Source organism: Caretta caretta, chromosome 5 (genome assembly GCF_965140235.1).
Source record: "Caretta caretta isolate rCarCar2 chromosome 5, rCarCar1.hap1, whole genome shotgun sequence".
Lineage (NCBI taxonomy): Eukaryota > Metazoa > Chordata > Testudines > Cheloniidae > Caretta > Caretta caretta.
This window is the reverse complement of record NC_134210.1, coordinates 254,809-387,898: the sequence shown is the minus strand read 5'-3', so window position 1 is coordinate 387,898 and position 133,090 is coordinate 254,809. Positions and strand designations below refer to the sequence as shown.

Below are 133,090 nucleotides of genomic sequence, written 5' to 3'. Positions count from 1 at the left end.
GATGCATACTGGCAAGGTGTCACCTCCATAATGCTAACGCCTTGTGCCCTTGCTTCCTCACTTGGACAGTCCCAGAGGTTTGGGCTCTTTTCCTAACCTGAGTGTTTCATTCACTTCAGCGCAGATCTCAGGGTCCTCTGCTCAGTCTTTTCTTGGGGTTCTTTTGGTTTTGTCACTGCTCAGGCCTGTGTATGGGTCAGATGGAAACCCAGGACCGGCCTAGCTCGACAGATGCTGGGTGTTCTCACTCTTGGTTGCGTTAGCTGAGCCCTAACCCGCCTGTCAAGGCTGATTCCCCAGTCTGGCACTTTGAGTGCAGAAGGTGGGGGCCCGCAAGGATTCTAAAAATTAATACTGGCCACTCCAGGCTTGTATTAAACTCCCAAGGTTACAGCTTCTCTCTGACCTTGGATAGGTAGATGCTGCCACCACCCAAGTGCAGAAACCCCCTTTTGAGAACCCAGAAAGGCACACTTGGGAATTCCTCCTTGTGGGATACCCTAAAGCCCTTTCACCTCCCTTCTGGGGAAGAGCGGAGAAAGAAAAACAAAGGAAATCAGCTGTTGCCACCAGCTAATCAAACAACATGCACAAATCTCTTAGGACACCAAAACCCAATCCCATTCTTAAAAAAGGTAAATTTGATTAAAAACAAAAAGAAAGACAATACATCTGGAACGTAGGCTATTGCTAGATTTTAAAAGAGCAAATATAATAATTAAGCATCAAAAATGGTTTTCTTGAGGTCCAGCTTAAAGGTTACAAGCAAAACAAAAGCATTTGGGGGTTAGCACAGAGGAGGCCACAAGCCAATAAGAAATAAAAGAAATAACCCTAATCGCGTCTTCCTAGACATTCCCTGATTTATTTACATATCTGGGGTTTCAGATAAGTAGTCTCTAGGTATGATCTGATGGTTTTTCATACCTGGCTTAAAGCTTCCTACAGCGTAGTTCAGCCCTGTTCCTGCTCTGTGTCTCCTCCCTCCAGAGAACAACAACAGACAAAAGGGGAGCCTTGCTTCAATTTTAAAAAGTTCTAGCCTTTCCATTGGCTCTTTTGGCCAGATGCCCACTCACTCACTTCCTTTTACCTATGCATGCAGTCAGACCTTTTTAACTCTTTACAGGTAAAGCAAGTAGAGAACAGTTACCAAGAGGGATTTTATAGCTAACTGGCTGTCTGGGTCCATAAAAGGAAGCTACCCTCCCCCTGTTCATTTATCAAACCATCCCAGGTCACCTGCTTCAGCTCCAGTTGTTTGGAACCTCAAATCCTACGTTTTACAGAGCTCCTAAAATACTTCCCATGGAAATGTCTGGCAATAACCACGACGATCAGCTAGTGCTTAGCTTTTGGCAGAGACCACATGTGACCCTCCCCCACACCTTTGGTCAAGTATTGCAAAGCTGGGCAAGACAAGAGGGGTGAGGTGATATCTTTTATTGGACCAACTTCTGTTGGTGACAGAGACAAGCTTTCGCAGTTACACTGAGTTTCCTCAGGTCTGGGAAACTCACAGCTAAATATAAGGTGGAAGAAATTGTTTAGCGTAAGTAGTAATGTATTTCAAGGAACGATTCATGGTGAAGTGGCCAGTTAACACCCTGGAGGGAAAGGAAAGGGGGAGATAAGAAGGAAGTTCTGTGTGGGGTGGGTGTTAGTGGATTACAGGTTAGTGTAATAAGCCATAAATCCAGTGTCTTTGGTCAGTCCATGATTTTTAGGGGCTAGCAAAGTTATGAATTTAAGCTCTCATGCTCATCTATTGAAAATATTGTGCAGGTTTCCTTTGAGACTAAGGCCTGAGTGATCACTTTGTGAAACACGTTCAACCATATCGTTTTCCCTTGAGAGTTTATCAAGAACATAGTGATTGTCTGGTTTCACCCACATAGTTGTTATTGGGGCATTTAGTGCACTGGATAAGGTACACTGGATAATTGGTCCTGCTTTGAGCAGGGGGTTGGACTAGATGACCTTCTGGGGTCCCTTCCAACCCTTATATTCTATGATTCTATGATTCTATGATACACCTCATGTTGTGAAAGGCTTGTGTAGGAACAATGGATCTTGAAAGGTGTGTTGGGTTGGTGTTCATCATTGTAGCAGTGGTGATATGTCTGCAGGTTTGGCATCTGTTGTACTAGCAGGGTCTGGTGTGTCCTTGTAGTGCAGCAGAGTGGCCTCCCTCTGGACTTGAAAGCAAGAGAGCACTACACTCCCGCTGCTGGGTGGAGCCAAAACTGCCCCACCCCCTGTGCAGGAAGTACTGGGACAGGACAGGAAGTATAAAGGGAGGGCCCTGCAACTTGGTTGGGTGGGAGCCAGGGAAGGAGGCAGATGTCTCCACCCTGCTGCAGTGCTGAACTTGTGCTATGCAGCACCTTGCCCCTGGGGAACACCGATCCTGGCGATGAGTTGCTGGGAGTGCCATCCACATTGTACCATGAGGAGGCAGAGGACCCTGAGACTTTGGAACTCCGCCCTCCACCCCCCCCCAGTCTTTGGTAGGAAGTAGTCCAAGGAAACCCGATGTAGGATTCCCACTGACCCAGTGGTGGAACCATTCATCACTGTTTGGGCCCTGGGCTGTGACCTGGTGGAGTAGGGTGAGCCCAGGCCCCTGGGGTGCTGGCCTATTCACCCCTGGGCCAGAAGGTCTGTGCATTATTTGTGTGTTGTCCCAGCTAGGAGACTGTGGGCCCAGACTGTGTTTGCTGGCTGCTGTAACCAGGCTAGGCTAAAGCCTGCTCCCTGCTCTGTCCCGCCCAGTAGCTCAGAGCTGCCTGGATAGACTGTTGATTTCTGTCTCCCCACCCCTGGAGACTGTAAGCTAAAGACTGTTCATGCTCTGCCCCATCTAGAGGGCCAGAACCCAGACTCTTGATTGGTGACAGCCCTAGCCCAGAGACACTGGGCTAAAGATTGCTTCCTGCCCTGCGCTGCCTGAGGGAGCTAGCACTCCAGCCTGCTAATGGTTGTTTGCCTCTGTGAGGAGGCTGCGACCTGTGAACTGCTTATGGCTCAGCCCCGCCAGCAGGAGCCCAAGTGCTGCTGTCTGATGCAGCGAGACAGGGTGGCCTCCCTCCCCCATTTGTGCGTGAGAGACCACAACACTTGGTGGAGAATGCGGGCATCATCCATGCCCAGAGATAAGGGGATGAGCTTAGGACAGCATTAAATCGGCCCCCCTCTCACCTGGTCTGGAAAGGATGGAGGTAAAAAAAATTGATCAAATGGCTTGCTGAGGAGCAACAGCAGGCAGCGCAGCTCCAGCAGCAGCAACAACAAATGCAACAGCTGAGAATCAGCAACAGCAATTGGTCTGAGAGCCAGGGGCCCAACACCCTTATAGACAACTGCATTGCTCGCATCAGTTTGATGCACTCATACCAACCCCTGGGGGCTCCAACCCCAGGGGAGCAGTGGCCCCAACTGACCTCACTGTGCTTGTGTGCTTGGCAAAAATGGGCCCTGAGGACAACCCAGTGCCTTTCTCAATGCCTTTGAGAGGGTCGCCTCAGCAGCTAAGTGGCCTCTTAAGCAGTGGGCCACCCTTTTGGCCTCTTATGTGATGGGCCTGGCTCAGGATGCCTACAGGGGGCTCCCGGCAGGGGAAGCCCAAGACTCAGGTCAGCTGAAGCCTGCAATTCTCGATGCGCTCAAGATCACACCAGAGACATTCTGGCAGCAACTCCAGGAGAAGACCTACCCGCCCAAGGCCTGACCGAGGGTTGTAGCCCAAAAGCCAAAGGACGTGTGCTGGCAGTGCCTACAGCCCTAAGAGCGTACTGGTGCTGAAGTCACTGAACAAGTCATCCTTGAGCAGTTCATACATGTCCTCCCAGTACAAGGAAGAACCGGGGGCCTTTACCACTGGCCGCCAACCTTGAGTGCAGTCATGGCCTTCATGGAGGACTCTTTGGCTGCAGAGACTGCTGTCGGGGCCAATGGCCCTGATGATGGCCAGCGCCAGAGAAGAGAGGATCCAGAGCCAAAGGAACTAACCCAGGCCCGGCCCAAGATGCCATGAAGGACGCGACACCATCAATCCTCAATATCCATCCCATGCATCTCAGAGAATAGATAAGAATGGCCATACTGGGTCAGACCAAAGGTCCATCAAGCCCAGTATCCTGTCCTCTGACAGTGGCCAATGGCAGGTGCCCCAAAGGGAATGAACAGACAGGGCATGGATCACTTGATGATAACCTATCACCCAATCCCAGCTTCTGGCAAACAGAGGCTAAGGACACCATTCCTGCCCATCCTGGCTAATAGGACCATCAATGGCTATCTTCCATGAACCTATCTAGCTCCCTTTTGAACCCTGTTATAGTATTGACTTTCACAACACCCTCTGGCAAGGAGTTCCAGAGGTTGACAGTGCGTTGCATGAAAAAATACTTTCTTGTTTTTGTTTTAAACCTGCTACCTATTAATTTCATTTGGAGGCCCCTTGTTCTTGTATTATGAGAAGGAGTAAATAACACTTCCTTATTTACTTTCTCTATACCACTCATGATTTTATAGACCTCTATCATATCTCCCCTTATTCGCCTCTTTTCCAAGCTGAAAAGTCCCAGTCTTATTAATGACAGGTTTCAGAGTAACAGCCGTGTTAGTCTGTATTCGCAAAAAGAAAAGGAGTACTTGTGGCACCTTAGAGACTAACCAATTTATCTGAGCATGAGCTTTCGTGAGCTACAGCTCACTTCATCGGATGCATACCGTGGAAACTGCAGCAGACTTTATATACATACAGAGAATATGAAACAATACCTCCTCCCACCCCACTGTCTTGCTGGTAATAGCTTATCTAAAGTGATCATCAAGTTGGGCCATTTCCAGCACAAATCCAGGTTTTCTCACCCTCCACCCCCCCACACAAATTCACTCTCCTGCTGGTGCTAGCCCATCCAAAGTGACAACTCTCTACACAATGTGCATGATAATCAAGTTGGGCCATTTCCTGCACAAATCCAGGTTCTCTCACCCCCTCACCCCCCTCCCAAAAACCACACACACAAACTCACTATCCTGCTGGTAATAGCTCATCCAAAGTGACCACTCTGGTATGCAGGGACCTGATGATGGACAGAACTCTGAGGTTTTTCCAGGCCATGGGATGGGCACCTTGTCTTTGGAACAAAGAAAGAAAGACCACATGGCAAGAGACTATAAAAAGCTGCTGCAGCTCCTCCATCTGGTCTTCAATCCTGCTTCATACCTCTGGAGGAACTTTGCTACACTGAAGCTGTGAACCAAGGACTGATACCCATCCCAGCTGTGGATGTTCTCCAGAGATTTGATTTATTCTATCACTGCTGCAAGCCTGAACCAAGAACTTTGCCATTACTGTATGTAATTGATTCCATTTAACCAATTCTAGCTCCCATCTCTATCTTTTTCCTTTTATGACTAAACCTTTAGATTTTAGATTCTAAAGGATTGGCAACAGCATGATTTGTGGGTAAGATCTGATTTGTATATTGACCTGGGTCTGGGGCTTGGTCCTTTGGGATCAAGAGAACCTTTTTTCTTTTACTGGGGTATTGGTTTTCATAACCATTTGTCCCCATAACGAGTGGCACTGGTGGTGATACTGGGAAACTGGAGTGTCTAAGGGAATTGCTTGGGTGACTTGTGGTTAGCCAGTGGGGTGAGACAAAAGTCTTCTCTGTTTGACTGGTTTGGTTTGCCTTAGAGGTGGAAAAACCCCAGCCTTGGGCTGTAACTGCCCTGCTTTAAGCAATTTGTCCTGAATTGGCACTCTCAGTTGGGTCCCGCCAGAACCAGCATCGTTACAGATGCCCAGAATTCTGTTCGTTTTTTTCAGTGCCACTGCACATTGAGTGGATGTTTTCAGAGAACTATCCACAATGACTCCAAGGTCTCTTCCTTGAGTGGTAACAGCTAATTTAGACCCCATCATTGTATATGTACAGTTAAGGTTATGTTTTCCAATGTGCATTACTTTGCATTTATTAACATCAAATTTCATCTGCCATTTTGTTGCCCAGTCACCCAGTTTTGTGAGATCCTTTTGTAGCTCTTCGCAGTCTTCCTGGGACTTAACTATCTTGAGTAGTTTTGTATCATCTGCAAATTTTGCCATCTCACTGTTTACCCCTTTTTCCAGATCATTTATGAGTATGTTAAATAGGACTGGTCCCAGAACTTCCCTTGGGGACGCCACTATTTACCTCTCTCCATTCTAAAAACTGACCATTTATTCCTACCCTTTGTTTCCTATCTTTTAACCAGTTACTGATCCGTGAGAGGACCTTCCCTCTTATCCCATGACTGCTTATTTTGCTTAAGAGCCTTTGGTGAGGGACCTTATCAAAGGCTTTCTGAAAATGTAAATACACTATATCCATTGGATCTCCTTTGTCCGCATACTTGTTGACCCCCTCAAAGAATTCTAGTAGATTGGTGAGGCATGATTTCCCTTTACTAAAACCATGTTGACTATTTCCCAACAAATTGTTCATCTATGCACCTGACAATTTTGTTCTTTATGATAGTTTCAACCAATTTGCCTGGTACTGAACTGAGGCTTACTGGCCTGTAGTTGACAGGGTCACCTTTGGAGCCCTTTTTAAAACTTGGCATCACATTAGCTCTCCTACAGTAATTTGGTAGAGAAGCTGATTTAAATGATGGGTTACAGATGATAGTTAGTAGTCCTGGAATTTCACATTTGAGTTCCTTCAGAACTCTTGGGTGATACCATCAGGTCCAGGAGACTTATTATTGTTTAGTTTATCAATTTGTTCCGAAAGCTCCTCTAATGACACCTCAATTTGGGACAGTTCCTCAGATCTGTCACCCAAAAAGAATAGCTCAAGTTTGGGAATCTCCCTCACATCCTCAACAGTGACGACCGATGCAAAGAATTCATTTAGTTTCTCCGCAATGGCCTTATCATCTTTGAGTGCTCCTTTAGCATCTCGATTGTCCAGTGGCCCCACTGGTTGTTTAGGAGGCTTCCTGCTTCTGATGTATTTTTTTTTTAAATTTGCTATTACTTTTGGAGTCTTTGGCTAGCTGTTCTTCAAATTCTATTTTCGTTTAATTATATTTTTACACTTCATTTGCCAGAGTTTATGGTCTTTTCTATTTTCCTCATTAGGATTTATCTTCCACTTTTTAAAGGATGCCTTTTTTGCCTCTCACTACTTCTTTTACTTTGTTGTTTAACCACGGTGGCTCTTTTTTGGTTCTCTTACTAATTTTTTTTAATTTGGGGTATACATTTAAGTTGAGCCTCTATTATGGTGTCTTTAAAAAGTTTCCACGCAGCTTGCAGCGATTTTACTTTTGGTGCTGTACCTTTTTAATTTGTTTCACTAACCTCCTCATTTTTGTGTAGTTCCCCTTTCTGCAATTAAATGCTACAGTGCTGGGCCGCTGTGGAGTTTTCCCCACCATAGGGATGTTAAATTTAATTATATTACGGTCACTATTACCAAGCGGTCCAGCTATATATAATACCTGAGAACCCAGACATGGTGGGGAAGCCCCAGATGGCAGGTGAGCCAATGCCCCCACCCAACTCTAGACTGGCCCAGGCACCCCAAAATTGGCCCTTGTTTCATCTTCAGCTGATTTGGCACCTTTGATGCGAGTGCCCCATGTTGGACTGCAATTTCAGCCGGGTCTGCTCTGGGGAGTCTCAGGCCCGTAAGCAGCCCTCCTGGTAAGCTGATAGTCCCCTTGGACATAGAATCATAGAATCATAGAATATCAGGGTTGGAAGGGACCCCAGAAGGTCATCTAGTCCAACCCCCTGCTTGAAGCAGGACCAATTCCCAGTTAAATCATCCCAGCCAGGGCTTTGTCAAGCCTGACCTTAAAAACCTCTAAGGAAGGAGATTCTACCACCTCCCTAGGTAACGCATTCCAGTGTTTCACCACCCTCTTAGTGAAAAAGTTTTTCCTAATATCCAATCTAAATCTCCCCCACTGCAACTTGAGACCATTACTCCTCGTTCTGTCATCTGCTACCATTGAGAACAGTCTAGAGCCATCCTCTTTGGAACCCCCTTTCAGGTAGTTGAAAGCAGTTATCAAATCCCCCCTCATTCTTCTCTTCTGCAGGCTAAACAATCCCAGCTCCCTCAGCCTCTCCTCATAAGTCATGTGTTCCAGACCCCTAATCATTTTTGTTGCCCTTCGCTGGACTCTCTCCAATTTATCCACATCCTTCTTGTAGTGTGGGGCCCAAAACTGGACACAGTACTCCAGATGAGGCCTCACCAATGTCGAATAGAGGGGAAGGATCACGTCCCTCGATCTGCTCGCTATGCCCCTACTTATACATCTCAAAATGCCATTGGCCTTCTTGGCAACAAGGGCACACTGCTGACTCATATCCAGTTTCTCGTCCACTGTCACCCCTAGGTCCTTTTCCACAGAACTGCTGCCTAGCCATTCGGTCCCTAGTCTGTAGCTGTGCATTGGGTTCTTCCGTCCTAAGTGCAGGACCCTGCACTTATCCTTATTGAACCTCATCAGATTTCTTTTGGCCCAATCCTCCAATTTGTCTAGGTCCTTCTGTATCCTATCCCTCCCCTCCAGCGTATCTACCACTCCTCCCAGTTTAGTATCATCCGCAAATTTGCTGAGAGTGCAATCCACACCATCCTCCAGATCATTTATGAAGATATTGAACAAAACCGGCCCCAGGACCGACCCTTGGGGCACTCCACTTGATACCGGCTGCCAACTAGACATGGAGCCATTGATCACTACCCGTTGAGCCCGACAATCTAGCCAGCTTTCTACCCACCTTATAGTGCATTCATCCAGCCCATACTTCCTTAACTTGCTGACAAGAATACTGTGGGAGACCGTGTCAAAAGCTTTGCTAAAGTCAAGAAACAATACATCCACTGCTTTCCCTTCATCCACAGAACCAGTAATCTCATCATAAAAGGCGATTAGATTAGTCAGGCATGACCTTCCCTTGGTGAATCCATGTTGGCTGTTCCTGATCACTTTCCTCTCATGCAAGTGCTTCAGGATTGATTCCTTGAGGACCTGCTCCATGATTTTTCCAGGGACTGAGGTGAGGCTGACTGGCCTGTAGTTCCCCGGATCCTCCTTCTTCCCTTTTTTAAAGATTGGCACTACATTAGCCTTTTTCCAGTCATCCGGGACTTCCCCGGTTCGCCACGAGTTTTCAAAGATAATGGCCAATGGCTCTGCAATCACAGCCGCCAATTCCTTCAGCACTCTCGGATGCAACTCGTCCGGCCCCATGGACTTGTGCACGTCCAGCTTTTCTAAATAGTCCCTAACCACCTCTATCTCCACAGAGGGCTGGCCGTCTCTTCCCCATTTTGTGATGCCCAGCGCAGCAGTCTGGGAGCTGACCTTGTTAGTGAAGACAGAGGCAAAAAAAGCATTGAGTACATTAGCTTTTTCCACATCTTCTGTCACTAGGTTGCCTCCCTCATTCAGTAAGGGGCCCACACTTTCCTTGGCTTTCTTCTTGTTGCCAACATACCTGAAGAAACCCTTCTTGTTACTCTTAACATCTCTTGCTAGCTGCAGCTCCAGGTGCAATTTGGCCCTCCTGATATCATTCTTACATGCCCGAGCAATACTTTTATACTCTTCCCCGGTCATATGTCCAACCTTCCACTTCTTGTAAGCTTCTTTTTTATGTTTAAGATCCATGTACGGAGTCTGAGTGTCAGCCCTCATTGATGCTGGATGCAGGCAGACTCTCGACCATCAGGACCTCATCCAGCCCCTGGATCTATCACTGGGAGTCATTCGGCTGCAATGCATCCACGGGGAGGTGAAGCCCTACTCCAAGGCCTGGGTCACTGTGATGGTGAAGGGGGAGGCACAGACCCTGACGGTAGGCCAGCTCCAAGGCTAGCATATCCTGTTATCTTGGTCCACGACTAGAGGGGATTTGTGGAGGTCCTGCATGCTGCAAACCTGGGGGTCCCATCAGCCTGAAGTAGCCTTTGAGGGAGAGCCCTTTGAGGAAGTAGACGAGGCACCCGAGAAAGCACAGGAGTGAACTTCTAACAAGGGAGCCCGGGGGAGGACCTTTTGAGCCTGATGAAAGGGCTCTCCTCCTCCTACCCTCTGAGGAGTCAAAACTCCTAGCACGCTGACAGGGGGCTTATGGGATCATTCGCCAGGTTGGGCCGGTCACCTATGAAGTGTCCCAACCCGACTGGAAGGAAAATGACATGGTAAATCTGTCATATCTGTTAAAGGTATGGCGGAAGCTCGAGGGGCTGCTGATCACCTCATATGCCTTGGAGCCAGACTTAGGGGCCCAGCTTCCTGACCTAATGGACTCTGAAGGGCCACAACTGGGGGATACTCTGACTGAGGAGCAACAGAAGCAAGTCAGGAGCCTGCTGAAAGCATTCCCTAAAACTTTCATGGCTCAGCCAGGACAGACTACACTTGTACAACATAGAATATTGATGAACCCCGGGAGAAGTTGTCTCAGAGACCATGAGGCCATTCATAGAATCATAGAATATCAGGTTGGAAGGGACCTCAGGAGGTCATGAAGGCAATTGCCATGCCAAACACCCGAAATAGTTGAGAAGGAGGTCCAAGCCATGGTGGAACTAGGCATAGTCGAGAGGTCCCAAAATGAGTGGCACAGTCCCCTTGTTCTGGTCCTTAAGCCTGATGAGACCCTTGGGTTCTGCCTTAATTTTCCAGAGAGTCAACACCATCTCTAAATTCGATGCTTACCTGATGACATGGATCAATGAGCAACTAGACTCCCTCAGTGATGCCCAGAAACACCCTGGATCTCACCAAAGGGTACTGGCAAATTCCACTGGAGCCAAGCTCCAGGGAGAAGACTGCATTCACTACCCTGACCATGCTGTACCAATTCACCTGGATGCTTTTCGATCTCCATGGCACCCCGACCACCTTCCAGCAGCTGATAGACTGGATCCTACAACCCCATTATGCCTGCACTGCTGCCTGTCTCAATGAGACAGTGATTTACAGCAGCCACTGGGAAGACCACCTCAACCGGGTCACCACTGTCTATAGAGCCTTGTGCACCACCAGGCTGACTGCTAACCCCAAGAAGTGCAAGATTGGGTGGCAGGAGATTACTTATCTGGGATACACCCTGTGGCAAGACCAAGTATGGCCCCTAGTGGGAAAGCTCCAGGGTCTGCAGGCCTACTCAGCCCCTACCACAAAAAGACAGGTGTGGCAATTTCTGGGGCTAGCAGAATATTACCACTACTTTGTCCCCAATTTTGCCTTGATCTTGGCTCCTGAAAAAAGATAGTCCCCGATGTGTGCATTGGATGGATGAGTGTGGACGAGTCTTCCAGAGTGTGGACGGGCCTTCTAGACCCTCAAAGACCAACTGTGCCAAGAGCCAGTGCTCATAGAATCATAGAATATCAGGGTTGGAAGGGACCTCAGGAGGTCATCTAGTCCAACCCCCTGCTCAAAGCAGGACCAATCCCCAACTAAATCATCCCAGCCAGGACTTTGTCAAGCCTGACCTTAAAAACTTCTAAGGAAGGAGATTCCACCACCTCCCTAGGTAACGCATTCCAGTGTTTCACCACCCTGATAGTGAAAAAGTTTTTCCTAATATCCAACCTAAACCTCCCCGACTACAACTTGAGACCATTACTCCTTGTTCTGTCATCTGCTACCACTGAGAACAGCCTAGAGCCATCCTCTTTGGAACCCCCTTTCAGGTAGTTGAAAGCAGCTATCAAATCCCCCCTCATTCTTCTCTTCTGCAGACTAAACAATCCCAGTTTCCTCAGCCTCTCCTGATAAGTCATGTGTTCCAGTCCCCTAATCACTTTTGTTGCCCTCCGCTGGACTCTTCCCAATTTTTCCACATCCTTCTTGTAGTGTGGGGCCCAAAACTGGACACAGTACTCCAGATGAGGCCTCACCAATGTTGAATAGAGGGGAACGATCACGTCCCTCGATCTGCTGGCAATGCTCCTACTTATACATCCCAAAATGCCATTGGCCTTCTTGGCAACAAGGGCACACTATTGACTCATATCCAGCTTCTCGTCCACTGTAACCCCTAGGTCCTTTTCTGCCGAACCACTACCGAGCCATTCTGTCCCTAGTCTGTAGCGGTGCATGGGATTCTTCCATCCTAAGTGCAGGACTCTGCACTTGTCCTTGTTGATCCTCATCAGATTTCTTTTAGCCCAATCCTCTAATTTGTCTAGGGCCCCCTGTATCCCATCCCTACCCTCCAGCATATCTACCTCTCCTCCCAGTTTAGGGTCATCTGCAAACTTGCTGAGGGTGCAATCCACACCATCCTCCAGATCATTTATGAAGATATTGAACAAAAACCAGCCCCAGGACCGACCCTTGGGGCACTCCACTTGATGCCGGCTGCCAACTAGACATGGAGCCATTGATCACTACCCGTTGAGCCCGACAATCTAGCCAGCTTTCTATCCACCTTATAGTCCATTCATCCAGCCCATACTTCTTTAACTTGCTGGCAAGAATACTGTGGGAGACCATGTCAAAAGCTTTGCTAAAGTCAAGGACTGCCATCTGCTGTTCAGCCCTGACTTCAACTGGGACTTCCTTTTACAGACAGATGCCTTAGTAGTGGGACTGGGAGCCATCCTCTCCCAAGAGGTTAATAGGGAAGAGCACCCCATATTATATATCAGCTGCAAGTTGCTCTTCTGAGAGAAGCACTACTCGGTTATCAAGAAAGAAGCTCTGGCAGTCAAGTGGGCCATGAGTGCCTTGAGATATTAGCTCCTGGGACCCCCTTTGTGCTTCTGACTGACTGCTCCCCTAAAGTGGCTGAACATGGTCAAGAAAATGTCTGCCTGACTGGTGCATTGGTATCTCACCGTGCAACCCTACACGTTCACGGTGTGTCATCGAACTGGTAGGGACCACACCAATACCAATTTCTTCTCTCGGTTGGGAGAAGGGGACTTTGCCATCTCTTTGCCTTTTCCTAGAGATGGACTTGAGGGGGTGGGGTGTGTAATGTGGTGGAATGGCCTCCCTCTGGACTTGAGAGCAAGGCACCACTACACTCCCCCGGTTGGCAGAGCCAAACCTGCATCGGAAGTACCAGGGTGGGACAGGAAGTATAAAGGGAGGGCCCTGCAGCTCAGTTACCAGGAACCAGGGAAGGAGACAGATGTCTCCAGTCCACTGCAGAACTCCAGAGCTGAACCAGCTACTGTGCAGCACCCTGACCCCAGGGAAAACTGACCTGGAGAGGAGTTGCCGGGTCTGCCATCTGCAGTGTACCCCGAGGAGACAGAGGACTCTTGGACTACGGAACCCCCTGCCCAGACTGTGGTACAAAGTAGCCAGAGATGCTGGAATAATTTGTATAGTGGGGGTGCTGAGAGCCATTAAGCCAAACCTTGCGTATGATGGAAACCACTTCAAGCCAAGGTGCTCAGCTACTGTGCAGCAGCCCTCCCAGCATGACTACTTCCAGCACCTATGGAAGTAGCCCAAGAGAAACAGACTTTAGTCCGGTTTTATTAGAATCATAGAATATCAGGGTTGGAAGGGACTTCAGGAGGTCATCTAGTCCAATCCCCTGCTCAAAGCAGGACCAATCCCCAATTTTTGCCACAGATCCCTAAATGGCCCCCTCAAGGATTGAACTCATAACCCTGGGTTTTGCAGGCCAATGCTCAAACCACTGAGCTATCCCTCCCCCCGAAGGAATCAGCATGTTTCAGTATTCAGAGGAACAGCCGTGTTAGTCTGTATTCGCAAAAAGAAAAGGAGGACTTGTGGCACCTTAGAGACTAACCAATTTATTTGAGCATGAGCTTTCGTGAGCTACAGCTCACTTCATCAGATGCATACCGTGGAAACTGCAGCAGACTTTATATACACACAGAGAATATGAAACAATACCTCCTCCCACCCCACTGTCCTGCTGGTAATAGCTTATCTAAAGTGATCAACAGGTGGGCCATTTCCAGCACAAATCCAGGTTTTCTCACCCTCCACCCCCCCACACAAATTCACTCTCCTGCTGGTGCTAGCCCATCCAAAGTGACAACTCTTTACATAATCAAGTCGGGCTATTTCCTGCATAGATCCAGGTTTTCTCACATCCCCCCCACCCCCATACACACACAAACTCACTCTCCTGCTGGTAATAGCTCATCTAAACTGACCACTCTCCAAGTTTAAATCCAAGTTAAACCAGAACATCTGGGGGGGGGGGGTAGGAAAAAACAAGAGGAAACAGGCTACCTTGCATAATGACTTAGCCACTCCCAGTCTCTATTTAAGCCTAAATTAATAGTATCCAATTTGCAGATGAATTCCAATTCAACAGTTTCTCGCTGGAGTCTGGATTTGAAGTTTTTTTGTTTTAAGATAGCGACCTTCATGTCTGTGATTGTGTGACCAGAGAGATTGAAGTGTTCTCCGACTGGTTTATGAATGTTATAATTCTTGACATCTGATTTGTGTCCATTTATTCTTTTACGTAGAGACTGTCCAGTTTGACCAATGTACATGGCAGAGGGGCATTGCTGGCACATGATGGCATATATCAGTAGGATCCCCACTGACCCAGTGGTAAAATTATTCACCACTGTTATGGCTCTGGGCTGGGACCCTGTGGAGTAAGGTAGGCCTGGAACCCCTACCCTCTGCTGCCAACCCCAATCCCAGGGTGGCAGCCTATTCACTCCAAGGCCAGAAGGCCTGTGCATTGCTTGTGGCTTGCCCAAACCAGAAGACTGTAGGCTCCAGACTGTATTTGGTGGCTGCCTTAGCCAGGTTAGGCTAAAGCCTGCTTCCTGCTTTGTCCTGCCCCCAAAGGGCCAGAGCTCTAGAGTAGGGGTGGCCAAACCATGGTTGTGAGCCACATGTGGGTCTTTTACAGGTAAAGTGAAGCTTGCAGAGCCCCCCACATCACCACCATTCTCCACCTATGGGGGCGGGTGGGGGGGAGGCTCAGGTCCTCTGCCTGGCAGCAGGGAGCTGGGTCTTCTGCCCAATGGGGAGGGGGGTCTCCAGGCTTCAGCCCCATGGGGCATACCTGCCGGAGTTTGGGGCTTGAGCAGGGCTGAAACCAATGGGAGATGCCAACAACAGGGATTTGTCCATGCCCCATCCCTCTCAGAGAGTTTGGTGCCTTGGCCTGGGCTGCAGGGACACACAGCCAGAAACCATCTCCTGGAGTCAGGCTGCTTTGTGAGTGAGCTAGGCAGGGGCCTCATACCACACAGCAGCTGGAGGAGGGGATACTCTTGTAGTTTTTAGCCCAGTGGTTAGATGTGGGAGCCCAGGTTCTGGCAGACAGGAGGGAACTGACTCCTAGGTTTCCCACAGCCCAGACAGGTTCTATCACTGGGGTAGAAGGTATAATGTGGCAGCTCCACGATCTCCTCCTGATGGATTCTGAAAGTGCTGCAATCCAGTCAGCAGACTCTTAGCACCCCTACGGGATCAGGCCCTGCAGTGAGCTAGGCATGCATTCGCCCGTCTCCCTGGCTTGTGAATTGCTCTAGGGCTGGGGCATCCTGATGCCCAGAGTGGGGCAGGAGTGCAAATGCTGACAGGCAGACTAAACAGGGCAGAGTTTTGTGAATTGCAATAGAGCCAAACCTGAGACCTGGTGCCTAAATACCGTGGTGAATCCCTCCTATGGGACAGTCCAGCCCATTCTACACAAGTGACGTTTGGGGCCCAGCTTGAACTGGTTCATTGATTGGGATAAAACCCAAATAGACACCTCACACGAATGCACCTTGTGTGTGGGAGATGCAGCGCTAACAGCTGCTGAGAAGAACTGGACCAATTCCCCGGGCACTCAACAAATGGAACTGACTCAGCTCTGGGACCACCTCTTCTAAAGCAGCAACCCCACCCCCACCCAAAGGGGGTCAGACACTAAACGCAAATAGAAACATGCTCCATTCCTCTTGACACATCATTGCTCCTGTGCTCAGTAACGCCGAGTCCCTGACCAGCAAACATACCGTATGCCAACACGGCACCAGTAGCCAAGTCACTGGGAAGAACATATCAAACCCAGCAACAGCCCAACTGGTTGTGACACAGGCATGCCTCAGCAGGCAGTGTCTGACCAGTGTCTCACTCAGCTAGCAAAGCATGTGCTCTGAGGAGAAAGTCCAGGACGTGCACCTTAACACACGTGAAACAGTCTTCACCAAACCAGGACACTTCACCAGAGCAGTAGATCTCATCATGGAATGAGCCACCCTAATACTCCGAGAGAACCTGCTTCCACACAGAAATAAAACCCCCGTTTACTGCACACCCCAGTTGTGACCTACCACCCCACATTGGAACCCATATGGCATGTCATCAGACTACAACCTGATGGGGACCTGAAAGAAAATTTTTCCTGAACCTCCTCTTCTGGCCTTCAAACTACCCCCAATCCCCCATCCTCTTCATCCGAAGCAAGCTCTCCGTAGACCAGGACTGTAGTGGTCTCTCGCTGTCAAGTGGGGAGGGAGGCCACCCCACCTCGCCACGTCAGGCAGCAGCACTTGGGCTTGGGTCCTGCTGGTGGGGCTAAGCAGTCAGCAGTTTGTAGCTCGCAGCCTCCCCGCAGAAGCAAATGACCATTAGCCGTCTAAAAAATTTATTTGAGCATAAGCTGTAGCTCACTCATTTATTTATGCTCAAATAAATTGGTTAGTCTCTAAGGTGCCACAAGTCCTCCTTTTCTTTTTGTGAATACAGACTAACACGGCTGCTACTCTGAAACCTGTCATTAGCAGTCTGGAGCTCTAGCCCCTTGGGCGTGGCAGAGCAGTAAGCAGTCTTTAGCCCAGAGTCTCCAGGCCAGGGAAGACAGCAATTAACAGCCTATAAGGGAAGCTGTGGCCCTCTGGGTGGGACAGAGCAGGGAGAAGGTTTAGCCTAAGCCTCCTGGCTAAGGCAGACAGTAAACACAGGGTATGTCTACACTAGGCACCTATGCTGCTACATCCATGCCACTAAAAGGTACACAGTGTAGCCGCTGTTCGACAAAGTGCTGTTCACACTGGCACTTTCCGTCTGTAAAACTTTTGTCATTGGAGGGTGTGTGTGTTTTTTTCACACCACTGAATGACAAAAGTTTGACCAATAAAAGTTCAGTATAGACAAAGCCAGGCTAGAGCAGAGTTGGCCAAACTATTTGTCCACACTGAACTTTTGTGGAGGGGGCGGGGAGAGGAACTCAGGGAGGCTCACAGGGTGTTCTAACTTGGGGGAATGGAGGACTCAGGGCGATCTCAGGGAAGCTCCCTGCCAGGCACGTGTATCAGACTGGGAAATCATCTCCCTGTAAAAGCGGGAAGGGCAGCCGTATTGATTTAAATGCTGCTTCCCTCCTTTCTTGGCTGGCCCCCTTGCTGCGATATGTCCGATTCGGGTTGTGAGGTCCATGGCAGGGTCGGCCGTGAGGTGTCAGAGCGGCAGGGCCTGGCCAAGCAGATGATCAGACCCACCCACCTCAGGAAACAGGTGCATCCTCTGTGCTCCGCACGTGGTTTGGCTTGGCTGAACTTTGTGCCTGCGGCAGGGTTGGCGTCCAAGCTTCCTGGCAGGCCAAGTTCATTCCTGGAGCTCCCACCCTGCCCTTCCCCTGAGCTCAGGGAGGGAGCTTCAGCGCTCTGCTCTGGGGGGGGGAAGGATCCAAAAGGCCTGGCTCCAGACGACCCTGCCCCACCCTGGCGTTCGTCCCCACAACTGACCCCAGACTCTCCCCCGCCCCGCCTTCGTCCCCACAGCCGACCCCAGACTCCCACCCCCCCCGCCCTGGCCTTCGTCCCCACAGCCGACCCCAGACTCCCACCCCCCCCGCCCTGGCCTTCGTCCCCTCAGCCGACCCCAGACTCCCACCCCCCCCCGCCCTTCGTCCCCAGAACTGACCCCAGACTCTCCCCCGCCCCGCCTTCGTCCCCACAGCCGACCCCAGACTCCCACCCCCCCCCGCCCTGGCCTTCGTCCCCTCAGCCGACCCCAGACTCCCACCCCCCCCCCGCCCTGGCCTTCGTCCCCAGAACTGACCCCAGACTCTCCCCCGCCCCGCCTTCGTCCCCACAGCCGACCCCAGACTCCCACCCCCCCCCGCCCTGGCCTTCGTCCCCACAGCCGACCCCAGACTCCCACCCCCCCCCGCCCTGGCCTTCGTCCCCACAACTGACCCCAGACTCTCCCCCGCCCCGCCCTGGCCTTTGTCCCCACAACCGACCCCAGACTCTCCCCCGCCCCGCCCTGGCCTTCGTCCCCACAGCCGACCCCAGACTCCCACCCCCCCTCCCCGCCCTGGCCTTCGTCCCCACAGCCGACCCCAGACTCCCACCCCCCCTCCCCGCCCTGGCCTTCGTCCCCACAGCCGACCCCAGACTCCCACCCCCCCCCCCCCGCCCTGGCCTTCGTCCCCACAGCCGACCCCAGACTCCCACCCCCCCCCGCCCTGGCCTTCGTCCCCACAGCCGACCCCAGACTCCCACCCCCCCCCCCGCCCTGGCCTTCGTCCCCACAGCCGACCCCAGACTCCCACCCCCCCTCCGCCCTGGCCTTCGTCCCCACAGCCGACCCCAGACTCCCCCCCCCGACCTTCGTCCCCACAGCCGACCCCAGACTCCCCCCCCCGACCTTCGTCCCCACAGCCGACCCCAGACTCCCACCCCCCCCGCCCGTCGTCCCCACAGCCGACCCCAGACTCCCACCCCCCCCGCCCGCCCCCTCAGACGACCCCCCCGCCCTTCGTCCCCACAGCCGACCCCAGACTCCCCCCCCCCGCCCCTCGTCCCCACAGCCGACCCCAGACTCCCACCCCCCCCCGCCCTGGCCTTTGTCCCCACAGCCGACCCCAGACTCCCACCCCCCCCCGCCCTGGCCTTCGTCCCCACAACTGACCCCAGACTCTCCCCCACCCCGCCCTGGCCTTTGTCCCCACAACCGACCCCAGACTCCCCCCCCCCGCCCTTCGTCCGCACAACTGACCCCAGACTCTCCCCCGCCCCGCCTTCGTCCCCACAGCCGACCCCAGACTCCCACCCCCCCCCCCGCCCTGGCCTTCGTCCCCACAGCCGACCCCAGACTCCCACCCCCCCCCGCCCTGGCCTTCGTCCCCACAGCCGACCCCAGACTCCCACCCCCCCCCCCGCCCTTCGTCCCCACAGCCGACCCCAGACTCCCACCCCCCCCACCCCGCCCTTCGTCCCCACAGCCGACCCCAGACTCCCACCCCCCCCGCCCTGGCCTTCGTCCCCACAGCCGACCCCAGACTCCCCCCCCGACCTTCGTCCCCACAGCCGACCCCAGACTCCCACCCCCCCCGCCCCTCGTCCCCACAGCCGACCCCAGACTCCCCCCCCCCCCCCGCCCTGGCCTTCGTCCCCACAGCCGACCCCAGACTCCCACCCCCCCCCCGACCTTCGTCCCCACAGCCGACCCCAGACTCCCCCCCCCGACCTTCGTCCCCACAGCCGACCCCAGACTCCCCCCCCCGACCTTCGTCCCCACAGCCGACCCCAGACTCCCACCCCCCCCGCCCCTCGTCCCCACAGCCGACCCCAGACTCCCACCCCCCCCCGCCCCTCGTCCCCACAGCCGACCCCAGACTCCCACCCCCCCCCGCCCCTCGTCCCCACAGCCGACCCCAGACTCCCACCCCCCCCCGCCCCTCGTCCCCACAGCCGACCCCAGACTCCCACCCCCCCCGCCCTTCGTCCCCACAGCCGACCCCAGACTCCCCCCCGCCCCGCCCTTCGTCCCCACAGCCGACCCCAGGCTCCCCCCCCCCCCGCCCTTCGTCCCCACAGCCGACCCCAGGCTCCCCCCCCCCCCGCCCTTCGTCCCCACAGCCGACCCCAGGCTCCCCCCCCCCCGCCCTTCGTCCCCACAGCCGACCCCAGGCTCCCCCCCCCCCGCCCTTCGTCCCCACAGCCGACCCCAGGCTCCCCCCCCCCCGCCCTTCGTCCCCACAGCCGACCCCAGGCTCCCCCCCCGCCCTTCGTCCCCACAGCCGACCCCAGACTCCCGCCCCGCCCCGCCCTTCGTCCCCACAGCCGACCCCAGACTCCCGCCCCGCCCCGCCCCGCCCTTCGTCCCCACAGCCGACCCCAGGCTCCCCGAGGTCAGCGCCCGGCTCCTTTACTCAGCACCCAGGCGCGTGCCGGGCAGGGCAGAGGAAGCTCCGGCCCCCCGGGAGCCCGCGCGGCCCCGGCAGGAGGGAGGGTCACAGGGGCGGGGCCCCCGGCCTGAGCGGGTCCGTCGCACCCCGGGGCGCGCGCTGCGGCCCAGGGTCGCGCAGCCCCAGGCGGGGCTCGGGGGCTCCAGCCGCATCGGGGTCACCAGCGCGGCCCCGCGGAGGGGCCCAGCGCTAGCCCCGGCGTTGCCCTTTTAACGCGGCCGGGCTGCGGGACGTGATGTCACCAGGCCCCCGGAAGGGGCGGGGCCAGGGCCGGCGAGGCGGGACCGGGACCGGGACTGGCAGCGGCAGCGGCAGCGGCAGACCGACCGACCGACTGACCGAGCCCTGGTGCCCCCCGCCCGGCCCGGCCCGGCCCGGGCCGCCATGACCCTCCCCGTCTTCTTCGGCTGCAGCTTCATCGCCTTCGGGCCGGCGCTCGGGCTGCTCGTCTTCACCGTGCTGCGGGACCCGCTGCGCGTCATCGTGCTCGTCGCCGGGTGAGTGCGCGGGAGCGGCCCGGGGGGGGCCCTGGCGGAGCCCCGGGGGGGGGCCTGCCCGACCCCGGGGGGGGGCCCTGCCCGACCCCGGGGGGGGGCCCTGCCCGACCCCGGGGGGGGGCCCTGCCCGACCCCGGGGGGGGGCCCTGCCCGACCCCGGGGGGGGGCCCTGCCCGACCCCGGGGGGGGGCCCTGCGTGCCCCGGGGCCAGAGCCAAGGGTCCGACCAGCCCCGCGTCCTGTCCGCCGTCAGGGGCCGGCGCCCCACGGGGAGCGAACAGGCAGCGAAGCCCCCAGTGACCCATCCCCGGTCGCCCATTGCCCGCCTCTGGCACCATCCCTGCTAATAGCCATTGTTGGGCCTGTCCTCCAGGAACTTACCTACTTCTTTTTTAAACCCTGTTATACTCTTGGCCTTCACAGCCTCCTCTGGCAAGGAGTTCCACAGGTTGACTGTGCGCTCTGTGAAGAAATACTTCCTTCTGTTTGTTTTAAACCTGCTGCCTGTTCATTTCATTGGGTGACTCCTAGTTCTTGTGTTGTGAGAAGGAGTAAATAACACTTCCTTACTTGCTTTCTCCATCCCAGTCATGATTTTATAGACCTCTGTCACATCGCCCCTTAGTCATCTCTTTTTCAAGCTGAACAGTCCCAGTCTTATTAATCTCTTCTCATTAGGAAGCTGTTCCATACCCTCAGTCACTTTTGTTGCTCTTTTCTGTGCCTTTTCAAATCCCAATATATGTTTTTTGAGGTAGGGTGACCAGATCTGTATGCAGTATTCAAGATGTGGGAATATTCTGGATTTATACAGAGGCAATATGATATTTTCTATGTTATTAACTATCCCTTTCATAATGATTCCCAAAATTATGTGCCAGAACCTGGGAATGGGCAACAGGGGATGGATCACTTGATAATTCCCTGTTCTGTTCATTCCCTCTGGGGCACCTGGCACTGGCCACTGTCAGAAGACAGGATAATGGGCTAGATGGACCTTTGCTCTGACCCAGTACGGTCGTTCTTATGTTACCTTTTTTGACTGCTGCTGCTCATTGAGTGGATGTTCTCAGAGAACTGTCTATAATGATTCCAAGATCTTTCTCTTGAGTGGTAACGCCTCATTTAGATCCAGTCATTTTGTATGTACAGTTGGGATTATAGCACTGGTTGTAGGTCTCGTCTGACCTCCTGTACAGCATAGGCCAGGGAACTGTCCCAAAATACTCTCTAGAGTAGAGGTTTTCAAAAAACATTTGCTCTTGATTTAAAATTTGTCAGGTTATGGAGTATCCACCATGATCCTTGGTAAATTGTTCTAATGGTTAATTACCCTTACTGTTAAAAACATACACCTTCTTTTCAGTCTGAATTTGTCTAGCTTCGCTGTCCAGCCATTAGATCATGTTATGCCTTTCTCTGCTAGATTGAAGAGCCCATTATTAAACATTTGTTCCCCATGTGGGTACTTATAGCCTGATCAAATCACACCTTAACCACCTCTTTGTTAAAAGTTTATCACTAATTTTTTCTAATTTTTTAATCATTCTCATGGCTCCTCTCTGAACCTTCTCCAAATTATCACCAATTACAGGCATCAGAACTGGACACAGTATTCCAGCAGTAGTTGCACCATTGCCAAATAAAAAGGTAAAATAATCTCTACTCACACTCAAGATTCCCGTTTATACATCCCAGGATCGCATTAGCTCTTTTGGCCACTGTGTCATACTGGGAACTCATGTTTGGCTGATTATCCATCCCCCCCAGGGTGCTGGAACAATTTGTATAGTGGGGCTGCTGAGAGCCATTGAACCAAACTGTAAAGCTTGTATATAATGGAAACCCATTTCTAGCCAGGGGGTGCTGCAGCACCCCCTACACCCCTAGTTCCAGCACCTATGCACCCCCCCACAAGCTTTTTAGAGTCTCTGTTTCCCAGGATCCTGTGAGCATGGCCGACATTCTGTGTTCCACACCTTTCCTAAAAGGTGGTGCCCAGAATTAGACGCAGCTCACCCAGCACCAAGGAGAGCAGGACAATTGCATCCCATGGTTTTCGTACACAATTCCAGTTAATATACCCCAGAATGATACCAGCCTTTTTGCAACCGCATGATGTGGTTGACCCATATTCAATTTGTGATCCCCAGGATCTCTAACCCCCAGATCCTTTTTAGCAGTACTCTCACCTAGCCAGTTGTTCCCCATTTTGTAGTTGTGCATTTGATTTTTCCTTCCCAAGTGAAGTACTTTGCACTTGTTTTTATTGAATTTCATCTCCTTGAATTCAGACCAATTCTCCAATTTGTCGGGGTTGTTTTGAATTCTAATTCTGTTCTCCAAAGTGCTTCCAACTCTCCCAGCTTGGTGTCTTCTGCAGATTTTATAAGCATACTCTCCACTCCATTATCCCAAGTCATTAACGAAAAAAATTGAGCAGTACCAGACCCAGGGCTGACCGCTGCAGGACCCCGCTAGATACATCCTCCTGGTTTGACAGCAACCCATTGATAATGACTCTTTGAATACGGTCTTTCAACCAGTTGTGCACTTGCCTTATTGTAATTTCATCTAGACCACATTTTTCTAGTTTTCTTATGAGAATGTCACATGGGACTGTCAAAAGTCTTACTAAAATAAAGAAAAGGAGTACTTGTGGCACCTTAGAGACTAACCAATTTATTTGAGCATGAGCTTTCGTTTTTTTATTTTTTTTATCAAATAAAGATACATCATATCTACTGCTTTCCCCATATCCACTTGGCCAGTAACTCTGTCAAAGAAGGAAATGAGATTAGTTCGGCATGATTTGTTCTCGATAAATCCATGCTGGCTGTTCCTTATAACCCTGTTTATTTCTAGATGCTTATAAATTGATCTGTTTAATAATTTCTTCCAGTATTTTTCCAGGTATTGAAGTTAGGTTGACTGGTTTGTAATTCCGTGGTCCTCTTTGCTCCTCTTCTTAAAGATAGGTACTATGTTTGCCCTTCTCCAATCCTTTAGGATCTCACCCATCCTCTAGGAGTTCTCAAAGATTGCTTCAGCTAGTTCTGTAAGTAGGAACTAGAATGAATTTCATTAGGTCTTGCTGACTTGAATACATCTACTTATCTAAATAGTCTTGAATCTATTCTTTCCCTATTTTGCTTGCATTCCTTCCCCCTTGTTAATAGTAACTGTGATTTCAACTTAGTTTGCAATGGTGTTGTAGCCATGTTGGTCCCAGGAATGAGAGACAAGGTGGGTGAGGTAATATCCTTTATTGGACCAGCTTCTGCTGGTGAGCGAGACAAGCTTTTGAGTTTATACAGAGCCCTTCTTCAGGTCTGGGAAAGGTACTGAGAGTGAAGACAGCTTGTCTCTCTCACCAGCAGAAGTTGGTCCAATAAAAAAATTACCTCACCCACCATGTCTCATCAAGCTAGTTTGACAGGATCTATTTTCCATAAACCCATGCTGATTGGCATTAATTATATTACCCTCCTCTAATTCTTCATTATTAGAGTCCCATATCAGCTGCTTCATTATCTTGCCCAGGATCAATGTCTGGCTGACAAGCCCATAATTACCCAGGTCATGCTGTTTACCCTTTCAAAATATTGGCATACTATTTGCTTTCTTCCAGCCTTCTGTACCTTTCCCCAGCGTTCTAGGGCATTTTGAAAATCAGCAGTAACGGTCCAATGAGCTCCTCAGCCAGCCTTTCTAAAACTCTTGGGTTCAGGTTATATGGACCTGCTGTTTTAAAATATCATCTAACTGATCGAGCTGCTGTGTGGCATTCTCCTGAGAAAGTAGTGGAATGGAAAGAGTTATATTGTCATATGATGAGCCTACAATATCTGTCTCCCACAAACAGAACAGAAATATTTATTGAACTCCTCTGCCTTTTCTCATTATTCTTGATAATTCTACTACTTCCATCTAGTAATAGACCAATCCATTGTCAGGATTCTGGTTCTTTCAAACATATTTTAAACATTCTTATTGTCTTTATCTCTGCTGGCCACAGGTTTCTCTTTGTGTCCCGTTTCAGTGTTCTACAATTCCTAACTTCTGATTTAAATCCATTGCCATCCCCTTCTCCTTTCTTCCATTTGTTGTGTATTGTTTAATTTTTGTACGCTAAAGAGTGTGAGGTGTGCACAATGGGGGCCAGGTAGATCAAAAGAGCAGGACCTGAGAGGAGGAGGTTTCAGGTCTGAGTATATTTTCTATGGGGCAGACCAGCAACAGTCCCCTGTGCCCCAAGAGAAGGATCTGGGGCAGCCTGGGTCAGAAAGAATGGGGGAGCTCAGGGAACAGGAGCTGAGCACCTCTGCAGATTTCAGGGGCTGAGCCCTACAGCAGCTCCACCGGACACCACTGGAGATGCAGACTGCTCCATCATGGGGCATGCTCTGTGGGACAAGTCACCATTCCCTTGTGCTGTCATTTACAGCAGTGCAAACATGTGCCATGCTGTCCGTCGGCGTTCGCTCTCTTTGCAGCACTGGGCAGGGCAGACATTGGCAGGAAATAAAATAAAGATTCAGCTTGGAAAAGGCAGCTGGGGGCCAGGGTGTGGTGGGAGGGGAAATAACTCCAGTGCCAGTCCCGGTGGGCAGGAGAGAGCAGCATTCAGCGAGAGAGCAGGGCGCGGGGCAGCCAGGTGACATGGCAGCAAGAGACACCGATGCCATGTTGGGTGGTGAAGATCGGAGCTGGAAGAATGAGAGTTGCTCTGTATCGCATGGACAGGATGGGGAGTGTGGCTGTGGAAGGGAAATGTAGAGAGCCCTTTTATTTGGCATATTAGACAAAGTGAGACATTCCTGGCCGTGCCTGAGGACGTGGCTGCTGGGACCTAATCCAGGTCTTTCTCTAACTCGGGTGGGCAAACCTTTTGGCCCGAGGCCACATCGGGGTTGCCAAACTGTATGGAGGGCCAGGTAGGGAAGGCTGTGCCTCCCCAAACAGCCTGGCCTCCACCCCCTATCCGCCCCCTCTTCATTTCCTGCCCCCTGACTGCCCCCCTCCCCCAGAAGCCCCAACCCATCCAACCCCCCCATGCTCCTTGTCCTGTGACTGCTCCCCAGAACCCTCTTCCCCTTATCCAACCTCTCCCGCTCCTGCCCCCTTACCATGCTGCTCAGAGCGGCAGGAGCTCGCAGCCACGCCACTGCACTGCCTGGCAGGAGCAACGGGCCAGAGCGCTGGTGGCGCTGCGAGCTGAGGTTGCGGGTGAGGGGGGACAGCAGGGGAGGGGCCGGGGACTAGCCTCCCCAACCGGGAGCTTGAGGACCGGGCAGGACGGTCCCGTGGGCCAGATGTGGCCCACGGGTCGTAGTTTGCCCCCCTCTGTTCTAACAGGTATGGTGTTGTGTGTGTTAGGCCGCAGGCCTCAGCTCTGCGGGCCAGCTGCCTTGGGACCTGGCTCCCCTTGCTGCACCCAGCATGCCTGAGACCTGCAGTGATGGGGGCTGTGTGTCTTTCACTTGCTACCAGGTGTTCCAGACGTTTGCTATGTTCTGCTCTGAGTGCCGTGTGCTTCAGGTGGGGCACGAACTGCCCCAGTCTGCTCCCTGGCTGAGGAGCACAAGGGCCTCATTTTGGAGCTGCTGCTAAGGGCGCAGTCCCTGCGCACTCGGTGGTTTGAGTGGTGTGTCTGTCATGGGGTGGACACCAGATGGGGGGGGGTCTCTGTCCATGCACTGCAGGATCTTGAGTTGGGTTAGCAGTACGGTTTTTCTGCCACTTCCCATGTTTCTGGGCCCCCCATTGGTCTGGGCACTGCATCCTGCTGCTCTCAGAGGGGCTGCTGTGGACGGTGGCAGGAGAGCACCAGTCCTCTGTCTGGAGGGGCCGAGCACATGATCCGTCATGCTCTTTCAGAGAGATTTCAGCACAGATTCGTTCTCTCGGCTGGCGCATGGGAGTCACAGATTTCCACCAGCTGAGACTCCTGCCACAGGTATCCACACCTCTCCCCACCCCTAGCTCTGCCGAGCCTGACCAGGCCTGGGAGCTGCACCCCACTGATGTGCAGATAGTGGGGCCCTTTCCACACTGCCCAGCCTGGGTGGCTGTCTGAAGCAGGCAGGCAATATGGTGCTGCACGTTCTAAAATGGCCTGTCTCTCTTTCAGGGCCTTTTTCTGGCTGGTCTCCCTGCTCCTGTCATCGTTAGTCTGGTTCATTGCGGTTAAAGCCAGTGACCCAGGAGATGAGCCGCTGCAGAAGGGCCTCCTAATATTCGGGGTCCTGTTCTCCGTGCTCCTACAGGAGGCCTTTCGATTTCTCTACTACAAATTGCTCAGGTAAGGAGTGGTGTGGGGTGCCTCACACTACCTGCCTTTGTAGACTGTCAGTCCAAACTGTAACTGCACTGCTTATTGCACAAGCCAGGACTTTACACTCACCCTGCTGCCCCACCCCGCTTGTCTGTTTGATTCACCTGATGTCTCTCATTACGTATTCAGACTGTGAGTTCTGTGGTGCAAGGACTGTCTCTCTCTTGTTTTTGTTACAGGTGTTTAGAGTGCCCAGCACAAAGGAGCCCTGAGCTCCCGCCCCTAGGTGCTCCTGCAATACGAATAGTAAATAGAATCATAATTGTGATTAAATTCATCTAGTTTTAAGGTCAGAAAGTCCATTAAATAATCTAGTCTGAGCTCCTGTGTAGCACAACCCATTGAATTTTCCCCAGTTCCCTCTGCACGGAGCCCGATAACTTGTGTTTGGCTGAAGCAGCTTCCAGAAAGACATCCAAGCTTGATCCGACTCCAAACAATGGAGAATCCACCACTGCCCATAGGACTTTCTTCCAATGGTTCATCAGCTTCATTGTTAGACATTTGTGCCTAATTTCTAACCTGAATTTGTCCAGTTTCAGCTTCCAGTGTTGGGTCTTGTTCAGCCCATCTCTGCTAGACTAAAGAGCCCTTTGGTACATGGCATTGTTTTCCCAGGAGGGCACTGACACACTGTAAGCAAGTCACCTCTCCATTGTCTTTTTGATTCCCGTTCATTTAACGCAACATTCTTATGAGTGCTGCTTTACCACAAAGGGGGAAAGCCAAGAAATTAGCGTAGTGGAAAAATCCAGTGTGCCTGAGAATCTGGCAATGCTTACGCTGCATCCTGCTCCAAGCCACGACCCGACCCAGCATTCCTCTGCATCCTGCTAGCTTCCCTACTACAGCAGTGAGGTGCATTCCTCATTCTGTAGCCGTACAATAATCTGCGTATCACCTGACCCCGCATCTCCAGCCTGTGGTAGGTACAGTCCTGTGAGAGCCCTTGGGCCGGAGTTACAAAGAGCTCAGCATGTTGGGTGCTTGTGTGTGCCTGAAATTGACCATTATCTAGGTGTCTGCGTGGGAGCTGAGCTCTTGTGAAAATCTGGCCCATCTCACCAGGGGCTGCTGACTGTCCCGGTGCATTCAGGACAGACATGGAAGAGCTGGTCTCCGCTTTTGCCTTGGGCGCATGATCTCTGTCCAGTACTGGGAGGGTGAACGGCGCAGCGGGCGGTATGCAGCTCCCAGTGGGCTGGTGGAAGAGGTCCGAGTCTGTTGTGGACCATTTATGATGGGTAATAAGGGATCAGGGATGGATTGGCTGAGTCACAGGCCAGGATGCTACATCCCAAACACTGGCCACAGCGGTCTTGTCTGATATGTAGACAAGACCTCTGATGTGTAGATTATTGTACGGCTTCCCTAATGGCACGGGCCACCTCCCTGGCCTACCCAGGGTAGGCAAACTTCCATCTTCAGTACTGGGCCTAGGCATGCTGAGTGCAGGTGGGTGAAGGCCGGACGCCGCAGGGAGGAAGCTGGATATACATGTTGCAATAAGGGTGGGAGGGGCAGAACTGTTCAGGTCATGGTGGCAAGAACGGGTGGATTACTCCATTGCTGGGAAGTGCTGGAACCGTTGTCTGCGCAGCTTTGTAAACATGGTAATGTGTATCGAACATCTGAGAAGCTGGGGCTGATTCTGATGTCCTCGTGGCTGGGGTGGGGAGTTTTGCTTTTCCCTGTTACAGTGCGCCCATCCAGCTTTGGAATCCATCCATCTAGTAACTGGATGAGAGCAAATCACTGCCCTCTGCCAGCTCCCCCCGTCCTGCAGGGACCCCCCCCCCCCCACTGCTGAGCTCCCCAGGTCTGAAGGGGGGACGCACCGAAGGAAGGGTGGAGGCGCTTGGGGAGAAGCAGCTAAGTGGAGGTGGAGGTTACAGTTTGGGCGGGGACTTCTCCTAAAGGGACTCTTCATATTCCCACAGCAATCTTGAAACAGGCCACTTTCTTCTCTATGTGTGAGTGTCTGCTGCAACTCCCGGCTGCAACGCTTCCATAGTGCTATGTTTCATCCCGAAGCCTAGAGCACTGAGCAGCTAATGGTGCCCTGGGTACTCAGCTCACCAGGATTCTTTTGCTCAAGACACACACTTGGGGCCTGGTTCTTACGCCCCCTAATTCTGGTTTAACTGGCTACGTTGGCACCCCCCTGCACAAGGAGGAGAATTCCTGGGTGACGCACAAGTGCAGTGGCTCTATGCTGGACTCCATGTAGGGACGTGGCCAGAGCACCTCTCCACTTCAGGTATTCCTGACTGCCCTTTGCATCATGGTCAGTAGGTGTAATTAGAGCAGGCCTCAGGCAGCTTGAATTTATGCCAGGGACTGGTCTGATCTTCTTGACCTGCTGCTCGACAAACCGGGAAGAATTAGTAGGGGAAGCAAAAGTGGATGGGAACCTGGGAGGCAGTGACCGTGAGATGGTCGAGTTCAGGATCCTGACACAGGGAAGAAAGGAGAGCAGCAGACTTCAGAAAAACAGACTTTGACTCCCTCAAGGAACTGATGGGCAAGATCCCCTGGGAGAATAACATGAGGGGGAAAGGAGTCCAGGAGAGCTGGCTGTATTTTAAAGAATGCTTATTGAGGTTACAGGGACAAACCATCCCAATGTGTAGAAAGAATAGTAAATATGGCAGGCGACCAGCTTGGCTTAACAGTGAAATCCTTGCTGATCTTAAACACAAAAAAGAAGCTTACAAGAAGTGGAAGATTGGACAAATGACCAGGGATGAGTATAAAAATATTGCTCGGGCATGCAGGAGTGAAATCAGGAAGGCCAGATCACACCTGGAGTTGCAGCTAGCAAGAGATGTTAAGAGTAACAAGAAGGGTTTCTTCAGGTATATTAGCAACAAGAAGAAAGTCAAGGACAGTGTGGGCCCCTTACTGAATGAGGGAGGCAACCTATTGACAGAGGATGTGGAAAAAGCTAATGTACTCAATGCTTTTTTGCCTCTGTCTTCACGAACAACGTCAGCTCGCAGACTACTGCACTGGGCAGCACAGCATGGGGAGGAGGTGACCAGCCCTCTGTGGAGAAAAGTGGTTCGGGACTATTTAGAAAAGCTCGACGAGCAGAAGTCCATGGGGCAGGATGCGCTGCATCCGAGAGTGCTAAGGGAGTTGGCGGATGTGATTTGCAGAGTCATTGGCCATTATCTTTGAAAACTCATGGCGATCGGGGGAGGTCCCCGACGACTGGAAAAAGGCTAATGTAGTGCCCATCTTTAAAAAAGGGAAGAAGAAGGATCCGGGGAACTACAGGCCAGTCAGCCTCACCTCAGTCCCTGGAAAAATCACGGAGCAGGTCCTCAAGGAATCAATTCTGAAGCACTTAGAGGGGAGGAAAGTGATCAGGAACAGTCAGCATGAATTCACCAAGGGCAAGTCATGCCTGACTAATCTAATTGCCTTCTGTGACGAGATAACTGGCTCTGTGGATGAGGGGAAAGCAGTGGATGTATTGTTCCTTGACTTTAGCAAAGCTTTTGACACAGTCTCCCACAGTATTCTTGCCAGCAAGTTAAGGAAGTATGGGCTGGATGAATGGACTATAAGGTGGATAGAAAGCTGGCTAGATTGTCGGGCTCAATGGGTAGTGATCAATGGCTCCATGTCTAGTTGGCAGACGGCTTGAAGGTGATTTCAGGGCTCTGCCTTAAGTCCTGACTGAGCTTGTAGAGGTGACAAGCAATGCCTGAGATGGTATTATGCCCATCTGTTATCATTTGTGCTCATTCTGAACTAAAAGGCTCAGACCCAGGTAAAGAGCAATGAGGCAGTTACTTAGAAGTTTGGGATCGGATCTCATCAGCAGACAGTTTCTATGTTCTTTGGATTCTGGTCTTGGGTCCAGGATGCTCCTATTACTCCCACTCTGGAGGGGCCGATACCATGGCCTTGGTGGTTCACAACTCTACTTGCTTGCACACGTCTGCTGGGCTCAGCCCAAGAGCAACTTTTATAGAAGGTCTCTTCAGATTTTTCTGGGGTGAGTGTGGGCAGGGGCAGCCCCCCACTTCACCTGATCTGACACCCAGATCTGTGCATCAGGACTTGGTTCTCAGGTTCCTGAACTGCATTCCCTACAGTAGCCAGTAGGTGGTGATAGTGTATTACAAAAGTTCCATGTTTTGCTCAGTGGAGATTGGGTTCTAATTGCAAACGATTTGATCCTGTTTGCACAAGGCTCTCCCGGCCTTGGCCCGGAAGCGCAGAGTCACTCTTCTGGGAATTGGGTTCCTCCCTTTGTTTAGTCAGAGATTGGTAAAGCAAGGCCAGAATGGGCCATTATGATCATCCAGTCTGCCCTCCTGCATAGCACAGGCCAGCGAGCCTCGCCCAGTGATTCCTGCATGAAACCCAGAATGTCTGTTCCCTGTTGGCAAACTGTCAGGAACTGAAAAGGAGTACTTGTGGCACCTTAGAGACTAACCAATTTATTTGAGCATGAGCTTTCGTGAGCTACAGCTCACTTCATCGGATGCATACCGTGGAAACTGCAGCAGACATTATATACACACAGAGATCATGAAACAATACCTCCTCCCACCCCACTGTCCTGCTGGTAATAGCTTATCTAAAGTGATCATCAAGTTGGGCCATTTCCAGCACAAATCCAGGTTTTCTCACCCTCCACCCCCCCACACACAAACTCACTCTCCTGCTGGTAATAGCCCATCCAAAGTGACAACTATCTTCAAAATGTGTATGATAATCAAGGTGGGCCATTTCCTGCACAAATCCAGGTTCTCTCACCCCCCTCCAAAAACCACACACACAAACTCACTCTCCTGCTGGTAATAATTTATCCAAAGCGACCACTCTCCCTACAATGTGCATGGTAATCAAGGTGGGCCATTTCCCGCACAAATCCAGGCTTTCTCACACCCCCCCCCTTTTTTTCCCGGGGACGGACACACACACACACACAGACACTCACTCTCCTGCTGGCAATAGCTCATCCAAACTGACCACTCTCCAAGTTTAAATTCAAGTTTAACCAGAACGTCTGGGGGGGGGGGGGTAGGAAACAACAAGGGGAAATAGGCTACCTTGCATAATGACTTAGCCACTCCCAGTCTCTATTTAAGCCTAAATTAATAGTATCCAATTTGCAAATGAATTCCAATTCAGCAGTTTCTCGCTGGAGTCTGGATTTGAAATTTTTTGTTTTAAGATAGCGACCTTCATGTCTGTGATTGCGTGACCAGAGAGATTGAAGTGTTCTCCGACTGGTTTATGAATGTTATAATTCTTGACATCTGATTTGTGTCCATTTATTCTTTTACATAGAGACTGTCCAGTTTGACCAATGTACATGGCAGAGGGGCATTGCTGGCATATATCACATTGGTGGATGTGCAGGTGAACGAGCCTCTGATAGTGTGGCTGATGTGATTAGGCTCTATGATGGTGTCCCCTGAATAGATATGTGGGCACCGTTGGCAACGGGCTTTGTTGCAAGGATAAGTTCCTGGGTTAGTGGTTCTGTTGTGTGGTATGTGGTTGTTGGTGAGTATTTGCTTCCGGTTGCGGGGCTGTCTGCAGGGTTGGTTCCCTATGTGGATGGAGCAGGTCAGCGCTGCGGTTCTTCCAGTTGTTCTTTCCCTGACTCTAGTACAGCGGATCCAAGGCTCTCGAAGCATTTCACAAACCCTGCTGAACTCAGCCTTGCGGCCCCTCGGAGCAGGGCACTATTAACCGCCAGTGTTAGCAGATGGGGAACTGAGTTAGGAAGCGTGTGTCGGAGCACAGCCACTAACAGACCCCATATTGGACTCCCATTCCTGGGCTTTAGCCTGAAGGCCATCCTGCCTCCTGTATAATCTGTACAGAAAGTCCTTGCATTTGTGCATCTCAAAGCCCCTGGGAGCCTTCAGCTCTGGGCCTCATAAACAGCTTCCAGTCAGTGCAACTCTCGTGTGGCTTGCCTGGCCTCATCCTCTCCAGACACTCCCTGACAGGAGAATCCAGAGGAGGCTTCAGGCAAATTCACATTGATTTGCAGGATGGAGAAGGCGCAAGAACCTTATTTTAAAGAGACACTTCCCCACCCTCCCCCCCATCCCAGACGCCAGGAGCTGCTGTTCTCTTATGCATGTTCACAGGCAGTTGAACCTGCACTGAAAATCAGGTATAACCCTCAGATCCCTGGCCAGCTGCCAGCACAGCCCTGATCTGGGTAAAGACTGGGCCCTGCCCTCAATGAATTACCAAATAATTAAGAAATCAATTTGCAAACACCTAGAAGATAATGAGATAAGTAACAGTCAGCATGGATTTGTCAAGAACAAATAGTGTCAAACCAGCCCGATAGCTTTCTTTGACAGGGTAACCAGCCTTGGTGGTAGGGGGGATGTGGTATATCTTGACTTTAGTAAGGCTTTTGATACTGTCTCAGTGACCTTCTCATAAACAAACTAAGGAAATACAACCTAAATGGGAACTACTATAAGATGGGTACATAACTACTCTCTGGGAACGGTTTTCCAAGCAGTTATCAGTGGTTCACAGTCATGCTGGAAGGGCATGAGTGGGGTCCCACAGGGATCGGTTCTGGGTCTGATTCTGTTCAAAATCTTCATCAATGATGTAGATAATGGCATAGAGAGTATACATATAAAGTCTGCGAACGACCCAGCTGGGAGGGGTTGCAAGCTTTAGCAAAGCTTTTGACACGGTCTCCCACAGTATTCTTGTCAGCAAGTTAAGGAAGTATGGGCTGGATGAATGCACTACAAGGTGGGTAGAAAGCTGGCTAGATTGTCGGGCTCAACGGGTAGTTATCAATGGCTCCATGTCTAGTTGGCAGCCGGTATCAAGTGGAGTGCCCCAAGGGTCGGTCCTGGGGCCGGTTTTGTTCAATATCTTCATAAATGATCTGGAGGATGGTGTGGATTGCACTCTCAGCAAATTTGCGGATGATACTAAACTGGGAGGAGTGGTAGATACGCTGGAGGGGAGGGATAGGATACAGAAGGACCTAGACAAATTGGAGGATTGGGCCAAAAGAAATCTGATGAGGTTCAATAAGGATAAGTGCAGGGTCCTGCACTTAGGACGGAAGAACCCAATGCACAGCTACAGACTAGGGACCGAATGGCTAGGCAGCAGTTCTGCGGAAAAGGACCTAGGGGTGACAGTGGACGAGAAGCTGGATATGAGTCAGCAGTGCGCCCTTGTTGCCAAGAAGGCCAATGGCATTTTGGGATGTATAAGTAGGGGCATAGCGAGCAGATCGAGGGACGTGATCGTTCCCCTCTATTCGACATTGGTGAGGCCTCATCTGGAGTACTGTGTCCAGTTTTGGGCCCCACACTTCAAGAAGGATGTGGATAAATTGGAGAGAGTCCAGCGAAGGGCAACAAAAATGATTAGGGGTCTGGAACACATGACTTATGAGGAGAGGCTGAGGGAGCTGGGATTGTTTAGCCTGCAGAAGAGAAGAATGAGGGTGGATTTGATAGCTGCTTTCAACTACCTGAAAGGGGGTTCCAAAGAGGATGGCTCTAGACTGTTCTCAATGGTAGCAGATGACAGAACGAGGAGTAATGGTCTCAAGCTGCAGTGGGGGAGGTTTAGATTGGATATTAGGAAAAACTTTTTCACTAAGAGGGTGGTGAAACCCTGGAATGCGTTACCTAGGGAGGTGGTAGAATCTCCTTCCTTAGAGGTTTTTAAGGTCAGGCTTGACAAAGCCCTGGCTGGGATGATTTAACTGGGAATTGGTCCTGCTTCGAGCAGGGGGTTGGACTAGATGACCTTCTGGGGTCCCTTCCAACCCTTATATTCTATGATTCTATGATTCTAAGTGCTTTGGAGGATAGAATTAAAATTCAAAATGATCTGGACAAACTGGAGAAATGGTCTGAAGTAAATAGGATGAAATTCAATAAGGACAAATGCAAAGTACTCCATTTAGGAAGGAACCATCAGTTGTGCACGCACACAAAATGGGAAATGACTGTCTAGGAAGGAGTACTGCAGAAAGGGATCTGGGGGTCATAGTGGATCACAAGCTAAATATGAGTCAACAGTGTAACGCTATTGCAGAAAAAACAAACATCATTCTGGGATGTATTAGCAGGAGTGTTGTAAGCAAGACACGAGAAGTAATTCGTCCACTCTAATCTGTGCTGATTAGGCCTCAACTGTAGTCTTGTGTCCAGTTCTGGGCACCACATTTCAGGAAAGATGTGGACAAATTGAAGAAAGTACAGACGAGCAACAAAAATGATTAATTTCAGAGTAGCAGCCATGTTAGTCTGTATTCACAAAAAGAAAAGGAGTACTTGTGGTACCTTAGAGACTAACCAATTTATTTGAGCATAAGCTTTCGTGAGCTACAGCTCACTCCATCGGATGCATAAAGTGGAAAGTACAGTGAGGAGATTTTATATACATGCAGACCATGAAAAAATATACATTGTAAGGAGAGTGATCACTTAAGATGAGCTATTACCAGCAGGAGAGGTGGGGTGGGGGGAGAGAAAACCTTTTGAATTGATAATCAAGGTGGGCCATTTTCAGCACATTTCCAGGAGTTAACAAGAACGTCTGAGGAACAGTGAGGGGGGGGGGGAGGGGGAGGAATAAACAAGGGGAAATAGTTTCACTTAGTATAATGACTCAACCACTCCCAGTCTCTATTCAAGCCTAATTTAATTGTATCCAATTTGCAAATTAATTCCAATTCAGCAGTCTCTCCTTGGAGTCTGTTTTTGAAGATTTTTGGTGAAGGATAGTCACTTTGAGGTCAGAAATCGAGTGAACAGAGATTGAAGTGTTCTCCGACTGGTTTATGAATGTTATAGTTCTTGACATCTGATTTGTGTCCATTTATTCTTTTACGTAGAGACTGTCCAGTTTGACCAATGTACATGGCAGAGGGGCATTGCTGGCACATGATGGCGCATATCACATTGGTGGATGTGGAGGTGAACGAGCCTCTGATAGTGTGGCTGATGTGATTAGGCCCTGTGATGGTGTCCCCTGAATAGATATGTGGGCACAGTTGGCAACGGGCTTTGTTGCAAAGATAGGTTCCTGGGTTAGTGGTTCTGTTGTGTGGTGTGTGGTTGCTGGTGAGTATTTGCTTCAGGTTGGGGGGCTGTCTGTAGCCTGTCTCCCAAGATTTGTGAGAGTGATGGGTCGTCCTTCAGGATAGGTTGTAGATCCTTAATAATGCGTTGGAGGGGTTTTAGTTGGGGGCTGAAGGTGACAGCTAGTGGCGTTCTGTTATTTTCTTCGTTGGGCCTGTCCTGTAGTAGGTGACTTCTGGGTACTCTTCTGGCTCTGTCAATCTGTTTCATCACTTCAGCAGGTAGATATTATAGTTGTAAGGATGCTTGATAGAGATCTTGTAGGTGTTTGTCTCTGTCTGAGGGGTTGGAGCAAATGCGGTTGTATCGTAGAGCTTGGCTGTAGACAATGGATCGTGTGGTGTGGTCTGGGTGAAAGCTGGAGGCAGGTAGGTAGGAATAGCGGTCAGTAGGTTTCCGGTATAGGGTGGTGTTTATGTGACCATCTCTTATTAGCACTGTAGTGTCCAGGAAGTGGATCTCTTGTGTGGACTAGTTCAGGCTGAGGTTGATGGTGGGATGGAAATTGTTGAAATTATGGTGGAATTCCTCAAGGGCTTCTTTTCCATGGGTCCAGATGATGATGTCGTCAATATGGCGCAAGTAGAGTAGGGGCATTAGGGGACGAGAGCTGAGGAAGCGTTGTTCTAAATCAGCCATAAAAATGTTGGCATACTGTGGGGCCATGCGGGTACCCATAGCAGTGCCGCTGATCTGAAGGTATACATTGTCCCCAAATGTAAAATAGTTATGGGTGAGGACAAAGTCACAAAGTTCAGCCACCAGGTTTGCCGTGACATTATCGGGGATAGTGTTCTTGACGGCTTGTAGTCCATCTTTGTGTGGAATGTTGGTGTAGAGGGCTTCTACATCCATAGTGGCCAGGATGGTGTTTTCAGGAAGATCACCGATGGATTGTAGTTTCCTCAGGAAGTCAGTGGTGTCTCGAAGGTAGCTGGGAGTGCTGGTAGAGTAGGGCCTGAGGAGGGAGGCTACATAGCCAGACAATCCTGCTGTCAGGGTGCCAATGCCTGAGATGATGGGGCGCCCAGGATTTCCAGGTTTATGGATCTTGGGTAGCAGATAGAATACCCCAGGTCGGGGTTCCAGGGGTGTGTCTGTGCAGATTTGTTCTTGTGCTTTTTCAGGGAGTTTCTTGAGCAAATGCTGTAGTTTCTTTTGGTAACCCTCAGTGAGATCAGAGGGTAATGGCTTGTAGAAAGTGGTGTTGGAGAGCTGCCGAGCAGCCTCTTGTTCATATTCCGACCTATTCATGATGACAACAGCACCTCCTTTGTCAGCCTTTTTGATTATGATGTCAGGGTTTCAGAGGAACAGCCGTGTTAGTCTGTATTCGCAAAAAGAAAAGGAGTACTTGTGGCACCTTAGAGACTAACCAATTTATTTGAGCATGAGCTTTCGTGAGTTGTTTCTGAGGCTGTGGATGGCATTGTGTTCTGCACGGCTGAAGTTATGGGGCAAGTGATGCTGCTTTTCCACAATTTCAGCCCGTGCACATTGGTGGAAGCACTCTATGTAGAAGTCCAGTCTGCTGTTTCGACCTTCAGGAGGAGTCCACCTAGAATCCTTTTTGTAGTGTTGGTAGGGAGGTCTCTGTGGATTAGTATGTTGTTCAGAGGTGTGTTGGAAATATTCCTTGAGTCGGAGACGTCGAATATAGGATTCTAGGTCACCACAGAACTGTATCATGTTCGTAGGGGTGGAGGGGCAGAAGGAGAGGCCCCGAGATAGGACAGATTCTTCTGCTGGGTTAAGAGTATAGTTGGATGGATTAGCAATATTGCTGGGTGGGTTAAGGGAACCATTGCTGTGGCCCCTTGTGGCATGTAGTAGTTTAGATAATTTAGTGTCCTTTTTCTTTTGTAGAGAAGCAAAGTGTGTGTTTTAGTAAAATCCAGCCACGAGGAAGTTTGTGTGGAAGGTTGTTTTTTTTTATGAGAGTATCCATTTTTGAGAGCTCATTCTTAATCTTTCCCTGTTTGCTGTAGAGGATGTTGATCAGGTGGTTCCGCAGTTTCTTTGAGAGCGTGTGGCGCAAGCTGTCAGCATAGTCTGTGTGGTATGTAGATTGTAATGGATTTTTTACTTTCAGTCCTTTTGGTATGATGTCCATCTGTTTGCATTTGGAAAGGAAGATGATGTCTGTCTGTATCTGTACAAGTTTTTCATGAAGTTGATAGATTTCCACTCCATTACAATCTACATACCACACAGACTATGCTGACAGCTTGTCACACGCTCTCAAAGAAACTGCAGAACCACCTGATCAAGTGGGACATTAGGAAAAACTTCCTGACTGTCAGAGTGGTTAAGCACTGGAATAAATCACCTAGGGAGGTTGTGGAATCTCCATCATTGGAGATTTTTAAGAGCAGGTCAGACAAACACCTGTCAGGGATGGTCTAGATAATACCTGAGTGCAGGGGACTGGACTAGATGACCTCTCAAGGTCCCTTCCAGTTCTATGATGCTATTTCCCATTTACCTTCAGGGCATCAGAGGGCACCAAGGATTAATGCCGCCTGCTGGACAAAGGTGCCTCTCAGGCCACAAATCTGCCTCCTTTGGATTATGAGAATGGGGCCTTGTGCTCAGTGCTACACACAGCCTGAGACACAGTCCCTGCCCCAAGGAGCTGACTGTCTAAACCGACAAAGAGGGGCACAGTGAAAGGAAGTGACCTGCTCGCGGTTGATATACATCTGTACCAGCTAAACATAGGCAGGGATGGGGTCCAAACGAGCTGTGACTGCTCACGAAAGAGAGAGCTTGAAGTCACCGTGGGTAGTTCCCTGAACTCTTTAGCTCAGTGCACAGCAGAGGCCAAAAGGGCAAACAGAATGTCGGGAGCCATTAAGAAAAGGATAGAAAATAAGACTGTAGATAGCATAATGCCACTATATAAATCCATGGTTTGCCCACACCTTGAATACTGAGTGCAGTTCTGGTGGTCCCATCTCAAAAAGGGTATAGTGGAACTGGAAAAGCTTCAGAGAATGGCAACAAAGATGATCAGGGGTATGGAACAGCTTCTGTACCAGGAGAGATTTAAAATATTTGGACTGTACAGCTTAGAAAAGAGGTGACTAAGGGGGGAGATGAGGGAGGTCTATCAAATCATGACTGATGTGGAGAAAATGAATAGGGAAGTGTTATTTACCTCATTGTGTAACACAAGAACCAGGGGTCCCCCAATTAAATTAACAGGCAGCAGGTTTAAAACCAACATATGGAAGTACTTCTTTACACAATGCAGAGTCAACCTGAGGAACTCCTTGCCAGGGGATGTTGTGAAGGCCAAAACTATAACTGGGTTCAAAAAAGAACTGGAAAAGTAGGGTAGGTCCATCAATGGCTATTAGCCAGGATGGTCAGGGATGCAACCCCATGGGTCACCCTAAGCCTCCGACTGCCAGAAGCTGGGGGGGGGGGGGGAGAACGGGGGATGGATCACCCCAGGACAGGGAATCTTGCTAAATGTGGCCAAGTTCATAAGCCTAAACCAGGTGGCAGTGAGGGGCCAGGGCTGGCTCTAAACACAGTAACCCTGTACTACAGCATCTCCCTATTTGGTGTCAAAAACCCTTTCATGCCTGGGCTCAAACTGCATGGCCCAGCGAGGTAGTGTCAGAGCCAGGCCTAAAACCCAGGATTCATAGTGTTTGAGCCAGAAGGCATCATTAGTCTGACCCCCTGCAGAGCACAGGCCAACTACTGTCATCCAGTCACTCCTGTGCTGAGCCATTTACTGTCAGCCATTGGTTCTTTTCTGCCTTTCTCCTCTTGATTAAAGAGCCCTTTAGTACCTGGTATTTTCTCCCCGTGAGGGTCTTTAGTTTCCTCTCAGTCTTTCTTTGTCTCTCGCTGTAAAACATTTTTCCGGCTCTTGGATTATTTTTGTGGCTCTTCTCTGCACCCTGTTTAGTTTTTCAACATCCTTTTAAAAATGTGAACCCCACAACTGGATGCAGTAGCAGCCTAACCAATGCAGTATAAAAAGCTAAAATCACTTCCTCCTCACTAATCACCTGTTTATACATAGATGACCATAGTGGTCCACTCTTCTCTTTAGAATCTATGAATCTATCTGAACTTCTGCAGAGCACAGGCCAGAGAACTGCCCTGAAATAATTCCTAGAGCAGAGCTGTGAGGAAAAACATCCCATCTTGATTTAAAAATTGTCAGTGATGGAGAAACCACCACAGCCCTTGGTAAACTGTTCCAATGGTTGTTTAACATCACTGTTAAAAATTTGTACCTTAGTCTGACTTTGTCTATCTTATACTTCGACCCCTTGGATCGAGTTAGACCTTTCTCTGATAAATAGAAGAGCCCATTATTAAATAAATATTTGTTCCCTATGTAGGTGCTTGTAGACTGGAATCAAGTCCCCACTTAACCTTCTCTTTGTTAAGCTACATAGATTGAGCTCCTGGAGTTGATCACTATATGGCAGGTTTTCTGATGCTTTAATCATTCTCCTGGCTCATCTCTGAACCCTCTGTAATTTATCAACATTTTTTTTTAATTGAGGACCCCAGAACTGGACACAGGATTCCAGCAGTGGTTCCAATAATGCCAAAGACGGAGGCAAAATAACTTCTCTGCCCCTACTCGAGATTCCCCTGTTCATGCCTCCCAGGATCGCATTAGCCCTTTTGATCACAACGTCGCACTCGGAGCTCATGTTCAGCTAATTATCCACCACGCCCCCCAAATATTTTCAAGCATCACTGCTTCCCAGGATAAAGTCCCCCATTCTGTAGGTATGGCCTGCATTTCTTGTTCTAGATGGATACATTTACGTTTAGCCATATTAAAATGTGTCTATTGTTTGCTTGCACCCAGTTTACCAAGTGATCTAGATTGCTCTGTATCAGTGACCTGTCCTCTTCATTATTTACCACTCTCCCAATTCTTTTTTGTCATCTGCAAAATTTATCAGTGATGATTTTGTTTTCTTCCAGGTCATTGAAAAATGGTTAAATAGCATAGGGCCAAGAACCAATTCTGGTGGGACCCCACTGGAAATAGTCCTGTTCACAGATGATTCTCTATCAGTTATCCAGTTTTTAATTTGGTTAATGTGGGTCATGTTAATTTTATATCATTCTAGGTTTGTACTGGGAACTCAGTTCAGTTGCTTATCCCCTATGACTCCTAATCCTTTTTAATTCACTACTTTACAGAATACAGTCCCCCATTCTGTAGGTATGGTGTGCATTCCCATATGACTGTATTAAAATGCATTTTGTTTGAATGGGCCCAGATTACCAAGCGATCCAGATTATACTATGTGACTGCCCTGTCCTTGTCATTATTTACCATTCTGCCAGTCTTTGCTTATAAAATTTGCTGATGACAGTGATATTTATATTTACTTCCAGATCCTTTGATAAAAAAAATTGAATGGCATCGGGCTTAGAACCATACCAGAAATGCCCCACTCAGTTATGATTCCCTCTTAACAGCTGTCACAGAGCCATGGAACAGTCTCTGGGAAGAGCCCATCAGTGGGCCAGACCCCCTGAGGGGGTCTCACTCTTTCTCCAGTGTAACCACCTCCTGAGACTGGACCTCTGGGCCTGTAGCCCCCCTGCTTCACCCCGTGAGCTCTACTCAGCAAGTCGCACTGAGACAGACCCTGATGGAGACTTGTCCACTCTGCAGGGATTAATGCATCTCACCCAGCATCTGCAGTGACACTCACACAGCACTGCCAGAACAGTTGGCTTTATTAGTCACCTGGACACAGCACAGGGAGCGCTTAGAGTAGCTCAGAGAACTGACAGTTAGAGCGTCATCCAGTCTGGCCAACCCAGCACCCAGCCAAGCTGTAGAGAACCCCTTGGTTCAAGCTCTGTCTGTCTCTGTCTGACCTCCTTGGTCAGACTCCAGGTGAGAGCCCGGCTCCTCCCAGCTGCCAGCTCTGATCCCCCCCATCTCATACCTCCCCAGTCCTTTATTCTCCAGCTGGGGAAAGTTCTCAGCCTCTCTGCTGAGAGGTGGGAAATCCAAACCCTCTGGGGCCTTGGTCACTGGGTGTTAATGTCTGAGGGATTGGATTTGCCCTTGTCTTCTCAGATGCTACATTGACGTGGGGCCTAAAGCCCAGACAGTTCGATGACACCCACTCCTTTGTTTCTTTGCCTGCCTTGAGAGCAGATAGCCCTTTTCCACCCATTTGGCAATGATGCAGCACATAGGGGAAATGGGCTCACAGGACTCATAAAAATATAACAAAATATTCTTACTTTCTCAAAACTCCTTTCTGAGATCTGTCAGCCAGTTCTAAATCTGTTTAATTTATGCTTCATTGGTATTGCGTAGAGGTAATTTTTTAATCAGACTATCGTGTGGTGCTAAATCAAACACCTTGCAAAGATCCAAGTACAGTACGTCTACACAGTTACTGTTATCAACCAGCCTAGTAATCCCATCATGGGCAGCCGTACACTGGGGTGTGACTGGGACTCTCTCCTTTCTCTGTCCAGGAAGGCAGTCGAAGGGCTGGTGACCCTCAGCGAAGATGGCTGCTCCCCGATTTCCATCCAGCAGATGGCATATGGTATGTTCCTCAATGGGGCAGGGCTGACCCCAGCTTGTGTGATGGGGTATATGGGATGAGTGGAGGTAGCATCTCATAGAGGAGGGGAGGGGGCTCTTGGGAAAAGGAGATTTCTCACCAGGGATCCCTCAGAATGGAGGCAAGTGTTGTGGGGTCCCTGTGCAGGGCTGTGGGGGAGGCCTCTGGGGGTTGGAGACAGGTCAAGGGAGCCTCTCTGAGAGTCTCTGGCTCTGACGTCCCTGGGCTCAGCAACATGTGTTTTCTCTGTCCCACAGTAGCTGGCCTGGGCTTTGGGCTCATGAGTGGCGCCTTCTCCATGATTAACCTCCTGGCAGATGCCCTGGGGCCTGGCACTGTGGGAATCCATGGAGACTCACAGCTCTACTTCCTGACCTCGGGTGAGCAATGGGCCTACAACCCACTGCACCATCTGCCCACTGCACCATCTACCTGCCAAACTGTGCTATAGAATCTCTAGGGATAGTAACTCCATGCTCTAATAATAAGAATGTAGCAGTAGAGAGATACTACTGACCAGGATGGTGATAGTAACTGTGAAATGCTCAGGGAGATTAGAGAGGCTATGTTAGGGTTCCCTCCCCACTCTGAACTTTGGGGTAAAGATGTGGGGACCCGCATGAAAGATGCCCTAAGCTTATTTTACCAGTTTAGGTTAAAACTTCCCCAAGGCACAAATCCCTTGTCCTTGGATGGATGGTATGCTGCCACCACCAAGTGATTTAGACAAAGGTTCAGGGAAAGGACCACTTGGAGTTCCTATTTCCCCCAAAATATCACCCTAAGCCCCTACACCCCCCTTTCCTGGGGAGGCTTGAGAATAATATCCTCACCAATTGGTACAGGTGAGCACAGACCAAACCTTTGGGTCTTTAGAACACTGAAAATCAATTAGGCTTTTAAAAGAAGAATTTTATTAAACAAAGTAAAAGAATCACCCCTGTAAAATCAAGATGGAAGGCAATTTTACAGGGAAAAATAAAAAGATTTAAGACACAGAGAATCCCCCTCTAGGCTTAGTTTTAAAGTTACCAAAACAGGAATAAACCTCCCTCCAGCAAAGGAAAATTCACAAGCTAAAACAAAAAATAATCTGACGCCTTTTCTGGCTTTACTTACTGTTTTAGTAATTTTGGATGCTTTTTTAGGCAGGTTCTTAAGAGAGTTTTTTTGGGGGGGGACCTAGTTTCTTTCTCTCCTTAAAAGAACACACAAACAAAGAGCACAACAAAGCCTCCTCACCCCCAGATTTGAAAGCACCATTGGTCAGGTGCCAACTAGGTTATTTGAGCTTTTTAACCTCTTACAGGTAACCTCTGGCCAGGAGAAATGTTATATTACTGAATACATAAAGGTTGTTACCCTTCCCTGTATATTTGTAACAGGCTATTAAAATAAATAACTCAATAATAGAGATTTCCACTATCCTCATATTGACTGGGCACATGTCCCCTCAGGACAGGATACTGAGATAAAGTTTCTGACACCTTAAATGGCTGCTTCTTGGAGCAGCTAGTCCTGGAACCCACCAGAGGAGAGACAATTCTTGATTTAGTCCTAAGTGGAGCACAGGATCTGTTCCACGAGGTGAATATAGCTGGTAATAGTGACCATCATATAATTAAATTTAACATCCCTGTGGCAGGGAAAACAGTGGCCCAACATTGTAGCATTTAATTTCAGAAAGGGGGACTACACAAAAATGAGGAGGTTAGTTAAACACAAATTAAAGGGTACAGCGCCAAAAGTGAAATCCCTGCAAGCTGCATGGAAACTTTTTAAAGACACCATAATAGAGGCTCAACTTAAATGTACACCCCAAATTAAAAAACATAGTAAGAGAATCAAAAAAGTGCCACGGTGGCTAAACAACAAAGTAAAAGAAGCAGTGAGAGGCAAAAAGGCATCCTTTAAAAAGTGGAAGTTAAATCCTAATGAGGAAAATAGAAAGGAGCATAACCTCTGGCAAATGAAGTGTAAAAATATAATTAGGAAGGCCAAAAAAGAATGTGAAGAACAGCTAGCAAAAAGACTCAAGAAGTAATAACAAAAAATTCTTTAAGTAGATCAGAAGCAGGAAGCCTGCTAAACAACCAGTGGGGTCACTGGATGATCGAGGTGCTAAAGGAGCACTCAAGGATGATAAAACAATTGCGGAGAAACTAAATTAATTCTTTGCATTGGTCTTTTTACAGCTGAGGATGTGAGGGAGATTCCCAAGCCTGAGCCATTCTTTTTAGGTGAGAAATCTGAGGAACTGTCCCAGATTGAGGTGTCATTAGAGGAGGTTTTGGAACAAATTGAAAAATTAAATAGTAATAAGTCACCAGGACCAGATGGTATCACCCAAGAGTTCTGAAGGAACTCAAATGTGAAATTGCAGAACTATTAACTGTGGTTTGTAACCTATCATTTACATCCGTTTCAGTACCAGATGACAGGAGGATAGCTAATGTGATGTGTATTTTTAAAAAGGGCTCCGGAGGGGATCCTCTCAATTACAGGCCGGTAAGCCTGACTCCAGTATCGGGCAAAATGGTTGAAACTATAGTAAAGAACAGAATTGTAAGACACCTAGATGAACACGATCTTTTGGAGAAGCGTCAACATGGTTTTTGTAAAGGGAAATCCTGTGTCACCAATCTACTGGAATTCTTTGAGGGGGTCAACAAGCATGTGGATGAAGGTGATCCAGTGGATATAGTGTATTCAGATTTTCAGAAAGTCTTTGACAAGGTCCCTCACCAAAGGCTCTTAAGCAAAGTAAGCTGTCATGGGATAAGAGGGAAGGTCCTCTCAGGAATCAGTAACTGGTTAAAAGATGGGAAAGGGTAGGAATAGTCAGTTTTCAGAATGGAGAGACGTAAATGGTGGTGTCCTCCAGAGGTCTGTACTGGGACAGTCCTATTAAACTTATTCATAAATGACCAGGAAAAAGGGGTAAACAGTGAGGTGGCAAAATTTGCAGATGATGCAAAATTACTTAAGATAAAGTTAAGTCCAAAGCAGACTGCAAAGAGCTACAAAGGGATCTTACTAAACTGGGTGACTGGGCAACAAAATGGCAGATGAAATTCAATGTTGATAAATGCAAAGTAATGCACATTGGAAAACATCATCCCAACTATACATATAAAATGATGGGGTCTAAATTAGCTGTTACCACTCAAGAAGGAGATCTTGGAGTCACTGTGGATAGTTCTCTGAAAACATACGCTCAAAGTGCAGTGGCAGTCAAAACAGTGAACAGAATATTGGGAATCGTTAGGAAAGAGACACATAATAAGACAGAGAATATCATGTTGCCGCTATATAAATCCATGGGACGCCCACACCTTGAATACTACCTGCAGATGTGGTTGCCCCATCTCGAAAAAGATCTATTGGAATTGGAACTGGAACACACACAACAGAGGTTTGCAGCTTTGCTTCCTGATCTCAGTTAAGCAACAGGTGTAGCAGCCCCTGCCCCTCCCGTACTGCACCCAACCCATCCCTTCCTCACCCTAGTCTGCTCCCCCACTCCTGCCATGTCTCCACTAACACCACCATCGACCCTTTTCTCACCCACACTGCCCCTCATCACTGCCTCCTCCTTAAGGCACCCCACTACCACAGCCCCTCAAACTGCCTGCCCACTGCCGCCCCCATCACGGACATCCTGCTCACACCCCACCCATCCCCTCACCAGCATGGCTCTCCACATCAGTGCCCTACGCTGCCCCTCAGGTAAAGCCAGTTCTCCTCATCCTCTGTTGATGGGTGCCCCACCCCACTACGGCCCTGACTCTGCCCGGGGCTCTGCTTGGTGGACAGCCTTGCCAGCCTAGCTGTGACCATCTATGCTCCTCCTCACAGCCTTCATGACCATGGTGATGATTTTCCTTCACACCTTCTGGGGAATCCTCTTCTTCCACGGCTGTGAGACCCAGCACTGGTGGGAGATGGCAGCCGTCATCCTCACTCACCTCATTGTGTCAGGATCGGTAAGCGTGGGCAGGGCAAACCGAAGATGTGGGCGGCTGGGAAGGCTGCTCCCACACCACCGGGTCACCGCTGCCTGAGTGCTGCAGGGAACTGGGTGGGTGGTTCTGGGCCAGGAATTACTATCTGGTAGGTGTGTGAGGGCCCCCTCAGGATGTGGGCCCTGTCAGGATGGGTGCTGCATGCAGAAAGACAGTCCCTGCCCCCAGGAGAACTGGGTGTTCCCCCAGGACCATTGCTCCAGGGAGTCACCTGTGAGACCTGCATGAGTGTGAACAGACAGAGGCAGCCTCCAGGTACTAAAGCCTGTGAGTGAGAGATGCAACACCCCTGAACCTCAAACTCCAAATGCTCCAGAGGAGTCTGCAGGACCCACTAGCTCCATGGGGCAGTGCCGTCCTGCTGCAGACCAGCGAGACACCCCGGCGCCCTGGGCACACCAGCCCCATATCCCTCAGAGCACCGTGCCCCAGCCAGGTGCGGAGCCAGGAGTGTCAGGGAAGGAGATCAGAGCATCGAGGGGGCCTGAGCCAGCAGGCCAGGGCTCGGGGGGAGGCCAGCTCTGGCATAACTGCCTCTGGGGCTCCCCCGGCTCCTCCCCTGCTCTCACCCTGTTTGCTGCTCTCCTCCCAGACGTTTTGGAACCCCCTGTACGTGGGCAGCCTCATCCCCTCCTACCTGCTGATGTTCGCCACGGCGGCATGGGCCTACATCCTGTCAGGAGGCTGCACTCGGAACCTGCTCCGGTCCCTGCGGGGTGAGTACCCGCTCCAGCCCCACATCCAGAGCAGGAGCCCTGCCGAGGCCATGCCTCTGAGGGGAATGCTGGGAGGGGCTACCCCAGTATTGGGGGAGGACATGGCCTGCTTTGGGGCAGGGGGAATGCCCTGATCTGAGCCCCTTCAGCAGTGACATTAACTCTTTCCTAGCACTAGCAGGTGGGGAAACACCCCAATCTGGGGCTATTCATCAGGGTGCTGCCCCTTTTCTGTGAGAATGGGGCAGGAAATGACCTACTCTGGAACCCTGTGAGCTGGGTGCCTGAACTCACCCCCTTGCCTTTGCTTCTCCACAGGGCAGCAGAGCGAGACAAGCCCCCAGCCAGGATCCTGAGGGTCCATCAGGAGCTCTCCCCTCAGCTGCTCTCTGCCTGCCCTGCCCTCCCTCTGGTGCTGTCAGCTGGGACCTACAGTTCCCTTCTCTGCAATATCATTTCTCTCTTCTGGAATGGGAGTCCCCCGATCAGTCCCTGCTGGAGGCAGGTGTCCAGGGGCTCCTGCAGCCAGGGAGTAGCCATCAGAATGTCTGATAGCTGAGGGCTGCTCACCCTGTCCTACCAACCCCTGTCCCTCCATGCTGTGGACCTGGACTGGTTTAGCCCACCCTTGAAAGACCCATGGTTCAACATGGTGTGAGGGGTTCTCCAGAACTCACTGTGCCTGCTCCACAAGCAGTGTGTGTGGTGGGCTCTTTCTGCCACATACAGGGAGAGTCCTTCTCAGCCCCAGGAAGTCTGTGATCTGGTCAGCAGTTTGCCTGGATACATCAAAGCGCCGAGCTGGGGATGCTAGGCACTAAGGAGCTGCAACGTCCTTTCCCCTTGCCCAGGAGTGGCTGTACCAGGGGGCTGAATTCCCAGCCCTGGCCCCAAGTGCCTGGCTGCTGGTATGGGACAGACTGCCAGGTACTGGCCTGAGAAGGATGGTGGGTGGCATTCAATGGGAAATGCAGAACAGGTGGGTGGCAAAGGATGAGGCTGACTGGCTGCCCAGCACTGGCATGGAGAGGGGATGAGTGGTGCCAAAGGGCTGATGCTGGTACGGGAAGGGGATGGGCAGGTGATGCTGGCACAGTGCAGCTGGTAGCTGCATGCCTTGTGCAGACATGCTGGGAGGAGGGGCGGTGGCAGAGGTTTATCCGGGGCGGGATCAGTGACCCTGTCCATGTCTCTGGTGGGGGTGGATATGAGGTGCCCGAGCTGGCACCAGCCCTGGGGATGTGAGGTGGAACTGGGAGCAGGGACCCAGAAGCCATGCAGAGGCACCAGGGCAGAGAGCCAAGACTGACTGAGTTTGTAATGGGCTTTTATATCAATAAAGAGAAATACCAGCCTCAGAGAGAATTTGTGTGTGGCTGTGGGGGATGGGATGGGTCCTGCACATGCAGTGCATCTGCCATGCTGGGAGTGGGAAGTTGGGGTGATACCCAGCTTGTATGCAACATTTCACGTGTAGGGGCAGGGTCATTATCCTTGTTTTACAGCTGGGGAAACCAAGGCACAGGCATGGAATTGACTTGTGTACGGTCACCCAACAGGCCAGTGGGGCAACCTGGAACAGAACCCAGCTGTTCTGAGCCTTGGTCCAGTGCTGTATCCACTGGACCACACTGCCACTGTCCTTGGGAGGGGAGTGTGTGTGTTGTTTCCCTTGGGTCCGTGTTTTACAGAAATGGTGCAGGGACTCCACATGGCCACTAGGCGTCTGCCAGTACCACGGCACGTGGCACCGGCATCGAATGGGTGAGTGGGGCGCTGGTTGGATGCTGCCAGGTGGATGCTGGGCTCCAGGCTGGCACAGTAACGAACCCCGCTGGAGGGTCACAAGAAGCTGGGCAGTGGTTGTCTAGCCTCTACTGCTGCATGCAGGGTGTCTGGCTGCTGAGCCCCTGGGGGCAGGCCAGAGGCCATGGGACCCCCCCTCCCACCTGTGACAGGCCCCATGGCAATGACTTCTCCTGCTGCTCAGCCCAAGGTGCACTAAGAATGAATCCACTGGCGGGGGTGTGGGCCAGAGTAGCTACATGAGTGCTCAGGCGGGACAGGAAGGCAAAGCCCAGCTGCAGCATCCTTTTCTGGGGCTTCCTGGCTGCTCTACCTGGAGCCATCCACTGTGCTGCTGAGGGCAGCTGGTCCCACACAGGGGTGCTTCCTAGCCCTGGCCTGGTGTATCTGCCTGGGGCGATCCCACAGCAGAGGCAGGGCCATCACTGCAATGGTGGGAGGGGCCCTGGCCCCCAGGGGAGATAGCTCCTGCAGCAGAGGCAGGGCTGGCATAGCAATAGGTTTCTATTTCATTGATTTTATTGTATCTTTAAAAAAAGTATCTGTGAAAGGGGCAGAGTTTTTCCCCTCAGTCTCTGCTGAGCCTCAGTGCAGGTAACCGGGCCTCAAGGAGTGAAGGCCCCAGAGAAGGGGCCCCTGCTGCTCTGGCCCCTTGGTGGGGAGGGAGGGCGTGCTTGGCTGGCTGTGAGTGGCAGGGTCCAGCCAGCAGAGCCCAAGGGTGCGTGTGCTGGTCTCCCTTCCGTGTGCCAGAGGCCCTCGCTGGGCAGCAGGGGCCCTGCCTACACCGCATTCTCATCTGTGGTGGCTGCTGTGTAGATGACGTTGGGCTTGGGGTGAGAGTCCGGCCTGCAGGGAAGGGAGAACACTGGGGCGTCAGGGAGCCCTGGAATGAGCTGAGAAAGGACCGATCGCCTGCAACTCCCTGGCAGCCCCCCCTTCTGCGTTATGGGGCAGGTTCTCCCCACTCACACCCCCCGGCCTCTGGGCACTCTCCCTACACGCGGGAGTGGCTTGTGCCAGGTGAGCTGCGACTCTCCCAGCCTTTGCAGGGTAGGGCACAGGGGGGAAGGGGAACTTGGCTGGGGGTGGTGGGGGCAGCGAGGGAGAATCGTAAATTGAATGGGGGTTCAGGACAGAGGGAGGGAGAAGGGTCGGGGTGTGGTTCCCGCATCCAGGCAGCGGGGCGTGGAGCATGCCGGTGGCTCCCAGCTCTCACCTTGTGTTCTGGCTCCGCTGCTTGTGGATGTAGATGAGGAAGGCCAGAGCCGTGACTGCAAAGAGAACCCCAAAGAGACCAGCCAGCACGTCCGCTGCAGACACAGGAGAGCAAGGGGGGGGGGGTGAGGTACCAGACACGGAGGGGGAGGGAGAGCTCAAGGCCTGGGAGAGTGGGACCAAGCCAAGCGCTGCTCCCAGGGAGGGGAGGAGGAAGCTGGTGCCACAGCACAGGGGCAGGGAGAGGCCAGGAGAGCCAGGGCAAGGGATGGAGGTGACAGAAGATGGGTAGCCCCAGGCTGGGGGAGGCCGGGTGGCCCGGGGCAGGAGGTCGAGGCAGCAGAAGCTAGGTGGCCCTAGGGCAAGGAATTGGCAGGGAGGCCAGGGCAGCCCATCCTGCAGCACTCACCTGTCTGCAGGGAGAGGCCCAGCTGGTTTTCTGAATCTAAACATGAAACATGCGGGGGGGAGGACACAGAGACAGCAGGTGAGGCTGGGCGGGGACAGGTGCCAAAGCCACCCACCCCCTGTACAACCCCCCTGTGCCCCAGCCCACTGTCCCGCCATCGCATCCCCACATCCCAGCACGCAGCCACCAAGCCTGCCCCCCATCCGAGCCCAGTGTGCAGCCTTGTCCCATCCCCATTCTAGCCCAGTGTGCAGCCCCCCACTCCCCCCCCCGTTCGCTCTAAGCTGTGCATGGGTGCACGCGCGCACAGATACTAAACCCCGTGCACACAGCGAGACACCATGCACACAAACATTTGCACAGAAGCACAACAATTTGCACATAAGACATTTTTTGTGCATACAGCCTGTCAGAAATTAGAGGGAACATTGACCCCCCCCCACATCCCAGCATGTGGTCACTGAAATCTGCATCTACCCACCCAATCTGTGTGTGTACCCCCCACCCCCATGTGCAGTGCCAGGCTCTTTCCTGGCACACAGCCAACTCCCCCCCCCCAAAATGTAAACTCGTGTCACCCCGTGGACACATTTCCCACTCCCCCAACCCCTCCCAGCATGGTGTGCCTTAAGGAAGCAGGTACCACCCCCCATACTGGTACTGCCCTGGCCTGGCGGCTAACCCTGGTGCCCTCCCACGACAAGCTGGTGTTAAGGGGATGCCTGCCAATTCTTTCGCCTCTGCCCCATCCTTGGGGTGTGGGGCCTGGGCCCAGCTCTTACCTCCGCATGGTGGGCAGCCAGCACCTGCAACAGATGCAACATGGTGAGCAGGCCGTGGGGGAGGGCGGTGAGAGAGAGAGAAGGGGGCTGACTGCAGCAATGGGCAGGCGTGTCCCATCACAGCCCCTCTGCCCCCTTTTATTTGGTTTTGGTAAAACAACTTTGAAGAGTCCCTGCCCCCCAGCAGAGCTGCGAATGCCCGCCCCCCATGGTTGCCCCTCCCCCTCCAACAGGGACACTCGCCCACTCTGCACCGAACCAGCCAGAGCAACGCAGCTGCTCTAAACCCAGCTAGTCAGTCCTTCAGCATGGCTCAGCTGCTCCCGGGGCTTGGCCTCTGCTCCATTTCTTCCTGGGTCTCCGGTGCTTTGTTAACCGCACCCCACCAATTTCCAGTTCAGGAAAACCCAGAGCCCAACCAGCAGCGTCTCTCACCCTCAACAATGCCCTCATCACACACAGAATTGCACTGGGAGACCCTCGGCCCCGCCCCCGCCTTGGGGGAGCGAGGGGAGGTCGACAGTCCTTTGGCCATGACCATCACCAATCTAGCCTCTGACAGAGCACAGAGCCCCCTTCCTCCTTTCCCGAGAGACTCCCGCTGCCCACACAGGATGCTGGACATCCATACAGAAACTGTGCCAAAACCCAGCTAGCAACACAGCTTGGGAAATACTGATTATCCACCACAACCCCAAGGCTTTTCCAGAGTCACTGCTTCCCAGGATTGAGGCCCCTGTCCCGTATGTATAGGCTGCAGTCTTTGATCCTGTATTTTTCTGTTGCTAGATGTATAAGTTTACATTGGCTATATTAAAACACATACTGTTTGCTTGCGCCCAGGTTCCAAGCAATCCCGATCCCTGTGTCAGTGACCTGTGCTCCTCACTGTTTACCACTGCCCCACCAATTTTTGTGTCAAACTTTATCAGTGATGATTTTACATTTTCTTCTAGGTAACTGATAAAAATGTTAAATAACATAAGGCCAGGAACTGATGACTGTAGGACCCCACTGACAACCCACCTGTTTAATGATTCCCAATTACATTTTGAGATCTAAAAGTTAACCAGTTTTGAATCCAGCTGTGTGCCATATTAACTGTATATCATTCTAATTTCTTAATCAAAATGTCCTGTGGTACCAAGTCAAATCCCATACAGAAGTCTGGCTATTGCATCATCAGTACTTACCTTTGATGTAATCTCATCAAAAAATAGCACATTTATTTGACAAGATCTATTTTCCATAAACGCATTTTGGTTGGCATTAATTATATTACACCCACCCCCTTTAATTCTTTATTAATCAAGTCCTATATCAGCTGTCCCATTATTTTGTCCAGGGACAACATCAGCCTGACAAACCTGTAGTTACCTGGGTCATTCTGTTTAACCTTTTCAAACAGTCACACACCATTAAATAGTGGCACAATCACTCTCACTGCTAAATATTTGTGCCTTATTTCTAGTCTGAATTTGTCTAGCTGCAGCTGATAGCCATTGGAGCTTGTTCTGCCTTTGTCTGGTAGAATTAAGCGCGCTTTGTTAGCAGGCATCTCTTCCCTATGGAGGTAATTGTAGAATGTGATCAGTCACCTCTTAGCCTTCTCGTGGCTAAACTAAATAGATGGAGTTCATTTAGTCTCCATTCCAAAGCAGCTTTTCCAAATCTTGAACACTCACCACTCTGTCCTGAACCTTTTCCTATTTTTCAACATTCCCTTTGAAGTTCGGCCTCCGGAGCAGGACAGAGTGTTCAGCAATGCCATGTGCAGAGGTAATAGAACCCCCCGGCAGGCAAGGATCAGGGTTTGTTACCATCACGCGGGGCACTCCTGCGCCAGTGTACATCTGCCATAATCGCTGAGTCCTTCAAGTGATAAAGGGCCTTGAAGGCCAAGACCAGGAGTTCAAGCGTGTGGCACCAGGCACTGGAATTCAGGGTGTGTGCAGGGGAAGTGCCCAGAGCCCAGAAAGCCCAAACAGCCTGAAAGTGCTTCATGGACAAAGTGCGAATGTTGTTTATTCTTCCAGTGCCCATGTACCTAGAGCCCCTCCCACTCCAGAGAAACTGTCCCATTCCCCCCCACTAGCCGTTGCCAGAGCCCAGGGCCCTTCCAGCACGGGAGAGACCTCCACACACACAACCCACATGAGATGCACTGTCCTAGGGTTGGGGGTTCCACGACCACCACTCCCAAGAGAAGGAGGCGGGTGGTGGTGGTCGGGGATTCTCTCCTCAGGGGGACTGAGTCATCTATCTGCTGCCCTGACCGGGAAAACCGAGAAGTCTGCTTCTTGCCAAGGGCTAAGATTCGCGATGTGACGGAGAGACTGCCGAGGCTCATCAAGCCCTCGGATCGCTACCCCTTCCTGCTTCTCCACGTGGGCACCAATGATACTGCCATGAATGACCTTGAGCAGATCACTGCAGACTACGTGGCTCTGGGAAGGAGGATAAAGAAGTTTGAGGCACAAGTGGTCTTCTCGTCCATCCTCCCCGTGGAAGGAAAAGGCCGGGGTAGGGATCGTCGAATCGTGGAAGTCAACGAATGGCTACGCAGGTGGTGTCGGAGAGAAGGCTTTGGATTCTTTGAGCATGGGATGGTGTTCCAAGAAGGAGGAGTGCTAGGCAGAGACGGGCTCCACCTAACGAAGAGAGGGAAGGGCATCTTCGCAAGCAGACTGGCTAACCTAGTGAGGAGGGCTTTAAACTAGGTTCACCGGGGGAAGGAGACCAAAGCCCTGAGGTAGGTGGGGAAGCGGGATACTGGGAGGAAGCACGAGCAGGAGCGCGTGAGAGGGGAGGGCTCCTGCCTCATACTGAGAAAGAGGGACGATCACCGAGTTATTTCAAGTGCCTATACACAAATGCATGAAGCCTGGGAAACAAGCAGGGAGAACTGGAAGTCCTGGCACAGTCAAGGAATTTTGATGTGATTGGAATAACAGAGACTTGGTGGGATAACTCACATGACTGGAGTACTGTCATGGATGGATATAAACTGTTCAGGAAGGACAGGCAGGGCAGAAAAGGTGGGGGAGTTGCACTGTATGTAATGGAGCAGTATGACTGCTCAGAGCTCAAGTATGAAACTGCAGAAAAACCTGAGAGTCTCTGGATTAAGTTTAGAAGTGTGAGCAACATGGGTAATGTGGTGGTGGGAGTCTGCTATAGACCACCGGATCAGGGGGATGAGGTGGACGAGGCTTTCTTTTGGCAACTCGCAGAACTTACTAGATCGCACGCCCTGGTTCTCATGGGAGACTTCAATCACCCTGATATCTGCTGAGAGAGCAATACAGCGGTGCACAGACAATCCAGGAAGTTTTTGGAAAGTGTAGGGGACAATTTCCTGGTGCAAGAGCTGGAGGAACCAACTAGGGGCAGAGCTCTTCTTGACCTGCTGCTCACAAACCGGGAAGAATTAATAGGGGAAGCAAAAGTGGATGGGAACCTGGGAGGCAGTGACCATGAGATGGTCGAGTTCAGGATCCTGACACAAGGAAGAAAGGAAAGCAGCAGAATACGGACCCTGGACTTCAGAAAAGCAGACTTTGACTCCCTCAGGGAACTGATGGGCAGGATCCCCTGGGAGAATAACATGAGGGGGAAGAGTCTAAACTGGGAGGAGTGGTAGATACGCTGGAGGGTAGGGATAGGATACAGAGGGACCTAGAAAAATTGGAGGATTGGGCCAAAAGAAATCTGATGAGGTTCAACAAGGACAAGTGCAGAGTCCTGCACTTAGGACGGAAGAATCCAATGCACCGCTACAGACTAGGGACCGAATGGCTCGGCAGCAGTTCTGCAGAGAAGGACCTAGGGGTGACAGTGAACGAGAAGCTGGATAGGAGTCAACAGTGTGCCCTTGTTGCCAAGAAGGCCAATGGCATTTTGGGATGTATAAGTAGGGGCATTGCCAGCAGATCGAGGGACGTGATCGTTCCCCTCTATTCGACACTGGTGAGGCCTCATCTGGAGTACTGTGTCCAGTTTTGAGCCCCACACTATTGGAAGGATGTGGAAAAATTGGGAAGAGTCCAGCGGAGGGCAACAAAAGTGATTAGGGGACTGGAACACATGACTTATGAGGAGAGGCTGAGGGAACTGGGGATGTTTAGTCTACGGAAGAGAAGAATGAGGAGGGATTTCATAGCTGCTTTCAACTACCTGAAAGGGGGTTCCAAAGAGGATGGATCTAGACTATTCTCAGTGGTAGCAGATGACAGAACAAGGAGTAATGGTCTCAAGTTGCAGTGGGGGAGATTGAGGTTGGATATTAGGAAAAACTTTTTCACTAGAAGGGTGGTGAAGCACTGGAATGCGTTACCTAGGGAGGTGGTGGAGTGGGTGGGAGGAGGTATTGTTTCATATTCTCTGTGTGTATATAAAGTCTGCTGCAGTTTCCACGGTATACATCTGATGAAGTGAGCTGTAGCTCACGAAAGCTCATGCTCAAATAAATTGGTTAGTCTCTAAGGTGCCACAAGTACTCCTTTTCTCCTTCCTTAGAAGTTTTTAAGGTCAGGCTTGACAAAGCCCTGGCTGGGATGATTTAATTGGGGATCGGTCCTGCTTTGAGCAAGGGGTTGGACTAGATGGCCTCCTGAGGTCCCTTCCAACCCTGATATTCTATGATTCTATGATTCCCCAACCACCACCAGAGCCCAGGCTAGGACGGCCCTCCAGCCAAACCCCAACACAAGACAATCCCAGCACCAAAGCCCATCAAGCCCAGAACCCCAGCAGAGGCTCCGACTCCGACTGGCCCAAGGAGAGCCCTTCCCAGCAGCTGTGCTGGCTGCAAGCAGGTAGGAAGCACAGAGATGGAAGAACCAGTTCCAGCCACCAAAGGGAGCAGTACCTTCTTCGGGTGCTTTGTCCGTGCTTCTCCCTGCAGCATCCTCAGGGGCAGGAGTCACAGGAGGATCGCTGCCATCTGGGATGAGCTTACAGGGGACTCGAACATGCACAGTCTGGGGGGGAGGGGCTTTTCCAGCCAAGGGCCACCCGCAACCCTCGCTCTGAATCAAGGAATAGCCTAAAACTCCATCATGGAGCCCTGGAAATCCAGAAATACTCTAAGCATCCAAGCGAGGCAGGCCATTACAAATCTGATACAAAACTACTAAAGATAGTTAAGACCCAGGCAGATTGCAAAGAGCTACAAAAGGGTCTCTCAAAACTGAGTGACTGGGAACAAAATGGCAGATGAAATTTAATGTTGATAAATGCAAAGTAATGCACTTTGGAAAACATCATCCCAACTATACATATACAATGATGGGGTCTAAATTAGCTGTTACCACTCAAGAAAGAGATCTTGGAGTCATTGTGGATAGGTCTCTGAAAACATCCACTCAATGTGCAGCGGCCGTCAAACAGAATGCTGGCAATAATTAAGAAAGGGATCGCTAATAGGACAGAAAATATAATGTTGCCTGTATATAAATCCATGGTACACCCACATCTTGAATACTGCGTGCAGATGTGGTCACCCAATCTCAAAAAAGTTATATTGGACTTGGAAAAGGTTCAGAAAAGGGCAATAAAAATGATTCGGCGTATGGAACGGCTTCCATATGAGGAGAGATTAATAAGACTGGGACTTTTCAGCTTGGAAAAGAGACAGCTAAGGGGAGCTATGATTGAGGTTTATAAAATCATGACTGGTGTAGAGAAAGTAGATAAGGAAGTGTTGTTTACTACTTCTCATAACACAAGAACTAGGGGTCACCAAATGAAATGAATGGGCAGCAGATTTAAAACAAATAAAAGGAAGTATTTCATCACTCAGCGCACAGTCAACCTGTGGAACTCCTTGCCAGAGGATGTTGTGAAGGCCAAGACTATAACAGGGTTCAAAAAAGAACTAGATAAGTTCATGGAGGATAGGTCCATCAATGGCTATGAGCCAGGATGGGCAGGGATGGTGTCCCTAGCCTCTGTTTGCCAGACGCTGGGAATGGGCAACAGGGGATGGGTCACTTGGTGATTCCCTGTTCTGTTCGCTCCCTCTGGGGTACCTGGCATTGGCTACCGTCAGCAGGCAGGATCCTGGGCTGGATTGACCTTGGGTCTGACCCAGTAGGGCCCTTCTTATGTTCTCGCCTCTTTCAGCTCTGCCAGCAGCCTTGCTAAACGACGCTACGTCTCCACCTTACCTGAGTCGCACCCCCACAGTCCCAGCCCTCTTTTTGCCACATTTGAGTCACTCCTCAAACCCTCTGCTCCTCCTGCCTCCACTGCTCTCTCCACAAAGGAATGCGGCAATTCCTTCCAAGAGCAGATTGACAAACTATAACGTGACCTTCCCCCTCTCGGCTTGCCTTCCCTTTGCCTCCTACAGCTCTCGCCACCTTCTCCCTGAGAACAGAGGCAGAAATTTCTCATCTGCTTGCCTCCGTGATCCCCAGGACCATCTGCTCCCTTGTGCCACTCTCATTTCCTCCTTTACCATTCTCCGTAACCGCTTACTGGTCTCTGGGGCATGCCCCTCTGTGACAACACCTTCTCATGGCCGGCAGGCATGCTTTAGTTTCTCCCATCATAACAAACAAGCTCAGTTCCCTTTCAGTTCTAAGGCCACAGGACACAAGGTTTACGCTCGCTGGCTGGCGTTCCGCTCCACTCTGGCTCTTGTTCCTTGCGCTTCACACTCACCCAAGTCTGTCATGACCTCTTAGCCGACACAGACCCATCCGCCTTGACCTGTCAGCTGCCTGCCACCCAGTCGCCCATGCTCTTCTTGAAGTCTTGTCCTGCCTTGGCTTGTGTGACTGCCCTTCGCTGAGTCTCTTCCCACCTCTCCAATTGCTCCTACAACGAGTCCTTCTGAACTTCCCCCTCAGTCCCACTTCAGCTGTCTGGGGGGTTCCTCAGGGCTCTGGCCTTGGGCCCCGGCTCGTCTCCCGCTACACCTAGCACTGAGTAATTTCATCTGCAAACACAATACCCGCTCTATGATGGTGATTCGCAGACCAGTCTCGCTCTGTAGAACACTAACATCTCAGCCTCTCCCGCTGACATTGCCTCCTGGAAGTCTCACCTCAGCTCAAGTGCAACACGGCTAAACCAGAGCTCTTAATCTCCCCCAAAACACAAGTCCGCTACCTCCTTTCCTGACCACAGTGGACAGCAACAGAGCCCTGCTCGTCACTCAGGCCTGTAACTGGGGTGTCATCATTGACATGGAGCACTCTCTAGTTCCTCACATCCAGACTGAGCCTAAGTCTTGCAGCTTTTTTTGCATAACATCACTAAGATACGACCTTTTGTATCCACTCACAAGCTAGAACACGTCAGCTCATGTCTCCATTACTGCGCCAGTCTTGACGCGTGTCTCATATGCATGGGGAATGCTGTTGCAAAGCTAGTTTCCTAGCCTGTCGCTCTGGCCACAGATCCCTCCCCTGCCACCCTCTTCTCTAGCACAGGGGTTCTCACCCCCCCACCCCCCCGCAACATGCTGTAAAAACTCCACGGCCCCCCGTGCCACAGCAGCTGGTTTTCTGCACATAAAAGCCAGGGTCGGCGTTAGGGGGGAGCAGGCCGGGCACTTGCCTGGGGCCCCCCTGCCACAGGGGCCCCCCTGCCACAGGGGCCCCTGCAAAGCTACATTACTGAGGCTTCAGCGTCAGCCCCGAGTGGCGGGGCTCAGGGCTGTGGGCTTCAGCCCCATGCAGTGGGACTTCGGCTTTCTGCCCTGGGCCCCAGCAAGTCTAACGCTGACCCTGCTTGGCGGCCCCCCTGAAACCTGTTCGCAGCCCCCCAGGGGGCCCCGGACCCCTGGCTGAGAACCACGGCTCTAGCACATCCAACATTTGCTTCCTTGCTTCCCTTTCAAGGCCCTTCACGGCCTATCTCTCTCCCCCCACCCCCCCATACGGTGTTTAAAAGAAACAAAACACCCCAGCCAGCAAGAGTCTGAGATACAGGGGACAAACTAGCTACTGACACTCCCATCCCCCCACCCTCCAAAAAGACCCCTGGGAATACCTAGTACAGCAGAGCCCATCCCCCACAGCCAGCCACTGAGACCACCCCACGCCCCTCCCTCCAGCAAGCACCCCGCCCCATCCCTCCCCCCCCCCCCCCCCCGGAGCAGAGCCATCCATCCCCCACAGCCAGCCACTGAGATAGTCCCGAGCCCCTGCCCCTCAGGAGCCCTCAACCTGCGCAGATCCACAGCCGCACCCAGCCACCAGCAGAGTCAGGCCACGCTGCCCCTCAGAGCCCCGAAGCCTCTGGCCAGAGCCCCAGCAGAGGCTCTGACTCTGCCCAGACAAGGTGGAGCCCCCCACAGCTGTGCTGGCTGCAGGGAGACGGACAGGGCAGAGCCAGAGCCAGCCCCTGAGGGGATAACAAAAGCCACCAGGAGGCAAGCGATACCTGCTCCGGGAGCTTCGTCCGTGCTTCCCTCTGTGGCACCGTCAGGGGCGGGCGTCATGGGGGGAACTCCACCGTCTGTGGTGAGATACAGGGACTCAAACACGCATGATCCAGGGGCCTCCCAGCACCCCCTGTGATCACCCCTCAGCCATCCCCCCAGCCCAGGTATACCCAGCAACTCCCCTGGAATGACTGCACCGAAGCCAGGAACAGCCCAACCCTGGCCCCGCACCCGCATCCAAAAATGTCCCAGGAACCCTCACAGTCTCCCCCTCATCCCGTAAGCAGCCCAGAGACTCACTGAATTCAAACTCCTGCGGCAAGGACACTCCAAATCCTGTGCCCATGCCATCCCTGCCCCTGGGACCACCCTGCAGGCAGCTTTAGACTCTTTCTAGAATGCTCGTCCCAGCCCGAAGCCCTCACTAATGGGGCAGGACCCTGCATGAGGGGCCAGGCAGGTAAAGTCAGGGCTCTGACTGCTGTGCCCCGTGTGTTCAGCACAAGTCTCTGTTAGGCTCGGCTTTGCCTGTGTAAGCAGAGTCAGGATGAGCTCCACCCTGACATCTGGTGGTGAGGTGTGGCAAGTGATCAATGGCTCCATGTCTAGTTGGCAGCCGGTATCAAGTGGAGTGCCCCAAGGGTCGGTCCTGGGGCCGGTTTTGTTCAATATCTTCATAAATGATCTGGAAGATGGTGTGGATTGCACTCTCAGCAAGTTTGTGGATGACACTAAACTGGGAGGAGAGGTAGATACGCTGGAGGGTAGGGATAGGATAGAGAGGGACCTAGACATATTGGAGGAAAAAGAAATCTGAGGTTCAACAAGGATAAGTGCAGGGTCCTGCACTTAGGATGGAAAAACCCAATGCACCGCTACAGACTAGGGACCGAACGGCTAGGCAACAGTTCTGCGGAAAAGGACCTAGGGGTGACAGTGGACGAGAAGCTGGATATGAGTCAACAGCGTGCCCTTGTTGCCAAGAAGTCCAATGGCATTTTGGGATGTATAAGTAGGAGCATAGCCATCAGATCGAGGGATGTGATCGTTCCCCTCTATTCGACATTGGTGAGGCCTCATCTGGAGTACTGTGTCCAATTTTGGGCCCCACACTACAAGAAGGGTGTGGATAAATTGGAGAGAGTCCAGCGGAGGGCAACAAAATGATTAGGGGTCTGGAACACATGACTTACGAGGAGAGGCTGAGGGAACTGGGATTATTTAGTCTGCAGAAGAGAAGAATGAGGGGGGATTTGATAGCTGCTTTCAACTACCTGAGAGGTGGTTCCAAAGAGGATGGTTCTAGACTATTCTCAGTGGTAGAAGAAGACAGGACAAGGAGTAATGGTCTCAAGTTGCAGTGGGGGAGGTTTAGGTTGGATATTAGGAAAAACTTTTTCACTAGGAGAGTGGTGAAACACTGGAATGCATTACCTAGGGAGGTGGTAGAATCTCCTTCCTTTGAAGTTTTTAAGGTCAGGCTTGACAAAGCCCTGGCTGGGATGATTTAATTGGGGATTGGTCCTGCTTTGAGCAGGGGTTTGGACTAGATGACCTCCTGAGGTGCCTTCCAACCCTGATATTCTATGATTCTAAGTTGCGGAAAAGAACTTCAGGGGCTGATCTCATTTGCATAGGCACACCCACACCGCCTAGAATGAGGCCATAGCTGCCCAAATGGTCACTTTGGTAGCTGTGGGATCCCCAGTGTCTCTGTTATTGGGGCAGGAAGAATAAATTGTTATTACCCTGATTATGGGAATCAAGGACAGTGGAACTGCACTTGGTCTTTTGTTATGATGGAGGGACTCGCCATCAACTAAGTAGCACTCTGACAGGTTTCAGAATAACTGTAGTAGATAGAATATCCCAGGTCGGGGTTCCAGGGATGTGTCTGTGCAGATTTGATCTTGTGCTTTTTCAGGGAGTTTCTTGAGCAAATGCTGTAGTTTGTTTTGGTAACTCTCAGTGGGATCAGAGGGTAATGGCTTGTAGAAAGTGGTGTTGGAGAGCTGCCGAGCAGCCTCTTATTCATATTGCCCCCCCTTCCTCAGACGTTCTTGTTAAACCCTGGATTTGTGCTGGAAATGGCCCACCTTGATTATCATACACATTGTAAGGAGATTGATCACTTTAGATAAGCTATTACCAACAGGAGAGTGGAGTGGGGGGAGAGAAAACCTTTTGTAGTGATAAACACCCATTTTTTCATGATTTGTGTGTATAAAAACAAACATCTTCTGTATTTTCCACAGTATGCATCCGATGAAGTGAGCTGTAGCTCACGAAAGCTCATGCTCAAATAAATTGGTTAGTCTCTAAGGTGCCACAAGTACTCCTTTTCTTTTTAAGTAGCACTCGCTAGACAAGGGACATGGGTTCCAAAACTATGAACTGAGAGAGGCTGGGAACAGGTATTAATACTTGGTGGCATGGGCCCTCTGGGGAGGGCCTTACAGGCTAATTGCACTTCCTTCTCTCTCCACTGTGGAATGTCAGAGCTAATTTTGATTCCATTAGGAGTCTAGTTACAGGCTGCTGAGCTGCATTCACTTTGGGCTAATGGTGCACCAGCACTGTGGCTCCCCTACTACAAGCTGAAATCACAAAAGAGCTGAAATCACTGAGTGTTGTGTTAAGTAGTGGGGGAGCCTGAAGCTATATGGTAGAGCCATTTGCAGCACGGTGGGCAGAGCGGCTGGTGGAGCAGTTCAGTTTGTGGGATGGCGAGCAGAGCAGAGCGGCTGGCAGAGCGGAGCCCCATGGAGAGGTGAGGCCATCAGTGTTGGACCACGTAAGGTGCCCCTTAACACCCCCCCCCATCTCCACCCAAGTTGGGAGGTTAAAACTCTGCAGATAAACTTTTGAACTCTGGGGCTGCCCTAACCAGGGACAGAGACTTTTGCGTCGTTGGACTTTTGGGACTTTGGGTGATTTGGGGTTGCTGGACTCAAGAACCAAAGGGAAAGGGCATGCCCCAATTTGCTTGGGGTGGGTTTTGCTCGTGGGTTGTGTTATGAATCCTGTTGGTGATGTTTCCCCAACATAATGCCATATTGTTTCTCTCTGTTATTAAAAGGCTTTTTGCTACACCCAGACTATGTGCTTGTGAGAGGGGAAGTATTGCCTCTGGGAGGCGCCCAGCGGGGTTGGTATATATTTGTCCCAGGTCACTGGATGGGGGCTCGAGCCGGTTTTGCATTGTGTTATTGGAATGGAACCCCTAGATACTGAACTCGGCCCTTGTTGCTGCCAACTCTGACAGGCAGAAGGGTTACACCTGATTCGCTGCCGGGAACTTGGCTTCCTTTGGGACCATGTGCCCCTAGGCCAGGGGTGGGCAATCTTTTTGGCCTGAGGGCCACATCTGGGTATGGAAATTTTATGGTGGGCCATTAATGCTCACAAAATTGGGGGTTGGGGTGCAGGAGGGAGTGAGGGCTCCAGCTGGGGGTATGGACTCTGAGGTGGGGCCAGAAATGAGGAGTTCAGGGTGCAGAAGGGGGCTCCAGACTGGGGCAGGGGGTTGGGGTGCGGGAGAGGGTCAGGGGTGCAGGCTCTGGGCGGCGCTTACCTCAAGCAGCTCCCAGAAGCAGCGGCATGTCCTCCTCTGGCTCCTACGTGGAGGCGCGGCCAGGCGGCTCTGCGCACTGCCCTGCCTGCAGGCGCCGCCACTGCAACTTCCATTGGCCCCATTTGCTGACTAATGGGAGCTGCAGGGGCGGTGCTTGGGGCGGAGGCAGTGTGTGGAGTCCCCTAGCTGTCCCTATGTGTAGGAGCCGGAGGGAGGACATGCCCCTGCTTCCTGGAGCTGTGGGGAGCAAGCTCCCAACCCCGCTCCCTGGCAGGAGCTTGAGGGCCAGATTAAAATATCTGAAGGGCCGGATGTGGCCCCTGGGCCATAGTTTGCCCACCCCTGCCCTAGGCACTGCCCACAGCACCTGGGTGGCAGAGACAGGGGTCTGGCTCAGATCAGGGACCTGGGCCCAGCCTGGCTGGAGGAGTCATGCTGAACTGCAGGCTGCCACGAAGAAAGCCCTGAACTCTGCAGCAAGTGGCACCTTCCTCCCGCATACACAACCCCAAGCCAAGTTCCACGCCCTGCTATAGCCTGACAGAGATGTCCAGGGCTAGGCCGGAGTCAGAGGATGCTGCTCTGGGAGGGCCTCCTCCCACTGAGCCTGTGGACCTCTCCACCCAGCAGCCAGTGGGCCAGGAACTTGCCAGAGGGAATCTGTCCCTCTGAGCTGCATCACCTGCCCCAAAGACAACAGAGATGCATTAGCTGGGCCTAGCCACTTCCCTCCCCCACCTCCAGGGACCTTTAACTTCTGGGAGCCATAGAGGCCCAAGAGTGGGTCAGTGGATCTGAGCTGTTCCAGCAGAGCCCTGGCCCGTGGGTGCATGCTGCACCAGGGTGCAAGCTCATGAGCACCACCCCAGGAGGGCCAGAACCCCGGATGCCCAGCCAGCAGAAATTAAAGAGGCACACAGGAAATGGGCCCTCAGCCATGCTACCAATGGCTTCAGCTCTCACTGCAGGTTCAGCGCCTACAGCAAAGCGAGCAGAGCAAGCCCAGCGGCACCCGCACTGCCCTGTGCTAACCATCGCTCCCCCCCCCCAAGACACCATCACAAGGGGCCCTTCGAGCCCCCTCAACCAGGGCACTTACAGAGGGAGCTGGTGTGGCCGCGAGAGACAGCCCCCCTGCCCCACTCCAGCAAGCACCTAGCAGGGACAGAGCTGCAGGGTCCTCTGCCATTCCCCAAGGCAGCAGCCAAGCTCTGACCAGGGTGTGATAGACGAATCACTCGCACTGTGCCCCGGGTACTCAATGCCTGGCTGGGAAAGGGGCGGGCAGACCCCAGGAGCCATGGCTGGGGCAGCTCTTGCCAGCCCCGCCCTTACAATGTGCAGCGCCGGGGCCTCCTGGTACGGCCGACATGCTCAGTGCCACCACCGAGTTGCCTGGTCTCACGTGCAGCCGGAGGCAGCTCAGCCCCAGCCTGGCCTGCAGCCCATTTCCTTTCCCACATCTGCCCAAAGGCAGAGGCTCTTGCCAGACCATGGTCACTGCAGGCAAGGAGGCACGGTGGCCCATCATAGTGCTACAGTCCCCTCCTCTGCCCCACTCCCTGTGAGGCTGCGAGTCCCAGCCTCCGTTCCCTCCAGAGCCTGTTTTAAGCGGTAATGTTTGGGATGGTAGAGGAAGAACAGCCCATTAGCGTGTCACCCTGTCCCCTCCTGCTGTCCTGGAACAATCACACTGTCTCCCTGGGGCACCCAGGCTGCTGTGTGGGAGAGCAGCCCCAGCTAAGGGGTTAGAGAAGGGCTCAGCTCGTCCTGGTTTGGGGCAGCAGCTCTGGCCAGAGCCCACTGATGGTTTTGTGCTCCCCCACGTGACAGAGGGGATCATATCCCCCTGTGGAGGTGGGACACCCAGACCTGCCTCTCCTCACTGCTTCAGGGAGCCGTGTTACGTCTGTGCAGATACATCAAGGAGCCTGTGGGGCAGAGTCAGGGACATGTTCTTCTCCAGCGAGTCTGGTTCCTCCTTCACGCTGGGCAGCAGCAGGATTGACATCCCCAGGGCTTGCTGAGCCCACAGCATGTGACCCCTCTTTCTAGGGCGCCTGCACTGTCTCTCCTTGAAACCCACCCTCACCTGCATGACATGTGCTGTAAGGGCGAGCTCAGTGACTGCAATTTCCAAGGCCTCTGCCGCCCTCACTGTGCCGGGGCTCCGGCACGTCCACCAGCACACGCGGCTTGGTGGTGGGTTAATCGTCTGCTCTACAGGCAGTAACTGAAACTGGGCCCAAAACACTAGGACTTTGGGACACATGATGGGGCTCTGCCAGGCAAATGTTTACCCAATGCGGTATCACAGGCTGTTAATGGTTCTGTTATCGCCTGGTACACACCAGCTGTATCCTGCACAGGGTGGCTTTGTCTGTGGGTGAGACACAGAGGCATGCCGGGGCTCGGCCCACTTGCTTGGCCCAGCCTCAGTCGTTGAGTGCTTCAGAAGTGGGGCAGTGAGACTGCGGCTTTCCTAGACCACTGATGGGTCAGGAAGCTCAACAAGCACCTAAGCTGGGGAAGGGGTGTTCCAGGGAAGGGTTCAAAGAAGCTGAACTGACCAAGCTCTTTCAGAAGTGGGGCAGAGGCATAGCCAGGCCCAGAAGTGGGAGGAACAAAATACCCCTGGAGGGTGTGTTCTGGGATTTCAAAGAGCCCGGCTCCCCTGCAGCTCCTGCCTGGCTTTGGCTAGCAGGGCTGGGGACACACAGAGAAGCACCCAAACGCCTGGGTCCCAAAGTGAGTTGGCGAAAACTGCAAACAACTTGCTGTGACTATTTGTTCAGACACATTCCTTTTGTGCCCTGCTGGCATGTCAGCTGTGAGGCCAGGACAGAGTGGGCCCTGGAGACCAAGCTGCCTCTCCCCACAGAGCCCCTTGCATTGTTGTGGGCCCAGCGCTCACTGATACTAGCTTACGTGAGCTATTCCTTCCTGGGACACCAGCATCCTGATTCTGCTCTGCTCTGCCAGGCTTGTCTGTGTCAAGGTGGCATGCAGGAGAGAACCGGCCAGCCACATCCCACGGCTCCTTACCAGGAAGCGGGACCCGCCTCGGGCTGAGGGCTGCCTGGAAACTCGCCAGGACTTTCCGTCCGTGCAGGCTCTGGGTTAGCCGGAAGTTGTTCTGCAGATCCTTGTCATCGTCTCCCTGCAGCGTGGTCTCCAGCAGCGAGATCTGGAGAGGGAGGGTTGAACGGAGTCACTAAGCCGCCCCTGGGAGCCTCATGAACGCAGCCAGGATTCAGCACTCAGTGCCCTGGTGCAAGGGGGGCTGGCTTCAGGTGGTCTCCGGTTGCCTACGGGCCACCCCTACCGTTGCTGGTGCTGGCTCGCAGCTCCTAGTGTGACAGGCATGGCAGAGCCACCTGCGGGCAGCCCCACCCACGCCCAAGAGGAGAACAGGCAGGCCCTCACCCCCCGGACGGACCTGCTCCTTGGACAGCAACACCGTCTGGTTGAAGACAGTCCAGTTCACCGTCTGGTAGCAGGGAGGGGTGGTCAGAGAGCCACTGTAGCGGTAATAGCGGCCTAGGTTGGTGGGCAGCAACCCTTCAATATTGAACCCAGCCACTGCCGTTTCCTTGCCTAGAAGGGAAAAAATACTGCCGGTGCTCTAGAGCAGCATGTCTCCATGCTCTAGAATAGAGAGACAGCACGATCTAGAGCAGCACAGCTCCACGGACTAGAGCACAGCAACAATCAAGAACTGCACAGGCCCCTGGGGATCCGAATCAGGACAGCAAGATCCTGGTCAGCACGTCCCCAGGAGCCAACCCCCAGAGACGGTGAGCGGTGACTGCTCCGCCGCATGGGAACTGCCCCCTGGTTTCGCTGCAGAAGCACAATGCACTGGACAGGCACAGCCAGTCTGCACAAGCCCCGGATGGACAAGCCTAAGGCACCAGGGAAGTCATGTCATTGGGACAGGTGCAGAGTGGGAGCCCGGAGAATCCCAAGGGATGAGACAGGTATGCAAATGCTGAGCGGGAATCCCTGAAAGGCCTTTGCTGAGCGGGCCACTCATTGTCTGTCTGTCTCACAGGAGCTGCCTGCCTCTTTCTGTCTGGCATGCACAAGCCTCTCCATGCAGCAGGCAGCTCACTCGCTGCCCCGGGCTGTCCCCATGGTGGGCATTAGGCACGCAAAGGCTTTACCTTCCTCTTGGATCTCATCCAGCTGCTCAAGCAGAGGCTGATAGTGCACGTTGTCCTCCGGCCCAACCTGTAACGCACAGACTCAGCAGGTGTGAGAGCACAGGCACCAGGAAGGGCAAGTCTCCTGCCTATTGAGCCCCCGCAGCTGGGTCACAGCAGGGAGCATCGCTCCGAACATGGGACTAATATCACTCTCACAGGCAGAGGATCGACCTGTGACCTCCCTGACTGACTTGGCTGGGGTCAGGGCATCCCCCAGCACGGCCCTTCCACCCCCTGACCAGGATCAAAGCATGAACCCTACCACTGACCAGCGATTAGGGCATCCCCTAACCTCACCTGGACCAGTGTGCAGAGCACATTCTGCCTCCCACCACCAGCATGGCCTGGTGATCGGGGCATGTCCCATCTCCGCACTGGCATGGCCCAGTTGACAGGGCATTCCTCCCTCCTGGAGAGCCCCTGCCCTCCACTGCCCCTATTCCCCTCCACCCCAGAATTGCCTCAGTCCTCGCCTACCCTGCCACGCCCAGCCCAGAGATCAGAACATCCCTGCCTGGCACTGCCCCCACCCCACCTTCCCAGTGACTGCCCCCATTGGCATCACCTGCAGGAAAGCTGCCAGCACTGCTAGGCCACCGGGCTGCCTCATTGCCTCTTTGATGCTCTCATAGCTGGGGTTGTAATAAACCATATGGATCTGGAATCAAAGCACAGAACCCCCTGAGGCTCCATTGTGCCATGGATGAGTGCTGGACCACCCAGACCTGCACTGGTCCCAGGGTGACCCAACCAGGTGTGGCCAGCCCCAGCACTAGGGCCTCTCCATTAGCAGCGCCTGGGGCTTGGTCACCTGGCCAGAGCCCCCCACTTGGCACCAGGCAAGCTCCCCAAACCATTTACGGTGACCTGAGCATACTGCTGCTGCTGCCAGCCCCTGCTGCCCCAAGAGCCCACCCTGCCACCAGCCTCCCCCATTTTCTGCACATGGGGCAGGGCTCAAGGTCGTCTCCCTGGTGCCCCTCTCGCTGGGACAGCAGCATGCTGGCAGCCAGCTCCAACTCCTGTCCTCCCTGATGCACTGGGCCCTGGCGGCTCCGTGTGAACAGCAATGGGGGAGGGAGGGTAGAACAAGTTAGGAACCAGACCCAGGCGGCAAACAGCCCCAGGATCTCTGTGACCACACAGCTCTGGGCTGGTGCCAAGGACGAGGGCACAGCGAGCTGTCCCCACTCCCAGGCCCAGAGAATATCACGGCCCTCACATGCCAAGAAGCGGGCCAGAGTTCTGGGGAAAAGATGAATCATCCTCCAGCACAGGGCAGCCTGCACTGGGAGCTCTGTGTTGACCCCTCCTTAGGGCCTGGGTCCCCTGGGATAGTTTGTGCCCCCCAGGCACATTCTCGGGCAATTTTAAAGGGGGTTGTGATGGGCCCTGGACTTAGGTGGGGGTGGGCTCCCTGTGGCCCGAGCACCTGTTTAGTGCCAGGGCAGTCTGGCTGCAGAGCAGTATGGATTGTTTATCCTGTACGCAGAGTGAGTGCTCCCCGTGTGGGTCTGTCCCTGCGCTGTGCACCGGGTGCCTGGCTCCAGGCTATTCTCTCCCCACCCCCACCCTGCTGGCACAATGTCCCTTCCATGCCTCACTTCCCCTCTGCTTCCATGTTTCAGGCTGTGTCATAAACTCTGCTTTGATTTCAGTTGCTCAGCCCGAAGCGCAGGATTCCTCCCTCTGGGTTGCTGGCACTGGGCACTTGACCTGTGCCCTGAGAGGGTCTGAGTCAAGAGCGGAGATCGTGGTCGGAGCACTCCACTGAGGGCAGGGGTGGCAACCTCCCCGCCAACGGAGCTGCAGTGTGGACAAAGGGCAGCCAGTGACCTGGGGGTGCCACAACCCCCTCAGGGCCCTAGCCCTCACCCTGTGCAGACAGCTGGAGTGGGTGGGACTGATGTGATCATCGCCAGTAACTGAGGCACACCCGGGGAGCAGCAGGCAAGAGGGGAAGGTCCACGACGGATCTTTACCTCCCCATCATAGCGGCGTCCGTCCACGGTGTGTTCTGAGCCCGGCCCTGCCGGGGAGCCCCAGTGCAGGTGCAGCTGCATTGCTCTGTGCTCCTGGGGGTAGCCGCCGGCAATAGTCAGAGAGCCTGGCAGCTGAAGGACAACTGCAGGAGAGAGGGAGTGAAGCGGGAGAGGAGTCGGAGGTGGGCTCTGATCCATGCGCTGGCACCAGGCGGAGATGTGTGTTATCGAAAATAGTCAATGTGGTGTAATGGAAACCAGTCTTGGCAAAGAAACCGATTGCATTCTTTGATGCAGTTAGGAGTTTGGTTGAGAGAGGGAAGGGTAGAGATGTAACACACTGAGACTCAGTACAGTGCAACACGCAGTTAAAACCGTAGCACTATACAGCAGAAACAGAGCACACGTTAAATGGATTATGCCCCAGCTAACCAACAGCTCTCAAAAAACAGCTGCCAATGGGGAATCCTCACTGATCAGGGGAGTCTATAGTGAGGTTCTGCAGGGATCAGTTCAAGGCCTGACACTATTCAACGGTTTCACTAATGCTCTGGCAGTAAGTCACTGCTGATGCCACAAAGATCGGCAGAGCAATAAGGATGAGAACAGGGCAGCCACACAGACCAAGCTGGGCCCATTCCAACAAAATGTGCTTTAATGCAGCCAAATGCCAAGTTCTCCATGTAAGAACAAGGAATCCAGGCTGCACTTACAGACGGGGGCTACAGCACTTACAGTCCTGGGGAGCAGCAACTCAGAAGAGGATTTAGGGGTTACAGTGCACCAGCAATGCAACGGGAGCTCCCAGTGCAACTCTGCGGCACAAGGGGCTAAGGAGATCCTTGGGGGTGTATATAGGGGATAGCAGAGGAGCAGGCAGGTGCTTTTATCCCTGTATAAGGCATTGGTGAGGCTGATACTGGAACTTGCGCCCAGTTCTGGGGTCCACATTTAAAAATTAGAGAGGGTGAAGAAAAGATCTATAAAAATGAGTTGAGTGCTACAGAAAATGTCTCCTAGTGAGAGACCTCCATCTGTTTAATCAAAAAGGAGATTGAGAGGTGACTTGATTATGGTGTAGAGTTTGTCTACAACACAGGAACACTCAGGAAACTAACGTTTAAAGTGGATTAGTTAAATCATATTAAACCCCTACGTGGACACTCTGAATCAGAATTAAAGTGAACTAAACAAAACTGAAAAAAGGCCACTCTAATTCTGAATAAGAGCATCCACACAGGAGTTCAAGACAGTTTAACTAATCCACTTTAAATTCATACCTTTGGCTAATTCAGATTAATTTTCCTGTGTGTCCCCATGTACACAAACCCTTATTTACCTAAGTACCTTAGCCCTAAGTACCTTCCTGGGAAGAAAATAACAGGTTCCAAGGGCTCTTTACTCGAGCAGAGAAAGGCAGAACAAGAACCTATGGCTGGGAGCTGAAACCACATGAATTCAAATGAGAAATCAGGCACAAATTTGGAAGAATGTTTTTACGTGATTAACACCTGGCGCACACTGCCAGAGGCAGTGCTGGACTCCCCGACTCTTTGACATCTTCAAGCCTGGCTGCCTTTCTGGAAGCTGCTTTAGCCAAACAAGTTCTGGGGCTCAGTGCAGGGGACTGTGGTTGGATTCAAGGGCGTGTGCTACAGAGCAGGTCAGACTAGGGATCTGATGGTCCCTTCTGGCCTTGGAATCCAGGAATCTATGAAACTCTAGGACAGTCAGGGAACCTTCACTGGGAGGGGCAGAACAGTGAGCCCAGAGCTTACCCAGACCTGGCACCCCAGTGGGGCCTGCTGGGGGAGACTGGAACTGTAAAACCAGGAGCTCCCCCCACAGCCAGCGCTGCTGCCCCCCTGCTCCCCACAGCGTCCCCTCTGCTGGGACTGACCAGGCTGGAGTAGCCGGGAGCTCCCCCACAGCCAGCGCTCCTGCCCCCCTGCTCCCCACAGAGTCCCCTCTGCTGGGACTGACCAGGCTGGAGTAGCCGGGAGCTCCCCCACAGCCAGCGCTCCTGCCCCCCCTGCTCCCCACAGCGTCCCCTCTGCTGGGACTGACCAGGCTGGAGTAGCCGGGAGCTCCCCCACAGCCAGCGCTCCTGCCCCCCTGCTCCCCACAGAGTCCCCTCTGCTGGGACTGACCAGGCTGGAGTAGCCGGGAGCTCCCCCACAGCCAGCGCTCCTGCCCCCCTGCTCCCCACAGCTTCCCCTCTGCTGGGACAGACCAGGCTGGAGTAGCCGGGAGCTCCCCCCACTGCCAGCGCTCCTGCCCCCCTGCTCCCCACAGAGTCCCCTCTGCTGGGACTGACCAGGCTGGAGTAGCCGGGAGCTCCCCCACAGCCAGCGCTCCTGCCCCCCTGCTCCCCACAGCGTCCCCTCTGCTGGGACTGACCAGGCTGGAGTAGCCGGGAGCTCCCCCACAGCCAGCGCTCCTGCCCCCCTGCTCCCCACAGCTTCCCCTCTGCTGGGACAGACCAGGCTGGAGTAGCCGGGAGCTCCCCCCACTGCCAGCGCTCCTGCCCCCCTGCTCCCCACAGCGTCCCCTCTGCTGGGACAGACCAGGCTGGAGTAGCCGGGAGCTCCCCCCACTGCCAGCGCTCCTGCCCCCCTGCTCCCCACAGCGTCCCCTCTGCTGGGACAGACCAGGCTGGAGTAGCCGGGAGCTCCCCCACAGCCAGCGCTCCTGCCCCCCTGCTCCCCACAGCGTCCCCTCTGCTGGGACAGACCAGGCTGGAGTAGCCGGGAGCTCCCCCCACAGCCAGCGCTCCTGCCCCCCTGCTCCCCACAGCGTCCCCTCTGCTGGGAGAGACCAGGCTGGAGTAGCCGGGAGCTCCTCCCACAGCCAGCGCTCCTGCCCCCCTGCTCCCCACAGCGCCTCTGCTGGGTGAGGCTGGGACTGAAGTAGCTGAAAGCTCCCCTAGGGTTGCCAACTTCCTAATTGCACAAAACTGAACACCCTAGCCCCACCCCTGCCCCAAGGCCCTGCCCCCTGTCCCGCCCCTTCCCCGAGGCCCTGCCCCGACACTCACTACATTCCCCTTCCCTCAGTGGCTCGCTCTCCCACATCCTCACTCACTTTCACTGGGCTGGGGCAGGGGGTTGGGGTGTGGGAGGGGGTGACGGGCTCTGGCTGGGGTTGCGGGTCTGGGGTGGGGTCAGGGATGAGTGGTTTGGGGTGCAGGAGGGGGATCAGGGCTGGGGCAGGGGGTTGGGGCTCAGGGCTGGGGCTCAGGGCTTACCTCCGGCGGCTCCTGGTCAGTGGCGCGGTGTGGGTCCCCAGGCTCCCTGCCTGTCCTGGCACCGTGCTGCACCCCAGAAGTGGCCAGCAGGTCCGGCTCCTAGGCAGGAGGCTCCACTCACTGCTCTCGCCCGCAGGCACCACTCCCCCAGCTCCCACTGGCCGTGGTTTCCAGCCAATGGGAGTGCGGAGCCGGTTCTCGGGGCAGGGGCAGCGCGTGGAGCCCTATGGCCCCCCTGCCTAGGAGCTGGACCTGCTGGCTGCTTCTGGGGCCCAGCGTGGTGCCCAGCGTGGTGCCAGGAGAGGTAGGGTCGAGCCTGCTTTAGCCCAGCAGCACCGCTAACTGGACTTTCAATGGCCCACTTGGTGGTGCTGACCAGAGCCACCAAGGTCCCTTTTCGACCGGGCGTTCCCGTCAACAATCGGACACCTGGCAGCCCTAAGCTCCCCCAACAGCCAGCACTCCTGCCCCACTCCCTGCAGTTCCTCCTGCTGGGAAAGGCTGGGGCAGCTGGGAGCTCCCCCCACAGCCAGTGCCCTGCGCCACTCCTTAGGGTGCCCCCTGTTGGGAGAGGCTGGGGCTGGAGTAGCTGTGAGTCCCACAGTGAGTGCTCCTGCCCCACTCCACACAGCGCCCCCTGCTGGAAGAGGCCAGGACTAATCTATGGGAAATGTCTCAAAATATCCTGTCTCGTCTGAGCACCCTGTGAAGCAAGTTCCATGCCCTGTGAGCCCAGCACACACGACTCAGCCCCGCCACTGACCTGTGTGTCCGTTGTTCATTAGGCTGAGCTGCTCACTGGGGTCCAGGTTGCAACCTGCCAGCACAACAGGCTGCAGCTCAGGGCTGAAGATTGTGGAATTGGTGTCAATATTGATGGGAGACTGCATCTGCCCACCGCAGTAGGGGTACTCCAGCTGCCACTGGGCCTTATCTGTGCGGGGAAAAGAGAGACGAGTGGGTGAGCCTGCGGGGTGAGGGAGCCTGCCAGGGAGGAGGAATGTGCAGGGGGCTCCGGGCCCACCCGCAGAGGCTGCAGCACTCACAGGATGGTGATGTCAGAGGTCTGAGCAGACCGGGGAGCCTGTGGGGAGTGCAGCTGCAAACACTGCTCCCTCCTGACAAGCATGTGCCACAGGGATTGTGTTGGCCTGGGTGCAGCGCAGTGTGCTTAGTCACACTCAGTCCGTTTCACTGATGGCCACTTACCCCTGAATTTTACCCCGGAGCGGTGGGGGGGACTGGGAACAGACAGTACAAGCACCCTCTTGCCCCGCCTCGTGGTACCTGCCCTGAGCACAATGCACTGGGGGGCTCCTGCCCTGGGGGCTAGCTCCCTCCAGGTTTGCTCAGAAGCCTTTTCAGGCGCAGCACTGCGATGCTGCTTCCTGCCCAGACAGCAGCCGATGGCCAGGGCCTGCTCTGCCAGCAGACAGTGCTGGGCTCTGAAGCTGCTGGAATCTTGGGGCAGCTGTCACAGGACAGGGCTCTGTGCCCTGTGCACAGCCAGGAGCATCTATTTTAAGGAGCAGCTGGACAAGCTGTGAGAAGATGAGTTACAGCCTGATCCTGGCAGGGAGAGACACGCTCCTGGCGCAGCTGTGCTGCTCCCTCTCTGCCACTAAGGGAACGCTTTGCTGCCCGGCCCTTCATGGCCCTGTCAGAGGCAGCCTGGCTGGCCAGCTCAGAGACATGAGGCAAAACTGCTAATGCAAGTCACATGGTGGGGGGGGGGGGAGAGACATGCAGCAGGGTACGGCCATGAATGGAAACATGCTGGCGGCCCTGTGGGCAACAGGACTTCACTGCACAGTGAGCAGCACCAGAAACTCAAAGGCGGCACCAAAGAGAGCAAGTCCCGTCTCTCCCATTTCCACGCAGCTGGGCAACACAGGGACCTGTGTCCATGTACACATGAAGCCCTTGTGTGTGCATGAGACAGACAGAGCCAAGTCTCTGTGTGCATCTACAGGGGCTGTGCCCGAAGACACACGTGCGCGTGTGCGTCTACAGGGGCTGTGACCGAAAACACACGTGCGCGTGTGTGTCTATGGGGGCTGTGCCTGAAGACACACGTGCGCATGTGCATCTATGGGGGTTGTGCCTGAAGACACACGTGCGCGTGCACGTCTACGGGGGCTGTGCCCGAAGACACACGTGCGCGTGTGCATCACCACTTCTGGGGGACCCTTGGCCCATGTAGCTCCTCCCCAGGCACGTGTCTGCTTTAAGGCCTGTTAGGCTGTGCTGTTCCTTATTCCTGTATTTTGAGTGCCTATAAAGGTTTCTGGGTTTCCCTGCCTGGGCTCAGTGAATGGGCTCTTTTCCTTATTGGTAGACCCCTGCAGAGGGACTGGGATCCCATAGGTCCGACAGGACCCGCTGCCATGCTAGAGGGAGCAGGATATTTAAAAGTCCTGAGCAGGGCTTTAGCTGGAAACAGCGGTACTTGTGTGTCACAGCTGGCTCCTAGTTACCCCAGGAGAGGTTTAAGTTGGAACTCATAAGGAGGAACAGGTTAGGCTGAGCACCTGGGGGACACTTCGGGTGAGCACTGGGGGAGGAGTAGAGATGCGTGGCACCCACAGAGCACAATTCATGGTGCGTATTGCTAGGCAGAGTGGCTTAGAGTGAGTGCCCGGGGAACTGGTCAGGGCACACACCTGGGAAGGTTTATGATGAACACCAATGGCTTGGTTTAGGGTGAACACTCAAGGAGGAGCAATTAAGGGAAAACACCCAGGGAATAATTCAGCGTGAGCATGTGGGGAGCAGCACTTTAGGGTGAATGCTGGACGAATGTTTTTTGAGTGAATCCCAGAGATGGAGCAATTTAGAGTGGTTTCAGAGTAACAGCCGTGTTAGTCTGTATTCGCAAAAAGAAAAGGAGTACTTGTGGCACCTTAGAGACTAACCAATTTATTTGAGCATGAGCTTTCGTGAGCTACAGCTCACTTCATCAGATGCATATTTAGAGTGAACACTCACAGAACGGTTTAGGGCAAGGACCAAGTGAGGAGCAGTGTAGGGCAAACCGGGTATGGCGAGCATCCAGAGAGGAACAATGTCGGGTGAAACCATTGTGGAATCATTTAGGGGTGCACCTGAGAAGAGAGCTTTACAATGGACACCAAGGGAAGAGCATTAAGGGCCGAGCAGTTTGGGGTGGACACTTAGGGAGATGTTCAGCAGGAGCACCCAGGGAACAGGGTAGGATGAGCATGTAGGGAAGAGCCTGCAGTTTGTGTTAGGAGAATTTGAGAGTGAGTATCCAGGGAGGTAATATTTAGGGGGGCATGAGAGGGGACCGGTTCAGGCAGAGCACTCAGAGAGGTGCAGTTCGCGTGAGCACAGTGAAGAATGGTAGGACGGACTCATGAGACAGCGTTGACGTTTCTCCCCTACATGGAGTGAGCAGACCAGAGGACTGGTTTAGGATCAATACCCAAGGTATTCACAAGCCTAGGGTGTGGCAGCACATCGCAGTCTGTCACTGTTTGCAAATAGCTCAGTACAACCCTGGTGGTGTGAAGCAGGAGTAAAGCCATGCACCCGGGCGTTGGCCAACACGGCTCGGCACCGCACCGAACGCCCACCCTTAGCGCTAACGGGACGTTGGCCAACACGGCTCGGCACCGTGCCGAATGCCCCCCCTGAGCGCTAATGGGGCGTTGGCCAACACGGCTCGGCACCGCGCCGAACACCCCCCCTTAGCGCTAATGGGCTAACAGGATGGGTGGAGACACAGGGATGCATTTAGCCTTCTTTGGGCTGGTGCACAATCCTGATATAAGAGGTACTGGACCCCCACCTCCAGCCCATTGCTGGGCCTCAGGAGGGCAGATCTGACCATTGGCATGTCTGAGCCCTGGTCTACACTATGAGTTTAGGTTAAATTTAGCAGCATTAGATTGATTTAACCCTGCACCCGTCCACACAACGAAGCCATTTTTGTCAACTTAATGGGCTCTTAAAATCGATTTCTATACTCCTCCCCAATGAGGGGATTAGCGCTGAATCGATGTCGCCGGGTCGAATTTGGGTTAGTGTGGACATGATTAGATGGTATTGGCCTCCGGGAGCTATCCCACAGTGCTCCATTGTGACTGCTCTGGACAGCACTCTCAACTCAGATGCACTGGCCAGGTAGACAGGAAAAGCCCCGTGAACTTTTGAATTTCATTTCCTGTTTGGCCAGCGTGGCAAACTGATCAGCACAGGTGACTGTGCAGATCTCATCAGCAGAGGTGACCATGGAGTCCCAGAATTGCAAAAGAGCTCCAGCATGGACTGAACGGGAGGTACTGGATCTGATCACTGTATGGGGAGATGAATCAGAACTCCATTCCAAAAGACGAAATACCAAAATATTTGAAAAAATCTCCCAGGGCATGAAGGACAGAGGCTATAGCAGGGACCCGCAGCAGTGCCGCATGAAACTTAAGGAGCTCAGGCAAGCCTACCAAAAAACCCAAGAGGCAAACGCCCACTCAGGGTCAGAGCCCCAGACATGCCGCTTCTATGATGAGCTGCATGCCATTCTAGGGGGTGCCCCTACAACTACCCCACACCTGTACATGGACTCCTGCAAAGGACTCTCACACAACAGGGATGAGGATTTTGGGGACGAGGAAGATGATGAGGAGGGGGAGGTTGAAGATAGCACACGTCAGGCAAGTGGAGAAACCATTTTCCCTGGCAGCCAGGAACTGTTTATCACCCTGGAGACAGTACCCTCCCAGCCCGGGCTCCCAGACCTTGAAGGTGGAGAAGGCACCTCTGGTGAGTGTACCTCTGTAAATATAATACACAGTTTAAAAGCAAGCATATTTAATTCTAGAAAGAATAGTAAATATGGCAGGCAACCAGCTTGGCTTAACAGTGAAATCCTTGCTGATCTTAAACACAAAAAAGAAGCTTACAAGAAGTGGAAGATTGGACAAATGACCAGGGAAGAGCATAAAAATATTGCTCGGGGATGCAGGAGTGAAATCAGGAAGGCCAAATCACACCTGGAGTTGCAGCTAGCAAGAGATGTCAAGAGTAACAAGGAGGGTTTCTTCAGGTATGTTAGCAACAAGAAGAAAGTCAAGGAAAGTGTGGGCCCTTTCCTGAATGAGGGAGGCAACCTAGTGACAGAGGATGTGGAAAAAGCTAATGTACTCAATGCTTTTTTTGCCTCTGTCTTCACGAACAAGGTCAGCTCGCAGACTACTGCACTGGGCAACACAGCACGGGGAGAAGGTGACCAGCTCTCTGTGGAGAAAGAAGCGGTTTGGGACTATTTAGAAAAGCTGGACAAGCACAAGTCCATGGGGCTGGATGCGCTGCATCCGAGAGTGCTAAAGGAGTTGGCGGATGTGATTGCAGAGCCATTGGCCATTATCTTTGAAAACTCATGGCGATCGGGGGAAGTACGGTCTCCCACAGTATTCTTGCCAGCAAGTTAAAGAAGTATGGGCTGGCTGAATGGACTATAAGGTGGATAGAAAGCTGGCTAGATCGTCGGGCTCAACGGGTGGTGATCAATGGCTCCATGTCTAGTTGGCAGCCGATATCAAGTGGAGTGCTCCAAGGGTCGGTTCTGGGGCCGGTTTTGTTCAATATCTTCATAAATGATCTGGAGGATGGTGTGGATTGCACTCTCAGCAAGTTTGCAGATGACACTAAACTGGGAGAGGTAGATACCCTGGAGGGTAGGGATAGGGTACAGAGGGCCCTAGACAAATTGGAGGATTGGGCCAAAAGAAATCTGATGAGGTTCAACAAGGACAAGTGCAGAGTCCTGCACTTAGGACGGAAGAATCCCATGTACCGCTACAGACTAGGGACCGAATGGCTAGACAGCAGTTCGGCAGAAAAGGACCTAGGGGTTACAGTGGACGAGAAGCTGGATAGGAGTCAACAGTGTGCCCCTGTTGCCAAGAAGGCCAATGGCATTTTGGGGTGTATAAGTAGGGGCATTGCCAGCAGATCGAGGGACGTGATCGTTCCCCTCTATTCGACACTGGTGAGGCCTCATCTGGAGTACTGTGTCCAGTTTTGGGCCCCACACTACAAGAAGGATGTGGAAAAATTGGAAAGAGTCCAGCGGAGGGCAACAAAAATGATTAGGGGACTGGAACACATGACTTATGAGGAGAGGCTGAGGGAACTGGGTTTGTTTAGTCTGCAGAAGAGAAGAATGAGGGGGAATTTGATAGCTGCTTTCAATTACCTGAAAGGGGGTTCCAAAGAGGATGGATCTAGACTGTTCTCAGTGGTAGCAGATGACAGAACAAGGAGTAATGGTCTCAGGTTGCAATGGGGGAGGTTTAGGTTGGATATTAGGATAAACTTTTTCACTAGGAGGGTGGTGAAACACTGGAATGCGTTACCTAGGGAGGTGGTGGAATCCCCTTCCTTAGATATTTTTAAGGTCAGGCTTGACAAAGCCCTGGCTGGGATGATTTAGTTGGGGATTGGTCCTGCTTTGAGCAGGGGGTTGGACTAGATGACCTCCTGCGGTCCCTTCCAACCCTGATATTCTATGATTCTAATGATTAATTTGCCCTGAAGACTTGGGATGCATTCGTAGCCAGTACAGATACTGGAAAAGTCTGTTAACGTGTCTGGGGATGGAGTGGAAATCCTCCAGGGACATCTCAATGAAGCTCTCCTGGTGGTACTCCCAAAGCCTTTGCAAAAGGTTTCTGGGGAGGGCAGCCTTATTGCGTCCTCCATGGTAAGACACTTTACCATGCCAGGCCAGTAGCACTTAATCTGGAATCATTGCAAAACAAAGCATGGCAGTGTGTGTGTTTGCTGGCATTCAAGCAACATCTGTTCTTTATCTCTCTGTGTTATCCTCAGGAGTGTGATATCATTCATGGTCACCTGGTTGAAATAGGGGAATTTTATTAAGGGGACATTCAGAGGTGGCTGTTCCTGCAGGGCTGTTTGCCTGTGGCTGAACAGAAATCATCCCCGCTGTTAGCCATGCTGTGGGGGGAGGGGTGAAACGATCATCAAAGAGAATTGGGGGTGGGGGTTAGTTGGGTTTGTGCTGCACGTTAACCCGAAAACATCAGCCCCTCCTTTTAAATGGCCAGTGTGTCTTTTTCAGTTTTAATCTCCCTTTTTTTCCTCCCGGAGCTGCAAATATTTCAACGCTGTGACTAGCATCTCCGTCCCAAAGGCTAGCGTAGATAAGGAGAAAAAAACACACTCACAATGAAATGTTCTCTGAGCTCATGCAGTCCACCCAAACTGAAAAAGCCTAGCAGAATGCATGGAGGCAGACAATGGCAGAGTCCAGGAAAGCATAAAATGAACGTGAGGACAGGAGGGAAGCGCGAGAGGACAGGTGGCGGGAGCAACAGGAGAGGTGGCGGGATCAAGAGGAAAGGTGGCGGCAGCATGATGAAAGGAGGCAGGATGCAATGCTGAGGCTACTGGAGGATCAAAACGATATGCTCCGGCCTATGGTTGAGGTGTAGGAAAGGCACAGACCGCCACTGCAGCCCCTATGTAACCAGCCTCCCTCCTCCCCAAGTTCCATAGTCTCCTCACCCAGATGCCCAAGAATGCGGAGGGTGGGAGGGGCCTCCACCCCAGAGGACTGCCCAAGCAACAGAAGGCTGGCATTCAATAAGTTTTGAAGTGCAGTGTGGCCTTGTCCTTCCCTCCTCCCCTCCTCCACCACCCCACCCAGTGCTTCCCTCCTCCCCAACGCCTCCTGGGCTACCTTGGCAGTTATCCCCCTATTTGTGTGACAAATGAATAAAGAATGCATGAATTTGAAACAACAATGACTTTATTGCCTCTGCAAGCAGTGATCGAAGGGGGGAGGGGAGGGCGGTTGGCTTACAGGGAAGTAGAGTGAACCAAGGGGGCGGGTTTTCGTCAAGGAGAAACAAACAGAACTGTCACACCGTAGCCTGGTCAGCCATGAAACTGGTTTTCAAAGCTTCTCTGATGCGCAGCGCGCCCTGCTGTGCTCTTCTAACCCCCTGGTGTCTGGCTGCACATAATCAGCGGCCAGACGATTTGCCTCAACTTCCCACCCCGCCATAAACGTCTCCCCCTTACTCTCACAGATATTGTGGAGCGCACAGCAAGCAGTAATAACAGTGGGAATATTGGTTTTGCTGAGGTCTAACTGAGTCAGTAAACTGCGCGAGCGCACTTTCAAATGTCCAAAAGCAAATTCTACCACCATTCTGCACTTGCTCAGCCTGTAGTTGAACAGCTCCTGACTACTGTCCAGGGTGCCTATGTACGGCTTCATGAGCCATGGCATTAAGGGGTAGGCTGGGTCCCCAGGATAACTATAGGCATTTCAACATCGCCAACGGTTATTTTCTGGTCTGGAAAGTAAGTCCCTTCCTGCAGCTATTCATACAGACCAGAGTTCCTGAAGATGCGAGCGTCATGTACCTGTCCCGGCCATCCCACGCTGATGTTGGTGAAACATCCCTTGTGATCCACCAGTGCTTGCAGCACCATTGAAAAGTACCCCTTTCGGTTTATGTACTGGCTGCCTTGGTGATCCGGTCCCAAGATAGGGATATGCGTTCCATCTATCGCCCCACCACAGTTAGGGAATCCCATTGCAGCAAAGCCATCCACTATGACCTGCACATTTCCCAGAGTCACTACCCTTGATAGCAGCTGTTCAGTGATTGCGTTGGCTACTTGGATCACAGCAGCCCCCACAGTAGATTTGCCTATTCCAAATTGATTCCCAACTGACCGGTAGCTGTCTGGCGTTGCAAGCTTCCACAGGGTTATCGCCACTGGATTGTGAACTGTGAGGGCTGCCCTCACCTTGGTATTCTTGTGCTTCAGGGCAGGGGAAAGCAAGTCACAAAGTTCCATGAAAGTGCCCTTACGCATGTGAAAGTTTTGAAGCCACTGGGAATCATCCCAGACCTGCAACACTATGCGGTCCCACCAGCCTATGCTTGTTTCCCAGGCCCAGAATTGGCGTTCCATGGTATGAGACTACCCCACTGCCACCAGGATGGCCAAATTGCCGGGGCCGATGGTTTGAGAGAAGTCTGTGTCCATGTCCTCATCACTCTCGTCACCATGCTGCTGTTGCCTCCTCGCCTGCTTTTGCAGGTTCTGGTTCTGCATATACTGCATGATAATGCGCGAGGTGTTTACAATGCTCATAACTGCCGCAGTGATCTGAGCGGGCTCCATGGTTGCCATGATATGGCGTCTGCAAGAGAGCAGGAGAGCAGAGTTGCAGGGGAGGTGGTAGTTGGATGACCAGTTTTGCAGACCTACTGCACCGTCTGCTGCCAGGACACAACGGCTGAGCAGGCTGCACGCTTGCCGTGGTATAGCACGACAAGAGCAGCCGAGCAGAGTTGCAGTGGAAGCGGCTCTGCAAGACCACCAGGAAAGCAGAGTGGCAGCTGAAGCGATGGATGACGATGGTCATGTAGAGGACCTGCGAGGTGGATTCATAGCATCAGGAGAGCAGAGTGGCAGCGGAAGCGGTCGTTCGATGATGACGGTTTGCAGACCTACTGCACCGTCTGCTGAAAGCAGTATGGCGCCCGCACGGAAAAAAGGCACGAAATGATTGTCTGCTGTTGTTTTCATGGAGGGAGGGGCGACTGACGACATGTACCCAAAACCACCCGCGACAATGTTCTGGCCCCATCAGGCATTGGGAACTTAACCCAGAATTCCAATGGGCGGCGGAGACTGTGGGAATTGTGGGATGGCTACCCACAGTGCAATGCTCCCAAAGTCAATGCTAGCCTCGGTACTGTGGATGCACTCCGCCAACTTAATGTGCTTAGTGGGGACACACACAATCGACTGTATAAAATCGCTTTTTAAAAAATCGACTTCTATAAATTAGACCTAATTTCGTAGTGTAGACATACCCTGAGTGAGACCTTTCTCTAGGGCCCAATTCATATTTTGGGGCCTAATTCACCAGTCCCCTGCACCTTGTGTTGTCACTGACACCAGTGCAAAGTGAGCGTAAGGTGTCCCCACGCTGATTTACAGGGCAAATGAGACACAAGGCTCAGGATAATGGTGACCTGGGCCTTGGTGTGAATGTCGGGAGGACAGCAGCTTGCATGGGGTGGGTGGAGAGAGAAGCAGGGAAACCCAGCATGGAAGGAAAATAAGGAAGCAGAGAAGCCCAGCATGGTGGAGTCAGGGGAGCCAGGAAGCTCAAAGAGCAAAGCAAAGGTCCTGTAGGCACATCTGAGATTTCCAGTCCCAGCCCCAGTTAAAGGCCCCAGGGGTGTGGGACGCCAGTGATGTGAGGAATTCTCTATCCAGCTGGGCTGTGCCTGCGGGCAGCAGAACAGCCAGTTCACCAGGCAGGCACAGGGTCAGGAGCCTGGCTTGTGCCCTGGGCCACCTCCCTATGGGAAGGGAGCTGCACAGCCAGCCTAGCTGCAAAGCGGGGTGCATATGGCAGGGGGACACAGGACTGATGAGTCAATACCCCATAAGAGAGGAGGTGCTTCTAAGCCAGGGGTCGATGCTCCAGCAGAGGAAGCAACCCTAGGTCTGCGTGAACATGGAACCTGGCTCTCCCAGTGATTTCTGAGATTTCCAGTCCCAGCCCCAGTTAAAGGCCCCAGGGTGTGTGTGTGTATGTGTGTGTGAAGTCCAGCTCAGTGAGTGAATGAACCTTTTAGCCTGTGGGAACACAGAACAGATGGGCAGGATGGGGCCCAACAATGGTTTCCGACAGGGTCACTCTCTCTTAATCATAGAATCATAGAATATCAGGGTTGGAAGGGACCTCAGGAGGTCATCTAGTCCAACCCCCTGCTCAAAAGCAGGACCCATACCCAATTAAATCATCTTATTTGGGTAATAAGAAAAGGAGTACTTGTGGCACCTTAGAGACTAACCAATTTATTTGAGCATGAGCTTTCGTGAGCTACAGCTCACTTCATCAGATGTTTACCGTGGAAACTGCAGCAGACTTTATATACACACAGAGAATATGAAACAATACCTCCTCCCACCCCACTGTCCTGCTGGTACCAGCAGGACAGTGGGGTGGGAGGAGGTATTGTTTCATATTCTCTGTGTGTATATAAAGTCTGCTGCAGTTTCCACGGTAAACATCTGATGAAGTGAGCTGTAGCTCACGAAAGCTCATGCTCAAATAAATTGGTTAGTCTCTAAGGTGCCACAGGTACTCCTTTTCTTTTTGCGAATACAGACTAACACGGCTGTTCCTCTGAAACCTGTTATTTGGGTAATCTGAATCATCAGATTCTTATTTGAAGCTGAGCAGCTCCCACCTTTCCCTGGGCCTGTGAGGCCCCAGAAATGCTTGTGAGCCCCTCTGGGGTTGGTACCAGACCCCCTCCCTGCTGCTGAACAGGGGCAGGGCAAGGCAGAGCATGGGAGTGAGCAAGGCAGCCCTGTAATAATTAACCCTAGCTGGCACGGGCCCAGGGCCTGCTGCGTGATATGAAAGGGTAAGAGTAACCATAGTGTATTTACCTGCATAGCTCCAGTGACCGTGGTCAGGACCTTGAAAAGAAAAGAGAGAATGAGTGGAAGCCATGAGCTGGCAGCAAACAAACCAGTTCCAGGCAGCCCTCCAATCCCCGCCCAGCTGGACTGCCCCACACTTGCTCCCAGTTCCCTCCCAGTTTCTCACCCTTCCCCCTCCTCTCACTCAGGCAGAAGAGGATTTACCATGAAACAAACAGCGCAGTGGCACGGGGCCCCCAATGACAGGGTGTGACGTTATTGACATAATCTGGGACCGTATAGATCATTGTTGCAACCAAGATCCTGTAGTGGCACCAAATCTTGTATAAAGGGGGTCAAATAAGGTGTCTAAAAGAAGGTTGCTAGTTATGATTATGCTATCTGTGTGCATGTGTCATTTTTGTATTTAAAATTTTAAGTATTGGCTCTATCCTGTCTGTAGTTCAAACTTGTGCTGTGCTTCTGGGTGACACCCCAGACAAGTTGGTGTCAGCTCTGCCTCGCCTGCTGGATGGCCCATTAAGGACCATCAGCTATACAAGTGACCCATTGAGAGAAGGCAGATACGCCTTGGGACTCAGCCAGGTGTGCAGGGACAGGCCTATGGACAGAACTCTGAGGTGTTTCCAGGCCATGGGATGGACAGCTTGTCTTTGGGACAAAGAAAACAGAGACCACATGGCAAGAGACTATAGAAAGCTGCTGCAGCTCCTCCATCTGGTCTTCAGTCCTGCTTCTTTCCTCTGGAGGGACTTTGCTACACTGAAGTTCTGAACCAAGGACTGAATGACCCATCCCAGCTGTGGATGTTCTCCAGAGACTTGATTTGAACCTGCAGCCTATTCCATCACTGAGACAAGCCTGAACCAAGAACTTTGCCATTACTGTATGTCATTGATTCCATTTAACCAATTCTAGCTCTCATCTCTATCTTTTTCCTTTTATGAATAAACCTTTAGATTTTAGATTCTAAAGGATTGGCATCAGCGTGATTTGTGGGTAAGATCTGATTTGTATATTGACCTGGGTCTGGGGCAGAGATGGGCAAACTACAGCCCGCGGGCCATATCTGGCCCACCAGACCGCCCTTGCCCTGCCCTTGAGCTCCTGGCCTGGGAGGCTAGTCCCTGGCTCCTCCCCTGCTGTCCCCCTTCCCCCGCAGCCTAAGTTCGCCCTGCGGACAGTGCGGCTGGCTGCGAGCGTCTGCTGCTCTGAGTGGCATGGTAAGGGGGCAGTGGCGGGGGGTGTTGGATATAGGGTAGGGGGTCCCTGGGGGCAGTCAGCAGACAGGGATCGGGGGTAGTTGGATGGGGCATAGGTTTGGCGGGGGGGCGGTCAGGGGATGAAGAACAGGGGAGGTTGGATAGGGCGTGGGAGTCCCGGGAGGGCCTGTCACGGGATGGAGGTGTAGCTAGGGGTCGGGGGGCAGTCAGGGGACAGGGAGCAGGGGGGTTGGATTGTGGGTGGGGTCCCAGGGGGGGAAGATTGGGGTGGGGGGGGTCCTGGGAGCAGGCAGTCAAGGGACAAGGAGCAGGGGGGGTTGGATGGGTCAAGGATTCTGAGGGGGGCAGTCGGGCTGGGAAGTGGGAGGCGGTGGATAGGGGGTGGGGGAAAGGCTGTTTGGGGGGCACAGCCTTCCCTACCCGGCCCTCCATACAGTTTCGCACCCCGATGTGACCCTCAGGCCAAAAAGTGTTCCCACCCCTGGTCTGGGGCTTGGTCCTTTGGGATTGAGAGACCCTTTTTTCTTCTACTGGGGTATTGGTTTTCATAACCATTCGTCCCCATAACGAGTGGCACTGCTGGTGATACTGGGAAACTGGAGTGTCTAATGGAATTGCTTGTGTGACTTGTGGTTAGCTAGTGGAGTAAAACCAAAGTCCTCTTCGTTTGGCTGGTTTGGTTTGCCTTAGAGGTGGAAAAACCCTAGCCTTGGGCTGTAACTGCCCTGCTCTAAGCAATTTGTCCTGAATTGGCACTCTCCGTTGGGTCCCACCAAAGCCATCATCGTTACATAGGGGGGCCCCCAAAATGCAGGACAAATCTCATCTGACTACCAGCCCCCAAGTCCCAGCCGGTGGTGCAGCAGGGCTCAGGCAGGCAGGCTGCCTGTATTCTGTGGCTGGTAGCCCTACGCCACTCCCGGAAGCGGCTCGCACATCTCTGCGTGTCCCTGGCAGGCGGAGGCGACTCCACGCACTGCTCCTCCCCAGGCTGTGCATGGAGACCCACTGCCCCCCGCCCCCCAAAGGGGCGCAGAGACCTACCAGCAGCAGCACAGCAGAGCTAAGTGTGGTGTTTAGATGCTGCTTGTAATTATTGGAACTGGGAGCACTGGCTGTTGGGAGTCTGAAAGGACAGGAAACAGGAAGGGGGGGGAAGTTGAGGAGGTGGAGTGAGAGCTACCGAGGGTGCAGCAGCAGCTTGGTAAAGAGGTTTCCACTTTAAAAATAAAGTCCTGTTGAAGTTTGTTAGTACCTTGCCTGGTTGCTACAACATTTTGGCGACGAGGATGGATCTTCTGCCTCTGAACCCACCTGCATCCTTTCTGCAAAGCCCAGGTGAGCCTCTAATTGCTTTTACTGCCTGGATCCATATGTTTGAGACTTATCTGCTTGCAATCAGTGCTACAGAGATTTCTGAAGTAAGAAAGTGTGCTCTGCTAATCCACTGCCTTGGAGCAAAAGGGCAGTGTATATTTTACACTTTTCCCCTTGCAGATCATAAATATGAGACTGCACTCACTGCATTAAAGAACTTTTTTGTGCCAAAACTGAATGTAGTAGCTAATCGCTACAGATTTCACCAGCGTGAGCAGAAAACACGGGAGACTATAATGCAGTATATTGCTTCCCTGAGGAGTCTGATTGTAACTTGTAACTTTGGGAATATGGCAGATGAGATGATTAGAGACCAGCTCATTGAGAAAACAACCATGTTTTGTGTAAGAGAATGCTTACTTCTAGAACCACAACTTACACTAGAAAAAGCAATAACCATTGCTACTCAGATTGAGTCAGCTACAGCTGAAGCCAAAATGATGAGCATGGATACAGGAGGCACAGTCCAAGCTGTGACTCCTTTGCAGAAAAGTTCACTATCGCTGCAGACACACAATTGCAAGAGAAAAACTAATGAAAAACCACCAAATCAGCAAATTCAAAATACAGTAAAAGCATGCTTTCGCTGTGGACCCCCACAACACCTTGCAAGCTACACAGGATATCCGGCAAAAGTAGCTCAGTGCAATCATTGCAAAAAGATTGGACATTTTGCTAAAGTATGTCACAGCAGCCAGTTCAATCAACAGGTGCATACAGTTACAATACCAGATGTTACTGTGCTGAGCGTGGACAAAATCACTACTGCACATATTCCAGAACAAATAAAGTGCACTGTAAACGTTTCCGCCATACCCTCAGGCAAACCACACTCTATTCAGCTAATGTTGGACACTGGCTCAGCAGTATCTATACTACCTGATTCCATCTATTTGCATTACTTTAAAGATGTGCCTCTTCCTGAACCCAAACTTCACTTGGAGTGTTATTTGAAAAACCATATTCCAGTATGTGGCTGCCTGCCAACAATAGTTACTTTTGGTGATTGCTGTGTAACTGCAGAGTTCTACATTGTCCACAAAGGCACTCCTATCCTTGGCAGAGATTTATTGGCTGCTTTAAATCTCAGGGTAGTTCATGGACGAATTGATCTTTCTCAGCAAAGCACTCCTGCGGTACACGCACCAGTTTCAGCTGGGACCCAACACCAGGTTGAGGAGCAACTCGGCTGTGCTTATGGGTTTCTGCATAAAGTTAAAATATAGAATAATGTGATGCCTGTACAACAGAAGTTACGGAGCTTACCATTTTCAGTCAGGGAAGCTGTTTCAGAGGAACATAGAAAACTTGTTCAAAAGGACATTATTGAAGAGATTGACTCCTCAGAATGGGTTTCACCTGTCGTAGTGATGCAGAAGAAGGGTGAAGGCATTCGCCTTTGTGTGGATTTAAGGGAGCCAAATAAAGCTATTGTGATTGACAGCCATCCTCTTCCTCACATAGAAGAAGCATTTACAGAACTCCATGGAGCAAAGATGTTTTCTACTCTTGATTTGCAGAGCACATACTACCAGGTTACGTTGCATGAAGATAGCAGAGACCTCACAGCATTTATTACACATGAGGGACTATTTCATTTTAAAGGTGTTCCATAGGGTCTCGCATCTGCCCCAAGTGCCTTCCAAAAAATGATGTCATTGATTCTGAAGAATCAACATGGAGTTCAGTGCTATCTGGATGATATTATCGTGTTTGGAAATACTTCTGAGGAGCATGGCAATAACCTGAAGTCTGTACTAAACTGCATCAGCAAAGCAGGCCTCAAGCTTAATAGGTCCAAATACAAATTTAGATAAACTGAACTCTCCTTTCTGGGGCATACAATTTCACAGGCTGTACTAAAATCCTGTGTCACTTGCCAAATGCATGATAAGACAGCAGTGACATGTACCCCTCCATTACAGACTGTTCCTCTTCCTGAATCTGCATGGGAAAAAGTGGCGATTGGCATTGTAGGACCCTTTGATACTGCTCCAAGTGACTGCCATTATGCCATCACTTTAATAGACTATTTCAGTAAATGGCCTGAAGTAGTGTTTACATCGCAAATCTCTTCTGCTACAGTAATTAAGTTCCTCTCTTCAGTTTTTAGCAGGGAAGGTAGCCCCAAAGAACTGGTTTCAGATAATGGTAGTCAATTTACTTCCCTGGAATTTGAAACTTTTCTAGCACAGAGGAACATTTTACACAGAAGGTCATCCCTATATTACCCTCAAGCCAGTGGGGAAATCCAATGGTTTAATAGAAGTTTGAAAGAGATTTTGCAAACGGCTAAACTGGAAGGGCGATTGTGGATAACCTTCACTACTGATTTCTTGCAAGCATACCGGGCTACACGACATACCACCACGCAAAGATCACCCGCAGAGTTACTGCATGGGAAACAGATGAATACTAAACTGAACATTGCTGGATTGTTAAAGGCACGACCGGATGCCCCAACCGAGGATGATGTGAGAAAAACAGTTGAACAGAACCAAGCAAAGTATAAGGCTTTCACAGACAAGCTAAGGAACCAAAGTTTGAGTGCGGTTCCTTCATTAGAATACAAAAACCTGGAATTTTACGCAAAGGGGACCATAAATTCACAGCTCCTCTTAAAATCATAGAGAAGAAGGGACCTTACACCTATCAACTTTCTGATGGGCAGGTATGGAATGCTTCTTATCTTGCACCTGCCTATACACCAAGAGGAGATTATGCCAACACCCAGTCTGCATTGGACAGCTTCACTGTAGTATCAACACAACAAGACATTGACCTGGAAATGGGGCTTGAGAGACGGCCTGTCAGACCCAGATGACCACCTGTCTGGACTAGAGACTATGATATGTAGTATCTACGGTGTTTTCAGTGTAATATTTCTGCCAACAGTATAGTGTCTTGTTTCATATTTGTTCCTGTGGTTAGAACAAAAATGTTTATTTTAATTGGGAGAGTTTCTTAAGAGAGGAGGGAATGTGGTGTTTAGATGCTGCTTGTAATTATTAGAACTGGGAGCACTGGCTGTTGGGAGTTTGAAAGGACAGGAAAGGGCGGGGGAAGTTGAGGAGGCAGAGTGAGAGCTACCGAGGGTGCAGCAGCAGCTTGTAATGAGGTTTCCACTTTAAAAATAAAGTCCTGTTGAAGTTTGTTAGTACCTTGCCTGGTTGCTATACTAAGGCAACTCCCTGACCACGCTGCCTCCCTCCCTCCACGCCGCTTTCAGGAGCAGCCCTGCAGTGTGTGTTTGTTTCTGCGTGTTGTACCCCCCAACCGCCAATTCCACAGCTCCCATTGGCCGGGAAGTGTGGCACCTGCGGGCAGTGGTGCGCAGAGACCCCCCAAGACACCCCCATTTAGGAGCCACTGCCAGAGGGGTGTGCTGGTCACTTTGGGAGCTGCGCCACCCAAGGTAAATGCCACCCCCTGACTCCTCCCGCACCCCAACCCCCTGCCCCAGCCCATAACCCGTACCCTGCTCCCAAACTTTCTCACAGAGCCTGCACCCTTCAGCCCCCGCCCACACCCCAACCCACTGCCCCAGCCCAGAGCCTGCACCCAGCACCCAAACTCCCTCCCAGAGCCCCACCCCTCACCCCTACCTCTTCTGGGTCAGTGCTCTCAAAGAGTAAAGCCTGAAGACATTTAGCTTATCAGGAAGGCAACACTTTTCCCTACATTCCTAATGAGATGAAGAAACTCCAGACCATGTGCTCATGGGGCATATAAACAGGGGAGTAGGGAGGAGGCTTGGCAGGTGGTTTTACCTCTCTATATTTACAGCATTGGCAAGACCAACATTGGAATACTGCGGTGAATTCTGGTGTCCACATTATTAAAAAGCTGTTGATAAATTATAGAGGGTGAAGAGTAGAGCCTCAAAAATTATGTGAGGGCTGAAAAATGCTTTAGACTGAAAGAGTTAAGGCGCTCCATCTCTTTAGCTTATCAAAAGGAAGACAGATGATGAAGAGCCATTGGCCATTATCTTTGAAAACTCGTGGCGAACGGGGGAAGTCCCGGATGACTGGAAAAAGGCTAATGTAGTGCCCATCTTTAAAAAAGGGAAGAAGGAGGATCCTGGGAACTACAGGCCAGTCAGCCTCACCTCAGTCCCTGGAAAATCATGGAGCAGGTCCTCAAAGAATCAATCCTGAAGCACTTACATGAGAGGAAAGTGATCAGGAACAGTCAGCATGGATTCACCAAGGGAAGGTCATGCCTGACTAATCTAATCGCCGTCTATGACGAGATTATTGGTTCTGTGGATGAAGGGAAAGCAGTGGATGTATTGTTTCTTGACTTTAGCAAAGCTTTTGACACGGTCTCCCACAGTATTCTTGTCAGCAAGTTAAAGAAGTATGGGCTGGATGAATGCACTATAAGGTGGGTAGAAAGTTGGTTAGATTGTCGGGGTCAACGGGTAGTGATCAATGGCTCCATGTCCAGTTGGCAGCCGGTGTCAAGTGGAGTGCCCCAGGGGTCGGTCCTGGGGCCGGTTTTGTTCAATATCTTCATAAATGATCTGGAGGATGGTGTGGATTGCACTCTCAGCAAATTTGCGGATGATACTAAACTGGGAGGAGTGGTAGATACACTGGAGGGCAGGGATAGGATACAGAGGGTCCTAGACAAATTGGAGGATTGGGCCAAAAGAAATCTGATGAGGTTCAATAAGGATAAGTGCATGGTCCTGCACCTAGGACGGAAGAACCCAATGCACAGCTACAGACTAGGGACCGAATGGCTAGGCAGCAGTTCTGCAGAAAAGGACCTAGGGGTGACAGTGGACGAGAAGCTGGATATGAGTCAGCAGTGTGCCCTTGTTGCCAAGAAGGCCAATGGAATTTTGGGATGTATAAGTAGGGGCATAGCGAGCAGATCGAGGGACGTGATCGTCCCCCTCTATTCGACATTGGTGAGGCCTCATCTGGAGTACTGTGTCCAGTTTTGGGCCCCACACTACAAGAAGGATGTGGATAAATTGGAGAGAGTCCAGCGAAGGGCAACAAAAATTATTAGGGTTCTGGAACACATGACTTATGAGGAGAGGCTGAGGGAACTGGGATTGTTTAGTCTGCAGAAGAGAAGAATGAGGGGGGATTTGATAGCTGCTTTCAACTACCTGAGAGGTGGTTCCAGAGAGGATGGTTCTAGACTATTCTCAGTGGTAGAAGAGGACAGGACAAGGAGTAATGGTCTCAAGTTGCAGTGGGGGAGGTTTAGGTTGGATATTAGGAAAAACTTTTTCACTAGGAGGGTGGTGAAACACTGGAATGCGTTACCTAGGGAGGTGGTAGAATTTCCTTCCTTAGAAGTTTTTAAGGTCAGGCTTGACAAAGCCCTGGCTGGGATGATTTAATTGGGGATTGGTCCTGCTTTAAGCAGGGGGTTGGACTAGATGACCTCCTGAGGTCCCTTCCAACCCTGATATTCTATGATTCTATGATTACAGCCTACAAGGATCTTCCTAGGGAGAAAATACCTGGTAATAAGGAGCTCTTCAACCTAGCAGGAAAGGCAAAACAAGAACCAATGGCTACAAGTTAAATCCAGACAAAATCAAATTAGAAATAAGGCACAATTTGTAACAGTGCTTAAGCACTGAAACAAACTCCTAGAGTGGAGTCTCCACCTCTTGTCTTCACATTAAGACTGGTACCTTTCTGGAAAAGCTTTACTCGAATACACGCGATTGGGCTCAATACAGGGGTAAATGGATGAACGTCTCTGGCCTGTGGTATACAAGAGGTCGGGTTAGATGATCTAATGTTCCCAACAGGCCTTAACGTCTATGAGCTGCTTGCTGCAAGGGAGCCTCTCTGGAGCACCGTACTGCCCCAGAGACACGCTCAGTGCTCACAGGTACTGAGCCGCCCCAAAGAGCTCGAGAGAAATGAGTGAGCCTGAGAAACACAATGCAGGGAGGAGGGGAGCAGGGCTAAGACTGCAGAGTTACCTAGGCCTGCTACAAGATAATCATTCTCAGCTCTCTCCACTGGCTCTTCTGCTTAGCCCTGAGCCATTGGCACTTTCCCTTAGGCCCTGGAGTAGAGCTGGATCTTAAGGAGGAGCAGGTAGGTGCCTTACGGCTTAGCTCCAGGAGGGGTAGGGTTGCCAATTTTGGTTAGAAATATTCCTGGAGGTTTCATCACATGACATAATCTTTAATGAAAGATTAATTTTTAATTCCTGGAAACTCCAGGACAACCTGAAGGGTTGGCAACCCTTCAGAAGGGTGAGGATGGGGGGAGGTAGGAAAGGGGAGGTCAATAGGCCACTGAACTCAGCTAACCTGCTCTTGCTCAGCATCCTTAGGTCTGGACCCTTGCAGTCCCTTCTAACCCTCGGATTCTGAAGGATCTTGGGTGTGGGATGTCTTCCCCTCTCGAATTCACTCCCAATCTCAGGCAGGCAGACCTTGGGGGTGCTGAGGTTCAGGCCTGGTGCAAGGCCCCTGTTCCCCAGCTGGGGATGGTTTGCCAGAAGCTGGGAATGAGCGGACAGGGGATGGATCACTTGGTGATTACCTGTTCTGTTCATTCCCTCAGGGGCACCTGGCATTGGCCACTGTTGGAAGACAGGATACTGGGCTAGATGGACCTTTGGTCTGACCCGGTATGGCTGTTCTTATGTCACTGAGGTGCAGGGTTCCCTGGTGGGGAGTTGCTCTGATCACAGTGACATGTACCATGCTGGTTCTAATATGCATTTCTCTCCAGGTTGATGAAGTTTAGAAATGGGCAAGCAGACCCTGGAACAAGAAAGGCAGCAATGTGGGGGCTGGGGTGAGTGGGTCCATAGAATCTGGGGACACAAACATTGGAGAGGAGGGCAGTGAAAGGGGCCAGTGGAGCCCCCAATTCCTGGGGCGGAGAACAACCCGTTGTCACGGAGTGTGGGGGAGTCCAGGGCCTGCACCCCTCTTCCTGGGATTCACTGAGACTCTCAGCCAGCCAGTAAAATGGAAGGTTTATTGGACAATAGGAACACAGTCTAAAACAGAGCTTGTGGGTACAACCAGGACCCCTCAGTCAAGTCCTTCTGGGGGGCAGGGAGCTTAGACCCCAGCCCTGGGGTTCCCTGCATTCCACCACCCAGCACCAAACTGAAAACAAAACCCCCCCAGCAGGCTCTCTCCTGCAGCCTTTGTCCAGTTTCCCAGGCAGAGGTGTTACCTCCCCCTCCCCCTCCTGGCTCAGGTTACAGGCTCTCAGGTCTCCCATCCCCAGTGAAACTCCCCTGCCACATTCCCAGGTCAACAGTCCCCCCTCCCTGCTGCATCACACCTCCATCCCACAAGGTACAGCTCTTGTAGCTGGGGTCTCCATGGTCCTGACTCTGAGCAGGGCCGGGAGCCTAGCAGTGGTGTTGTCACACTCGGCCCATTCAGGAGGTGAGCCTGATGGGCTGACAGCACTGCTCTCTGGCCCCACCCTTGGCAATGGCTATGGAAAGACACCTGATATTAATAGAGTGAATTTATGGATGAGAAAGATCCATTTTCCCAGGCCCAGCCCTGAGGCTGTTCATTTCCCTGAGACCCAATGGCACTGCTGTGGGGGGAGGGGGGAGAACCCTCCCCATTCTACAGAGGACTCAGGGGCTGTCTTAGGGTATGTCTACACTATGAGCTGGCTGTGAGTTGCTGTTCATAGACATACATAAATAACAGCATAGCGCCGGTAGCATGGGTAACGGCAGCAGAGCCTGGCTTAGCTGTGTTGAGTACAAACATGCCTGAAATGGGGGGCATGTATTTGGCATGGCCCCACCGTGCCTCCGGTGCTACTACCCATGTCATCATGCATGACGTTATGGACAAACTGTGAACATATAGATCATTGTGGCAACCAAGGTCCTACAGTTGCACCAAATCTTGTACAAAGGAAGTCAAGTAAGGTGTCTATGAAAAGGTTGTAATTTGCTGGTTATAATTAGGGCTGTCTGTATGTGTGTATCATTTTTGTATTTGAAGTTATGAATATTGGCTCTGTACTTGTATCACAATGTGTTTGATTCTTAGTAGCATTAGTGAGGCATGTGGTCAGCTTCTTGAGAAAGGAATTTTCAGATTAAGTGCCCAATCAAGAAACACTTCACTGACAATAGAGCTTGGGAGACTCCAATCTACATATGGGAAGCCTTCCTGGGAATGTTCAAGGCAGCATGTGAGCAATGGCTGCTCTACCTGTAAAGAACTGAATCATGCATGGTGTCAAGGTTCCTTCCCCACTCTGAACTCTAGGGTACAGATGTGGGGACCTGCATGAAAACCCCCTAAACTTATTTTTACCAGCTTAGGTTAAAACTTCCCCAAGGTCCAAACTATTTTACCTTTTGCCCTTGTACTTTATCGCTGCCACCACCAAGCGTCTAACAGATATATAACCGGGAAAGAGCCCGCTTGGAAACATCTTTCCCCCCAAAATCCTCCCCAAACCCTACACCCTCTTTCCTGGGGAAGGCTTGATAAAAATCCTCACCAATTTGCATAGGTGAACACAGACCCAAACCCTTGGATCTTAAGAACAATGAAAAAAGCAATCAGGTTCTTAAAAGAAGAATTTTAATAGAAGAAAAAGTAAAATAATCACCTCTGTAAAATCAGGATGGTAAATACCTTACAGGGTAATCAGATTCAAAACATAGAGAATCCCTCTAGGCAAAACCTTAAGTTAAAAAAAAATCACAAAAACAGGAATATACATTCCATTCAGAACAGCTTATTTTATCAGCCATTTAAACAAAACAGAATCCAACGCATATCTAGCTAGATTACTTACTAAGTTCTAAGACTCCATTCCTGTTCTGTTCCTGACAAAAGCATCACACAGACAGAGAGAGCCTTTGTTCTCCCCCCCTCCAGCTTTGAAAGTATCTGGTCTCCTCACTGGTCATTTTGGTCAGGTACCAGCGAGGTTATCCTAGCTTCTTAACCCTTTACAGGTGAAAGGGTTTTTCCTCTGGCCAGGAGGGATTTTAAAGGTGTTTATCCTTCCCTTTATATTTATGACACATGGACATGTGACTTGCTCATGTGACTCAAAACTCCATCTTGCTTGCTGTGATTTTCCACAGTAAGAACAAAGGGGTCCTTCCACATGGCAAAAGGGTATAAAAGGCTGCTGCGTCATCTCCATTTTGTCTTCAATCCTGCTTCTTACCTCTGGAGGAACTTTGCTACACTGAAGCTCTGAACCAAGGACTGAATGACCCATCCCAGCTGTGGATGTTTTCCAGAGACTTGATTTGAACTTGCAGTTTATTTCATCACTGCTACAAGCCTGAATCAAGAACTTTGCCATTGCTGTATGTAATTGATTACTTTGACCAATTTTAGCTCTCATCTATATTTCTTTCCTTTTATGAATAAAACTTAAGATTCTAAAGGATTAGCAACAGCGTGATTTGTGGGTCAGATCTGACTTGTATATTGACCTGGGTCTGGGGCTTGGTTCTTTGGGATCGGGAGAACCTTTTTTCTTTTACTGGGTATTGGTTTTCATAACCATTCGTCCCCATAAGAAGTGGTGCTGCTGGTGATACTGGGAAACTGGAGTGTCTGAGGGAATTGCTTGTGTGACTTCTGGTTAGCCAGTGGGTAAAACCAAAGTCCTCTCTGTCTGGCCGGCTTGGTGTGCAAAGGAACCCCAGCCTTGGGCTGTAACTGCCCTGCTCGAAGCAACTTGTCCTGAATTGATACTCTCAGTAGCGTCCTGCCAAAGGCTGCATCCTTACACCATGTATAAGGGCAGTGATTCCATGCGCTCGTTCTAGCAGAGCTTGCACAAGTACGTGAACAGAAGCAGGGCATTCACTCCCTAGCTTAGAGCTGCAGTGGCACTGCTGCCCCACCACTGCTTCCCTCCGTAGTGTGGGCCCAGGGCTGGCGGCTTGTGGGCAGGACTCAAACACCACAAGTGTGCAGATATCTGACTGGATCAGACCACCACAATTGCTAAAAGCTGCCAAAGCTGCTCTGCTGGAGGGGTACTTGGGCCTGGGCTGCAAGGAGGACATAGAATACAGATTGTGAAGCCAGAAGGCCACATGTGACCATCCAGTCTGACCCTGTGTATAGCACAGGCCCTAGGACCAGTCTGACCGAGGGTGACCAGCTGTACAGTTTTTGGTAAAAGTCCAGTCGACAATGTTGCGGTGGTAAGGCAGGCTAGTCCCTACCTGTCCTGGCTGGCACTGCGCTGCGTCCCAGAAGTGGCCAGCAGGTCCGTCTCCTAGGCAGGAGGGCCACAGGGCTCCGTGTGCTGCCCCCGCCTGAAGCACTGGCTCCACGCTCCCTGTGCAGGAATCTATTCGGTGCAGCTATGCTGGCTGCACACAGGTGATGTTGCTAGAGTGGGGAGAAAGCTCTGCAGAGCTTTAAGTCTCACTTGCTGACTAGCAGCTCCTGACTGTCACCCTTCCCTACCCCCCCACTTTGTTCACAGAGTCTGAGGCTAGAAGGGACCACTGTGATCATCTAGTCTGACCTCAGGTAGAACAAAGGCCAGAGAATTTCCCCAAAATAATTCCCAGAGAAGATCTGTTCGAAGATATCCAATGTTGATTTAAAAATTGACAGAGATGGAGAATCCACCACCACCCTTGGAAAACTGTTCCAATGATTAATTATTCTCACTGTCAAAAATGTACATCCCAGTTCCAGTCTGAATGTGTCTAGCTTCACCTTCCACCCATTGGATCATGTTAGACCTTTCTCTGCTAGACTGAAAAGCCCATTATTAAATATTTGTTCCCCATGCAGGTGCTTACAGACTGTAATCGAGTCACCCCTTCACCTGCTTTTTGTTAAGCTAAATAGATTGAGCTCCTGGAGTCCGTCACTAAGGCAGGTTTTCTAATCGTCTGGTTACTCTCGTGGCTCTTCTCTGATCCCTCTCCAGTTTATCAACCTCCTTCTTGAATTGTGGACATCAGAACTGGACACAGCATTAAAGCACCAGTGTCAAATAGAGAGGTAAAATGACCTCTCTACTCCTACTTGAGATTCCCCTGTTTATGCATCCAAGGATCGCATTAATCCTTTTGCCCACAGCAATCCACTGGTAGCTCTTGTTCAGCTGATTATTCACCACAGCCTCCAAATCTTTTCCAGCGTCACTGCTTCCCAGGATAGAGTCCCCCATCCTGTAAATATGGCCTGCATTCCTTGTTCCTGGATGGGTACACTTACATTTAGCTGTACTAAAAGACTTGTTGTTTACTTGTGCCCAGCCTCCCAAGTGATCCAGATCGCTCTGTATCAATGACCTGCCCTCTTCACTATTTACCACTCCCATCTGCAAACTTTATTGGTGATGAATGAATGTTTTCTGCGAGGTCACTGATAAAGATGTTCAATTGCATAGGGCCAAGAATCAATCCCCAGCACTGCTCGATGACGATTCCCTGTTCACACTTACACTGAGACCTATCAGTTAGCCAGTTCTTAATTCATGTAATGTGTGCCATGTTTAGCCCAGGGCAGAGTCAGCCCTAAAGCTGCTGGGCTAGAGGCGACCTCTGAGGCCTGGGGCTCCCCAGGGAATTTCCCAGCCTCAGAGGCCAATCAGTCCCCCCGCGCCATACTGAACAGGGCCCTCGCTCTTCTCTGCAGCTCTGCCAGAGTCCCCCATCGACCCCTCTCCTCATTCTTCCAGGCCCCTCCCCCTCACCTCTGGTCCCAGGAAGAGTCCAATTCCCACATAAATCTTTCCTATCTGCTATCAGATGATGAGTGTTCGGCAGGCATCTTGCTGCACAGCTCATCCTGGCGCTGCCTGCACAGAAACCAGACTAAGAGCCACAGATACGGGGCTCACAGCACTGGCCCCACAGAACTGCCCAGGCAGCAGCACGGCCTGCCAACCACAGTTGCCAACTTTCACGCTGTAAATAAGCACCCCGACTTTCACAATAAGACAAAAATCAAACTAATCCCATTTTAAAACAAGGCCAAAACAAGCCAATCCCTAAGAACCCTAACACTCTATGTGACTAGATTCCCCCGGCGTGCTGGGTGGGCCCACTGTACACCCCTGACTCTCTCCCCCCGTTGCCCTTGCTTGCTCCTTGTTGCCCCTGCTTGCCAGGATCCAATCAAAAAAAAGAAGCAAAAAGCTGAAAGCCAAAAACTAGCCAACAAGGAACTCATAAGCCAATTAAGCCAAAAACAAGCCCAATTTCTGCATTTTTTCACGGGTTTGGCATGTCTGCTGCCAACCCGTCCCTGCTTAGGTGAGCCTATCCCGCATTCCTTGCTCCTGCCTACAGTTTCACTGAGTCCAGGATTCCCCTTGTCACGGAGTGTGGGGGGAGTCCAGGCCCTGCACCCCTCTTCCTGGGATTCACTGAGACTCCCAGCCAGCCAGCAAAACAGAAGGTTTATTGGACAACAGGAACACAGTCTAAAACAGAGCTTGTGGGTACAACCAGGACCCCTCAGTCAAGTCCTTCTGGGGGGCAGGGAGCTTAGACCCCAGCCCTGGGGTTCCCTGCGTTCCGCCACCCAGCACCAAACTGAAACTAACCCTCCCCACCCCCCACCCCCAAGGCTCTCTCCTGCAGCCTTTTTCCACATTCCCAGGCAGAGGTGTTACCTCCCCCTCCCCCTCCTGGCTCAGGTTACAGGCTCTCAGGTCTCCCATTCCCATTGAAACTCCCCTGCCACATTCCCAGGTCAACACTCCCCCCTCCCTGCTGCATCACACCCCTCCATTTCCTGTTCCAGAGGAACAGCCGTGTTAGTCTGTATTCGCAAAAAGAAAAGGAGTACTTGTGGCACCTTAGAGACTAACCAATTTATTTGAGCATGAGCTTTCGTGAGCTACAGCTCACTTCATCAGATGTATTTCCTGTTCGTCACTCTTGTGTAGAGTGCTGTGTGGCTGTTACTCAGCTGCCATGCCCTGATCAGGGGGGACTATATTTCATAGTAGGCAAAATGGTTCCTCTGTATCCCTCAGAGCAATGGGCCTGAGCCAAACTCTGAAATCCCACTCAGGCTCTTAAGGCAGGGGGAAGGTAATTCATTATGGCCTATTCTGCTACCCTTACTCTAAGTGCTCCCAGAGACTTCAGCATGTATACGGGAGGAAAAGTCTGGCCTTGGGTGTCCAAATGCTGATGGCGGAGCCTGGGTGGGTCACCAGGGGTCAGTGTATCAGCTGCATCTGCATCTCCCTCCTCACGCTCCTTCCTCTCCCCTCTCCGCATTCTCTCCCCTCTTTCTGCCTTGCTCCTGCAGTTCACTCACCCTGCATTTGCACTGTGCTTATCCACATGGTATCTTGGCCCATTAACTGCTGTCCTCTGGCCTCACATCAGCCGGTCCCAGCCATTCTGATGGGAAACAAAGTGAGGCCTACACAGGCAGCTCTCTCACCCGTCGCCATTTCCCAGCGAGCTGCAAAGACTCAGCCACCATCAGGAGCACACAGAGGCACTCACCCCTGCACAACTCAGCCCTGAGCATCCAACACCTCCAGGCACAGTCCTGTCACCATCCACAGTGGTACCAGGGCCTGGTACCCAGCCCACCCAACTTAAATAGAACTCACCACAGGGGATGCTGGAGGGCTGTGCTTAGCCACAACGCAAACCACTCCCTCACTGAGAGGTTCCAGTGTCTCCCCAGCTGCCAGTCCCTGCTCCCCACACTGACCCTGTGGTAAGGAGTTCCACAGGCTGGCTGTGCATTGTGTGAAGAAATACTTGTGTGAAGGGGTAAAGAACACTTCCCTGTTCACTTTCTCCACACCACTCATGATTTTACAGACCTCCCCCTTAGCCGTCTCTTTTCTAAGCTGAATAGTCTCTGTCTTTTTAATCTCTCCTCATACAGAAGTTGTTCCATCCCCCTAATAATTTTTGCTGCCTTTTCTGTACTTTTTCCAATTGCAATTTATCTTTTTTGAGATGGAGTGAACGGATCCACAAGCAGTATTCAAGGTGTGAGGGCACCATGGATTTATATAGTGGCATTATGATATTTTCTGTCTTATTATCTCTCCCTTTCCTACCTGTTCTTCGCAGTCTGTTAATTTTTTTTGACTGCCGCTGCACATTGAGCGGATGTTTTTAGAGAACTCTTCCAACGCTGCCTTCTCCTGCCCCCGTCCTCTCTCCGAGCCCCTCCCTGCTCACTGCTAGTGCCCTGAGATGATTGTGCTCCTTCCCCCAGGCCCCTGCCTGGCCCATACACAAAGAGAGGAATCAGGTCTCCCTGCTCCAGTTGCCTTGGCAATGAGCACTGGGCCCTATAGTCACTCAGGGATGTGATGCAGGCAGGGGCCAGGAGGCTGCATTCCCATTGCTCTCAGAAGAGTCTATTCCACACACACTCACTCAGCTTTGCCCCACAATCTCCTCCCATGCTGTCCCTCCTCCCCCGCAGCCTCAGCTCACCATGCTGCCAGCGCTCTGGGTGGCAGGGCTGCGAGCTCCTGCTGGGCAGCGGGGCTGCGAGAGCCGCCGGCCTGCCCCGGTGCTCTAGACTGCGCGGCAGTGTGGCTGGCTCTGCTGGGCAGCGTGGCTGCCAGTCCCAGTGCTCTGAGCGGCATGGTAAGGGGGCAGGGATCAGGGGGGTTGAATAAGGGGCAGGGGTCAGTCAGGGGACAGGGAGTGGGGGGGTTGGATGGGGGCAGGGTCCGGGGGGTCGGTTAGGAGACAAGGAGCAAGGGGTGTTGGATGGGTCAGGGGTTCTGAGGGGGGCAGTCAGGGGGTGGGAAGTGGGAGGGGGCGGATAGGGGGCGGGGGCCAGGCTGTTTGGGGAGGCACAGCCTTCCCTATCCGGCCCGCCATACAGTTTCAGAACCCCAATGTGGCCCTCAGGCCAAAAAGTTTGCCCCCCCCCCCCCCCGAACTAGGGGGAGCCCGGGCAGAGAGCCTAGGAATTTCCATTGCCCAGCTCCTGACAGGCCAACGCTCCCCAGCACAGGTTGCTGTCCCTAAAGGGCTTCACACAGACACCCCATTGTGCTGGGCGGGGGGTGGATGGACTCTGCCCGACAGGCCGTTCTCCAGGTGCACCTAGGAATTATTCTTAGCCAAAGAGATTCAGGCAGAACACACTTTACTGTTCAGCCCCCACAAAGCAAAATGTTTCCTAGCTGGCAATAAGCATTTCCCTGAGCTCTACCACCCTGTCCCTTCAGACCAGCAGAATTGGTTTCACTTGGAGACCATCATCTGGCAACTCCCACAGCCTCTGGCCAGGCCACCTTGTGCTGTGATCCCATCAGCTCTCACAAGCCTATGCAGAGCTGGGCCTGATCAGCACCTGCATGAGGCACCTCAGCGGAACACCTAGGTACTGCCCATCATGGCATGGGTGACTGGGGCTCCTCCCTCTGCCTCCACACTGACCCAATGCCCCACTGTGGGGCAAAGAGGCACTGCTGGAGAGGCTGTAATACCAAGGTCCTGACCACTTGTGGGCTTTAACAATCCCCCAGCACTTTGCACAAGGGATGGTAACACTGGGGCCCTGGCCCAATTCCTGTGCAGGTAATTATGGCCTGCCACCTAAATTCCCCCTGTACTTGCAGTCGGGTGCAGTTTTCTTCCAGTCAGAAATGGCTGAGTGGCATTGCTATTCACTGTTGAATAGCTGCCACGTACCACACCAGAGGAGGACACATTTCAGTGGTGGGTGACCTGATCACTGACTATACATTACCTATCTCTCAGGAAGAGTGAGGCTTCAGTGGTTATAACTTCAAAAGCCTTGAGTGAATGTTCAACTGGCCACCCACAGGTTAGGTCACCACATTCACAGGGTAACTGGCAGGGCCAAGCTTTTGCTGTGGTGAGAATCCCAGCCAGGGAACTCAGCAGAGAGAGCTGCACACAAGGCATGTTGAGCTGCCACTGGGCTCAAAGAATCACAGAAACAAGACAGCCTGTCACTCTGTTCCAGCCCATTCCCAGAGCCAAGGCAGACTCCAGCCACCTGCACATTCTCTAGGCTTCTGTCAAGCCCAGCAAGAAATGCTGCAGATGACAGGGCCCTGCCCAGGGAGACCCTCCTCTGGCAGCCTGAGATTCAGCCTAAAGTTCCTCTGTGTTAATTTCAGCCACTTTCTCCTCCTCACTGCACACACCCAAGTGCCACCAGAAATCTCTCTCTCTCTATCTGGCATTTTGAGGATGCTCATCATGGCGGTGCCTGAGAGAGTGCCCTGTCTGTTCCTTCCTTACTGCTAAGTTAGGGCAGGAGCTGCCATTAAAGGCAGGCAGCTTTGCATGTCCACACTGCTCCAGCAAGGAAGAGAGTGCAAGCAGAGCCAGTTTGCTGCCAGGGGAGGTGCTGCAAAGGCTGTGGGTTAGAACCAGTCCTGTGCAGAAAAGAAGCTGCTGACCATGGAACAGCTGAAGCCCCCAGTTCCCAGGAGCTCCTGGCAAACAGCCAGCCTGTTTGTGCCGGAAACCAGGCCTTGGTGGCTGGTGTGGTGCATGCGTCCTCGGGTCAGTGACTGGCTCGTACCTGCTCTGTTGCCCTCCCACCCTCACAGAGCCCCGTCCCCCTCTACTCCATTTGCACCCTGCTCTGAGGCACAGCACTTGAACCTGGGTTACCCTGGCACAAGACCCCCCCCAGACCTCAGCTCCACCCAGAGACCTCTCACCCAGTAACTGAGGGGATCCCCGTATCCCCTCCATTAGTGACAGACAATGCTAGGGATCCCCAAATCCCACCCTGAGGGTGCCTGGCCCTGAGGCCAGGGCACATTCCTGGACAGTCGCTCCCCAAAAATGAGGAGCTCTGACCTCCCAGATTCCCACCCTCCTCCTCCTTGTGGGCATGCTGCCCTCCACCTCTCTGTCCTGGCACATGCCCCATAGACACTATTCATCTGATGTTCCTTGGCCCCTCCCTGCATATCCCCCATATCTGGTGCTGCTTCTCCACTGCTCACTGGCCCCTCCACCTTCACATAGCTCAGATTCAGCTTCTCCAGGATCCCCTGCCCTCCCATGCAGGCACAGCCCATAGGCATGGCTCTCCGGTGCACACCCTGGGCACCACCCACGCAAGCCTCGCTCCTTCCCAGACTGAGCTCTGACTGCGCAATAACCTCGGCCATGTTTAGAAATCTTGCTTTAGTGCAAACCTTTGTGACAGTCTCTAATCCGCAGCTGGCAGCTCATGCTGCTGCAGGGAACATTCCTTGTGTTCCTGGGTGGTGGAGGGCACAGGTCCTGGTGCCTGGGAATTAAGCCAATTCCCTACAGCGGCCTCTGTGCTTCTCTGGAGGAAGGTGGCAGAGGGCTGGCAAGCCCCAAGGTACCTTTCCCATCCCCAGACAGCCAAGGAGCCCCCTGCTCCTGCAGGTGTGAGCATGAGGGAGATTGCACCAGCAGGGAAATGGGAGAGGGCACCAAGACAAGACTGGGATGGAAGGTGACCAGGAATGGAGCTGGGAATGGACAGAGACAGGCCTGGGCAGGGAGATTGGAATGGGGAGGGGAATGGACTAGGATAGCTGCAGTGGGACTGACATGGGGCTGGAGGGACTAGGGGAGGTGCAGGATGAGAAGGAGAGTGGGTAACAGAGGGAGGTGAACACTGTCCCGGGACAGACTTCGTGGGGAGCCTCTCCAGGGTGGGAGGGGTCAAGGCCCCAGATGGAATCTCACTCTCCTTCTCCTTCCCCCAGGGAAATGCTATTTCTCCCTATCGCTCTTGATAACAACCCTGCCCATTTTATCAGGGCCAAGGTCTCTGTGCCAGGTATAGGCCAGGTGGCTGCATGCCTGAGAGGCGAGGGATTGGCAGGAAGGGCCCCGAGGGCTGGGGAGCTGCACGGGGGCCTCTGGCCAGACACAGCGTAAGCCCAGCTGAGGAGCCCGCACTGTGTGTGTGTGTATGGGGGGGCAGAGAAGAACCCTGGCAGAGCTCATGCTGCCAGCACAGTCTGCTACAATAACCACTGCTCAGCTGTGGGTACAGCCATCCCCTCTCCCCACAGCCAGGGGTCCTGCTCTGCAGCTTCCCACCCTGCTGCCTGGGGCCCATCCATTCTGCAGGGCATTCCTCGCACTCCAGCACTAAACTCTCAGACCAGTTGGCAGAGGCTCCAGGGAGGCAGGTCAGAGCTGACTCTCCCAAGCCATACCTCAGACAGGACCCTTTTGAGGAGGGCACCCCTTCCTCCCGCAAGATTGCTACACTGTGTAACACAGAGCCCTGAGCCAAGCCCCCTCCCAGAGACAGGCAGGGCACCTGGCAGTGCTTGCTCCTTTGCCACAGCAAATTCCAGCCCAGCTCAGCCCTTTCCTGCCCCATGGAGCAAGCGCTGAGATGGGGGACCTCAGCAGACACCCTGTGGTCCCAGGTAGGGTGGGGTCTCTGCACAGACACACATCCTGCCCCCAAGATCTTAGCAGCAGATTTACAAGCACTCAGCCTGAAGCTCCCCCTGGCGCTGACCACACACTGTACCCAGAGCCCCAGACCTGCCCCTCTGACACCAGTGGGCAGGGTTCTTCCCACCATCCCGTCCACAAACCACACCGATTCAGTGCATCTCCTGGCACTGTAGGAGGAAATGATGCAACCTGCGGAGAGTAATCGCCTGTGCAGATCCCTCGAGTGCTAGCACAACCCTATAAAACTAAACCACATGCCACAGCTTCCCCTGAGTCACCCCAGCCCTGATGCAAGCAGCACTTCCAACCAGCAGCATGTGCTAGGAGACAAGAGGCAGGATGCAGAGACCCTGGGGCTGCAGCCTAGTCCAGCCACAGAGCTGGGTGTGGGCTTGGTGCTGGAGGCCAGTTGGGAGTAAGGGGGGTGTAATGGAGGGTCAGCAGGGAGCTGAGATGAGGTGGGGTGACAGGGGGTGATGAGGGGAGGATGACGAAGAGGTGTGGGGGGGTCATACTGGAGTGAGACAGCGACAAAGACAATGTAAGGAGTACTAGAGCCTGACTGCACAGCACCCTGCGGCATCCTGCCCAGAACTCACTACTCTGTGCCCATGGCTCAGTCTGTCTAGGCTCTCCAACTGCACTCACTGCTGTGTTCTCAGTGCCCGCCTGGCTCTCAGCCGTCTAGAGCTGCCGCACGCTCTGAGCTCCCAGGAAACCCCTGTACATGGACAACACAACTGCAGCCTCACTCTTGTATTGACCCCCCCCCCCCCGGGAACTTCCAGCCTGGAAACGTGACAGCACCCCCCAGCTATAGTACCCCCCAGTGCCCCCTGCAGCACAGACACCTCTGCATCCCCACTCCCTGGGCTCAGCACCAGCCCTCTCAGCACCTGACCGATAGAGCAAAGACCCTTACCCACAGCCAGAAAACATGCCAGGCACAAGCCCAGCACCTAGAATGCAAACATACACTGGGCAGCGAGGGGGAACAAATCCAAAACAGCCCCAGATCCCTGCACAGAACAATCACACTGTGATACAGACATCACTGCAGCCACATGTGCAGAAACAGACAAGCCCTCACCAAATACAGACTCAGTGACCATAAACCAGGAGTGAGGACCAGCTGGCACAAAGCATATGCCAAACTCACAAAGCAGTGACTGTCCAGCCAGTGGACAGAGAAGAGAGATTTCAGAGCAGCAGCCGTTTTAGTCTGTATTCGCAAAAAGAAAAGGAGGACTTGTGGCACCTTAGAGACTAACCAATTTATTTGAGCATAAGCTTTCGTGAGCTACAGCTCACTTCATTGAATAAGCGAGCTGTAGCTCACGAAAGCTTATGCTCAAATAAATTGGTTAGTCTCTAAGGTGCCACAAGTCCTCCTTTTCTTTTTAGAGAAGAGAGAGAAAGAGAAACTTTCTAGTCCAATGTCTCACAGCAAAGGAACAAACGGAAATTAGACTCCAACTATCAGGAATCCTAAGCAATATCTTACCAGAGTAAAGAACTGCTGGACCCTGGAGATGGAAAGAAACAGCCCCACTCTATGGAACCACCTGCCCTGGGGCAGGGATGGGCAGGAACAACAAATGGACCCAGGGGATCAAACCCCAAAGACATGAAGCACTGACCTGAGCGAATCGTAACCCCACCTCCGACAGAGACTGTGGTGGACTGTTTCTTCCTTGCACTTTGCAGCACTTGTCTAGTCAGTCATAACAATCAAGTCTTACTGAACTGAAGTGTGTGACAGTCCCTAAGAGCCTCTATCACTGAGACATGACCACAGCCCTTCCGCTGTATCACAGCCTCCTGGCCTTGCACTGAGATGTGGCTGAATTTATTCCTCCAGCAGAATAGAGCATGACTGATGCTGTTTGGAAAAAAACATCACTGCACTTTTCTCTCCTGCTCCCCAGGCACCTCATCGATTTCTCAGGGGATTCAGGCAGGTTCTGTGATAGCCCAGCGCTGCACTAAGGGGCCATAGACGTGAGTGTGAAATGGCCCCTATTGGAGCAGTGTATCTGAGCAAGCTCACAGCCAACAGACCAACGCTACAGAGGAAAAGCACCATAAACCAGCTCAGCATTGGAATATCCATGCAGCTGTTTCAGGTCCATCCCCATGTGCGTCTCCTCCCCCCAGCACCTTATTGCCCATGTGTCTGTGCCATAAATCTTGACAGCCTCACTGCCCAGGCAGCTGTGCCAGGCCGCCGTCTGAGTTGCTGACCATACCAGTCACATGCCATCGCTTTCCCCTGAGTGTTAGAGCTGCAACTGCCAAGTTGACATTAATCCCTTTGAACTGATGGAAAAAGGAATTAATGTGTGGAAAGGGGTGTGGGGCCCAGCGAGGAGAAAGGGGGGGCTGCAGGAGATGGCTCAGGAGCTGTATGCAGAGAGCGGGCGAGGTGAGCAGGAGAGATGAGGGGTGTGTACATGGTGGGAAGAATGGGACCATGTGCTAGGCAGGATGTCAGCCTGTATGACTATCATGGTCCCTTGTGGCTTTAAGTCCTATAAGTCTGTGCACATAAGGAGGGGACTAAGGTGAGGGAAAGGGGGTACAGAATCTATACATGGTGGGTGAGTGAAAGGGGGCACAGGATCTATACATGGTGGGGGTCATGGGGTCTCAGCCAAAGGGGGTGGAGGGTCGGTACGGCTGTGTACACAATGCTTGTTTAATTGGCAGAATGCCTGGTGGGGAGATGTTGCTGTGGTTACACCTGACCAGGCTATTCCAGTTTGCAGGTCTGCTGGGTTCTCCAGGGTCAATACAGCTGGCAACCTTCCCTGCATTGTGGTGCCATTTGTGGGTGTCAAGGTGAAGCTGGGAGAAATTCCATCCCCACTGACTGAACTTTTGGTGGGAGTCCCCGGGGTTTAGCTGCTGCTGTGACGGGTGCCCTGGCTGCGTGCGCTGGTCCAGCAGATGCTGAGAGACAGGAAGCGGGTCTAGGATTTGGGCTGGGGGACTGTGGGCAGGAACTGACGCACTGTCTGTGCAGGAGCATTCCTCCAGCAGGGCTCTCCTTGGCCAAGATGAGTAAGATGATGAATGGCTCATAGGGAGCTGCCTTAGAACGAGTGCAGGGCAAGAGGTCCTGCGGCTGAAAGGCTGATCCATGCCTGAGGACAGGCAACAGTGACACTGCTCTCCTGGCAGACAATTGCCCCATGACACAAACAGGACATGCTTCAGTCAGCCCTCTTGGGATGTGTTAGAGAACCAGCAGGGAGACACCAGCCAGCCCTGTGGGGAGCAGAACCATCACCATATACCCTGCGCCCCATCTCTCCCTAGAGTGAGCAGCCAGACACCAGAGAGCTGTGTGTGGCCAAGGGAACCAGAGACGGAGTCTGGGATCTACTCACCTTTCTTTTTGGGGTGAGAAGCGTGCTCTGAGCCATGCTCGTCCTCAGTCCAGCCCAGGGCAGCCAGCAGCAGGAGAGAGAGACCCAGCCTGGTGCAGCTCATCCTCTAACAAGTACCAGTTCAGTGGGACGGCCCCACTTCTCCACTGCAGAGCCTGCCTCTGGCTGCCAGAGCCGCAGCAAGCTGTGCTGGGCGGCTGGAGCTGAACTGTGTCTACGTGAGAGGGAGAGAGAGAGAGGGCAGGAGCGGGAGGGGGCAGTGAGTCACCAGCCTTTACCTTTTATAGAGACTGCAGGCAAAGTCTGCGGGGCAGGTGAAGGGTGAAATACATGCTGCACTGGGAGCTTGCCTGAAGTTCAATGTCATTGCCAGCTGGGGGGTCTGGGCTGGGACCAGGGTGTGCATACACTGAGCCTTAACATGGACTAGAGCCAAGGGACGCTCCCGGAGCTTGAACAGGGTTTCCTTTTCAGACAACCTACCAGCAATGCAGCTCAAACACAGCCACAGCTCTTCTCCCATAACAACGGGGCCTGGGACCGACCCTCCATTATCCCCATAACCACAGCTCCCCTCCAATACCAGTGGGGCCTGGGACTGACCCCTCCATGAGCCCAATAACCACAGCTCCCCTCCCATACCAATGGGGCTGGGACTGACCCCTCTGTGAACCCCATAACCACAGCTCCTCTCTCATAACAATGGGGCCTGGGACTGACCCCTCCATGAGCCCCATAACCACAGCTCCTCTCCCATAGCTATGGGTCCTGGAAAAAAACCCTTAGTGAGCCCCATAACCACAGCTCCTCTCTCATAGTAATGGGGTGTGGAACCAACTGTTCCATGAGCCCATAACAACATAACCTCCTATAGCAATGGGCCTGGGTCCAACTCCTCTGTGAGCCCCATAACCACAACTCCTCTCCCATAGCAACAGGGGCTGTGGCCTGGCCCCCTCCCCCTGTAAGCCCCATAAACACACCTCCCCTCCCCTGGCAATGGGACCTGAGAACTGACCCCTCTGTGAGCCCTAGAAGCAGAGCGCCCTTCTCACAGCAATGGGATCTGGGGATAGATTCCTCCATGAGCCCCATAAACAGAGCATTTGTGACCCATCCACTTATAACTACACCCCCCACCCTTCCTATGACACAGAGGGCTCAGGAGCCCACGCCCCAAGGGGACGCCCTTTGACAGGAGAGTGAGGCCTGAGGCAGATATTGCCCTCATTCCACTGCTCAGCAGAGTTAAGGACAATACAAAGGAGTTTAAGTATATAGAGAGAATCCTAACAGTGATCATACTCTATAACTAGATGGGCATGGTAGACCTGTCAATAATAATACAGAAAAGGCAGAAGTGTTTGGTAAACATTTCAGCTCTGTATTTGGGAAATAAACAGATGATGTGTTCATATCCTATTATATGTTGATGAAATACATTCCATTCCAATAGCAACCGAGGAGGATGTCAAACAGCATCTACTACTGTTAGACATTTCTACATCAGCAGGTCCAGATAACTTGCATCCAAGAGTATTAAAGGATCTGGCTGAGGAACTCACTGACCATTAATGTTGATTTTTAATAAGTCTTGGAACACTGGGAAAGTTCCAGAGGAGTGGAAGAAAGCTCTTGTGTCAACATTTAAAAAGGTAAATGGGATGACCCAGGTTACTTTAACCTGTCATCCTGACACTGATCCCGAGCAAAATCATGGAATGGTTGATTTAAGACTTGATTAATAACTAACTAAAACAATGTAATATAATTAATGCCAATCAACAGCTATGTCTGAGAACAGGTCTCATCAAAGTAACATACCGTTTTTTGATGAGATCACAAGTTTGGCTAACAAAGCTCATAGTAATATTTAGACATCTGTGAGGTATTTGACTGGGCACTGCAGGACATATTGATTAATAAACTACAGTGATATAAATTTAACATGGCAAACATCTAATGGATTACAGACTGATTACACCGTAGGTCTCAGAATGTAATTATAAATGGTGAGTCATCGTCAGAGTGGGTGTGTTTCTAATGGAGTCCTGCAAGGATCAGTTCTTGGCCTTACACCATTAAACATTTTTATCAATGACTTGGAAAAAACCAAAATTTTTACTGATAATGTTTACTGATAAAGGTGACAAAGATTAGGGAAGTGGTAAATAATGAAGAAGACAGGTCACTGATAATACAGAGGGATCTTGATCACTTAGCAAATGGGACACAGGCAACAATATGCATTTAAATACATCCAAATGCAAGGGCATACATATAGGAACAAAGAACGTGGGACATACTTACAGGCAGGGGGACTTCATCCGGGGAAGCAGTGACTCTGAAAAAGAGTTGGGCGTTCTGGGGGATAATCAGCAGATCATGAGCTCCCAGGGTGACCAAAAAGGCGAATGTGACCTCTGGATGTATAGAGAGGGGAATAGTGAGTAGGAGTAGAGAGGTTATATCACATCTGTATTTGGCACTCGTTTGAACACTGCTGGAATCCTGTGTCCAATTCTGGTGTCCACACTTCAAGAAGGATGTGGATACATTGGAAAGACTGTTGAGAGAAGAGCCATGAGAATGACTGACTCATGGGAAAACATGCTGTGATAAATGAAGGGGGTGGGGAGTAAACTCCTTTTTATGGACACCCAGCCAGCCAGTTAGCTATAAAATCCCTCTTAGTAGCTGTTCTCTACTTGCTTTACCTGTAAAAGGTTAAAGAGTCTCACTGCTATGCATAGGTAAAAGCAGCGTCGGCTCCAGGCACCAGCGAACCAAGCAGGTGCTTGAGGCGGGCAATGTAAAGGGGCGGCAGGACGTTGGGCTCTGGGACAGCAATCCGCCCTCTGCGGCAGCGGGAATTTGGCGGCAGGGACATGACTCTTCTTCGGTCGCTGGCAGCAATTCGGCGGCCGCACCATCACTCCGCCTCTGTGTTCGGCAGGCAGGACTCCGCCTCCATGTTCGGCGGCAAATTGTTGTTTTTTTTTGCCACTTGGGGCAGCAAAAACACTGGAGCCGGCCCTGGGTAAAAGGACAGGAGTGGGCACCTGACCAAAAGAGCCAATGGGAAGGCTAGAACATTTTAAAATTGAGAAAAACTTCCCCTTTGTCTGTCTGTGGTTGTTCTCCCGGGGAGAGGGCCAGGACAGCAACTAAGCATTAAAAAGCTTGGGCCAGGTATGAAAAATGATCAGATCAAACCAAGAAACTACTCATTTGAAACCCCAGATATGTAAGTGGATCAGGAAATGTCTAGAAAGACGTGATCAGGTTTATTTCTTATTTCTTTATGGCTTGTGGATTCCTCTGTGCTAACTCCAGGTGCTTTTGTTTTGCTTGTAACCTTTAAGTTGGACCTCAAGAAAGCTATTTTTGGTGCTTAATCCTTGTATTTTCTCTCTTAAAATCTAGCAATAGCCTGAGTTTTCAGATGTATTTTTATTTATTTATTTATTAATAAAATTTACCTTTCTTTAAGAACAGGATTGAAGTTCTGTGTCTTACGAGGTTTGTGTATGTGGTTTTTTTTTTTTTTTTATTAGCTAGTGGAAACAGATGATTTCTTTTTTTCTTTTCTTTCTCAGCTCTTCCCTGGGGGTGCAGGTGAAAGGGCTTGAGGGTGCCCCACAGGAAGGAATTCCCAAGTGTGCCTTCCTGGGCTCTCAAAGGGATTCTGCACTTGGGTGTAAGCTTTCGTGAGCTACAGCTCACTTCATCGGATGCATACTGTGGAAAGTGTAGAAGATCTTTTTATATACACACAAAGCATGAAAAAATACCCCCTCCCACCCCACTCTCCTGCTGCTAATAGCTTATCTAAAGTGATCACTCTCCTTACAATGTGTATGATAATGAAGGTGGGCCATTTCCAGCACAAATCCAGGGTTTAACTATAATGTCTGAGGAGGTGTGGGGGGGGGTAGGAAAAAACAAGGGGAAATAGGTTACCTTGCATAATGACTTAGCCACTCCCAGTCTCTATTCAAGCCTAAGTTAATTGTATCCAATTTGCAAATGAATTCCAATTCAACAGTTTCTCGCTGGAGTCTCGATTTGAAGTTTTTTTATTGTAATATAGCAACTTTCATGTCTGTAATCGCGGGACCAGAGAGATTGAAGTGTTCTCCGACTGGTTTATGAATGTTATAATTCTTGACATCTGATTTGTGTCCATTTATTCTTTTGCGTAGAGACTGTCCAGTTTGACCAATGTACATAGCAGAGGGGCATTGCTGGCACATGATGGCATCTATCACATTGGTGGATGTGCAGGTGGGTTTGTGTGTGTGTGTGTGGGGGGGTGAGAAAACCTGGATTTGTGCTGGAAATGGCCCAACTTGATTATCATACACATTGTAAGGAGAGTGATCACTTTAGATAAGCTATTAGCAGCAGGAGAGTGGGGTGGGAGGAGGTATTTTTCATGCTTTGTGTGTATATAAAAAGATCTTCTACACTTTCCACAGTATGCATCCGATGAAGTGAGCTGTAGCTCACGAAAGCTTATGCTCAAATAAATTGGTTAGTCTCTAAGGTGCCACAAGTACTCCTTTTCTTTTTGCGAATACAGACTAACACGGCTGTTACTCTGAAACCTGCACTTGGGTGGTGGCAGCATCTACCAATCCAAGGTCAGAGAGAAGCTTTAACCTTGGGAGTTTAATTCAAGCCTGGAGCGGCCAGTGTTAATTTTTAGAATCCTTGCGGGCCCCCATCTTCTGCCCTCGAAGTGCCAGAGTGAGGAATCAGCCTTGACACATGCCATGTAGTGAAATTCTTAAGGAGCTCAATCTATTTAACTTCTCAAAGAGATGAAGGGGTGGGTGATGATCACAACATATAACTACCTACATGGACATTAGCAGACAAAGGTATAACTTGACACAACAGCGGGAAGTTAAAGGTAGATTAATTCAGACTAGAAATAAGGTGCAAATTTTTAACAGTGATAGTAATTAACTATTGGAACAATTTACCAAGGAATGTGGTGGATCCTCCATCACTGGAGATTTTTAAATCAAGATGGGATGTTTTCCTAAAAAATATGCTCAAACTCCAGCACAGCTCTTGGCCTTGTCACAGGTTTTAATACAGGGAAGTTCGATGACTTGTGTTATGCAGGAGGTCAGCCTAGATAATCACAGTGGTCCAGTCAAGTCTTAAAAGCCATGCATGCCCTAGCTAACCTCAGAGGCCATGCACTCACATTTGCAACAGAGCCTTGGAGCTGTTACCCAGTTCCCCAGACATGAATGGAGTTAGCTTCACATGCTTGGGAGGCAAGGCATATTACTAGCCCCACTGTACAGATGGGGAAACAGGCAGAGATCTCAGAAGGGACTTGCCCAAGGTCACAGAGGGGTCAGTGGCAGAGCTGGAAATAGACTTCAGGTCTCCAGCGTCCCAGTTCTATGCCATAATCACAAGTTCCTCCACCAGGATGCTAGTCTGCTAAACTCTGCTTGTGGCAGTCGCACCCTTCAACCCATAGGGAGTGGTTGCTCAAAGAGCATGCAGAGTACCTCCCATCTCCTGCAAGCAGTGCTCACATGGGCCCTGCTACCGCCTCTGCAGTTTAACATACAGTCCCGAGCCAGCTTGCCCTGCTGCTATGCCTGTCCTTAATGCAATGGACTCTTTCTGCCTTTGGGCACCCCTGTGCTGGGACTGCTTCTTCAGCCTGGCTCACTGTGCCAAGGGCTCCTGCTAAATAGGTCACATACTTGGCAGGTTCAGTGTGTCCCTCAGGTGACTGGCCCCATTCTGCAGCCATGTTACTGGGCTGAACTCAGTCATTTGCCACCAAGAGGGGGTTGGAACCAGGGGAGGACTGCTCATCGCTGGATTGTGCCAGCGGTACCCCGAGGAGCAGCTGCCAGCGCTGAGGAAAGGTGACAGTTGCACTGGCTGTGAATGGAGGGAGGGAGAAACACATTCCTCCCAGAACAACCTCAGCTGGAAATTCCAGGCCTGCTCAGGCTACCGAGTGCAGCAGCCCAGGCCTGGCCACAAACTGCTCAGCAAAGCCCCTGGAGAGCGTCCAAGCTCCTTGATGTCCTTCACCAGAGTGTACCTGCTGCTTCTTTCCAGAGCTGGTAGTGAGCACAGATTATCCCTAATCCCCTTGTCTCCAGGCAAGTCAGGTTCTTTTGTAGCTATAGCAGGTAGGGTGACCAGACAGCAAGAGTGAAAAATCACGATGGGGGTAGGGGGTAAGAGGAGCCTATATAAGAAAAAGCCCCAAATATCGGGACTATAAAATCGGGACATCTGGTCACCCTAATAGTAGGGCTTGACCCATGCACCAGCCAGGCCAATACAGGCACCTCTGGACTTGCTGATGGAATCTCTCTGTGTCCACGTGCCTAGCCTGGGTACCCCCTGGAGCTCTGGGTTGAACTGAGTGTCACTCAGAATGTCCATCAGCTCCTCCTTCCAGCTCCTCAGCTGGGATACAGTGGGACATGCCTTCAGCCACTCCCCAGGGCCTGGCTTCATCACAGGAGACCTCCCATGCCAGGTAGATGAGCATGGCATCCTACATCCTCTGCTAGGTAAAAGATTGATGTCCAGGACCTCCATGGTAGCATTCTCTGAAATGCTTCCAGTTCCACGCACAGGGCCAGTTAGACAGGCAGAACTGCAGAGTCTCAATGCATGGATGAGAAAATGGTGTAGGGAGTAGGGGTTTAGATTTATTAGGAACTAGGGAATGTTTTGGGAAAGGGGGAGCCTATACAGGAAGGATGGGCTCCTCCTAAACCAAAATGGAACCAGATTGCTGCTGGCACTTAACATTAAAAAGGTCGTAGAGCAGTTTTTAAACTAAAGACTGGAGGAAAGCCGACAGGTGCAGAGGAGCACATAATTTGGACAGAGACATCCCTTAGGGGAGGATCTATTAATGGAGATTCTCTATGTCCTAGTAAGGAGGAGAGGATGGAAGATAAAATACAGATAGGATCTGATGAGAAACAGTCAAATGAAAAAAGAATGAGGAGTACTTGTGGCACCTTAGAGACTAACGAATTTATTTGGGCACAAGCTTTTGTGGGCTAAAACCCACTTCATCAGATGCATGGAGTGGAAACTACAGTAGGAAGAGATATATATATATATATATACAGAGAACATGAAAAGATGGGGGTTGCCATACCAACTCTAATGAGACAAAACAATTAAGGTGGACTATTATCAGCAGGAAAAAAAAACTTTTGTAGTGATAATCAGGATGGCCCATTTCAAACAGTTGACAAGAAGGTGTGAGTAACAGTAGGGGGAAAATTAGCATGGGGAAATAGTTTTTAGTTTGTGTAATGACCCATCCACTCCTAGTCTTTATTCAAGCCTAATTTGACGGTGTCCAGTTTGCAAATTAATTCTGGTTTCTTGTTGGAGTCTGTTTTTCAAGTATTTTTGTTGAAAAATTGCCACTTTTAGGTCTGTAATTGAGTGTCCAGGGAGGTTGAAGTGTTCTCCAACTGGTTTTTGAATGTTATAATTCTCGAAGTCCGATTTGTGTCCATTTATTCTTTTGTTTAGAGACTGTCCGGTTTGGCCAATGTACACGGCAGAGGGGCATTGCTGGCACACGATGGCATGTATCACATTGGTAGATGTGCAGGTGAACGAGCCCCTGATTATCACTACACAAGTTTTTTTCTCCTGCTGGAATGAGGATAATCAATGGGACACAGTAGTAATAATGTACTAAATATATCGGAAGGACATAACAGGTCATGCTGATGGGGGAGTGGCATTATATGTGAAAAAAAGCGTAGAATCAAATGAAGTACAAATCTTAAATGAGCCAAACTGTACCATAGACTCTCTATGGATAGTACTTCCATGCTTGAATAATAAGAACATAACAGTAGAGATATACTACTGCCCACCTCACCAGAATGGTGATGGTAACTGTGAAATCCTCAGGGAGATTAGAGGCCATTAAAATAAAAAACTCAATAATAATGGGTGATTTCACATCCCCATATTGACTGGGTACATGTCACCTCAGGACAGGATGCAGAGATAAAGTTTCTGACACCTTAAATGACTGCTTCTTGGAGCAGCTAGTCCTGAAACCCACAAGAGGAGAGGCAATTCTTGATTTAGTCCTAAGTGGAGCACAGGATCTGGCCCAAGAGGTGAATATAGCTGGACTTCTTGGTTATAGTTACCACAATAAATTATATAAATATAACATCCTTGTGGTGGGGAAAACACCACAGCAGCCCCAAATGGTAGCATTTAATTTCAGAAAGGGGGACTATACAAAAATGAGGAAGTTGGTGAAACAAAAATTAAAAGGTATAGTGCCAAAAGTGAAATCCCTGCAAGCTTCATGGGAACTTTTAAAAGACACCATAACAGAGGCTCAACTTAAATGTATACCCCAAATTAAAAAGCATAGTAAGAGAAGGGGGGAGTGGATAGCTCAGTGGTTTGCGCATTGGCCTGCTAAACACAGGGTTGTGAGTTCATTCCTTGAGGGGGCCATTTAGGGATCTGGTGTAAAAAAAAAATTGGGGATTGGTCCTGCTTTGAGCAGGGGGTTGGACTAGATGACCTCCTGAGGTCCCTTCCAAGCCTGATATTCTATGATTCTATGAACCAAAAAAGTGCCACGGTGGCTAAACAACAAAGTAAAAGAAGCAGTGAGAGGCAAAAAGATATCCTTTAAAAATTGGAAGTTAAATCCTATTGAGGAAAATAGAAAGAAGCATAAACTCTGGCAAGTGAGGTGTAAAAAATATAATTAGGAAGGACAAAAAGAATTTCAAGAATAGATAGCCAAAGACCCAAAAAGAATAGCAAAAAATAAATAAAAATTAAGTACATAAGAAGCAGGAAGTCTGCTAAACAACCAGTGGGGCCACTAGATGATCAAGATGCTAAAGGAGCACTCAAGGACAATAAGACCATTGAGGAGAAACTAAATGAATTCTTTGCCTCGGTCTTCACGGCTGAGAATGTGAGGGAGATTCCCAAACTTGAGCCATTCTTTTTAGGTGACAAATCTGAGGAAATGTCCAAGATTGCAGTGTCTTTAGAGGAAGTGTTGGAACAAATTGATAAACTAAACAGGAAGAAGCAACCAGGACCAGATGGTATTCACCCAAGAGTGCTGAAGGAACCCAAATGTGAAATTGCACAACTACTAACTGTAGTCTGTAACCTATCATTTAAATCAGCTTCTGTACCAGATGACTGGAGGATAGCTAATGTGATGTCAATTTTTAAAAAAGACTCCAGAGCTGATCCCAGCAATTACAGGCCCGTAAGCCTAACTTCAGTACTGGGCAAAATGGTTGAAACTATGGCAAAGAACAGAACTGTCACACACATAGATGAACATGATTTGTTGGGGAAAAGTCAACATGGTTTTTGTAAAGGGAAATCACGCCTCACCAATCTACTGGAATTCTTTGAGGGGGTCAACAAGCATGTGGACAAGGGTGATCAAGTGGATATAGTGTACTTAGATTTTCAGAAAGCCTTTAATAAAGTCCCTCGCTAAAGACTCTTAAGCAAAGTAAGCTGTCATGGGATAAGAGGGAAGGTCCTCTCACGGATCAGTAACTGGTTAAAAGATAGGAAACAAAGGGTAGGAATAAATGGTCAGTTTTCAGAATGAAGAGAGGTAAATAGTGGTGTCCCTCAGGGGTCTGTACTGGGACCAGTAGTGTTCAACATTTTCATAAATGACCTGAAAAAAGGGGTAAACAGTGAGGTAGCAAAATTTGCAGATGATACAAAACTACTCAAGATAACAAAGAGTCCGGTGGCACCTTAAAGACTATCAGATTTATTTGGGCATAAGCTTTCGTGGGTAAAATACCACTTCTTCAGATGCAAGAAGTGGTATTTTAACCCACGAAACCTTGTTGTTTCTGTGGATAACACGGCTACCCCCTGATACTCAAGATAGTTAAGTCCAAAGCAGATTGTGAAGAGCTACAAAGGAATCTCACAAACCTGGCTGACTGGGCAACAAAATGGCGTGTGAAATTCAATGTTGATAATTGCAAAGTAATTCACATTGGAAAACATCATCCCAACTATACATACACAATGATGGGGTCTAAATTAGCTGTTACCACTCAAGAAAGAGATCTTGGAGTCATTGTGGATAGTTCTCTGAAAACATCCACTCAATGTGCAGCAGCAGTCAAAAAAGCTTTCAGAAAGGGAGGGATAATAAGACAGATAATATCAAATTTCCTCTATCTCAAAATCATAGAATATTAGGGTTGGAAGAGACCTCAGGAGGTCATCTAGTCCCACCCCCCTGCTCAAAGCAGGACCAACACCAACTAAATCATCCCAACCAGGGCTTTGTCAAGCCAGGCCTTAAAAACCTCTAAAGATGGAGATTCCACCACCTTCCTAGGTAACCCATTCCAGTGCTTCACCACCCTCCTTGTGCAAAAGTGTTTCCTAATATCCAACCTAGACCTCCCCCACTGCAACTTGAGACCATTACTCCTTGTTCTGTCATCTGCCACGACTGAGAACAGCCGAGCTCCATCCTCTTTGGAACATCCCTTCAGGTAGTTGAAGGCTATCAAATCCCCCCTCATTCTTCCCTTCTGCAGAATAAATAACCCCAGTTCCCTCAGCCTCTCCTCATACGTCATGTGCCCCAGCCCCCTAATCATTTTCATTGCCCTCTGCTGGACTCTCTCCAATTTGTCCACATCCCTTCTGTAGTGTGGGGCCCAAAACTGGACACAGTACTCCAGCTGTGGCCTCACCAGTGCCATATAGAGGGGAATAATCACGTCCCTCGGTCTGCTGGCAATGCTCCTACTAATACAGCCCAATATGCTGTTGGCCTTCTTGGCAACAAGGGCACATTGTTGACTCATATCCAGCTTCTTATCCACTGTAATCCCCAGGTCCTTTTCTGCAGAACTGCTGCTTAGCCTGGCGGTCCCCAGCCTGTAGCAGTGCATGGGATTCTTTTGTCCTAAGCGCAAGACTCTGCACTTGTCCTTGTTGAACCCCATCAGATTTCTTTTGGCCCAATCCTCCAATTTGTCTAGGTCACTCTGGACCCTATCCCACCCTCCAGTATATCTATCTCTCCCCCCAGCTTAGTGCCATCTGCGAACTTGCTGAGAGTGCAATCCATCCCATTATCCAGATCATTAATAAAGATGTTGAACAAAACCGACCCCAGGACCAACCCCTCATGCAGTCCGCTTGGTACCGGCTGCCAACTACACATCAAGCCGTTGATCGCTACCCGTTGAGCCTGACAATCTAGCCAGCTTTCTAGCCCATTCATCCAATCCATACTTTTTTAACTTGCTGGCAAGAATACTGTGGGAGACCATGTTAAAAGCTTTGCTAAAGTCAAGGTATATCACATCCACCACTTTCCCCATATCCACTGAGCAAGTGATCTCATCATAGAAGGCAATCAGGTTGGTCAGGCATGACTTGCCTTTGGTGAATCCATGTTGACTGTTCCTGATCACCTTCCTCTCCTCCAAGTGCTTCAAAATGGATTCCCTGAGGACCTGCTCCGTGATTTTGCCAGGGACTGAAGTGAAGCTGACTGGCCTGTAGTTACCCGGGTTCTCTTTCTTCTCTTTTTAAAATATGGGCACTATATTTGCCTTGAATATATATCTTGAATACTGCATGCAGATGTGGTCATCCCATCTCAAAAAAGATATATTGGAATTGGAAAAGGTTCAGAAAAGGGCAACAAAAATGATTAGGGGTATGGAACAGCTTCCGTATGAGGAGAGATTAAGAAGATTGGGACTTTTCAGCTTGGAAAAGAAACAACTAAGGAGGGATATGATAGACGTCTATAAAATCATGACTGGTGTTGAGAAAGTAAATGGGGAAGTGTTATTTACTCCTTCTCAAAACACAAAAACTAGGGATCACCAATTGAAATGAATAGGCAGCAGTTTAAAAACAAATAAAAGGAAGTATTTCTTCACACAATGCAGAGTCAACCTGTTGCAAAACAGTGGAGGTCTCCAAAGGGCACTGAACACTCCTGGGCTCAGCGCTGGGCAGGGGCACACAGCCAAGAAAGGATGGATGGGTTGAAGGACTTCAGCCCAGCACACCATATGAAGCCTCTCAGGGCATGTCTACACTGCACCCTAAACTTGTGTCTCTGGGCTCATGTTTGTGGACTCAGTGTTTCCAAGCCCACACTGCATTGTAAACCTGGGTTTCCAATTGCTGGACCCGAATCTCACAACGGTGTTAACACGTCCACATGGCACTAGACAGACTTTCTGACTTGGGTTTGCAACTTGAGCTGCATTCACACTGCAAGATGGCAGGGCTTGGACCTGAAGCCCAGTGGGACTTGGCTCAGTCCATGGGCTTGAGTCCTGAGGGCTTACTGGCCCAAATCAGAAAGATTTGAGTGTGGACAATAAAGGGGTTTGGGCTTAAACCTGAATCTGAGCTTGGGTTTACAATGCAGTGTAGACATAGAATCATAGATTCATAGAATATCAGGCTTGGAAGGGACCTCAGGAGGTCATCTAGTCCAACCCCCTGCTCAAAGCAGGACCAATCCCCAACTAAATCATCCCAGCCAGGGCTTTGTCAAGCCTGTCCTTAAAAACCTCAAAGGAAGGAGATTCCACCACCTCCCTAGGTAACGCATTCCAGTGTTTCACCACCCTCCTAGTGAAAAAGTTTTTCCTAATATCCAACTAAACCTCCCCCTTTGCAACTTGAAACCATTACTCCTTGTTCTGTCATCTGCTACCACTGAGAACAGTCTAGATCCATCCTCTTTGGAACCCCCCTTCAGGTAGTTGAAAGCAGCTATCAAATCCCCCACTCACTCTTCTCTTCCGCAGACTAAACATACCCTTGATGTCAGAGCACATGGAGCAGTTCCACATTCAGGCAAACTGAACAGTTAGAAATCAAAATAAATAATAAAATATCCCCCCACCACATCCTTTGGTCTTGCTACAGACCCAGAATCTCCTGGTCAGTGCAGCCACTTCATCCCACAGTGAGGGAAGAGAACAGGCAGGGCTAGATTCTGCAGAACAGACTCAGGGTCCCCGTATGCTTGGGGGCAGGAATGCTACTTCCAGAGAGAGGGAGGAGGAAAGGGGAAAGGCTGAGGCAGGGTTTACAGTTCCCATTAGGGATCCTGAGGCAACTTATCTTTCTACTATATTGTAGCACGGGGTTGGAGTAGATGACCTCCTGAGGTCCCTTCCAACCCTGATGGTCTATGATTCTATGGTTAGAACGTTCAGAGAGAGAGAGAGAGAGAGAGAGACAGACAGACAGTCTCTAAGGTGCCACAAGTACTCCTTTTCTTTTTGCAAAGACAGACTAACACGGCTGTTACTCTGAAACCTACTCTTTGAGTATGGTCTGTCAGGCTTCTCTCTCTTTGTGATGCTGGCTGCTCCTGTGTCTAACCAATTTATTTGATGAAGTGAGCTGTAGCTCACGAAAGCTCATGCTCAAATAAATTGGTTAGTCTCTAAGGTGCCACAAGTACTCCTTTTCTTTTCTCAAAGAGTAGTTATCAATGGTTCACTGTCAATCTGGGAGGGCGTATCCAGGGGGTCTCACAGGGGGTCTGTCCTGGGGTCAGTACTGTTCGGTATTTTCATTAATAACTTGGATGATGGAATGGAAAATAGACTTATAAAATTTGCAGACAACATCAAGTTGGGAGGGCTTGCAAACACTTTGGATAACAGGATTATAATTCAGAAGGATCTGAAATCAAGGTACAATTCAATGAAGACAAGTGCAAAGTACTAAGGAAGGAAAAAATGTATTGCACAAATACAAAACAGGGAAAAACCTGGTAGGCAGCAGAGCTGTGGAAAAGGATGTGGGGGCGATAGTGGATCACAAACTGAATATGAATCAATAATGTGATGCAGTTGTGAAAAAAGCTAATATCATTCCAGGGTGTATTAACAGGAATGTTGTTTGTAAGACATGAGAGGGAATTCTCCTGCTCTACTCAGCATTGGTGAAGCCTCAGCTGGAGTACTGTGTCCAGCTCTGGGCTCCCCACTTTAACAAAGATGTGCACAAATTGAACATAAGAATGGCCATATTGGGTCAGACCAAAGGTCCATTTAGCCCAGTATCCTCTCTTCCGACAGTGGCCAAAGCCAGGTGCCCCAGAGGGAATGAACAGGACAGGTAATCATCAAGTGATCCATCTCCTGTCACCCATTACCAGCTTCTGGCAAACAAAGGCTAGGGACACCATCCCTGTCCACCCTGGCTAATAGCCATTGATGGATCTATCCTCCATGAACTTATCTAGTTCTTTTTTGAACCCTGTTATAATCTTGCCCTTCACAACATCCTCTGGCAAAGAGTTCCACAGGTTGACTGTGCATTGTGTGAAGAAATACTTCCTTTTGTTTGTTTTAAACCTGCTGCCTATTCATTTCATTTGGTGACCCATAGTTCTTGTATTATGAGGAGGAGTAAATAATACTTCCTTATTTACTTTCTCAACACCAGTCAAGATTTTATAGACTTCTATATCAATTGGAGAGAGTCCAGAAGAGAGCAACAAAATGATAACAGGTTTAGTCAACCTGACTGATGAAGAATGGTTAAAAACCTGGATATGTTTAGTCTTGAGAGAAGAAGACTGAGGGGGCACCTGATAACAACCTTCAAATATATTAAGGGCTGTTTTAAAGAGGACCATGACCAATTGTTCTCCATGTCCACTAAGGGTAGGACACTTAGTAATTGTCTCAGTCTGCAGCAAGGGAGGGTCAGATTAGATATTAGGAAAAACTTTTAAACTATGAGGGCAGTTAAATTCTGGGACAGGTGACCTGGGAAGGCTGTGGAATCCCTGTCATTAGAGGCTTCTAAGAGCAGCTTAAACAAACACCTGTCAGGAATAGTCTAGATCAATAGTTCTCAAAAAAAGTTTCTTGGAACACTTGAAAATTGCTAAGGGCAAACAAATGTTGTTTGTCCCGTTAGCTAACTATTGTAAAGCACTTTGGATAAAAGCGCTATATAAAAAAACCTTAATAATAAACATTTTTTTGTTCTACAAATAAAAGCACACAACTCATATTTTAATATCAGTAGTCTTTCTAATGTGATGGATGTGCCCTCTCTCCCCTGCTGAGGCAGCCCCCAAACTAGAGCTGGGAAGAAGGCAGGTATCTCCTCGTCCCCAGCAGCCACAGAGCTGAAGCTGGGAAGGAGAGGGGGGTCTCTCCTTCTCTCCCCAGCCACAGCAGCCACAGACCTGGGGCTGGGGAGAAGGGCCATCGCTCCCCGGCAGCCACAACCCTGAAAGCTGGGGAAAGTCACCTCTTTCCCTGGCTGCCACAGCCCTGCATGTCCCAAATTCCCTTCACCCCACTGTCCCCTCCCACCTACCGCTTTCTGCTTATTGCCCCCCAGGCCATCACCTCACCTTACATGTGTGTCTTCTCAAGGGTCCAGGCACCTAATTAGTGGAGCCACGCCTGCACGGCTCCACTAATTAGGTGGGTGACCCTTCATTCTCTTGTGTGCGGCTGCCCAGACATGCATCTTAGACGGAACTATCCACAGAACACCTGAATGGAGCTTGCAGACCACTAGTGGTCTGCGGACCACAGTTTGAGAACCTCTGGTGTAGATCTACTTAATCCTGCCTCAGCACAGGGGGATGGACTAAATATCTTCCTGAGGTCCCTTCCATACCTACAGTTCTCTGAGTCTATGATAATGTGCCAGTAAATATTCATGGAGAGTCACAGGGGGTGGGGAGGTACCAGAGAAAGGCAACAGTGAACAGGATCCTAATCTTCACCAAAGGAGAGGAGCAATCCTTGCAAGTGCTGTCTGCGAACTCTCATCTCTTTCCCTCATAAACACCATCTCACACCCCTTGTGCTGTCTGTAACCTTGGTGAAGTGTTTCTCATGTCTCTGGAAGGGCCACAGCCCCAGACACGGCACACCTTACAGGACAGGACTCCTTAGGCTGTAGAGGAAGGATAGCCAAGTGATTAGGCTATCCTATCTCTCAAATATGGGCCTTGGGAGACTCAGGTTCAATTCCTTGCACAGACTTCCTGTGGGACCTTGGGCAAGTCACTTAGGGTATGTCGACACTAGAGCTGGAAGGTGTCAATTCCAGCTCAAGAAGACATACCCACATTAGCTCTCATCAAGTGAGCTTGCTAAAAATAAAGTGTAGCCCCCAGAGCACGCGTGGCAGGAGGTGTTAGCCATCCTGAGTACAATCCCGTCTGAGACCACAGGTATGTACTCAAAGCAGCCAGCCCCTCCACAGCACCTATACCTTCTATTTCAGCAAAAACAACAAGGAGTCCTTGTGGCACCTTAGAGACTAACACGTTTATTAGGGCACAAGCTTTTGTGGGCTAGAACCCACTTCATCAGATGCATGCAGTGGAAAACACAGTAGGAAGACACACACACACACTAACAGAGAGAGAGAGAACGTGAAAAAATGGGTGTTGCCATAGCCCATGAAAGCTTATGCCCTAATAAATGTGTTAGTCTCTAAGGGCCACAAGGACTCCTCGTTCTTTTTGCTGATACAGACTAACACGGCTACCACTCTGAAACTTCTATTTCAGCGTGCTAACTCAATCAGCGTTAGTGTGTGTGTCTCCTCATGCCGGAATTTAACCTTCCAGTTCCAGCATAGACATACCCAGGGCTTGTCTGTGCCTCAGACCCCATTTGTAGAACAGGGATAATAGAAGTGCTGCCCTCACAACTCGTAAGGATAAATGCAGTCACAATTGTGAGGGGCCCCTCTCTTGGGGGCCCCTCTCTTCTTCCATCCAGGTGGCTTTGTTCGGCGCCTAGTGCCCTCATCCACTTAGGTATTTCCTGAGATAGGCTCTACAAGGAGGGGATGACAGCCCCTTATTAATGCCCATTGCCTGTATCCCAAATCCAATCCAGACTGCATTCCCGGCTTCAACACAAAGGTTCATGCTTGGTTTTATGGTCTCATTTTTACAATGTAGATAGTCCTTTGGAAGGTCACACCAAGCACACACAGCGTACTTATCACCTTCACATTTCCAAAGCAGCATTCCCCACTCCAGGGTCTCCCATGCCCTGTGTCCTAGGTGCATGCATGGTAAGCCCTGGCTGGAGACTTAGCTTGAGTCCAGCTTGCTGACTACCTTCCATGCCTCTGATTCCTCCCTATATCAAAGGTGACTCGTTGACAGACAAACACTGAACTGTCACATCACGCTAAAGAACCAAGAACTGGGAGCAAATAGCCAAGAGTGTGTAGAGGGTAATTGTACCATGAGTGAGGCAGATCTATAACCCCTTTGCACCACATGCAACCTATGTCCTTAGCCACAGTCACTATACAGTCCTCCCCATTATAAGTTTCTGAGCAAATCACACCAGAGTCACTTGATGGCTTTGTCTGGCAGATCTACAAAATGAAGGGGGTAAGTTAATAGTACACGTCACTCAACTGAGGAGCGCTAATGAATCTAGAGAAGGTTGTTATCTACCTGTGTATTTACATACGCTGGCTAGGCCTCAGCTCATGTAGTGCAGGAGAGCTGCTATAGTAAATGTCATCACACCATGCAGAGACTTGGGGTATGTCTACACTACAAAATTAGGTCCAATTTATAGAAGTCGGTTTTTTAGAAATCGGTTTTATATATTTGAGTGTGTGTGTCCCCACAGAAAATGTTCTAAGTGCATTAAGTGCATTAACTCGGCGGAGTGCTTCCACAGTACCAAGGCTAGAGTCGACTTCTGGTGCGTTGCACTGTGGGTAGCTATCCCACAGTTCCCGCACAGTCCGCTGCCCATTGGAATTCTGGGTTGAGATCCCAATGCCTGATGGGGCTAAAACATTGTCGGGGGTGGTTCTGGGTACATATAGTCAGGCCCCCCGTTCCCTCCCTCCCTCCGTGAAAACAAGGGCAGACAATCGTTTTGTGCCTTTTTTCTTGAGTTACCTGTGCAGACGCTATACCACGGCAAGCATGGAGCCCACTCAGCTCTCCGTCACCGTATGTCTCCTGGGTGCTGGCAGACGTAGTACTGCATTGCTACACAGCAGCAGCAACCCATTGCCTTGTGGCAGCAGACGGTACAGGAGGACTGGTAGCCGTCATCGTCATGTCCGAGGTGCTCCTGGTCACCTCTGTGAGGTTGATCAGGAGCACCTGGGGAGACATGGGCGCAGGGACTAAATTTGGAGTGACTTGACCAGGTCATTCTCTTTAGTCCTGCAGTCAGTCCTATTGAACCATCTTACGGTGAGCAGGCAGGTGATACGATTGCTAGCAGTCCTATTGCATCATCTTCTGTCGAGCAGCCATGAGATGTGGATGGCTTGCAGTCCTTCTGCACCGTCTGCTGGTGCAGTTTACTGACTCGCTTAGACCTCAGCGAAACCAGTATTCCCACTGTTATTACTGCTTGCTGTGCGCTCCACAATATCTGTGAGAGTAAGGGGGAGACGTTTATGGTGACTCATTCCTCTAGGTCACACTGCAGTCACTCGCAGAGAAGGTGCAGCGAGGTAAATGTAGCCATGTATCAATCAGAGGCCAGACCAACCTGCTTGTTCCAATAAGAACAATTACTTAGGTGCACCATTTCTTATTGGAACCCTCCGTGAAGTCCTGCCTGAAATACTCCTTGATGTAAAGCCACCCCCTTTGTTGATTTTAATTCCCTGTAAGCCAACCCTGTAAGCCATGTCGTCAGTCACCCCTCCCTCCGTCAGAGCAACGGAGAGGAATGAGTCCCCTAAACTTTATGGAGAGTAAAGGAGATGTTTATGGAGGGGTGGGCAGTTGAGGCAAATCGCCTGGCTGCTGGTTACGCGCAGCCAGACACCAGGGCGGTTAGAAGAGCACAGGAGGGCACGGTACGCATCAGAGAAGCTTTGAAAACCAGTTTCATGACTGGACAGGCTACGGTGTGAAAGTTCTCTGTTTCTCCTTGATGAAACCCCTTGCCCCTTGGTTCACTCTACTTCCCTGTAAGCTAACCACCCTCCCCTCCTCCCTTCGATCACCGCTTGCAGAGGCAATAAAGTCATTGTTGCTTCACATTCATTCATTCTTTATTCATTCATCACACAAATAGGGGGATGACTACCAAGGTAGCCCAGGAGGGGTGGTGGAGGAGGGAAGGAAAATGCCACACAGCACTTTAAAAGTTTACAACTTTAAAATTTATTGAATGCCAGCCTTCTGTTTTTTGGGCAATCCTCTGTGGTGGAGTGGCTGATTGGCCGGAGGCCGCCCCACCGCGTTCTTGGGCATCTGGGTGAGGAGGCTATGGAACTTGGGGAGGAGGGCGGTTGATTACACAGGGGCTGTAGTAGCAGTCTGTGCTCCAGCTGCCTTTGCTGCAGCTCAGCCATACACTGGAGCATACTGGTTTGATCCTCCAGCAGCCTCAGCATTGAATCCTGCCTCCTCTCATCACGCTGCCGCCACATTTGAGCTTCAGCCCTGTCTTCAGCCCACCACTTACTCTCTTCAGCCCGCCACCTCTCTTCCCGGTCATTTTGTGCTTTCCTGCACTCTGACATTATTTGCCTCCACGCATTCGTCTGTGCTCTGTCAGTGGGGGAGGACAGCATGAGCTCAGAGAACATTTCATCATGAGTATGGTTTTTTATCTTTCTAATCTTCATTAGCCTCTGGGAAGGAGAAGATCCTGTGATCATTGAAACACATGCAGCTGGTGGAGAAAAAAAAAAGGGACAGCGGTATTTAAAAAGACACATTTTTATAAAACAATGGCTACACTCTTTCAGAGTAAACCTTGCTGTTAACATTACATACATGTTTTTTGCCTCCCCCCACCATGTGGCTACCCCCCTCAATCTTCCCCCCTCCCCATGGCTAACAGGGGGGAACATTTCTGTTCAGCCACAGGCAAACAGCCCAGCAGGAACGGGCACCTCTGCATGTCCCCTTAAGAAAAGCACCCTATTTCAACCAGGTGACCATGAATGATATCACTCTCCTGAGAATAACACAGAGAGATAAAGAACGGATGTTGTTTGAATGCCAGCAAACATACACTGCAATGCTTTGTTGTACAATGATTCCCGAGTACGTGCTACTGGCCTGGAGCGGTAAAGTGCCCTACCATGGAGGAAGCAATAAGGCTGCCCTCCCCAGAAACCTTTTGCAAAGGCTTTGGGAGTACATCCAGGAGAGCCGCGAATGCCAGGGCAAATTAATCCTTTCACATGCTTGCTTTTAAACCATGTATAGTATTTTAAAAGGTACAGTCACCGGAGGTCCCTTCTCCACCTGCCGGGTCCAGGAGGCAGCCTTGGGTCGGTTTGGGGGGTACTGGCTCCAGGTCCAGGGTGAGAAACAGTTCCTGGCTGTCGGGAAAACCGGTTTCTCTGCTTGCTTGCTGTGAGCTATCTACAACCTCATCATCATCTTCTTCGTCCCCAAAACCTGCTTCCGTGTTGCCTCCATCTCCATTGAAGGAGTCAAACAACACGGCTGGGGTAGTGGTGGCTGAACCCCCTAAAATGGCATGCAGCTCATCATAGAAGCGGCATGTTTGGGGCTCTGACCCGGAGCAGCCGTTCGCCTCTCTGGTTTTCTGGTAGGCTTGCCTCAGCTCCTTAAGTTTCATGCGGCACTGCTTCGGGTCCCTGTTATGGCCTCTGTCTTTCATGCCCTGGGAGATTTTGGCAAAGGTTTTGGCATTTCGAAAACTGGAACGGAGTTCTGATAGCACGGATTCCTCTCCCCATACAGCGATCAGATCCCGTACCTCCCGTTCAGTCCATGCTGGAGCTCTTTTGCGATTCTGGGACTCCATCATGGTCACCTCTGCTGATGAGCTCTGCATGGTCACCTGCAGCTTGCCACGCTGGCCAAACAGGAAATGAGATTCAAAAGTTCGCGGTTCTTTTCCTGTCTACCTGGCCAGTGCATCTGAGTTGAGAGTGCTGTCCAGAGTGGTCACAATGGAGCACTCTGGGATAGCTCCCGGAGGCCAATACCGTCGAATTGTGTCCACAGTACCCCAAATTTGACCCGGCAAGGCCGATTTAAGTGCTAATCCACTTGTCAGGGGTGGAGTAAGGAAATCGATTTTAAGAGCCCTTTAAGTAAAAAAAAAAAATGGCTTCATCGTGTGGACGGGTGCAGGTTTACATCAATTTAACGCTGCTAAATTCGACCTAAAGTCCTAGTGTAGACCAGGGCTTGGCCCACATAAGGGAACAGGGCTGGTCAATATCCTGTCCTGGCTAGGGTTAGCAAATGACTCCCTGAGCCAGAATCTCTGCAAATAGCTTCACTATTTGTCAGGAGGTGCCCCATCATGGGGCTGCATAATTTACAGATTATGGCTGTTCATACACTGCTTCTCAACCAGATTGCTATTCGCAGTATGTGGTTGGTCACCTCTGTCACACGGAATGGTTTCCTCTTCCCAATTGGATAAGGAAGCGTTTAAACTAGGAGATAAAGGCTAAGAGTCTCTGTCTGGAACCTGGTATTGTTTGGGACTCTGTACATGAATAAAGCATCCCTGCGACAGTGATTGGCTGCTAGCAAATTATGCAGAATGCACTGCCCCATAGGGATAATCACTGGTGTTTTGAGGACTGCTGTTCACTTCCTGCAACGCTGAGCATGCCGAACTTTCCCAAGTAGCGAATAATTCAATCCCACGAATCAGAACATGGCACTTTTACTTGCAAAAAACATGCACCATTTTTTTTAACTGTGCAAGCAACCGTGAGGAGGAGCAGCTAAGCAGAGACCAGCATGGTGGCATTTGAGTAAAGCCCCTATCCCATTAGAGGGTCCTGTAGACAGCAGGAAATGCCCCTCTCAGTTCCTCTGTATTACGCTAATGAAAGGTGGCCACAGGGGCGGGGAGGCTGATGCCCCAGAATACAGGCAAGTTCTGAGCGTTGCTAAAGGACAGCGTGTCATTCAGAAGGTTGGGAAACGCTGCTCTTTCCCAATTCCCCACAACTGTAAACTCTGTCCCCACCAATGTACGCAATTCACTGGTTACAGAGTGCAGAGACACAATGAGCTGATCAGAGCACTGTGAGTCACTAACATCATCACACTTTGTGTTCCATTGTGACTTACTTTATAAATATTTCCTCTATAAAGGGAAGGAGAGGTGGCTAAAAAAGCCAGCCTTTAGAGCCATTTAAAGGTCATGAACTCAGTAATCACAAAGATCTCAGCTAAGCAAGAAAAGTAAAAGCCTTAACTTTTAGTTTTAGTAACTAGGGTTAGTAAAGGCCTTAACTGGAGCACTGTCACGGATGGGTATAAACTGTTCAGGAAGGAAGGGCGGGGGAGAAAAGGTGGAGGAGTTGCACTGTATGTAAGGGAGCGGTATGATTGCTCAGAGCTTCAGTATGAAACTGAGAACAGCCTGTTCAGAGTCTTTGGGTGAAGTTTAGAGGTAAGAGCAACAAGGGTGATGTCGTGGTGGGTGTCTGCTACAGACCACCCGACCAGGAGGATGAGGTAGATGAGGCTTTATTTGAACAATTAACAGAAGCTTCCAGATCATAGGCCCTGATTCTCATGGGGGACTTCAATCACCCTGACATCTTCTGAGAGAGCAATGCAGCAGTGGACAGACAATCCAGGAAGTTTTTGGAAAGTGAAGGGGACAACTTCCTGGTGCAAGCGCTGGAGGAACCAACTAGGGGCCGTGCTCCTCTTGACCTGCTGCTTACGAACAGGGAAGAATTGGTAGGGGAAGTAGAAGTGGGTGACAACCTGGGCAGCAATGACCATGAGATGGTCAAGTTCAGGATCCTGACAAAAGGAAGAAAGGAGAGCAGTAGAATATGGACCCTGGACTTCAGAAAAGCAGACTTTGACTCCCTCAGGAAACTGATGGGCAGGATCCCCTGGGAGACTAATATGAGGGGAAAAAGGAGTCCAGGAACAAACCATCCCGATGTGCAGAAAGAATAGCAAATATGGCAGGTGACCAGCTTGGCTTAACAGAGAAATCTTCAGTGAACTTGAACACAAAAAGGAAACTTACAAGAAGTGAAAACTTGGACAGATGACTACAGAGGAGTATAAAATATTGCTCAAGCACCATACTACCCTTCAGCCTTCTTTTTGCTAGACTAAACAAGCCAAGCTCTTTGTCTCCTCATAACATAGGCCCTCCATTTCCATGACCATCCTAGTAACTCTTCTCTGCACCTGTTCCAGTCTGAGTTCAATTTTCCTGACCATGGGAGATCAGAATTGTACACTGTATTGCAGATAAGGTCTTACCAGTGCCTTGTACAATGCTTCTCTCTTGCTACTCACCACTGGAAATGCCTTACCTGATACATCCTAAGATGGCATTTGAGTTTTTCACAGCTGCATCACATTGGTAGTTCATAATTACCCTATGATTGACCTACATATCCAAGTCTCTCTCCTCCTCTCTCTCTGTCACTTCCAACTGATGAGCCCCCAGTCTCTAGCAGAAATTCTTATTATTAGACCCTAAATGCATGGAACCCCACAAGGTAAGAATATGGACAGCAAAGAGAAAGAGAATACAAATATTGACTGGAGTAGTAGTCAGATAACCATTACACTTAGTGAAAGAACTACATCCAATCCAGCTAGAAAACTGGGTGCGCACGGGTAGCATGTGACGCCTGCATTTGGGGAGTCTAGGTCTGAGTGCTGGAAGCTCCCTAGAAGTGGGGGTGGGGGGACCACCTGTGCCCAGACAGTGGCCCTACCCCCTGCTCTGCCCCGAGGTCCACTCCCCACTCAGCCTCCTCCTCCTGAGGCCCCACCCACATTCCACTCCCACTCTGCCCCAGGCCCTGCTCCTGCTTGGCCCCCACCCCTGAGGGCCACCCTTCCCACCGCTCACACCTCTTCGCCCCCTCCCCCATCAGGCCCCCAAGTACAAAAACTTGGGGAGGGGGCATTCGCTGCCCCCAGGCACCCCTAATTACTGCCAGCTGCTTACCAGAATTCTCCAAAGGGCTCTAGGCCTGGTGGAGCTGGCAGGGGATCTTCCTGGCCATTGCAGTCAGTATTATTCAGCGGGGTGTGGATCAGGAGGGGGTGAAGAGGCACAAGTGGCGGGCAGGGGGACCATGGGGGAAGGGGCGAGGAAGCGTGAG

The 133,090-nt window shown here is 51.1% G+C and overlaps 3 protein-coding genes across 6 annotated transcripts in view; 1 reads left to right on the top strand and 2 right to left on the bottom strand.

Moving 5' to 3' along the window:
* The first annotated feature begins 20,338 nt into the window (after positions 1–20,338).
* Positions 20,339–48,830, top strand: LOC125629282 (gamma-secretase subunit Aph-1b). Of its 3 annotated transcripts, none has more exons than XM_075128286.1 (7): positions 20,342–20,679; positions 26,812–26,982; positions 42,633–42,706; positions 42,982–43,104; positions 44,920–44,964; positions 46,583–46,710; positions 47,784–48,830. In XM_075128286.1, exons 1-7 carry the CDS (start codon positions 20,567–20,569, stop codon positions 48,015–48,017), a joined length of 888 nt encoding a protein of 295 aa, XP_074984387.1. In that variant the 5' UTR covers positions 20,342–20,566; the 3' UTR covers positions 48,018–48,830. The 3 variants fall into 3 exon arrangements, with proteins under 3 accessions (XP_074984388.1, XP_074984387.1, XP_048690617.1); XM_048834660.2 differs by lacking the exon at positions 44,920–44,964 and adding an exon at positions 47,342–47,465 and having other exon boundaries at positions 20,440–20,679; positions 47,784–47,970; XM_075128287.1 differs by lacking the exons at positions 42,982–43,104; positions 44,920–44,964 and having other exon boundaries at positions 20,339–20,679.
* Positions 48,831–49,772: 942 nt separating this feature from the next.
* Positions 49,773–109,180, bottom strand: CA9 (carbonic anhydrase 9). 2 transcript variants are annotated; one of them, XM_048834657.2, is made up of 13 exons: positions 108,935–109,180; positions 84,571–84,600; positions 73,850–74,020; positions 69,840–69,982; positions 68,423–68,515; positions 67,816–67,882; positions 67,089–67,246; positions 66,695–66,836; positions 60,075–60,149; positions 51,678–51,701; positions 50,896–50,931; positions 50,488–50,581; positions 49,773–50,117 (listed from the first exon to the last, which is right to left on the bottom strand). In XM_048834657.2, exons 1-13 carry the CDS (start codon positions 109,035–109,037, stop codon positions 50,051–50,053), a joined length of 1,203 nt encoding a protein of 400 aa, XP_048690614.1. In that variant the 5' UTR covers positions 109,038–109,180; the 3' UTR covers positions 49,773–50,050. The 2 variants fall into 2 exon arrangements, with proteins under 2 accessions (XP_048690614.1, XP_048690615.1); XM_048834658.2 differs by lacking the exon at positions 60,075–60,149.
* An 18,949-nt stretch (positions 109,181–128,129) lies between these two features.
* LOC125629277 (myosin-IIIb) overlaps positions 128,130–133,090 on the bottom strand; it is a 168,081-nt gene continuing 163,120 nt past the window's right edge. Inside the window, exon 30 of the mRNA XM_048834643.2 lies at positions 128,130–128,667. The gene's annotated coding sequence lies outside the window, so the exon portion shown is untranslated. The remainder of the gene's footprint in view (positions 128,668–133,090) is intronic.

Excerpts from the sequence above, each read along its gene's own strand:
- LOC125629282 (XM_075128286.1), top strand. The coding sequence starts at position 20,567 with ATGACCCTCCCCGTCTTCTTCGGCTGCAGCTTCATCGCCTTCGGGCCG. Across the intron at positions 43,105-44,919 it reads GCTCTACTTCCTGACCTCGG|CTGAGGATGTGAGGGAGATT; the intron begins GTGAGCAATGGG and ends GTCTTTTTACAG. Across the intron at positions 46,711-47,783 it reads ACCTCATTGTGTCAGGATCG|GGCAGCAGAGCGAGACAAGC; the intron begins GTAAGCGTGGGC and ends GCTTCTCCACAG.
- CA9 (XM_048834657.2), bottom strand. The coding sequence starts at position 109,037 with ATGAGCTGCACCAGGCTGGGTCTCTCTCTCCTGCTGCTGGCTGCCCTG. Across the intron at positions 51,702-60,074 it reads GGACGAAGCTCCCGGAGCAG|GTGCTGGCTGCCCACCATGC; the intron begins GTATCGCTTGCC and ends CATCTGTTGCAG. Across the intron at positions 50,932-51,677 it reads TGGCTGCCCACCATGCGGAG|ATTCAGAAAACCAGCTGGGC; the intron begins GTAAGAGCTGGG and ends TTTCATGTTTAG.